The 144,179-nt window shown below is 39.3% G+C and overlaps 5 protein-coding genes across 8 annotated transcripts in view; all 5 read left to right on the top strand.

Annotated features, from left to right (window-relative positions):
* The window catches only part of LOC127652611 (homeobox protein Hox-B5a), a 2,367-nt gene extending 2,173 nt beyond the window's left edge, over window positions 1-194 (top strand). The window contains exon 2 of the mRNA XM_052138854.1: window positions 1-194. This exon is cut by the window's left edge and continues 915 nt beyond it. The gene's annotated coding sequence lies outside the window, so the exon portion shown is untranslated.
* A 12,469-nt stretch (window positions 195-12,663) lies between these two features.
* Window positions 12,664-15,116, top strand: LOC127652614 (homeobox protein Hox-B4a). Its single transcript, XM_052138857.1, has 2 exons — window positions 12,664-13,841; window positions 14,778-15,116. The coding sequence occupies exons 1-2, from the start codon at window positions 13,418-13,420 to the stop codon at window positions 15,092-15,094; spliced, it is 741 nt and encodes a 246-aa protein (XP_051994817.1). The 5' UTR covers window positions 12,664-13,417; the 3' UTR covers window positions 15,095-15,116.
* A 2,847-nt stretch (window positions 15,117-17,963) lies between these two features.
* LOC127652607 (homeobox protein Hox-B3a-like) lies at window positions 17,964-79,393 on the top strand. 4 transcript variants are annotated; one of them, XM_052138844.1, is made up of 3 exons: window positions 17,964-18,112; window positions 37,983-38,583; window positions 39,288-43,258. In XM_052138844.1, exons 2-3 carry the CDS (start codon window positions 38,091-38,093, stop codon window positions 40,046-40,048), a joined length of 1,254 nt encoding a protein of 417 aa, XP_051994804.1. In that variant the 5' UTR covers window positions 17,964-18,112; window positions 37,983-38,090; the 3' UTR covers window positions 40,049-43,258. The 4 variants fall into 4 exon arrangements, with proteins under 4 accessions (XP_051994804.1, XP_051994808.1, XP_051994806.1 ...); XM_052138848.1 differs by lacking the exon at window positions 17,964-18,112 and adding an exon at window positions 34,853-35,254; XM_052138846.1 differs by lacking the exon at window positions 17,964-18,112 and adding an exon at window positions 79,261-79,393 and having other exon boundaries at window positions 38,052-38,583; window positions 39,288-40,051.
* Window positions 44,022-46,548, top strand: LOC127652608 (homeobox protein Hox-B2a-like). Its single transcript, XM_052138849.1, has 2 exons — window positions 44,022-44,515; window positions 45,342-46,548. The coding sequence occupies exons 1-2, from the start codon at window positions 44,023-44,025 to the stop codon at window positions 46,079-46,081; spliced, it is 1,233 nt and encodes a 410-aa protein (XP_051994809.1). The 5' UTR covers window position 44,022; the 3' UTR covers window positions 46,082-46,548.
* On the top strand, window positions 77,439-79,241 carry LOC127652616 (homeobox protein Hox-B1-like). The gene has a single exon (XM_052138861.1). The coding sequence runs from the start codon at window positions 77,855-77,857 to the stop codon at window positions 78,572-78,574; it is 720 nt and encodes a 239-aa protein (XP_051994821.1). The 5' UTR covers window positions 77,439-77,854; the 3' UTR covers window positions 78,575-79,241.
* Window positions 79,394-144,179: the final 64,786 nt, after the last annotated feature.

Raw genomic sequence — 144,179 nt, forward strand, 5'->3', positions numbered from 1 at the left:
AAAGGATGTACATATTGGACATTTTGATTGTGACCAGTTGGCTATCTGTAGTAGGCAGAATGAACGGCAAACGTGTGGAAAACATTAAAAAAGCAATGTCATGTCGAACTGCCTTGTTAGCATTTTGCCAAACAGCTTTTTGTATTTGTTTGTAGTTTAACTTGGAGTAAAAAATAAAGTTCCTCATATTCAAATCCAACACATACAGAGATTTCTGCATCATTCCGTTCTTACTAGTTTTTGTCTTAATTGTAAATCGAGTCAACTAATTCTTGTCAATGGTTGACAGTTATCGATCACACATTCCTATTGCTCTCTGAAACTCAAAATGTTTTACGGTCCTTAGAATTATTCATTTGTTTTCAACGCCACAATGCAAAACCGTGCAAAACTAAATACTGACTCTTACACTACTAAGCTTGGAAAAAGCAAAACACTAAAGCCATTAAAATGATAGGAGAAAAGACAACAAGATATTCACCGACATCTGACATGTTTACATGCGTATTGAAGACGTGTTTATAATTTCTATACTCCAACTCATCCAGTTAAAAAAACAATTATAATGATTTCCCATAAAGATTATATAACTTACAAACTGTACACCATATATAACATGCTCTAAACCTTTAAACTTACCATGCGTGTCAAATTCTTCTACCTCTAAAGCGAGTTTTGAGAGCCGAGTTCCAGCAGTGTGCCAATGGCCAACGACCAACGGCCAAACGGCCACTTGCCTTTTGCAATTTTGCTTTTCCCTTTGCCCAAACTATACAACAAGTAGCTATGACATTTACATGTCAAACGGATGAGCGTTTTATCTTGAAGTTAGATCGTAAAAATCGCCCAAGCTACAGACAGATACCCCTTACTGGCTCTCAAAAGTCACGTGGGGTCCATAAAGTTAGTTTTATGGTTTTGGGGAGTTGACAATGTACTATATATTTCACATTCTAGAATGCAAGTGACGGTTTAACTGCTTCGAGGGGATTCTAAAGGGTCAGTTGAGAGGGAGAGCCTACCAGTAGGCCACTACAGTGCCCATGTCTAGTCAGTGTAATGTCTCTCCGGTTCTACCCACTTGGAGGGGGAAATATGGAAAGAGGACCGTGTGCGCTCAAAGTAAGTTCAATTTAAGTTTGCATTGGCCGGTGATTTGATCTTGGAAGACGATTGAAGGGAAGAAGGGGTATGTCTCAAGTTGTGTCAATCATTTTGTTTCTCTGACGGGGAAGAGATGTCTTTCGATGTTAGATCGAAGTTCTGTCAAACACTAATGCGTTATAACATGGTGTCAACTTGCAAAAGCACTAGCATATAAACTTTAGCTGTAGCCTTAAGGGTCAGTTTTACTAATTGTATTTATAAAACACGTTTAGCTAAAGTTTCTTTCGTTTTCAGTTTACTTTAGTCTTAAATTAAATATCGATGTACGTTTTCACACTTTTAACATTAGTTGAAACTAATAATCACATACTTACCTTTTCTGACCAATGAGCCTTTAAATATCGTATAATATGTTCTCATGTTCAAAATATTCAATGGACACTTACTATGAGGTAGAGTATGGAAATATTTCTTCGTATGCCTTCAATTACATGTTCAATACTTTATTAAAATTTTATTTTGAGTGATAAGGGGAGTAGTTTATTTTTTTATTGTATACATTTTTATTTTTGCTGTTTTGTTCTTCATAATATACCATTTACATGTTTTTGTTTGACGGTATTTTAAATGAATGTAACCGTTGTTTAGTGCATGCTAAGATTAATCATATTTATTAATAAGTTGAAATTATCATGATCATCATCTCTCTCTCTCGCTCTCTCTCTATCACACACACACACACACACACACACACACACACACACACACACACACACACACACACACACACACACACACACACACACACACACACACGTTTACTCTCACACACAGTAATGACAATATGCCTCCCTAAGGTTCTATAAGCAAAGCTTTGTTCCTTCCCCGCCCCTGTATTTTCCATAAAGGAAGAGTTAAGGAAAAGAGTTACTGCGAACCTTCTGAAAGCTCGAGGAAAGTGTTTGGTTAGCACTGTGATCTAACTTTTTGTTTACCACAGACAAATAGCTATGAGAATATAGAAGAATCACACGGTAAAATGAGGCTATACTTTGAGTAAATATTTTTGATTGTTCTGTCAGAGCATTTTTTTCGCCTCGGTTCAGCTCGAGTTCAACTCAATACAGTTTGAGTCTGTATATCATTATGTTGTTACACTCAGGAAAGCGCGAATTACTCCTTTGAAAACTATCTTCTATCTCAGCAGCAATAGAGAAAGTTAGACGATATTAGTGCGATTAATTGTCATGGCTAAGTAAATGTCACCAAAGTTTGCAGTAACTACAGTAAAAGTTTGTAAGTTTAAAAAGATTCTGGCTACAAGAGCAATAAAATATCGCAAATCCACAGTCGGCAATATGATCTTGAAATGTAATCCACGTTTTTCTAACAAAAATTTACCGGATATAATTTAATAACATGCATAAAACATAATTATATTTTCCAAAATTGAATTGACCATAGTAATTTTAGTATAATAATAGTATAAAATGACACAGGCTTGTAAATGTCATATTATGAGAAAATAAATATACTTGTTTACTTTTTCATATAAAAATGTAAAATGTCGTGATTGTCTTTCCTGCTCTTTTGCGTACAATATCAGAATCACCTGTAAAACAAAGAATCTTAACTTTTCAGAGTGCATAACGTTTCAAGTTTTCATATTTTATGGCCCTCTATGTAATATTTCTGTGTTTACAAAAAGAGGGAGAGAGAGAGAGACAGAGAGAGAGAGAGAGAGAGAGAGAGAGAGAGAGAGAGAGAGAGAGAGAGAGAGAGAGAGAGAGAGAGAGAGAGAGAGAGAGAGACAGATTTGAGAGAATTGTTTTTGTGTATATGTGTGTGGGTATGTCCACCAAACGGAGTTAGGAAGTCTCAGGCCGTAAACAGGAAGGCGAAGCTCAGGTCGAAATCATGAGTCGAAGGCTACAATTGTATTTTTTATCGGCTTCCTATTATAATTATATAATATTGGAGACTTTGTAAAAATGCCTCTATAATGTCACTTACAAAAATAAACGTGCAGTATATAAAACCACAATAAATGTCAATCTCATACAATCCATTCTTGCAGCATGCAATATAATATGTAAAAAAATGAATTGCCTTATACCTGGTGTGTTTATATTTGTTTTGAGTCACTAAGGCGACTAGGCGTTAATTCTAGGTGTGTTTGTGCGTCAGAAAAATATTTGCTGGGTGTGTGAGACACATTTCGACACACACTTGGGGGATCAAAGGCTACAGTCTATGAATTTGGTTTTAAAGTTTGGCCAAAAGAAATGTACAACAATTTGCCATTACTATACTTCCCTGTTAATGCAACCATGTTGTGTTTATCTAGTCTAATTCGTATCTCATTTGTTTAATGCTTTGTTCAGAGAACGGATTTCGTTGAATATTTCAATTCCGACTTCTCTGTCCATTTGGTTGCATTGCCAAATTAGAATCTGAGAGCCTCTACCCTATAGATGCAGGAATTTTGAACATTTATATAGCCATTTTAATCCTAATGCGCTTTGCATATTGAGAGGGGCAATCTGTGAGTATATCTCATTCATAATGCATAGGGACGGGATCATCCAGGGGTCAGCAGACGGACGAAGGCGCAGGCGCCAAATAATTGCAAAATTTCGCGATATTTGTCCTCAAAAGGTGGTGGAGGGTGTTGAGCTGTAATAGGAAAACCCAGGACAACAAAATAAAAAATAAAAAAAAATACTTTTTGTTTTTGCCAATTTTATGCATAGGAAAGTGTATAGTGGACAGGAAATGGCAGGGATATGACGGGAAACGAGAAAGCTGGATTTGAACTAATGAGAACGATAGTTCTGTGAATCTGCGCTGACCACTATGCCACGGCTCCAGCGAAATATGTTTTTCTTTCTCATAAGAAAGCATTTTTACCGAAAACACGTTATTGGGCGCTGCGTGCTATATCGGTTTACTCATATAAAATAGGTTTAAATCATTTTTGAATGGCGAGCAATCCCTGATTATGATTTTTGTTGTTTTATAACTAGGTTGCATTTATACGTGTGAACAATTCTAGAGAGATATACGACTGACTATAAGACTATTTGTTTTGTGAAAAGCTTGGATATGTGAGATTAAATATACATCGCCATTTTTGTAATATATTGGGATAGCCTACATATAAAAGTAAAAAAATTAATAAACACATAACAAATAAAAAACATTTCTACGAGATATTAAAAATTACTACCACTATAATGTATCGTAGCCTAAATAGTAGATAGATACTAATAATAATGTCTGCCCTGTAAGTAAAAATCAAAAGGATCAGTTTGAAATTTAACCATAAAGTTACAGGGAAAGTGTCAAATATATATGGCTCAATGTTTAGACATAACTACATCTGAATCCTTTTTTCAGCTTCAATCAAATTTGTGTAACGCAAGATCTATCACGAACAGGTCAAATTATTTATTTTGGTATAAATATATTTGTTGTTGTTTTCTATGTAATACTATAGAAGTTTTTTCCCCCTTAAATTAAATAAAAAAATATGTTTTCCTCCTGATGTTGTTTGCGTTTGATTTTTTTTTAGATGTAACTCTCCTCCGTCGCCAGCAGAGCCCGCTTCAGACCAAGATCATGATTGCTGAAAATGCTGATTTCTGCTTGTCCTCTGACTATTCTAATATTGAAAGACTTGGAAACGTCTAAAAACGAAATTTAAATGTTCAGTATTGTTCTAAAATCCATCCCATCTCAAATCATATCACTTTAGAATCATTTAATTTAGCATTTTGTAATATTTTACAATGCGTTCCAGCTTGGCTCAAAGCTTTTGTTGTAAATCAATGGTGTGCAATGGCTTTGGTAGTTTTAGGTAAAAGAAAGGCTATGTCTCCGGCTCTACGTCAACGTTATATTCTCAGGAGCGAGAGAATGTGAACGTAGTCTCGTTTTAGAGTGGCGCAAAATCTTGCCGGGTCAAAGAGTTGAGGGGTCAAAAGTTTACGTAGTGCGTGACTCGGTCGTTGGCTGTCGACTCGCTGCGCTTGACCAATTGCTGGATGTCAATGGCAAAGTAGGAGAGGGAGAGAGGGAGGGGAGAAACAGGAGAGGGAGCAGCCACGGGGGAGTGAGGGGTTTCAGACTGTCTCTTTTTAAAAGATGAGAGAAATGATAGCAAGAGCAGAGCTGCACACACCGGCCTTGTAACAAAGCACGTTCCAGCGAAATGGTGTGTTGAGAAAAAAGGGAGAAGAATCGATTTTTTTTAAGGTTGGGCATATCAACGAAAAAGTCCAATGTCTTGCTCTGAGAACATTTATAAATCTGCGTTTGTTTCCGTCTCTGTTGAGGAAATGCAATTTTGCATTAAGTCCTTTACAGTTGAAAAATATGTATTTATTACTTTCGTGGTGTCCTTTTTGACATAATACGATCATGCATTTTGTAAAAAAAAAAAAAAAAAAAAAAAAAATCGTCTTGTTCATTAGCCGATCAAGGCCAGACAAAAGAAAACCGAACCAAATATTTATTTGAAGAATTATTTGTGAACTTTATAAACATGACTCCTGAAGCAATTAGTAGTAAAATCATCTTAGCCAGTTTGACAATTAGACCTACCTCATAGACCAAAGGGGATATGATTATGATTATCATTAACCAAATCTTGTGAAAATTCGTACATAATTTACGAGTTGGCTATTTCATTGCATACACTCTTATTATGCTACTTATTAATATTATGCCCTTACCCAAACCCCTTATCTAAACTTAACCAATCTGTAGAGTGTGTAAACATGATAGGGAGCTGTTGTGTGTGACAGAAGCAAGTAATTGTCCCATATTAGATGGAAACGATGTCCATCCACATCATTGGCTGTAGTGAAAGTCGTAGGGATTCAAACTAGTCATGATATTATACGAATTATACGAATTAGCCAAATTTAGAAAAGTCATACGAATCCTGACATACGATTTCGCTGTGAGAGTGTGTTGATTATTATTGCTGATGTTACGAAAATTAGTTGCTGTTGTTATGTTTGTTTTCTATGTTTTTTGTTTATATGTAATTTTCTAGCTTTTATTCTTTCAAAGTAACCGACAGCAAAACACAATGTATTATTTTTATTGTATTTTTTATTCTGTACTTTCGCTTCCTATACTATATCTGTCCTGGGCCTCCTTTTCCAAAAGAATCGTAAGCCTATAAGTAGATCGTAGGATCCATTTCAGAATTCATCTTAGTTTCGCTGCCTGTTTCCCAAAAGCATAGTACTTGGAATTGCTCGTAGATTTACCAGTGCTCTGGAGTCCTCCTACAGCGCATACAGCATCGTAAGCACAAAGACTTAGGCAGACACCCTGCAGGACAAACGCGAAATTACAACAGATGCAATGAAAATACCTTTTTATGTTAAAACTTTAATATCATGTTTTATTTTATATATATAGTTTATATTAAAAATAGTAAGAATAATAATGAAATAAATAAAATAGTCAGTCTACATGAATTAATATAATTATTGGTAAACAAATAAAGTTATTTGTGGACTAGTTGGTAACAGCGTGGTGGCATGATTGATGCAGACAACTGTATAAATTAAAATCAGAGAGAAAAGTAAAAAAGGAATAAATGCATGATTTCGTCAGAAATCATGAATGCAATATATTCGTCTGCATATACTGGCACATCATCCTTGTCTCCTTTTCCTATCAGACACCCAAAGCTCTCTGGCAAGCACTACAAATTGTGTAGCACCACACATGAAGCATTGCTGTCACCATTATCAATTATCAATTTGGGAGAAAAGAGCAGACCTCTGCTTTATTGGTGAATGTCCCTAAAGCGCATCTTCTAAGCTGAGATAACATGGTGAACCTCGTAATATTCAATGAATGCTTGTAATTAGCAGGATCTTACACCGGGCCTCAACTGTCTTCACCAATCCTGGAAGCTTTCATATCGATAGAAATGTGTTACATGTACGTCTGATTATGGAAGCAGATTGTGTAAAATAAACACATCTTTCTGCACAAAATTATTGTATAACAATATGTTAATATGCAGTTTATTATATCGAATATTTAAGAAAATATTTAAACAAATATTATCGAGGTAATGACGGAGCAGCACTATACATCAACAGCGTCACACAGACAGTGACTCTCTGAAATAGCACTTAAAGTGCATCCTGGCAGGTTCATGTTACAGTAAGTGCAGTTTTGGGAAAAGCATGTAAAAAATAAATAACATTCTTAAAATCGCTAGTAGAAAACCTCTTAACCGGTAAGACCAATCGTTATTGGGAAACGGGTCAGAACTATTTATATGAATTTTGTACTAACACATAGCTTACTGCTTACCTATACCTTCTGACTGGCATGGACTTAATGACGTCATAACATTTATGCGTAAAATATAACAGAAGAGGGAAAAACAATTGTTTTACACTTTATAAGCTAAAAATGTGTGTGTGACTTCTCGCTGTCTGTTTTCAATGCAGTATTCGCTAATAACATGTTTTCTTGATGATTGTGAGCAGGGGTGGACTGGGAAGAGAAATCTTCGGGGATTTTACATAGAAACGGGCCATTGTGAATAGCGGCTCATGAGCTAATCTCGGCCCATTCGGCCCGGTTCTCATGATGGCCAGTACGCCCCTGATCGGCCCCAAAGTGTGTCAGCCCACCGGGGAAATTCCCGGTATGCCAGATTGCCAATCAAGCCCTGATTGTGAGAGAAATTAAATTAGATTAGTGATGCCCCATACTTTACTTTATAAATATTGTATTCAATTCTACAGTACATTCACAGTATTTTCCTTGTTGATCATATGGACCACTTTCGAAACGGATGACCACCTGTGGTATTTTGTTTGCATGTTAAATGTGAACAAGTTGTTTATCCTACCCACAACTGGAACAAACAAAGGAGATTTGCTTAAGACGCCCATTTCCCTTTCTAAGACAAACCACAGCCTTAGCTCACATTTAGTGCGATTACATCAAACCACACTGATCAGCATAAATAATAATAATAAAAAAACGTATAATAACAATTTATAATCATTATAATAATTGCAATAAAATTATAGCTAAAGCAATAATGTTATTCACTTGGTAAGAATCAGCTAATTAATTTCAGTTATAAAACAAAACGTTAAATCTTAAATTCAGCGAAAGATTGAGATTGAGACCGTGTGATTAGTTGTTTGAACTATCGTTCATATTTATGTGATACATTTAATTTATAGATTTTCAAAAGGCGTGTTTGGTATATGGATAAAGCTACAAAGAATTTGGCTAATTGATAATTTGGTCATGAACATTAATTTATTGGCATGGACATTTGTACTAATGGTAGTTAGTCAGGAACTATATGTGATGTGATACTAAACGACTCGGTATTCTGAAAAACAACGTGCGTAAGTGTTGAATAATGATATTATAAAATCGTCCCCGTTGGAGTTCAGCTAGAGTTCACAGAATTAATTTCCATTCCATTCTAACATGTTTGGTTGCTGGGCAGTGTTGTGCCCTGCATTACAATTTGTGGGGGTTCACACGGCGTTTTAACTATAGTTGACAAATACATTTTTATTTTGTCGTTTTTTATCATTATTATATTATTATATTTTGTGAAAAGCCTAATATTTTCCCAGTTAATTAATGTCGTCATTCCTTAATTTTTCTTATTTATTTATGTATTTATTTATTAATAAATTGATTTATTTATTCATTTATTGGAAGTGGACAAAACTGTAATAATTTGTATCGCGTTGGAAATGTCTTAATGTTCTCTTTTGCATAATTAATTTCCTGTAATAAAGAGGAACATTCTTGTTCCGTCAAGAGAAGGTTAAAAAAAATCTGTTTTACATTTTTGTGCACTATTGAAATTGATTGTTATTACCAGCAATCATTTTTAAAGGTTAAAAAGATATTATAAAGGTAACAAACTTCATAAAAAGCGTTGTTTATTAGACTAAACTGTTAGACACTCCCCAGCGTCGTCTTTAGCTTTCTTAATTCAACTAGGGACATAAAGAATTGCTTTGGGGCTGAACTGATTTGTGGGCTTCGAAAGCCTTTTTTGAATGACCCCCTCTCTCTAACCATTTTTCTTCAAAGTAAAGACTGGGGCACAATTCAATATGAACGAGCAAACTATGCATGCATTACTATAGAACTTGCGAGTGGGAGAGACCCAGAGAAGGGGTGAACTGAAGGTCAGCGCGTCTAACAAATATTAAAATGTACTGGGACTCGTGACACGCCTCGCTTTTTCACAAAGACTGCCAAAGTGCGAGATTAATATGAAAACTTGAGAGTCCACAACAAAATGCCTTGTAGCGCCCAATGGTATTGTAGAGCTCACAACTGCGTGAGGTTAACGTGCATTTTATTTTTAGTTGTTTTATGACAGAGAAGGCTACGTTGTGTGGGGAAAGCCTCTTCTTGTTGCCAGCAAGATAAAGCTTCAATACAGAGAAGACTGCGATGGTTCATGCTGTCGAAGTTGGTTGCTCGGCATTTTATATTATAATATTTTGTATTTGTCCTGGATTGTTTTGTTGTCCGCTTGTCTGTTATCGCTGGGTGCTGTTGAAGAGGAGCTCGAGGGACCTACAGAAATGAGAGGGAGTTGAGCACACAAAGGTACCACGGCGAGGTCACCGGCTAAATCTGTGGCTTAGGAGAAAAGAATAGGGGGGCAGACGGAGGGGCTCGCAGAACGGTTGAAACGGAGTCGCTACAATCGGTGGAAAGACCGAGATTTGGGTGAGAGAACACTGAGAGGCAAGATGCAACGGTCAGAGTCAAAAAGTAAGTAAAGATATTGACGCTTCATTTACATATCGCCGCGCTCTCTTCGGCAGGTGCTTTCCCTGGGCGGACCACGTGCTCGTGCACACTGTGGCGATTGTACGTGTCCCCCTCCTTTCATAACGGAGTTATGACTTTAAATTCGAACCCCACGGAGCTGAGCTGTTGCGTGTGTGGGTTTTATATGGTGAATATTTACCTTGGCTATAGTCTCTGAACCGCGGCTTTGAATGCCTGTCGCTGTACACATTAACCCCATAATGAGGCAGATGGCTCGAGGTCCCTACGGCTTTTAGAAGGAGATGGCTCACGGGGGTGAAGGCGAGGTCGGGGACTTCAGGGGGTGAAAGGGTTAGAGTGGACACCAAGGCTGAACTTTCTCCCTTGCTACTACAATGGCTTTGCATGACTAAATTGTGGAATAAGGTGTATATGTTACGTGCGAAGTAAAAATATAGTCCCCTCAAAATGCAATGAAAGTATTTTTCACTTTTTAACTCGGACATGGGTGATCATTTTAGAGCCAGAAGCTTGGCACGATTTGTAATGAACAGAAATCAAAATAAATTGAGAGAAAGACGGAAAGAGTTAGGCAAGACGGAAAAAGAGCTGAAATGGCAAAGGAAGTCAATTAAAAAAATCAAATAAATAAAAAATATGGAGCTTTGACTGCCAAACGCTAGGGGTGCTACAGATTTATTTTATATGATTCAAACGGATCAGTGAATACAACAACATTCTTTTGTTTCGCTCAAGAATATTTCGATACTATACAGTTTATTTCGTCAAAATGAAGTAACTCTGAAATAAAGTTAATGCACGTTTTCGCCTCAACAGTGCAGAACAAAACTACAATCTTTCCAGATTTTAATTTTATGAAGAGATATAAAGACGACGGAGTTAGATATTTATCTGTTCTTATTTTACGACTAACTTACAAAATATACATTTGCATTTTAATAAAGTAAAACTTTCAATATTATTCATTAAAATGAAGACTTGTAGATCTCTAATTTTATCTTATTTAATGATATCTTCTAAAGAAAAGTTTATTAAGGAATATTTCTCTGTATTATGATTTATTTTGTGATTACGCATGTTAATACTGTTTTGCTATGCAGCACGATAATAATTTTAGTGGATACAAAAGCATTCTCGTTCAAATTGTAGCAATTGTTTCTTTATTTTCACCTGGCATCATTCATTTTTCTTGTAGAATCTGCGCTTTTGTTTTCTTTGTGTGGAATAAGAAAATGCTGTTACAGATTTAAATTTACTCTTCAAATAAAGTTATTTCCCTCATTTTCTGTGTAGCTGTAATAAATAAAATAAGGACGAGATTTTAAATGGCAAATAGATTAGCTGTATTTCCAAGATATTAATAAATGTTTTCTCTTATTTTTCCACGATACCACTACACCCTGTAACCGTGTAAATATATATATATATATATATATATATATATATATATATATATATATATATATATATATATATATACTTACCTTTTCTGCAATCTAAAATAGTCTTGATTTATCGCTGTCTTCCCAAAATAAAGAGAAACTCCTTCGAGTGCATTGAGTTCTTTTTTTCAGAACGTTTAGGGTGAAATGATGAACCGAGATTTTGGCGTGAGAACCCTTGTTTAAAGAGTAATAAAAATCCTTGCTTGGTGTTAGGGGGTTAAAAGAGCCATTGACATTTTCCTATGTGCATATTTTATTGTTTTATACCCTCTCACCTCGCGATTCACTCGCCGTTTGACTGGTGTTAGCCGGCAGCAAACAGAGCTGACCTGCCATAAAACCCACATGTTTTATTTCAGTGGCCGCTGCAGCTTTCTTTGACCTTCTTGAGATCTGTCGCGCTCGCATTATATTTTTGGCCTGCACGGACTTGATGATTGGATTTTATTGTGAGCATTTGTTTCACCTTTGTGTATGAGGTGTAATGTAGCTGCAAAAGTCTTAGCCTCAAATCGCATGTTTTTCCCCGCAGCATTGAATACATTTTGTTAATAGTAAACGACAAAGGTGTGCTCTCCGATCAATCTTGAACTGTACGTGCATGGTGCTACTATGGTTCTATAGAACCTTTTCCATTTTGAAGGTGTTTAGTTGCTAAAGTCCAGTGTTTACCACAAAGCATTATCAAAGTTTATAGGAAGCGCATATCCATTAAGCAGAAAGACATATTGGTGATATCTTTAGGGGCAGACTGTTCCAGGTGCAATGACTTGACACTGGGAAGGCGCTGTCAAGGTGAGCAACCTTTCTCAATACCTGTCAAGAGGATACCTGTCATCTATATATACCCTGTAGATCCGGATTTGTGTAAACAGACGCACAGTCACAAATTCGTATCTAGGGGAGTATGTAGTTGATGTATAGGCTACATTTCAACTTCAACGAGCAAAGAAGATGTCAGTTTATTGTTACTTTTGGTTTGTTATAATATATATAGAACGACTGTTTGTGCAATATCCCTGTAGAAACGAAAGTTTCAAGATTTTAATTTAACTGCTTGCAATTTTATTTATTTATTATTTATTTTTGCAAATCGTAGCGCAGATTTGGCGGCCGTCAATGATGCCAAACAATTTTAGGTAAACCTTTCACCAATTCGAAATTAACAACAAATAATTTGTACAGATAAATATGCACCGATATGTGACCTTTCGAATGCTGTTTTGATTAGTAGGCCTAAATATTACAAATATCTGCTTCTGGTGTTAATAGTGAATTGTAAACAGTGAATTGCTATTCGAGGTGTGTATAAATGGCTTGCAGAATAAACGCCTTGTTTGGAGGGGATTGACTGCAGACTCCGTTTAAATGCAGAAGGTCTCCATTGTGATTTAGGAGGCTTTGTAACCTGAATTAGTTGATGAATTTTCTATCGATCCTAAACAAGCCCAGATTCATCTCTGACACGCTGCTTAAGCATTGACCATTCCCTCACCGTCATAGCGAGGGCATTTAAGAGCTTGACCGAGGCGAACTCTTTGCATTATTTTCACCTGGTATCACTTTTCATAAACACTAGCCAAATTTTAGAAGTATTCAGTTTAACAAATCTGAACAGTTCTAAGAGTAGCCATGTACTCGATGGGCTGATGAACTGAGGGGGACTGTCTGAGGGGCGTGACTATCTGTGGGGTTGCTTACATTTGGTAGATTCCAGCATGCCTTTTCTGCGTGTCTGCTGTCGTCTGTTATTGTTTTGATTCTCTCACCATCTTATCAAGCGCATACCATTGTATGAGAAAGTATGGAATATTCTACTATTCCCAGTCCTAAATTGGTGAGCGCGGTCTAAACTGCCTAATGCCATTTCCTTATCCGGGAATCACGAAGATCCACGCCATTGGCTGACGATGTCACATGGACTCTTAACTTTGTTCACTTGACAGAAAGTAGGAGGGTTTTACGAAACAGGAAAACGAGTAAAGGGATACATATATATTTTAGTATATTTTGTGTGCAATTCAAAGAAATTAATGGCCATGAGTTCCTATTTGATCAACTCCAACTATGTGGACCCCAAGTTTCCTCCCTGCGAGGAATACTCCCAGAGCGACTACCTACCCAGTCACTCTCCGGACTACTACAGCGCCCAAAGGCAAGACCCATCGTTCCAGCATGAGCCGATCTACCACCAGCGGTCGGGCTGCGCCGACCCACCCTACACGTCGTGCCAGGGTCCGGGGCAGCCTGCAGCAGTGATCTCTCCGCGAGGTCACGTTTTACCCACAGCCGCACTCTCGAACCCACTCCCTGAACCAAGCCATCACTGCGATTCCGTAACTCCAAGTCCTCCGCCTGCCTGCGGTCCGACTCCCACTAGCCAAAACATTTCAACGGCCACCTCAAGAAAAGATCCCGTGGTTTACCCCTGGATGAAAAAAGTCCACGTAAACATCGGTAAGTGCAGCTAAACTTAACTTTTCGTGTCCGTGCTCTCACTTACTTAAGCCTAATGTCCGGCGTTAAATCTATTGCTCCTCTTATGAAGTTTCCCCTGGTCGAGATTTACGATCGCCTGTTTGCAGGGCAATATAATTACACCCTCCATACATTTTTTATTGCTCTCATTCTTGAAGCTCTTTCGGGGTATATGCCACTTTCTCCTTCTAATTTCTGTCTAGGAAGAGTTTATGAGTTCTCATGTAATCCATAAGTTAAGTTTTATGTTTTAATAATTTGATTTTAAGTGGTTGGATGGGTTCACTTCACGACTGTTAGTGAAAACGTTTTATGGCAGCTAAAATATTTGATATTTATTACGACGATAATAAACCAGTAATGGTAATACAAACAGTAGGACTCTTTTATGAAACCACACTGTTATTCTGCAATAATTAGCGCATGCACTTCATGCACTGCTACTGAGAGCGCTGAAAAGGGGAGCAAACGCGACGTTTGCAAAGTCACTGGTTAACATATGCCGCCAATACTCAAGCAAAGCATAGCTTTTCCGTCGTCCTGTTAATCCTGAAAGTGAAGTTATTCTTATGTTGATGCAAAAGTGTAGATTGAGGTTTTAAGATTGTGTTACTGCACGGGCCCTTCTCAAAACAATAGCCTAAATAGACAATGACCACTCATTTTTGCGTTCAACATTTTTTCAAAACTGAACATTTGAACAGCCTAATAAACAATTTGAATACGAGCAGATAGCTTTGTTCATGTTTTACATTTATTTTGATATATTTATTAAAGAATGTGTGACTGAGTGTATTTGCGTGTGACTGCTCATAAATTGCAGTGTAGCCTACACGTCCGTGTGTGTGTGTGTGTGTGTGTGTGTGTGTGTGTGTGTTAAACTTGTGTAACGTGTCGCTCTCTGTCTCTTAACAGTGAGTCCGAACTATTCAGGTGGTGAACCCAAACGCTCACGCACAGCCTACACGCGACAGCAAGTCCTGGAGCTGGAGAAAGAGTTCCATTACAACCGCTATCTAACCCGAAGACGGAGGGTGGAGATTGCCCATACGTTATGCCTATCCGAACGACAGATTAAGATTTGGTTTCAGAACCGGCGTATGAAGTGGAAGAAGGACCATAAGCTTCCCAACACAAAAATACGCAGCAATTCTGCAAACACGAATTCAAGCTGCGGCCCGATTTTGGGCAGCAATCAGAACCGAGCAAGCGGACCTCTGCCAAGTCTCTAGCCTTCCTCTGTTTCCAAAAACATGCACATAAAAAAAATGGTGGTTTCTGGAGTGTAGAGCGTGGATTTTACCTGCGTTATATCTCCCTACTCTCCTCTGCACTCTCTTTAATTACAGGGATATAATACGAGGAAGGTGAGGGGAAATGGTGCAAAATGTCAATCTTTTCAGTGCTAAACTGGATGAACACTCGAACTCAAATACTAGATGAGTTGCCTTCCCAGTATGATTCACATTTTATCTTGTAAACCTCTCCTACTCACTCGTCCCCTCAATTAAAACAGAAGGTGGCAGATAGTTTTCAGATTTGCTGAAGATGGATCCGTGTTTCATCTTTAATCACGCCAAACTCGGCCCCATTTGTCATGTTTACTCTGTGGTACAAAGGATGAACCGTAGGCCTGTCCATTACCTCGACGTCTAGAGTTGTGCTTAATAAATGAGTCGCTCTGTTTTGTCAAGAAGCTCTGTTTTCTAACTCCCCTTTATTCCCCTGGCTTAAGCCGAATGTTTTCATCTGATATGAAGTTTTGTATTTTGTAGCCATTACGTTAACTTGCATTTACTGTTTGCCTTTTGAATGCAATGTCAGTGGGACTGGGAGTTATTGTGTGTGTGGTCCATTTGTCGCTCTTACAAAAATACAGTGACTCGTTTCACTAGCCACACGTCAGCGCAATTCAGGTTGAGAACAGCAAGGTCGTTATTCAGATTAAATATGAAAGTTAAATGAGGCTGAGTGTCTAGATATGCATTACCAAAACCGGTACAACGCAAAGCATTTTAATGAGTGCACTGCAAAGTACTATTTGAATTACCTCAGTTTTATTTTTATCTAGTTTTATGACGTGATACATTTAAACTCATTTGAAGTAATAGCACATATCTGCAATAAGTACTCTCAGCATTTGTTTGTAAGTTGAAATGTAATTTAAGTTAAGTGTGGCCAGGGTTGTATAGAGAAAATGTGCGTATATTGCATGAGTGAATACACTATATTTTTGTTTATACTTTATGTTAATACCACCCTACTTTTATTTTATGGTACATAGACATGCGCACATACCGTTATCTCTTTTTTTAATTTTCTCTTTTCTCTTTCTTTCTTTTTCTTTTTCTCTTTCTTTCTTTTTCTTTTTCTCTTTCTTTTTTCTTTTTCTCTCTTTCTTCCTTTTCTCTGTCTCGTGCTGTCTTGGGTAATTTTACATTTTTTTTTTGTACTTTTTACTTAGTTATTATTATTACTATGATTATTACATTCCAAAGATCAGACTTCGAACTGATTATTTGTAAATTTACCCTCTTACATGTTTGTACGTTGATTCCTTTCTGCTTATACCTTTCACTGTGTACCTTTGTTACATGTAAATAGCTCTAGAAATTTAATAAATGGCGGAAAAGTATAATATTTCTTCATGTGTCATGTCTTCTTTTGAATATTTAAGCCATATATGCTTCTAAAAATGCACATTATATAGTGGATATAATGCATATTTCTTATATAATGGATACCATCGTCCATTGTGTTTTGCTAAAACACAATTTAATCGAATTTGGCTTGCCTTTGCGCATTTTCGTTAGTCCTGTAGCACTCGCCTGTCTTGGACATCACTGCATATCTGTCTGGTGATTTATATCGCTGCACTGCTAGTAATCCTGGTACATTACGCCTTGTAATCTTATTCTTAATCACAAAACTCTTCCTTTCTGTCTCCCCTATCCTTAATTTAACGATGCACAACCCCGCTGCTCACCGACGCCGTGAATGCGCCTAAAAATATGGATCCTCCATAGAAAAAAAAACTAAACAAACAAAAAAAAAAAACAAGTTAAATAGTTTCTCGGCTCGTGGGCTTTTAATGCTTTAATGAATGTAATTCTTGCACAACAGTTTTTCGACTGTTTGCCAGCGCAAGCTGTGTGTTTTTTGTATTTCAAAGGAGAGGGTCGGTGCCATAGCTCAAACCCTGACAACCAAATAGATAATCAAGAAGACAAATGGCTTCTTTTGGAAGGCCCAGCCCTTGTATTAATTTTCATTTTCTTTTCTCAGAACAGGTATTGAAAATATAGAGCCGGAGAAAATAACATTCCGTTTGCTGGCGTTGAATTTTACACAAAAGTATGGCCCTAAATTGGTCTGCTAGCATTCCGTGGCACCAAGAAGATTTTCTATTACTTGCTCGTTGATATCAGAGGGTCCTTATCGCCAAACAGCCCACTGAAGCCATTTGTCTGTTTTCTACCTATTATTTATGAAACGCTCTCTGGACATAACGTCAAACACTTCAACATGCAGTAATGTGAGTAAGTGAAATCATGTTGGAATCATTATATAATTCTATAAAGTTAATCTGTTTGTTAAGAGCTAAAACTGACTGAGAAAAGTTGCATACACATTTAACACAGCTAAATAAACTTTCTGTATATTCAATTATACCCATTTGGTATTCGTGGTGTTTGGGGGTTTGAACCCAAATTGTACTTCCAAATGTGATGTTCAAACGGTAACACGTATTTAAAAACATTTGTCTCCCCTCAAAAGACACTCTCGACCAAAAATTGATGAATTTGTGTGTGGCATCTGTATGCATCTTGGAATCCTATTCTTGTATTCACATATATTTAAGAAAAAGAGTCTTCTACAACAGTGGTTTGAATAGGAGTGAACAGATTTCTTTTGAGGGCCTCAAAAGTTCACAGCCATTATTTGCAGACAGAGGCCTAAAGAAAAATGTGAGAATTATACAGAAAAATCATTAATCACGGCTTTTCTTTAAACAAGTCTTCTCTCCTATTGTCATTCGGCAGCACAACTGCTCGGACCTTCTGCTAGGAGGGGAGTGAAATCTTGGAGGGCACTTGAAGACATCCCCCCTCCCTCTTCTACCATCTTCTATTCACCAAGTCATGCCACAAGAAAACTTTTTTTGCGAGGGATGTCCCATGAAGGAGAATCCTCTTGAAATGTTAACACAAGTGAGAATCTTAGCAGGACGAGGAATGGCAGCGTGTAAGGTACAGTAATTTTGTTTCATTTAGAATACTTTTATTGCTTTATGGCCTTCTTCTCGCAGTTGGGTGGCAGAGGCGCATTTGTCGTTGTGTGTAGGAGCCACGGATCGGTTTTATGGCTGATTTGACAGAAAGGGTGGCTTTTGGAAACCGGCTGTTGTGTATTTGTAATTCCTTCTTGGTGTGTAACATTACAATGAAAGAAGTGTCATGTTGTCCTTTCCATCTTGACTTAGTGTAACACATCTGTTAAATGGCTCATTTAAGGGTGTGTGTATATATATAATTACAATATGTGTGCCTTTGTCCATAATTGTGCGAGTGAACGCGCATGTGTGTGTCTTGCATCAACAACACTGTGAATATGCATGAGTTGCATGTGTTATATACATATGAGAGCAATACCACATACAATGTTTTAAACAGATAATTCGTCTCAATAGTATGAGGTGGCGAATTTGTACGAAATAGTACCAATGAGAAACTCTTTCATAACTCTAATCCCTAACCCAAACCCCTTACCTAAACCTAAAAATAAAGTGTAACACCTTACCCTATCTAGAGCTTAAACATAAGACATTACTATTAAAAGGCCTGATGTAATTCGAAAGAAAGCCACACTTCCGGGATTCGAACCTTTCGTACGAATTATGTCGTACCAACCTCATAGTATTGTGACGAATTCTAATGAAACTATGTTGCAACTTTCACAAGGTCCCCTCAGCTGCGAACACTACACATTGCTTACAACATTCTGCCGGAATGACTATTGTTAATGGCACTTTATTTCGTTTTCAAGTCATATTGTGAGAGTGTGTTGCTATGTGTGTGTTTCCCTACTTTGAAAAGTTGTTGTTCCATTCAAAGCTCTTGGGTGGCACACAGGTGCAAAGCGGCCGGTCTTGAGAATAAATTATTCGATGCTCTGCTGGGCAGATAGAAATGAAAAGTACTGAAGAGAATGTCTCTAGAGCAATTATTTGCCTAAAACAAACGACTTGCAGCAAATTGATTCTATTGCATGTTGTGTGCTTTGATGAGCACGAATGCTCAGATATGGGCTCACCGCCATTTAACCCCTGTGAATCAATCTCTTGTGCCTATTGGGGAAAGGCCAGTGGTTCTGGTTTACGGTTTTCGCTTTCCTCTGCAGATCTGTGTGGCATGAAGTGGGGGGGTGGCGATATTGAGGGAAGTTGAGGGATGACAGAAAAAACATCGATCCTTTGAGCAGGCAAGCAGAATGGTAGAAGTAGGTTCAGCTAGAGGACACGTTTTTCTGACCGATTAGGTCTGTTGCGAAGGTTCAGACTGACCCTTCTGAAACCCTTGACCCGGCGCAGACAGGACAACGCTACGTGTTACATGGTCAACAATGCCCTAGGGCGAGTTTGTAATAACAGCGCGGCCGGGACACTGTAACCCGAGGGCACCATGCTATCTCTTTCCTTAGACAGTCTACTAAACCATCGGGGCCCTTAAAACAACAGTCGTGGCCTTGCAAAGACCCGTTCTTAAACATCTCTCCTGTCTTTTGATTTGAAGCACTTGAGAACCAAGAAGTCACCACACGTGTCAAGACCTGCAGAATACACAGCACGATATTGCCTTACGATTTCCTTTATATGTATATCAGTAGCTATTGCTCTGCGAGGAAGGTCAAGAGGGCCTTTGGTTTCAGAAATATGACGGCTATTTTGTGTGACAACGCCTCGCATTGTATCATGTAAGCCCCCTCCTTCTCTCTCCTTGATCTTCTCTCCACACTCACTCTACTAAACCCCTTCAAGGTTTGTTGGAAAGCTCAGCCGCTTGGCCTTGTAACGCTGATGTGATGGTGTGGTACCTGTTTTAGCTCACGTCACTAATTGCGAAACAAATAGCCCTCGCGCATTGCTGAATTATTATTGTGAAAAGCCACGGAGCGGAGGTCAGCGCCGCACAGTCACGGAGATATATGGCCCGCGCGCGCCAGCTTTGTGGGTCTGGACTGAGAGCCTGTATGTGCGTGTGTGTTTTAAAGAGACACATATTAAGTAAGGCAAAGCACCATTGTTAACATTGCCAGCAAAACGCCACCCTCCACCCCTCCCTTTTCTTCTGCATTGCTAATCTACTATTGCATCAATATTACTGTAGTATTACCGACCTACACATTGGCTTGCTACCACTATTTAGTACATTTGTTTATTCTCTTGTTTTGAAAAATGCAGATCAACGTGTGCATTTATTTCTTTAACTCTCCGTATCTCTCCAGCTGGGTCCTCTTCATTCGATATTAATATTTAACTAACTGAATGGTTGCTGTGATACAGATTCCATTATAGCCTGAGATAGCGAAGAGTAATGAGTGAGCTCACTAAAGAGGAATATTCAGGCGCTTTATTTCTGACTCTGTGCTTCTGAAAACGCGACTTCTAGTTTTAATGTGGCAATCACAGCTCTAGCACAGCGATTACAATTGACAATTATAGTGATAATAATGAAGATAATTACCTCTGATAGCAGGTAAAAAATATAGTATTTTTATAATAATAATAGCAATAGTAATAATGCTAATGATAGTAATAATCACAGGCTAATGATAATAATAATACTAAAAGTAATAGTAATAATAATAATAATAATAATAATAATAATACAAACAATATTTAGAGTTTAATGGCATTACATTTAATGCGACACATATTTGGTTTATTCGTCATTTAATTATTCTATTTTAGACAGCGATTTAAAGAAACAACAACGAACAAGCATGTATCCCTATCAAATATATTTTTTAAGAGGCACTGTGCGTTCTGCCACTTTTGACAGATTTACAGTCCCCAATAAAAGAGTGTAGGCTACGCTCAGCGCCGTAAATCAATCTCCACCGCTCTATATAAACCTAGCCTTTAGCAAAACGTCTGTTTACTTAAGCGCTTTTCAAGATATGCGATTTTCACTGACTGATTTAAAAAAGTTTTGTTCTCTTTAAATAATAACAACAACAGCAGTAATAATAATAATAATAATAATAACAATAATACAATTATAAATGTTGTTATTATTGTTGCTCTTGTTGATGCATATTTTATAAATATTATACCACATTAAAATAAAAAAATTAAAGTGTATATTTCAGCATTCTGAAAATTATCTTCCTGCTCTGGTTGATGCGGCTGAGAATATAGTAATAATTTGCTCCCATATTTAAATACTCAGTTTAGTTTAGCAAATGATTTGGCCACGAATTTAAATTCAACTCTAATCTCATTACCTTTAAATAATTTGTAGATATACGCGTGGGACTTTATTACTATTATTATTATTACTATAAGGCATTATTTACATTTTGAGCAATAACATTTATTGTCCCACTTTAAATAATACAGACCTTAAAATGCCCCTTGCTTTTAACATTAAACGTGAAATATGGATTATAATAATGGTTTATTCAAAGCAGAGCCCCATTTCATATGTGCCTCTGCCTTTCGCTGTAGTTGAAAATCTCAATTTCCTTTCATTCTTACAAAGAAGGGAACACGTGAATGCTTTTATCTTCACGGAAATTAGTTTTCTTGTTATCATTTATGGAATTAACTAAGTTAATTGTATGTATTGTCTTGCATGCTGTAAAAATGCACACATTCAATTGCACATTGGCGAGTAAATTGCGGATGCTCAATTGTACAAAAAGCTCAACTTTACCGCATGTATTTTCTAGTTATTAGTAATAGTTTAATTTTATTTGATAAAGACTATCTGATATAGGGGAGTTCGATACACTTTAAAATGTGCACTCTGTTTTGAGTGCTGTTGGTTGGAGAAAAAGCGCTGAAGATTATTTTCTATATTTCTTGGAAGCACACAGCAAGTCAGTCTATTGTTTGACCTTCAAAGTCTCTGTACTGCTCGGTTCCTTTTCACTCAGCCCCAGGTCTATTGTCTCCGTTTTGCCTGGGCGCTGTGCAGAAGGGCATCCTTACCATTGTAAGTTAGGATTCGCGACAGGGTCTCCACAAGAGATTTTTCCCTTTCTCTGTCGCATGTTACCTGTCACCTCTCTTTCCAAAACTTAAAAACTTTGATAATACAGTTTGTGAGGTAAATTTGAGCTAATTAACCATCAACACATGTAGAAACTTCCAAAGGTGCTCTCTGTATAGAATACGAATAAATCTACTTAATTTCGATAAAACGATGTCATGAGCGCGTGGTTGAAGTGTTAAATAAGCTGGCAAAGAATCAGTGATGAAAATTGGGTATGTGATATCAGTTGTAATGCCAACAGTCATTCATCAGAGTGCTTGTTATCACAAGAATTTCTTCAGAGAGAGACGATAAAGAGTTGCTTTCATATTGATCATTGTTTTAATAGTCAACATATTGTTACAGTGAGATCGGATGACTTTCAAATCAGCCACCAATATAACACGCAAAACGATGAAACAATGTTACATTTCGAACATGGATTGCAAAGGTATTTCATATGAGCCTTCAATACGAAATAAATAGAAGTCAAAATACAGAAAATGACCGTAATAAAATGCTACTGAAAACATAAAACAACTTCCACTTACTAATGTCTACTATAGGATGCCATTTACCATTTTATTTCATTTTTTTACCTTTTCCTGTATAGTATGGAGAATTTCATTTTACATATAAAAAGACTGAATGTTGTGTAGCTGTGGAGTGTTGGGTCATAGTAATCCCGCGAGCGTGCAAGCCTGGTGCCCCCATCCCCCTCGTGGTCACGTGATTCATTAAATAATTAATGCAGTGGTTGCAGAATAGATATGTATTCGTCAGGAATATCGCAGACATGGTCTCCTAGTGTCTGACGTTAAATTCAACTGTCCTTTTAAAAACAAGCCCTATAGCGGAGCGAAAAAAGCGCAGGCAGAGACCCTCGCGGAGGCTGCAATAAAACTAATTTGGACGGGGGAGCATCTCACCGTGTGAAGCTTGTGAGTATAGAGGAAACGGGGAACGCCACTTCCTCCGCCGCCATCGTTCCGGGCTAACCCATGCATTTATTTGCTGTTTTGTGATGTTTTGGTAAATATTGTCCAGAAATACTCATCCTCGCCATCCCTTGTCATCATGTGTGTATGCCTCACAAGCCCATTCCATCGTTTGAATGCAGCTGCCAACAGGAGTGATGCGACATGTCATAGCATTACACTGTGCTCCATTTATATCAATGTATATATATTTTTTGAAAAGTAGCGTGTTACTCTTCTTTTCCTTGCCGTACCTCATAACCCATCTTTCTCCCTTCCTTTGCATGTCCCTCTCTCTCACTCTCTACCGTGTTTTCAGCAACCTACTTCGCTTGATTTATAGTGATATGTGTGTCAGCGGCAGCGGCAATGGGGCTGCCATTGTGTATTTGTGAGGGTGTTGTGTTGTTTATGGCCGTCTGCACGATAAATCATTTCTCTTTGAAAATGACGACGATACGTAGGAATGAGGAAGAGATTCCCTGGATTAACGTTTAGCTCACCGGTTTTTTGATTCTGAAACGGCCGGCGTACCCCTCTCTTTTGCCATCTCCCCTCATCTTTAAGACCCCCAAGTTGATTATCGTGGACGATTTACGACAATGGATCAGCGGCTAATATTAAGGCTAAGTAGCTGCAGGGTTTGAGTTACTGTATATGCAATTACCAATTATGAGAAGATTTGTTTAAATATGGCAAAATGGGAACGCCTCACCGCCTTATAAATCTCATAAAAGTGTCCGCGCCCGCCAGGAAATTCATAGCCAGGGGTCTCATACCTGGACTGCAGCTGTTTTTCTTCATGGTGTAAAAAACTTAATTGGAGAACTTACTGAGAAGAAAGGGGTAGCCACAGCATTTGTTTATTCTTAACTAGACCATCGACAGAGCTTGAGCCCTTCAGCAAAAAGAGGGTCACGGAATACCCAATGTAAGACACAAAGAAGACTTCTTCTTTATTTTGATCTTGACCATAAACTGATGTTGCATATTTAAGAGCTTGTCTGATATATGCAGAAGACGTTCAATAGCCCTCTCATTGTTTCAAGTGCTTTTTTTTCCATAAGTAATTTTAAAAGTGTGCAAACCAAAGAATAGCACCAGAATCTGCCTCATTGGCTGGCAAGGTATTTGAGCTAACCCCCCCCTCCCCCCCCCCCCAAGGGGTGGCAAGTGAGCGGCTTTACCTGTAGTAAATCTTGTTTATGACGTGTTAATGTTATTTCGTCGAGATGGTTATTATTGTGCTGTGCACATGCGCCGCTGAAGAAACAAAGAGGTCGAATTTATTCTCTTATAAAAAAATATAAGCCTTTATTGTTTATTTTCTTCAAACAACAATAAGCACATTGTAAAACAGGCAAAAACTACAATACTGCATTGAATATAATCTTATGGTCAAAGAAAAACTGTAAAAGTGTGACTGCAAATTTTTAATTAAACAGTAGAGTAATAGGAATAATACAACAACAACATCAGTAATAATAATACCCTTACCATTGTCATTATTTGTTTTTTGTATCCCCTCCACCTGTGTAGCATAAACCTTTATGTAGCAAAATTAGAATAACTCCTTGGCTCCTATCAAATATTAATGGGCACACCCGCCTGGGCGAGCACTTTCAAAATGTATAATTCCAGCAGCGCTCCTTGATGCCGGGCGCTGTGTCAAAAACAATATCCGAGCTCATTTTGGAGGATGAGCAGGGGCCAAGAGATGGTACATTTTTTCGTGCAGGGACGTACCAGGCGCGAATCTCATATCTGATTTCATGTGATCAGTGACAGTCGAGGTTGAATAAATGATTCAAAATGCCAGTCAGTTTGGATAGACATTAAGAGCCCACATTTCTTTGCAGAAGAAATTGTTGTTTTTCTCATCTGTAGCTAGACAGTTAGGGCTATCACAAAAGTCTCATGTATGTAAACCTATATGTAGTTTATTACCATATTATATAAATTATTACTAACGTAAGGTAGAGTATACAAATCCATTGAAGTAAAAATTAATGCAAGCATTAATAAGATTTTAATTCTGGAAGAATTAAAATCGTGAAAAAAAAAAACACAACAAAAATCAAGCCGAAATAGGCACACACATAATTGTATAAATAATCATATCAGTTCACTACGTGTTTTGACAATTGTATGCATTGGATAGACCTATGTATATGGCGGGGCTTTTTAATGCTTGATAGCGTTTATCCTTGATTATGAGACAAATTCCAGTTGTTCAACACAAGGAATAGCCCCCAGCCCTTGGATAAGATGTCGGCCATATTGTACTCTTATTGCTTCCAAATGTAGACTACAAAGATTAAGAAAAGTATGAACCAAGCTGCTCATTCGCTTTTAAACTTGAAAACTTTTGTTATTTTTAATTATTTCAAGGCTAACACTACCATAATTGACAGAGTGGGCTGGGTTTAGGCTAATCCAATTTCAAAATAACATAAAAGACAAGAAAAAAGGAGACGAAGAAGAAAACAAAAAAACAAGAAACTGTTTCAATTTCAGTAAATTTCCGATCAAGGATTTACGTATGGTTTTAAAGGTATGTCAGATAAACCACCTTGTTTTCTGTTAAATACGATGTATATGTAGAAAATAAAGATATATACAATTACTGACGCTTCATAATCACAAAGCAGAGAAATCCATGTAACAGCAGACTGATCCTGAATGCCATGTCAGAATCACAGATGCCGATTATTAATGAATCAAACCATCAGTGAATCAGTTATAAACAATTGTTAAATTATCCGTCATTTGTTGTCTAGATGGGTCCCATATTAAAGCTTTAATTCTCTATGTCTTTCATTGGATTCGACAGTATAGTAGGCCAGCAGTAGCAATTGTACATATACGATTTACTTTATGTTAACGTAGGTAAGTTTACCATGTGTTCTCCCTGTCTCGTAATGCAGGAATAATTACCCATTTGGAACTAAATCAATATCAATCCCTCGCTGATTCATAACGGTCTACACAGAGTAACGATTGAACGCACATGACCGGTGAAACGCTATCCAGAGGCGACGCAGAGGATTTTCATGCATTTGAGGAGCATGGGGGAGCACGATAAGAGAATTCAGCCGGAAATGTTCGAGCCAATGTCTGCCTTTTTATACAGTGGTTAAGAATAGCACGGATACTATAATTACACCTTTAAATAGTTATAATTGAACTTCCGTCTGTGTCTGCTGTGTGTGTGAGCGTGTGCTTTCGAATACCTTTGCGTGGGCAGTGTACAACCCAGCACACAAAAGCCTCTTAGAACCAAAGCCAAGTGGAGTGGCTTAGTTTGGAGGTTTGTAATATAAGACTATGAATGCAGTCAATAGGCATTTGTGCCAAGCAATGGCAAAACAAAACCGCTATCGAGTGAAGCCAACCCTACCGTATGAACATTGAGTTCGCTTATTTTTAAAACTTAAGAAAAAAATCTCAAGTATAACTCCAATTCTGTATATTGGAATTTGGTATAGTTCTCTTAAAATAAAAATGTGAGACCATGAACGTGTTGGATGTCGACAGGAAAGAGAACAATTATCGGAATGAGGTTAACCGTATTCGCCCTTGCCGAAGCCTGCAGGTTGTAATAACCATATGGTCCATGTGTTGGCCCCGTAGCCGTGTTGTTCCCTATTGGACAAACGAACCCCGTTGGCTTCTCCACCCTGTATCCTGTCAGTCCACTGGTTCACTAGTTCACCGTGTCAATTCACCCTGCTCCGCGCAAGCAGCGAGAGGCGGAAAGACAGCTTGAGTGTAGAGGTGGAATCTATCGCCTGCTGGTGACTGTTGCTGCTGACAGTCACACGCCAAGTCTCAGAGCCCGGGGTTTGGCTTAAGGAAAAACGTTGAGCTCCGGAGTACTGGGTTGAGGACGCCTGAGAGGAGTGTGCGAACATTTGCTGTTCCCAACGCGCCTATGAACGTTCTGATCCACAAAGTAGTCAATTGCAACGTTTTAGGTAGGCATTTAAATAGACAAGAAAGCTATAGTTCGGTGTCTTCTCGCATTGAATCCCAATATAATATACATCAGTATACAACAATCCTTTCATGGCAGTCAGTCTGTTCCGTGGCATTTGTTAAGTATTCCAAAATCAAAGGCCCATTTTCGGCGGTGAGACCAGAAGGAATGCTGGATGTCAGGTAAGGTTTGCAAGCTTCGACTAATGCCGCATGCCTGGACTCTTCCTTGTGTCCCGAGCTCTTCTGCCGACAAGTCATTAATTATCCGTTGTGTGACCTGGAGTCATCCCTGGGTGTGGACGAGTTCGAAAACTTTTTTTGTTTTCAAACAAGAGGAGACATTTGCCTTCAAATTGGTAACCGATGAGAGCTAAATGTCGACTCGTTCCCAATACACCTCACTTTCATTACTCTGCAGATCTATTTTTTCATGTATTAATTTAACCACGTAAAAATATATTTCTCAAAACCTTGCGAGGCATCTTCATCAGTTTGGTAAGTGTTGAGATTTGCGTGAGAGGCCTAATAGTGAATTTTGGAAGTTAGGTGTAAAAATACGATAATTGACAGATTTATGACCGAAATAGAGGATTGCTTCCTCTAACAGCTATTAATTTCGACATGTGCTTTGTTTTACCCTATCTGCGCCACAGGTATCCGAAATGTAACACCATATGACCACTACGGCTTATTAATATTTTTCAATTTTCCTGCGTGTGAAAGGACTGGAACTGAAAGCTACAGTAGGCACAAGCTGTCTAAGCTAACAAAATTAAGAGCGGCAAATAATTAAAATGTGGCCTCAATGTGGATGGCTATATTAAACATAATGTATCCTCTGAGTTCCCCTACTCATTGGGTTTTTAAATGTGGAATGTTTAGAGTTATAAAAAAATATTTTGTCGCCTTTGAGTCATCAGGTGTTTATGAATAGTTTAAAGTCACGTTTTACTATGGCCGTGCTGCTATTTCGAAATAAACAGATGATAATTGACCATATGTAGCCTATCTACGTAAATTTGTTTGTGGTCAGAAGAACTTTATTTTTATTTGCTTCGCTCCATATTTTAAAACCACGAAAATAGCTATAAGGATACTACAAACAACGAATATATATATATATATATATATATATATATATATATATATATATATATATATATATATATATATATATATATATATATATATATATATATATATATATATATATATATATATATATATCATGCATCCTAAAAACTAGGCACTTTTGTAAACTATGTAGTTAAGGGTGAAATTTGTCATTACATCACCTTGTATGAGGAAATAATATAATTAAATATAAAGGAACGTTCTCACTAAAAGTTAAAGCAAATGTTTAGACACAAATGTTTTTACACCTGGCGAGTAAAAACAACATTGTCACTTGGAGACACGAGCAACAAATGTTAAAGGTACAAGCTCAGAAAAACAAACCTCTTAGTAGATTTGCGCACTCGGACACATTTGGAAGAATCACTACTCTTATTAGCCTAATATATCTGAATTTGTTGTTGCCTTGATCATCATTAGAGCAGAAAAGAGAGAAATAGTGGATCAGTGGTTTCCATAGACTAGCGTACAGGTCTGAATAAAACCACAAAACTTTAAGTGGCTATAATTTAATTGATTTGATCATAAATCACACACAATAACAAGAGGACAAGATGGCAGCTTAGAGAACAGTGAGACAGCGATTTACAGTACAGTGGGAACTTTCAAATACAACAATATATATATATATATATATATATATATATATATATATATATATATATATATATATATATATATATATATATATATATATATATATATATTAGACGCAGACCAATTTACTGCTGTCATAATTATAAGAGTCAATTAGTTGCATAGGCTTCCAATAGCTGTAATGTAGTGTGGTCTTAGATAAATTTAATAAAGCACATCTTTAAACAGTGACCAAATTCCACCTAATCACTCAGGAACTTATTTGACTTCTATCCATTACTCTTTAGATTATCAGATTCAACTGCCTCTAACAGGGTGCAGTTGTATTTTCCCTGCTCATTTGTCAGATTCGTGAGGTTGGCAGTTTTGGGGACCCTGGGGGCATGGGCCTTGTTTGACCCAAAGACCCTGGATCTTTCTCAGTCAGTGTCTTCATTCAAAACAAGTTAAATATTATCCACCATGAGCACAGATGGTCCTTAAAAATTAACTTTGTTTTTAAAACGCTGAAGGTTTCACTTTTTATATGAGATCTTTTTCATGTGCACTATTTGAGCATGGAGCTTTATGGGGCGTTGAGCACAAATGCAGAATCGTCAACATTATTTCGTATAGCTAGCCGTAACAGTAAGTCTATTTGGACAATATTTTGAGGAATTGTCTGATCACCTTTATCAAGTCAAAGCAAAGGCAAATCAGATTATGCGTGGTTACGGAATTTAAAGTTCACATGCACAAAGGAAACGTCCTTGCCTCACAATACATTTTAAATAATTAGCATGTAAGAGAACATTGTTGTTGTGTGTGCATCGTACACAGGTTAGTAAAACGAATGAGGCATTTGCGATCCAGGAATCTTTAGTTGAAGCTATATGCGTGGGTGTCAAACCAAGCCCCCTGCCCATTCAGTCTGCTTTTGAGAGCAGAAACCCCCTTTTATCGCTCAAAGATTGGCCACAGAAGGCCTGGCAAATCCAGCGGCCTCACATTGAAGTTTGTAGTGTTGAAAGTCGCATGTCATCCGCCAGAATGCAAGAGAAAAGAAGACATATCTAGCCGCTCCCAGCTTAAAACAGCCTCCTCTCTCGGCATTTTGGTATTCTAAGCGTTCGAGCTCATTTCATTTCAAAGCTTTGGAATCCAACGAACGGACTTGATGAAAGAGCACAGTTTCTGTGATGGGGAGGCGATATCAATCTTTTTATTTGGTGACAGTCAAGTCAAGAATTGCCGTCAATTTTGGACTATAACAGAATATGCATATAGTGTTTTTTGTGGATTTGTTAGACTAGAATAAAAGACGTGTTTCGTTTTAAAAACATTTGACGCATGCGTGTCAGGTGAGTGAAGAATTGAGGGCTCTTATGGTATCGCCCAGTCTTCTAACTTGCCTGTTCACAATAACCCGGTAATTACACAACAAATGGGGTGATGTCTGCTTTCCGCTGACTTCTCAAGGTGCCATACAGTTTTTTTGAGAGCCTGTGGACATTACAGGATTGGGGATTAATACATAAATACAAGACATTAGAAAGGACAAAGTACTTCTGATTGATCATTAATCTGGTGAGTTATCGCACCTCCACTGAAAGGTCAAGCTGCAAACCCAGTGCCAATCTGTCAAAGACACACCGCGCGCATCTTGTATCATCTCCCATGCTCTTATGTACGTGTTGCATTCAGATGTTTGAATCTGACTCACTGTGAGTGATTTTTGAGGTTGAAGAGCTGTATTTCATGTTGTACGACCATATAGTTGAGGGGTGATGGAATATCGGAGCGAGGAGGAGGGGGTGGGAAAACTTGATTATAAAGTTGGAAATGTTACTAAGTAACCTTCAGATTTGAGTGTAAATGTGCTCACAGTGTGAACTATGAAATGTTAGAATAGCTTAATTCAAATTCTCAGTCTGAAAAACGAACACAGTTTTCCAGTGCCTGTGCACCCACTTAATATGCATTTATATAAATGATGCAAGAGCCCTTTGTTGCAAAGCCCGCAATAATGAACGCATGTGAATCCGGTTGTTGTTTCCTTTCGACCTTTCCATAGCCTCAACAATAATTACACCACATTGCTTTCCATGCAGTAGAAGTAAGGCTGGTTCTGGTTCGGCTTAGTCCTTGCTCTCTGGTTGCTTTCTCTCCCATTTTCCTCACTAAAATTGGCTCATCAGCTCTTCTGGCTGGGAGCTGCCTCCTCCCTTTGTTCTGAGAGCAGCAGCGTTCCTGCTTGCTGGGGCACGAGCACCCTTCACTTTATAGGTAACTTTAGGTTAGTCCAGCAAGGCTGCGGGTCGCTGGCGTGTTACCGGGGACAAAAATCAACCAAAAACAACCCGGACAGCGGTTGAAACGGGCCCGGGTGCTGGGAATGGAATCGAGCCAACTGCGTGCGTAAGTGCGGGGATGCAATAAATAACTTTATAGCGCTGTAGGCCGCAGAGTCGGGGAGGTCGGGGGAATCCTCATTTTGATTTATGTGTTTGGTGTAGCTGTCACGAGCCGGCGAACGAAACCGTCCAACGTTTTTATTCCACTTTTAATAAGCGCATTATGCAGTCCAGCAAGGCCATTTCATTCCATTTCTGTTCAAGCCCTCGCCTACTGTATATATCCATTTTCGGTCCTCCCGGACTCCAGTTTGGATTAAGGGTTGTGCTTATCAAGTTTATGTTCGGATTTTGTACCAGAATGGTGGGGCTTGTGCTTCATTGCTTTCTCAGTGGTCGCCATACCTTGTCGCATGTTAATATTTTTGTTTTGCAATTTGTCTTAAGTTGTTGTATTTGTTCGTTTCTATTGATAGAATAATAATAATTATTGTAATTAAAATAAAATGCATTATTATTATAATGATTATTATTACTTATATTGTATATAACAATAACACACCTAATACTGAAATAGGCCATTCTTTATCACAAGGCCAAGGGAACTTATGTTGCTATAACACGTTTTACTGAAGAAATAGACCATTTAATTACTTGACCGTCAGGATCATGGTTTTATTCGTCTATTCTTTTTTCTTCTTTTCAGATGCTTCATATTTGAAATAAGATGCGCATTTATGGTTTTGAGAATTATTTTAATATATTTAAACATATATAAAAATATATGTTTAAATATCCATCTCTTAGTAAACCCTTCAGGCCGATGTTTCTCTTCTAAACGATTATAAATATAATGCTTAATTCAATATATGTTACAAAAATCAATAGAAGTAAGGGACTTTGGGATACAGCGTAAATATTTGTTCTTGGGGTCGAATGTCTCTCTGTACTCCTGAACATAATTTAAGGTTATCATGTCGGTCAACAGTGACCAACCATCAAATTGTCTTCGTGGTCAATTTCAATGAGGTCTGATGCTCTCTATTGGATTTTTGGCGACCCCGATTTGATTGTATCTCTCCCCCTTTCTGTTCTTCTAGTTACAGTTCCTTCCCGTTATTAAGAAGCTGAATCCTTGCATAAAATTAAAAAGTGATAAAGGACGAAATCTCGGTAAGTTACTCAATCTTTTTTCTTTTCTTTTTTAACTGTAACGTGTGACCGTGATTTACCCTCTGGTAATGTGTTAAAGGAAGAGACTGTATATTTCCGTTCTGTCTCGATTTTTTTAACGTTTGTATTATTATTATAAATGTATATTTTTACTGATTCAAAAAGAGCTTTGCAAATCCACATGCTATATTTGAAATATGTTATAATTACAAAGTCATTGCATTTATGTATTTTCTTTTATTATACAAAAAAAAAAAAGCATTTTAATGTCATGTCATTCAGTTTCAATATCATGCATGTTTGATTGTAAATAATGAATCATATGCATACTGTGGGAACAATCTCACACAATTCTACAGGCCCCAGTGTTGTAAATGTTTATGTCTGTGAAATCTGCATTGCAATGACAAAATAGTATGGGACTGGAATGGTATTTGAGAAATCGTGTGACACCTTAATAATGGGATTGCAAACGGTGACTCGGTTAGACTCCTACGTTAGAATAACACTCACAACATGTTTTCTTCATGTAAGTAAACATAAAACAACAAAAACAACAGCTCGTTAAATGTTTTGCCAAAAGGCTACTTGGGGCTATTTGTTTGTTATTTTTCAAAATACTACATTCATCTTGTTTATAGAAACCCATACCTTATACATCCCCTCTCTTTTTCAAAAATGTCCAATACCTCTAATTATTTTGGATTTTATTGCAGCCTGTAAAACTGACTAAACATCCAGACTGTAAAAAGGATCATAAATCTTTTTTAAATATTGCCATTTTTAAGTATAAATAATGCAAAACAAACAAAAATCAGTATACTCGATATGGCACGTACAAAATACAGTCTGTATTGTGCAATTTACAATTGTAATATTTCTTTAATTTCCTTGTTCCACAAACATGAATAGACAGTTCCTTTCAAACGAACTCATTGTTCATTTTAATTTCAAAACCAAGGTCCAAGAGGATCCGCTTGAGCCAGGACAGTGTGTCCGGAAGTTTTTTTTTTTTTTTTTCTTGCTCTCGAGAGGTACATCCATTGAAATAAAGCGGCGAGGTTGTGGTTGTATTTTTTGTATTCCACAGGAAAAGAGGGAACTATTAACATCCATAACTGCGCGTTTCAATATGCCCTCCTTAAATTAAAAAGCAACACGATTCCCAGTCCATGAAAACCGCCATGTCTTTATCCGAACAGTAAAATTCAACACTGTTATATAATCTCAGAAATAATGCTTACATCACAGCTGAAAGATGGCAAAATAGAACGGCACAAATTGTGTTTTCGATATTTCGTTGCTTCAGCCCACGTGTTAGTTAATTATTGCCCTTTTAAGTGGCTCCCCATTGGATCCGTTTAGCAAAGGTTGCAAATAAGGAACAATACCGTTTAGTAAAAAGTTGCAGACACCTACATTTTTGCCTTGTGCTTTCCTCCCACACCGTTTGTGATGCTCTCTATTCAAGCACCAAGAAGAAATGCATCTTTTTAAAGTTGCCTGTTTACAGCTGCTTGTGTATGGTGGAAGTCATAAATCTTACGTAGCCATAAACGACGGGGGTAGTGTCCTGAATAATAAAAATAGAGAGAGAGAGAGAGAGAGAGAGAGAGAGAGAAGGAGTAAGAGAAAGTGAGAAAGAGGAAGACGTGATGTTTGGCTCCAAGAGAGAGAAAGACCAGTATCTCTTGGACACGGTTTCTTTTTTTTTTTTTGGTTTTCCATTTTGGTCTCACGTTGATTTTCTTCCTTGTTGTCTTCTTGCGTTTTTCTTTCATGCATTTCTCCTGTGTGACAGAGTCCAATATAGCCTACAGTGAAAACAAAACTTGCTCGTGTATTTTTTAAAGAAATGTGTTCTCGCCATCATTGCTTGTCGCAGGACTTGTGTGACCAGAACTCTGCTGAGCATATAAATATAAAATATATTTCCTTTTTGGTGATTAGTTTTCACACCCTCCCTCAGGTTTCAAGTCCGCCTGTTGTCTGTTCTCTTGTTCATACACCCCCACCACAGTGGCTTTTATTTTTTGCACATATGACATTAAACTAGTTGGGTGTGTTGGCAAGTATGCGAATAAATATTCACAATACAGATAGAATGTTGTTTCTGCCTCAAGCCAGAAGCAAGCCGGCACTAAGAACGTATTTCCTGGTAATCTAATATTCACCGGTAGAGTAGGAGAGGGGAGAAATAAATGGGTCTTCCATACTATAGTTGCCTATAAAACAATGTTACCAGAGCCTAACACTTAAACCACACAAGTGAATCAGATTCTAGAAAGAGAGAAAAAAAACTATAATCTTCCGCCATAGACCTTTATCTTGTCCCCAGCGCCTGCAATTAGCATAAGTTTTCGCTGGTGACGCTGTTTGATGGGGATTAACGCTTGCGACTCTCACATCCAACCAGCTCCGTTATTTCCAATAGCTGGAAAGGCCTGGTGTTGACTATATACAATAACCCAGCTAAAGACGAACAAATAATACAAGCAAACCCTGGGCCCCGACATGAGACGGGGAGATGCTACGGCGAGTCGGGAGCCCACCTCGGATTATGATGCTCAAATTTGCTCCGTGAGGAAGAGGCGAGGGAAGATTGAAGGCGAAATCTGAGGCCATTGTTATCTGCGAGCAGGGCGTACCAGTCGACAGTGCGGCCAGAAGCAGCGCTGCCTGTCCATTTACAGCCCCCCTCGCATACCTCAGATCTTTCATGCTAGACCGTCTCCCCCTTTCGCGAAACGAGGGGAATCGTCCAGCAGCGCCCGCACTCTGGCGCGGGGGCAGCCGTGCTCGAGATACCCGGTGTATGACGCGCGCAGTCTATCCGGAATACCGAAACTGGTATGAGCTTTGGGCTTTTTTATTGATTGCAGCGTGGCCGAATGTGGAAAATATGATGCCTGCCCGTGCGTCTTTCGTCAGAGGCTAAGGTAAGCTGGTCTGAAATAGGCTATCAGTTTGTGAATGGCGGAATGTGTGTCCTAGTGATTTATGACCGTATGACTCCAAACGCGGTTCAATAAGAGTTCACAATGGTTTAAGCTTCCATCGAAGCTGGAGCTTTCTTTTCCTACCTCTGGATATATGCACCATAAATTCTGTTATCTAGTCTCATTTTGGCTTTGTTACGTAACAAAGGAAATAATTTTTGCGGGGTGTTTGTTTTCATATAGCCTATGCTTTGATTGGAAAGTATGCATTTATTTTCAAGACTGAGGTGATGTTTTTTACGTGATTAAATTAATACCATGTTTAAATATCAATATGAAACATACAAATTATTTTTAACGATTCGCCAAATGTTTTCGATTGCTACCGAGGTGTATTTTGATTTGATATTGAATTCGCACGTTCAAGGCCTATTCTCTCCTAATACAAAGACAGTGTGGGTGTCTCTAATGGAAACGTTTATTTACCGTTTTCATCTGTTAAATTTTGTTAAATTATATGCAATCAAAGTTATGCCAGCTAGCATTTAAACATTTACAGATATACGTGGTAACTTATTTTCAATAGCTAAGGGGCGCACTGTTCTGTCTGTTGTTTTTGTTGACGTTTGGGTTGGTCCCCCTACTACGTCCGCTTTCGACTCCATAATTGTATTAGAGTTGAATTTAAAGAAAAGTTGGTTATTGCGTTACCGTAACAAGAGGGCCAAGACATTACGTGTTCCATTTAATGTAACTGCGATATGATTTCATATATATTATGCCCGTTTTTATATCCCCCTCTTCCTCTCCCCATTCTCTTCCCTGAACAATTCCTTAGAGTAAATGATTAGGATTCCGGCCGTCCTCTTCGAAGATAAATGACCGACATTTGTGACGTGTTGATAGTTGATGTCCAAAAGCTGTAGCTCACATTCACGCTTTAAATATCAGAAACGCAGACTTCGTTATAGTCTTTACAGATTTATATTTAAATAACAAAATATTAGTCTGGGCATTTAGGAAATATCCATTTATGCACGAAAATACACTAAAAGCAATTATTATCTTTATCTGTCAAGATAAATTCACTATAGTCAATAGACAATTTTAACAAAGGATATTTTTCCCCTTTATTTATGAGTTAGCTTATGCAATAATTTATCATCTGAGCATTAGAGCTCAGATGATCTTATATTAGATGTTGGCCCAAGATTTAATTTAGGCATGTTTATGTCAACTCCTATTCACATTTTTGCCTTTTGTTTTATGAGACTACTATAATTTCAGGAAGATTAAAAAAAAAATTGTAGACCACGTTTGCCATTTTGTGGAACACTTTATTTTTTTATATACTGTAAACACGATGATATAAACGATTTCTTCTTTTTCCTCTCTCTTTTAATTCTTTATCAATTTGATAGGTCATTTTGGTTTTTGATTTTCTCAACGGAGGTAAACAAACACAATGGCATAAAACGCAATCCAAGATATTGTCAAACTAGTCTTCGATTAAACACGATATACTTTCGCCTGCATCTGTCATGTATATGTAGCAAACGAAATCTGGTACGGCAGTTAAACACTACTTTGGTTGTTCCTGCAATTGTAGTGCATTTATGTATCATTTAAATGTAACCTAATTGTAACTATACACATAATTATTTTAAAATTCCCAGTTGAAATACATGATTTGTAGCGACTGGAGGAAGGACATAAAATCATGTCGAAAGATTATTTTCGCCCTCTGTGAATTGAACTTGCAAGTATCTAGACAAATGATAGCTATAGAAAAAAGCTCTCCAAAAACATCTTTAGCATCTCCCTCCTCTTTTTAATAACATTTACTACCCAGGCGAGTGGGAATAAATGCCAGGTGCTTGTAAGTGTTTGAGTGATCGTTTTCGCCCAGTCCTCTCAGCAGCCTCAGCGCCAGGCTGCTATGTCTTGAGTTTTTTCCAGGGCTGATTATGTCCATTTCGGTCTAGCGACCATTATAAATAACACCAACCGATGCTTCCGGGGAACCCTTACTTTCAGCTTTCAGAGAGGACAGCAGCAAAGTTCAAGGCACAATGCCGGTTTTTCAGGTTTTTAATGTTGCCCAAATACGTTTGTTTGTAACTGGAGAAAGCCCTCTGGATGGCCTCTGTGTCGGAGGCAAAAACACTGACATGTCCGCAAAACATCACAGTCTTTGTTGTCCATGTTTCTGTTTCATTTTTAGTAACTCTTTGTTGTCAAGGATTTGCTTATTTCACCAGATCTTTTTTTTTTTTTTTTTTTTTCAATTTTGTTATAGATTATTTTCATTGCACATAAATATGAATACAACTTTAAATAAATAATAATATTTGTTTTAATCTTTATTTTTAAAACAAGAGTAATGATAACTTTGAACATTCATTTATTGATTGATTTACATTCTGTGAAGGAATAATGACAAAGAAAAAAACAAAGGTTTGGAGAGAGAGAAAATAATACATTAGTAAAAATTCAATAACAATAAAATGCAAATGAAAAAACAATGATTTGATAAAACATAGTGCTGGACTGTATGAATTGTTTGTTATTATGTGTGAAAGAGAGAAACAGAGAGGGGGAAAGAGAGAGAGAGAGCATCTGCAGACTGTGTTGTGGGAACGTGCTATTCATGTCATGGTGTCTTTCAGTGCAGTAAGATGGATTTACCTCGCACCCTTCTTATTATGTGCCTCTTATAACCTTTTAGGTCAGCATCCAAGGGGCCATTGGAAAGAGACCGTCACGTGACATCTTGTGCCAATGTTCTTCCAGAAGGTCGTCAGGACCCTGGTAGCCAGTAACTCGACTTTTGGAAATGCAGAAAACGACCTACTACGACAACTCAACACTTTTTGGAGGTTATTCGTACCAGGGTGCAAACGGTTTTGGCTATGATGCCCCGGCACCAGCCTTCCAGAGCTCAGCACATCTTGAGGGTGACTACCAAAGCTCTGCATGCTCCCTACAGTCGCTCGGCACCAGTGCACCCCCACAGCCTCAGCATGGCAAGACGAAAGAGCTTAACGGCAGCTGCATGCGGCCCAGCCTGCCACCTGAACACAACCCACCCCCCCAGGTTTCCCCACCTCAGAACCCTATAAATGTTGCTGCATCTAATGCCACCCAGCAGCCAGGTGGTAGCAGCAATGGTGGTGGGGCTGGCAGTGGGGGAACAGCCAAACCGTCATCCAAGTCATCCTCTCTAGCCCCAAACCCAGCCCTCACCAAGCAAATCTTTCCTTGGATGAAGGAGTCACGTCAGAACACCAAGCAAAAAAACAGCTCCCCCAGTGCAAGCTCTGTTAACGGTGTGTTTGCCAAACCCTCTTCTCTTCTCTTCTCTTCTCTTCTCTTCTCTTCTCTTCTCTTCTCTTCTCTTCTCTTCTCTTCTCTTCTCTTCTCTTCTCTTCTCTTGCTGCCCTGCTTAACTGAGACAAATGTTGCCCAACACTCATTAACTTGAAATTATATTTTTGATTGGATATTTCACAGAGGATAGACGAGTCAATTTCAATGTATTGTACAGTTAAAAAACGTTTCACAATAGTTATGATAACATCATTATACATCCTGAATGTTTCAAACCATCATAGAGGCAGAAGATAAGAGTAAACACAGATTAATATTTTGATTTTAGATAAGAGCAATGCCACACCTGTCATACATGGTTATTGTGTCCAGATAACAAAATATTTATCCAACAAGCCTCTGAATTTGTATATAAAGTCTCCTATCTTCTTTTTCCACTCTGTAAACTATTAAAAGACAAACCATGTTGAGAACACACCGTTGCCTAATGCACAGTGTGATTCTGGCCCTGGGCTTTAGTTGTAATGTGATTTACATACACAAGGTCAATGTTAGGGCATGCGTCTCTTAATAAATGCCAAAGTTATGAAGTGTTGACAACCAATATCAGGGGGATAAGTTTTTCATGGCCGGCTTTATTAGTGGCAACGATGCTTTCAATTTCTGTGTGGAGTAATTATGTTTTATTTCATTCTCACCCCAGCGGAGAGCAGCGGTGGTGAGAAAAGCCCTCCGGGTTCTGCAGCTTCAAAGAGAGCACGCACGGCTTACACCAGCGCACAGCTGGTGGAGCTTGAGAAGGAATTTCACTTCAACCGATACCTGTGCCGGCCACGGCGTGTGGAAATGGCTAATCTGCTCAATCTCAGTGAGCGGCAGATCAAGATTTGGTTCCAGAACAGGCGGATGAAGTACAAAAAAGATCAAAAGTCAAAAGGCATGGGCTCATCCTCAGGTGGGCCATCCCCAACAGGAAGTCCCCCTCTTCCGATGCAGTCTTCAGCTAGTTTCATGAACTCCATGCACTCGATGGGCAGTTATGATGCTCCATCCCCGCCATCTTTCAACAAGCCCCATCAAAATGCATATGCCATGTCAACAGCCTATCAGAACCCAATGAAGGGTTGCCCACCACAACAAAAGTATGGAAACACTGCTCCGGATTATGACCCACATGGGCTACAGAGTAACAGTGGCACCTATGGGACACCAAACATGCAGAGTAGCCCTGTGTATGTAGGAGGCAGCTATGTTGATGCCATGCCTGCCACTGGGCCTTCTATGTATGGCCTCAATCACCTACCACACCACCAGTCGGCTAGTATGGACTACAATGGAGCCGCACAGATGTCTGCGAACCAGCACCATGGACCGTGTGACCCACATCCGACATACACGGATCTGTCTGCGCACCATCCTTCTCAGGGTAGAATCCAAGAAGCACCCAAGTTGACTCATCTGTAGCAGGTTTGGACATAAAAAAAGAAAGAAAAAATTAAAGGAAGACAAACAAAACAGACTAACCCATGGGGCGATGCAATGGGGTTGAATAAGATGATCCAGTGGTTTCTTGCCATAATTAGAAGACCAATTTGTGTCAATGTTGTCCTTTCTTTCATATGTGAACATACCAATTTTACACGAATTTAGAATCCATAGGTCTAAACACTCCTTTAAAGTGAAAAGATTCATGATACGTGCATAAAAATGGCTAGTTTATGCCAAGGAATAGATTTTCTAGCTGTATGACCTCATTACATCATTGTAAAAGCTTTTTGTATTTTCTTCAGCATTGTTGCTGCATTCTTCACACTTAGGTCCTTTAAAGGCTGGTGTGGTAAAGCCTACATTTAAAGTTACTGCAGGTGCAAGAAAACCACTGGATTGTTTTCGTCCACTACCCTTATTTTACATACCTCTTCTTTTTAAACGTCTAACTAAACAGTCAGTCTCCTATGAACTTGTTCCCCAAACAACAGCAAACTGTGCCTTTTCTTTAGCAAGACACAGTGATCAAGATATTCAATTCTTTACCTGTTATAAAGGGTTCAAGTCAGTTCAAACTATGCTCCCGACCCCTAGTATTTATTAGTACGTATAAATTTGTAATGGCTTTGAAACAGGGTAAAAAAATACAAAAAATAGTTGAGAATTCTAGTAAATTCAAGCCCCTCCCCCTCCCTCTCCTCATACAATTTTCCCAGTTCTCTATCCTTCCCAAGCTTTGGGTTCGCCTACAATAGTCTAAACTAATACGGAAGGCCCATATTTTATCATGTCTTGACTTAACGTGGAAACAGGGTATATTTGAACAAAAATGCATGTCCGGGAAGCCGAGCTACGGCGCAGTTTACGCCTACTACGCTCTCGTCTGGGCATCATTGTTGCACTTAGTTTACATTTAATGGGTGAGGAAGAAAAGTAAATCTTATTTTGAATCGGAAGGCCTTCAATCAGCGTCTTTCGCTAAGTGTGTTCAAGTGAACATTCATAAATATATATTTATTTGTTATAGCCAGTTTAAATACTTTCTTTTTTGTATTATTTATCCCCATGTATTTATATCGATAAAATGTACTTTTTTTAGTATCTACCTGTTATAAAAAGACGTTGTGTTCTTGTCATTGTAACAAATTAATTTTTAGTTCTTGTATTTTAGAGATATGTAGTTTTATGTTACCCTTGTATGAATAATGTCTTGACTTGTACAGGGGGCGCAAGAACGGAATCAAACCGTTCCTGCATAGTCGAGAATTAGCGATTATAGCGAAACATTTTGAGAACTTCATTTGTCCTTTGTAACTACTTTTATTTCCTTGTTAAGAGTTGGTTGTTGAACAATTCTTTAATAAAATGTTATGTTATTCATTTTCACTCTAGAGATTCATGAGTTTACCGAGGTTGTGGGGGTGGGGCATGGCTGAGTCTGCAATGGTCACATGGTGCGAGTCCAATAGAATTGCTGAACACCATTTTTTGTTTATAAGATTAAAATATGTGATTACAAATAATTCCAAGAATGAAGCGGAGAGGTAAAATATGACATACATATTTTTGTTAAATTTCGATAGATATGGTTTCAGATTTGGTTAAGAGCAACTCTATACTTATAAACAACAGAGATGTTACATGTGGAACCATGTTTATTCATAACAATAATAACCACATAATATCAAATTACAAGAAGAAAAAAAAATGACAGGATTTAACCACTAATACAAAACAGTTTGCAATTACGGTCTCAGTAGCATATGTGCATCTTGTATCAAATGAAACATTACAAACTGTTAACATCTATGCTGCCTTGATGTTTCAAAAAAGCCCATGTAAAAACGCTAGCGTTATCATCACAGATAGTCCTCACCAAGCAAGCTTGCTTATTGCTGTACAAACAAAATACAGTGAAAAATCTCATTATATCATGCAGTGTAAAAACATGAGGTATGACACAGTCTAATGTTGTAAAATTGTTTCATGCATTCCTGGAAGAATTAATTTGTAGGTAATAGATAGATAGATAGATAGATAGATAGATAGATAGATAGATAGATAGATAGATAGATAGATAGATAGATAGATAGATAGATAGATAGATAGATAGATAGATAGATAGATAGATAGATAGATAGATAGATAGATATGTGGATAAATGGATGGATATATGGATAGATGGATGGATAGATCTTAAAAAAATATTAAAACCGCTGTCCTCGGATAATACACATCCCTTTGTTAAGTCCCAGAACATCATCATTATTATTTTCTAGTGAAAAACATCCAGATGCAAAAATAAAAATACAATCACTTGTTCATCAATTCATGTAAGTACTGAGCGAAATATAAACACATAAAAACACTCAAACAAGAAATAAAAAAGAGATTATCATTGCGTCCCAGTCTCTCGCAGTCAACTCTGTTCTGAAGTGGAGAAGGGCCTTGCAGATTGACCTTTTCCCGAAGTGCCCACGGCCTACAGCGGGCTTTGTATTTGCCTTATAATGCCAAGACACCCACACACGGTTATAGCTGTTTCCACTTTTCTTTTAGGCATGAAAAAAAAGACAAAACGGACCTCGTGTTTTACAAATGCGAACTAATGTTGTGACGTTTATTACAGCGTGCCAGCTGCAACACAGTTTAGTTTTAACATCTGTCGTGCATAATCCTGTCAATACGAAGCGCCAATAGAATATATCCATTGCTGTAAAACTTAATTCTGGAAAAATCCACAAATCTGCAGAATAATGGGGGTTTTCTTTGTTGTGATCTTGAAGGAAAAAATGCGAATTCTTGAGGGTGGCTGCTGTCAAGCGCTTTGCCGGCGAAAAGATTGATCACTCTTGCTGCCTCTCCACTCCTGCTCTAAAAATATCTACCCCCTTTTCCTATTCGTTTTCAACTTTGACGCAACCAATTTAGTCCAGTTTTTCATCAACTAAAATTATATTCTTGGTTACTTCGTCCAATCAGCAAATAAATGCATTTATAAACGAACACACGGAATTGGTGATTTCTATTCGTAAACGCGACCTCACGAGTCACGATTAATTTTGGCTATTCATACATTTTTAACAAACTAAGCGTCTCTCTCTCTCTCTCTCTCTCTCTCTCTCTCTCTCTCTCTCTCCATCTCTCTCTCACACACACACGCGCGCGCGCGCACACACACAACTCTTATTCGTACAGGATCATATTTAAATTAAACTTGAAAATAAGTAAAACATTTGTCCAAATAGAATAATTGTCAAACCTGGATTTCAATGCAAATATTCGTGCGTTTAGGTCATGTGGTTTCAGCAATCCTTCAGAGGCTGAATAAAAATCTAATTCAAGGTAAACTTTTCCGAATAGGAGATTCCCATCCATTACCGCATACATATGGCAGACAATCTTTCTATCACTCTTGCACATCCTTATTTATGCGCTTGATAAAAAGAACATTTCTATAGCTACATCTCTTGTCTGTTACTCTTGTCAAAACTTTAAAGATTAATGACTCTTGATTGTAAATACGCAAGAAACCATACTGTGGATGTGCTTATTAAGGTAGGCCTGTGGATTACATCACTGCATTTGGATGGTTATTGTCTAGCACCAGAGGCCCTCACTTTACCTCTCAAGACAAACAGGAGTCTGAGCACAATGAGCTCAGGAGTTTTTTTATTATTATTATTCTTTCATACGTGCAAGACATGAATTATAATAACTGTTATATTTTTTATGAATTCAGACAAATATTGCTTTCTTTTGCCACCAGGCCACGAATTTCGATTGGCTGAGATGAGTCATGTGACCAGGAATTGGCTGCAATTTCACCCATAGTCTTCAGTTTAGTAGACCCCGGTCCCCATACGCTAGTAATATCACCAATATACACAATTATTAAAGCCCGCAAATGCAGTCATAGCAGGAACGCAAAATAAATTCTAGCGTTTTGGATGTTATTTTTTGCGTATGTTGGTGTCGCTGGACGCCCTTCTTGCCCAGGCGAAGCGATGAATTTTGAATTTGAGAGGGAGATTGGGTTCATCAACAGCCAGCCTTCCCTTGCAGAGTGCCTGACGTCTTTCCCCGCTGTCCTGGAGTCATTTCAAACTTCATCAATCAAGGACTCGACAGCAATTCCACCTCCTTTCGAGCACACCATCCCTAGTCTGAGTCCCTGCACAGGCAACCAGGCGCGACCAAGGAGCCAAAAGCGTATAGCCTCTAATGGCCTCCAGCTCCGGACACAAACAGCACCGACGACGCTGCACCAGCAAGGCCCGGCCCCGCTGTCGGGCAGCGCAGCCCTGGCCCATGAGTTTCCATGGATGAAAGAGAAAAAGTCCTCGAAGAAGTGCTCCAAGACCGCAGCCCCTGCAGCAGCAGCAGCCTCTCCCTCTCAGGCATCCTCCGGTTACACAACCGCGGGACTGGAGTCCCCGACGGGTACGTTTAACAAAGCAGAGGATGTGTTTGTTCTACATTTCTTCATTTTTGACATTTCAAAATGTCAAAATGTCAATATTCGGCTCATGAACCGAATAGATGTCAATATTATTTAGTTAGAACTAAAATTACACTTATTGACTTCTATTGGGGACAGATTTAATATGATGTGATATTTCATGCTTCGAGATATCTACGCAAGTATTATTATCCAGCCGCAACTATGTTCTTTGTCCAGTTTATGAGTGATATACAAGGAGCATATCCTGATTGACATGGACTAGTATTTTATTTCTCGCCAACTTTGTCTATTTAGGAATATTTGTATGATTTCATGTCATGTCCACATTTCAAGCATCATTAAGCTTGCATGAATGGTGTGTATAATGTTTTTAAAGAACCATCCCATTGCAATAATGTCTTTAGAACATAACAGACACCCCATTTCTTGGCATAAATACAAAACTGTACTCATTCTGGGAGATTAAGTTGCAGACTTTCTTGATCTGGTATAACGATTTAATTGCATTTTATGTCAGCTGCGACTCAATATTTATTCTCAACCATGCCTCATGGTTTAGGTAGCCATTTTGGATATCAGTATATATTGTGGAAGCTGTGGACCAAAAGAAAACAAGGAGCTTGCTGAAATAACGCATGTACATCAAGACATGCCTAACCACTGCATTCATTGCGACTATGCCATAGCTAAACAACAGGGCTTCTACACACTGGTATTTTATTGTCGTCTGGACAAGTTCTCACAAGAAGTTTGATGACTTCGCCTTTTATATGGGACTTATGCGTGTTGTTTTGATTCTTGCAGAAGCTCAAGGTGGACTGGATAATGGTAGCGGTTCACGAAGGCTGAGGACCGCATACACCAACACGCAGCTACTTGAACTGGAGAAGGAGTTTCACTTTAACAAATACCTCTGTCGGCCCCGACGCGTTGAAATTGCAGCGCTTTTGGATCTAACCGAGCGCCAAGTCAAAGTGTGGTTTCAAAACCGACGCATGAAGCACAAACGGCAAACTACGCACCACCGGGATGGGCAAGAAGGCGAGCACAGCGGTTTCGAGCCCGTTGAAGGAACCGACGCTGCTTCACCTTACTCGAGCCAATCTTTGGATGTATCTGGTTCTGGCTCTGGTTCGACAGCAGCTTCAGAGAGTGATACGTGTCAAACAACTGCTTCCTACACGAACACTGCGGACAAAAGCCAGCCCACGCCTGAGGAGTGCCAGGCGAACCTGCCGGAGCCTACATCTGTTCCTGACACAGCGGTTCACTCCCCCCCGTATCCAACGCCTACTGCAGATAACCCCACCACAATGGGTGAGGGCCGTGTAGCTGGGCCGGAGCATTCGTTCACAGAGCCGCAGGATGCCAACTCTTTACCCGATTTGAATTTCTTTTCGACGGAGTCCTGCTTACACATTTCGGACGCTTTATCGCCGAGTTTGCAGAGCTCACTGGACAGTCCCGTTGACTTCTCAGAGGAAGATTTTGACTTGTTTACGAGCACCCTTTGTACTATAGATTTGCAGCATTTACAGTTCTGAACGACAGTAATGATATCAAAAGCATACAAGAACAATCGAACTCAAATTTATAACAATGTCATAAATGTTTCTCGACCGCAACATTCCTAAATTAAGACGGGCAGAGTGAAATTTCATGTATTTTATTGCCTTTTGATTCTTGGATTTTAGTCAACTAACAGCTGAATGGTTGCGGACATTTACAGTGAAACTCAATCATTGGAATCTCAGGAATTGTGCATAAGGGTAGTCGAACTGCTTTTAGGAGTTCTCTCAAGACGGGCGTTGTCCCAGTTGAATAATTTACGACCTAGTATATTTATTGAGATTCTTTAATAGTAAATTTTAAATTTATTTATTGTACGTTATTTTCATAGTTGAAATATTAAAAAAAAAAATACACAAACATTATGGTTGAGCGAGAGTGATTGATTTATTAAGATCTATTGAATAGTTTCTTTTGATATTTCAATAGTATGCTAAATGATGATATTTTAATATAGGCTTAGAAAAGACACCTTAATTTTAGGAATATTTTTTTGGTTCTTTTTCCTGGTTATTGATGTTGGACAGCGAAGAAATATGTAATTCCCAGTTTGGATGAATTTCTGAGGTACATTATATATTACGAGTAGTGTGCAAAGATTATTGATATTATTATTAATATTTACATCGTTATATTTTCTGACGGCAAGTTTGACAATTATCGTTTGCCAGATGATGTAAAGTTATACATTGGTGTTATTAGTATTCGTTGAGAAAAGAGACGGAAAAATAACAGTCTCAAGAAAAAAAGTTAAAACTTAAAAATTTTAAAAATTAAAACTTACAGTATCATATGCTAAATATTTGTTCAAACCACTGGGTATCAACCAGCCTTTTTTAACGACTTGCAGCAAGAACATTCACATCAAGAGCAATCATAAGTTCGAAAAACTGTAAAACTAAATATCCTTACAAAATGGGCTTTGGTAGACTACATAGCAGCAACCCCATTTGATGACATGAGACATAAAAATCTAAAGGGCGAATATTATTTATATTTGCTCTCAAAAGAGAAGTCAATGTTTATACGGGCATGGACGTTGAAAAAAGGCCGAGATGAGCTGCAGGAAGGTCAAGCGGTTGCACTCGCCCTGATGCAAAATGGCGCTGGAAACACAATGAAGGATATGAACAATAAAGCGGCAGCCATTATGGATAGTTCGGGCTCCAGCTGAGAGCGGGGTGATCCGAGCTGGCTAGTTGTCAGATGAAGCCATTAGTTTAGAAATTCATATTTAAGCATAGCCTATTCAATGCTTAGAGAGCAGTATCCATTTTTAAAGCTATTTTATTTTAGTTTTTACGTTATTCATTTTGGACACCTTAACAGCTGGATCTGTCCCAAGCACTGAACCAGGAGAAGATCATATTAACAATAGCAATAACGTACACTACAGCAAAACGAACACATCCATAATTATAATAATATGAATAACAACAACAACAACCACAACTACTAATACTACTACTAATAATAACAATATCAGTAAGAAAATTAAGTTAAGACATTAAGCCAATATATAGGCAAAAGGCAATTTTTCGACATTATTAGCCCATCGGAAATACACGTACCGCAGGGGGTACTGAGGCCTAGGGGGAACATTGAAATATTTCGATTATGGTTTGTTAAACCTATGAAGCAGAAATTGTGACTTAAAATATTATGGCTGAAATATCAAAAGGCTCAAATCACATCAGTTTTTTTGTTAACGTCTTAACACGTTACTTTTTTTTAAAGGAAAGGCCCTATTATTCTCTTTCCCTATCCGCCTGACCCATATACAATGTCTGCAGGAACAGGTCCTTAGCATTCATTTAATACATTTGAATTAACATTTTTTGTTTATTTACACGAGCAGTATCAGGTAAATGCATCCAGTGTGTGTGTGGGCGGGATTGGGTGGTTTACAAGGACATATTTTTTGGGTTACAAACTGATAATTACAAGGGTACTATGTTATAAATGTGGTTTACGAGGACATTTCTAATGTTTTTAATGTAAAAATGCAGAAAGATTTTTGTGAGGGTTAGGGTATAAAATCTGTAGTTCGCACAATATAAAAGTTATTATGTCTGTTGAGAGTCCTCACAATGATAGCTGCACCAACATGTGTGTGTGTGTGTGTGTGTGTGAGAGAGAGAGACAGACAGACAGACAGAGAGAGAGAATCAGGTCCTCTGCTCATATTACTGACATAGTGGATCTGGTCACCCTACAAAGAGCAATGCTACTATGACAGCTGAGAGTTTAACTCTATGTGTACAAGAGCCAAACACTCAGTCAATACACACCTCACAAGCATTCATCAGCCCAGCAACTCTTTTATGAGGAAAAGGTGCAGTAATCAAATGCTGACAGATTGATTGGGCATTGAAAAAAATAAGGATGCTATCCAAATGCTATATAGTAAATGATTTACTGTTGTATCAAGGGTAGGAGAGAAATAGATGGATGGATGGATAAATTAATATGAAGACAGATGTCTCTTGTGCTGATCAGTAAAAATTAGTCAATTTTAAGTGGTCAAATTTGCTATTTCTTGTTTAGGCCCTGGTTTGGGATTTCTTATTGTCCTGGTGCCAACATGTACAGGGCTGGTTCTCTCTCTCATTCCAGCTATCTGGCCTACTTTTGTTTAATTCACCGGAGACAGGTGATGCAAAGACTTTAATCAACACATATCCAAACAAGACAAACAACTTCTACCTTGCCCTAAGGCCACACAAGTTTAGTAAAAATTTTAAAAACCCTCTGGTGGTGTATTTTTTTTTTTTACATTAGCCTGATAACTTGAGGTGTGGCTGCTGGGTCAAGTTTTATCTCTCCCTCTAAGCTTTGCTTGGTGGTCTGCCAGCTCTTATACGCTTATCAGTTTGCCTCTTTCTCAGTCTCCCTCCAATGTAATCAGGGAACTGTTTATATATTTTACAGAGCAGAGAGCAACAGCCTTGGCAAGGCTTCCTTTCTGGGCCAATGAAGTCTAAAATAAGAAGAGATGTGGTGGTGTAAGGATTTTCTCATATGAGAAAATGGGCAAATGTTTACAGAGGTGCATCCTGGGTAATGCTATGCTTAAAGCAGTGGAGAGACTGGCCAAGATTAAAGTGGAAAGTCTCCTTCCATTTCAGTCAAACCACTATAGTAGCACAGTTTAAGCAGTTAAGAAAGTACTTATTCGTTAAACAAGGATAATAACGATGGTAACAACAAAACGTTATATATGCTTATTTTAAAATGGCCTAATAAGGGTCAGCTGTATAAAAATAATGTATTGGATATATAATGTTTGTAATGGGCTCTAATTTTTTTTAAGCTTATATTAATTTGTTTAGCAAACTTTGTTCACGAAATTCTGATTAATATCAAGCTACTGGCAAAGTAATATGTAGAGCAAATGATGCATCATACCAGAATGTTAACTGGCAATACAAAACCAGCTCCAAGCATGATAACACAACAAGATGCCCCTCCTGGTGACCTGAAGGCAAAAAAATCTGAGCAAATAGAAAGCCAGTTGGAACCTCTCCTGTGATATTTAAAGGAATAGTTCACCCCAAAATGAAAATGCTCTCATCATTTACTCACTTTATGCGATTCCAGATGTTTAGGACTTTCTTTATTCTGCAGAACATCAACAAAGATTTTTAGAAGAATATCAACGCAAATGGGGTCCCACACGTTCAAGCTCCATAAAGCACATAAAGGCAGCATATTTTCTGAAGTGATATAATCGATTTTGGGTAAGAACAGACCAAAATGTAACACATTTTTTACCAAATAATTTGCAGTTGCAGTTTCTAGTCACAACTGATTTCAAACTAGATTAAATGTCCTAGTGCTTGATGCATGGGCAGAGTATTTTCTTAAATTATTATAAATCATTACTAAACTAATCTTTGGGGAGTAAACGATTAAAGGCATTGTATGAACCAATAGAACTGAGATATTCTTCTAAAAATCTTTGTTGTGCTCTTGAAGAAAGAAAGTCGTGTACAAATGGGATGGGTAAGTGATGAAAGAATTTTCAGTTATGGGTGAACTATTCCTTTATCTTTTTTGAGGTTTTAAATTGATGAGTTTACTTTGGGATGTGAGATAGAGCTTATTTCATGACACTGGTGAGAAAAGCAATGGTAAAGAAAATGACAGCAATTTGAGGTAAATTTTGTTAAGATTATAAAAAGTAAATTTAACTTAACGTTGTGAAGGGGTAGTAGAAAATATAAAAATGTATTCCAAATACTTTGTAGATATTTTCTAGAGAATATTTTTTTCCTCTGTCCCACTACCAGCACTGCTTAAAAAAATTGGGATTTGGTCAAAAAAGGGTCTTTAATATCTTCCCAGTATTGAATAATTCTTCATTTTTGCTTTTGACTAAGGTAGAAATCATCCTAAGATTTTTTAAAAAGTATAATGTTAGGTTATGTGGAGCTTGGATAATAATGCAGCATGTCAAAAGTACAATTTCTAAAAGTGCCCACATTCAACCTATTATATCAAACACTAAAACTCTGAATTTTAGATTATTTTATTATATTTTTGTTAGTTTTGGAGTTATGAAAATGTATTTTAGTTTAGTTTCAGTTTTATCCAATAATGTTTGTTTATATTTTTATTTCAGTTCAAAACTATTCTCTCAGTATTTTAGTTTAGTTAGGGCCAAGATTTTGTTTTTGTTAACTATAATAACACTGGTCTGTCCTCACCCAAAACTGATTAGATCACTTCAGAAGACATGCATTAAACCACTGGAGTTTTATGGATTACTTTTATGCTGAATTTATGTGATTTTTGCAGTGTCAAAATATTGGACCCCATTCAATTGCATTGTACCAACAGAGCTGAGATCTTCCTCTAAAAAATTTTGTTTGTGTTCTGCAGAAGAAAGTCAGATATCTGGGATGACATAAGGATAAGCAAATAATGAGAGATTTTTATTTTTGGGTGAACTATCCCTTTAACAGTGTCCCCAGAAGGCATCTTAGCTTCCACTAGATGTGTAGCAGTCATTTTAAAAGACCGAACACTTACAGTGCAGTTTTTATACATTACATATATTAGTATACAAGTATAATATAAGTATAATATTATATTGCAAATGAAGTGCAATATTTAGCAAAATTAGCTGCAAAATTAAAGGACATATTGTGGAGCTATTGCTTTTGTTTCACACATGAAAATAAAAGACTGATTACAAGCTGGTCCTGAAAAAAATATTTAATAAATGACAATAATGCCAATTGGGCATGTGCACAAGTTTATTTTTTATTCTGTGCTTGTGCATTGTAGGAAGTGACATGAGTGTTTTGACTACGTTCACCAAAATTCAATCAGATCCATTTAATGATTCAGTGACCATTTCTGGTGATGCCCCCTGTTAATGTCTTGTGTGAAATTAGTTTGACACTAAATCAACAACCGAAATATTTTATAATCCTACAGACCTACAAATAGACTTTAGTAGAGGTTTTAAGCATTATAAGAACAAAAACAACAAATCCATCATTTGTACTCAGTATAAGTTTAGCTTGTAAAAGTGTGGGGGACTGAATCACCTTATTGAAATAGTGTGGGGGATGTGTCCCCCACATCCCCCCTGGATGCTACACCCTTGGATTTAACTCTTAAAATAGCAGAACTTGTACTGCATGCCACTTTAGCACATTTAACTGAAAAAACAAGAAATATCAGCTCCATATAATGTTTTTAATGTATGCTAAATGCAAAATAAGAAGGCATCTAAAAAAAACACTAATTAATTTAAACTGAAAGCTAAAGCTTAATATAATAAAATAAATTTCATGTCCAGCAACATTTGTTTATTGTTAATACAGACAGACTATGTTTCTAACATTCCTTTAAGGCAAGTCAGTCCGCTCAGCACCCATCTTGATAGCGCTCCATGGCAGCTATTTTCAATGAAGTTACCTTAATAGGTATACGAATTACATCGCCTATCTACTTGAATGGGAAAAGACTGAGATCTCCAAAATTAAATATTATGTGTCAAAAACATCAGCCTCTTTAGCTCAAATCAGGCTAAAAAAATCCAAAATTTTCAGGCTGGTTCAGCTACTGAGCACGTACAACCTCTCCATCAAAAAAGTGACCAGCTTGTTTAACTGAAACACAGCACTTCTATTCCAGCTGCCATAGTCTTTTCCTTTGCACACTGTCTCTACTACATTCTGTTAACACACTATTAATAATACAATTAATAACATAAAGGAATATTTCCGGGTTCAAAACAAGTTAAGCTCAATCGTCAGCATTTGTGGCATAATATTGATCACCACAAAAAATAATGAAATTGTTGTCCCTCCTTTTCTTTAAAAAAAGCAAAATGTGAAGTTGCAGTGAGGCACTTAAAATAGAAGTGAATGGGGCCAATATTTTGATTAAAGGCAGAAAAGTGAAGCTTATAATTTTATAAAATCACTTACTTTAATTCTTCTTAAAACTCATGTATTATTTGAGTTGTAAAGTTGATTAAAACATAATCTTTACAGTCGTTTTAGGGTTTGTTGACATTATATTGTCATGGCAAGTCACAGATAAGGTAAGTAAGTGATTTTATCACACTAAAATCATGTTAACATGCATATTGTTTATGTTTTGTGGCTATAATATTGAAGTGAGTATTTTAACATTTATGAATTGGCCCCATTATCTTCCATTGTAAGTGCCTCACTGTAACCTAGAATTTAGCTTTTTTCTTTTAAGAAAAGGAGGGACAAGTCAAAATAAATTTTTGAGATAATCAATATTATGACACAAATGATGTTGATTGAGCTTAACATGTACTGAATCTGGAATATTCCTTTAACACATCATGTCATTATATTATGCTTAACAGTTGATTAGCTAATGTTCATAGATAGTTAGAAATGTGATGGTATTTTCACATACAGTGGTGTTCAAAGGTCCACTAAAATAGTCTGCATGTGAAAATGATTCTATTTTGCATTCTTCTATAATTTAATACACATATATTCATTATAAATTATACAATCATTATAAAAAAAATTCTCAAAAAGTGGATGCATTTCAGAATTTCTTATCTGTCCTCATTTAGCTTTAATGACAACATGCACTTGAGCTAGCATGGACTCAACAAGTTGTCTGAAAATGTTTAAAACTTGATGATCCATGTTATCCCAGAATGATTTGAATGTTCCAAAAATCATCTTGCATGCTTTAGTGGAAGCAAATAAATCTGACCTTTTGTACAAATGACTTAACATGTCAAATTAAACAAATAAAAGTTTTGTCGGCACTATTTCTTATTCACTATTCAAATGCTGTATAACATAAATAGGCTTTGAACAACTTTAAACATCTTCTGGAGTCCATGCCAGTCTGAGTGTGTGCTGTCAGTATCAAGCAGAAGGAAACAAACCAAAAACATAAATTCTGAAATTATTGTAAATTTATCAACCTTTTATGCATATTGTTATGCTGATAATATAATTTGCAACAGAAATGTATTTGTAGTAAATCATAAAAGAGTGCAAAACAACATCAATTGTACAGAGCTGTACAAGGTTCAAAACAAGTTAAACTCAATAGACAGAATTTGTGGCATAATGTGGATTACCACAAATATTTTCCATAATTTTCTTAAAAAAACAAACAAAAAAAAAAATCTGGGTTACAGTGAGGCACTTACAATGGATGTGAATGGGGCCAATTCTTAAACATTAAATACTTCCTCTTTCAAATGTATTGACACAAGTTGTAAACAATATGTGTATTATTAACATGACTTTATTGTGATATTACTTTAGAACTTTTCTGTGTAAATTCATATCCAATTTTACTTATATAAAGTTTTCCATGTCATAATCCCATTAAACCTAAAACTACCTTAATAAATGGCAATGTAAACAACTGTTGAAATTATAAACAGGTTTTAACATATTTAATGTTAGTGCTTTTATATATACAGTATATATATATATATATATATATATATATATATATGGTTTGGAGGGTTACTTTTGAAATGTATTCCACTACAGATTACAGAATACATGCTGTAAAATGTCATTTGTAAAGTATTCCATTAGATTACTCAAGGTCAGTAACATATTCTAAATACTTTGGATTACTTCTTCAGCACTGGTGGATTTTGTCACTTGTTTTGACTATAAAACTCTACCAGTACAGTAAGACAAAATACACATGTTAAATTGATTCTTGTTTTAAGGATTTTTAGATATTTTTACAGGAAAACAACACAAAAATTATTATCAAGAATAAACTTTTTGCCCTATTATCAAAGTTCTTACTAGAAAAAAGAAATTATGATCCAACTTGAATGTCTGGTAACATGCATGTAAATCAGCTAGAAATAGCATTTCGGTTTTATTTCAATTTTATTTCTATTTCTTCTGCTCCAAACTTATTTCAAACGTACTTCTCTATCTGCTCGTATGAACGTAACACATCATAAAAAAGTGTTTCACCGCTGTTCAAATGCACTTTGGATCGCATCATTTATATGTATAAATGTTTTCCATCTGAAAGGACTAAATATTAAATGAAGCAAATACAATAAAATGAAAAGTAATCTCTTCAGTAATCAAAAAACTTTTTGAATGTAACTGTACTCTAATTAGCAACAATTTAAAGTGTAACTGTAGTGGAATACAGTTACTTATATTTTGCATTTTAAATACGCAATCCCGTTACATGTATCCTGTTACTCCCCAACCCTGTATATATATATACATTAAAATGTCTTGATTATTTGATTATTCATATACATTTAGGTCTTATCACTAACATGAGTTAAAATACTGACAAATGGTGAAAGAAACTGGACTAGAATATAAAGGAAATATATGAAGCAAATGTTATTTTAGCTAGATAAAGCTTCCACACAGCCTAAAGTGTTGTGACCAGTTTTATGAACGTACATTAAACTGCATTTCATACTTAAATGGCTGAAATAAAAGCTATCGATATAAATACACACAATTCTAACTAAAGCATTACCCATGTAGCTATATTCAGCTCGTTAAACAGAATGTGTGTGAAGCTAAGCTGACATTAACAGATAGCTAAAGTGATTGCCAAATAGCATGCTGTCCAATACAATAAATCAATTTTAATCCAGAAACATAATGGTTTGCATTACCATTTACTTTTATCACTCACTATATCTAAACAAATACTGGACACACAGTTGTAATAGCTTGATACCTTAAGTGAAGGTGCTAAAATTTTTATAAAACTTGGCAGCATACTTCAAGGTCTAATGTCTTTGGACAGAGGAACTGTAGAATAGTGTGTGTGGGTTTCTGTGATAGACAGATCTTTCTCTATTTCTGTCTTGTCACTACTTAAACAATGCAGATTATTCCTTCAGTATGTTAACATTAGCATTGCACCAAGAAAGACCACTGAAAAACATTGCATGTATAGTTTTCAAAAGGATTTCAAAGTAAGATGAGCAAAAGTTAAATGCAAGCTGCAAGGAATGGGAATCCCTGTATATTTGTTCAAGGTCTTGTTTGACTTCCCGCACATGCTTGTTGGGTAGTAATCTGGGGGAATTTTGTTAATCGGAAATTGTATGTGTGCTTTAAAGTGCATTCACTTTCCAATGATCCAGAAGATAATGTAAAAAGTAGTTATTTTACAGTAAATCAAGCAATTAAAAACCAACCAATTGAAATCAGACACCAAAAAAAAAAAAGAATAAAATCTCAGGCATGGGGTTTGCTCGTCAACCAGTATTATTGACACTATATGAAGATTACTAAAGCTAACATGACTTTTCTAATAGTCAACGGACAATAGTGATTTTGGCAAACTGCTTCTTTCAGTCAGAAGGCCACTTCAAAACATTTACTGTGATTAATCAGAAAAAGTTGCAGAAACATTTCTGTGGTATTTAAAACTTGGACAGGGAATAAAGTCCTTGAGTGGAAAAATGACACAAGTGTTTGGAGAGTAGCATGATACTGTATGACGGTGCTGGAGTCTATGGCATGCTGATCCCCCATCAACAGCTGTAACACTTAGTAAAAGGCAAAAGTATTGGCTCTTGTGCAATGGCTTGAAGCACACCCCTCACAGCTGTCCATATCAGCTCAGAGGGTGAGGGGGCATTCACTAACACTTGTACAGTATATAACAGCAACAAATCTTTACCCTTAACCCTGCCAACAACGGAATGTGTTGACAATACCTTGGAGCTATCGTGTTCTCTTGTATTGCTTAAGTAGATGAGATGACAGCTTCAAGTCAGCCAAACATGAAATGTACCTACCCAGGACTATGTGGCATACCAATGCAGCTCCCAGACCAAAATAGGTGTGTAGTGCATGATATTTTCAATAAAATGTCTTTGCATTGATTCACTGCATATAGGAATACATACTGAGGCTAGTTGTCACAACAATTTACTCCAAAGAATATGTATATTTTATTATCTATATAATAATATATATATCCTGAAATGTCTCCCTTGCTTCTCCTTATGAAGTCAATTTTGTTGACCTTAGCTGCTGCTAGAAAGACATGCAGTTTTTTGAATGTTTTTTATGGGATCTTTTGAAACTTCCCAAAAGAGGTACTACTCTGACATTAGAGAAATTTTAGCTGGCAGGCCACTTCTGTGAATATTACATACCACCACGAGTGTTATCCATTTGGAGGCGGCCAAATGGATCGATCAATCAATCAATCTATCTATCTATCTATCTATCTATCTATCTATCTATCTATCTATCTATCTATCTATCTATCTATCTATCTATCTATCTATCTATCTATCTATCTGTCTGTCTGTCTGTCTGTCTGTCTGTCTGTCTGTCTGTCTGTCTGTCTGTCTGTCTGTCTGTCTGTCTGTCTGTCTATCTTTATTTCTGTCTGTCTGTCTGTCTATTGGACCTGCATGATTCAGATAAGAATCTCTTATATATGGCCATAATGAGGTTTTTAAAATGGAGCTTCTGCTTTCTTCAATTTTCAAAGAGTTTGACAAGTGTATGGAATTAATGCAATCATCAGTCTCTTTTAAAATGTAGGAAATGGAATATCCACAGAGAAATCCTATCGTATTCCATGTGTAGCGTGTAACACGTGTTTAGTGTGTTATACTAGCGTGACATTCAATATGGGCCAATTGATCAGAAGGAAAATGCGTCTACTGGAGAGAGGAAGACAGCACAACAGGTGAGTGAACAATCAATACAAAGTCTTGTTTCTGATTCAGTTTTTGGTCTTGTATTAGAAGAAATACACTTTTACTCAAAATGTGTGAATTACAAAGAAAAACAATTAAAATACAATAAATGAAAATATTCACACTTTTGTTTTCTTTTTTCCAGATACGTGGACTCAGTTTTGAACAGTACTCTATTGTAAACAGATTCTCACATGCTTATGAATAATAAAATAAATAAAATAAAAATAAATCTGTGTCAGATTCCTTACAAACAACGAAATTAAAGAACAGATAATAATTTCACACAAAGTATTGCAATCAATAGCTCAATTACCTCAGAATAAAATCAAATGAACAATCAGTTTGATTCAATACACAGAATGAAATTCTGAACTTTCGCTTTCAGTTGCAAACGAATCACTTCCTCCTCAAAACTTAATAGTCTGTCCAATGTGAATCAGAGACTGAAGATTTGACAAATAAATTCAGTTAACCTGAGTTCATAACTCAAGTCGATGAGTTCAGAGAACTATTGATTCTTTTAGAATGATTCAGGATCACAATCAATGTCTTTTGTTGAGAAAAAGGAAAAATAGAAAAAACAAGACGATCTCAATGTGTCCGAGTCTTTGTCCAAAAGTAAAAGAAATAATTCTCCTACCAGTTTGATGGCTCAAAACACAGTTCAACAGAGAAAACTGTTCCATTGGTGGCTCGCCATATACAATATGCACCTCGTAGTGCCCAGCACGAATCAGGGAACTCACAGAAGAACTTGAATGAATCTCACAGAAAAACCCAGCCTTGTAAAACACAAGGCAGAACAATAATTAATCTTCAATTCAAAACAATTTCATCGTCAAATCACATGCATGCACTTCAATTAACACATTTAACATAACACTTTAACACTCAATAGCATGCTTCATTAGCTCATTAGCATTTTCACACGTGCATCAGCTTTAGCCCATGTGCGGTCCACTTCAGCTTCGCACGGCCTATATAAACACTCTATATTATTTCTCTATTAGATCTACGGCACTTTTTCCATAAACATCAAGTTAATGTTTGAGTTTTAACTCACCAAGGCGATGAATTTATAGATTTTCAACAAGGAAGTTCATTTGTGGCACATTGATGTTCCGTGTGTCTGCATCAATCTGTTTCACAAGCCTCCGCCTCATCCGCCTCTTACTCTGGCATCAGCTCCTTATATTACAGCATCAGATCAGAAATCCTGTTTTTTCTGTTGTATTCGATCACTTTTCTTTGAGTTAATCACTTGCATGGAGGGGTTTTGAAGATCGCTACGTGTAGCTGCCTCATCTCACTCGCTCCACAGTAGCAGATAGGCGGGCTTGGCTCATTGCTGCTACTAGCTCTTAAAGAGCCCATCACCTCATTTAATCGGTGATTTCTTTGTTTCTTTCTTACTTATTTTTTACTTCCATTTTATTTTATTAGTAGCCTGGGTTTACCCGGTTACACTCTCCCGCCTTGAAGATATGCAGGTCTCACTGCATCTTCTAGGCTGTGAAATTACAGCAAAGGGAGATCCAGTTTCCATTTCTGGAGAGGCTTCCTGAAGGTAGTCAGACTCCTCCAGTGATGCAGTGAACGCTGTACTGAGTCCCTGCAGTAAGGACTGTATGACCAAGGAAAGGGGATTCCCTAATTGAGGGTACTGTAGCCTTTTGGTGGCTCATGAGCCTTTGCTGAACGCCTCAGGACACCTTCTCCAACCTGGTCAACCACTGTCTGGTCACTCTGAGGGTTTCTCTGATCAACAACACTGTCTTGCGGCAGGACATCAGTCGTATCTTCCTCAGTGGAGATCTTAGATGCCGATTCATCCGATTCCTCTATCTGCTCTACTAGTCTTGGGTCATCTCCAACAGGTAAGTCACTCAACACATCTTCTCTTACGAGATCCATCACCCACTCATCCTCTCTCTCAGGCTCATCCAGTGGAATTCCCTCCCCAGCGTCAGGTAGGTTAGGCAAGCTCACTTGCAACTTCACTGGAGTAGGTTGCTCAGAGTCTGTATTAATCACATTTCTCATTTCAGGAGAAACATCTGCTGTCACTCCACCACTTAACTGCTTTTGAGGTCTGGAATTGGAGAGAATTCGGTTTCCAACACTTGGCAAGTACCTGGGTGTGTAATAATCCATACAATCATTTTCTGATTCAGAATCCTCAGTCACACTTTTGGGATCATCTGTACCAGGGTTTGCTCGAGTTCTAGGCCTCCGAGGTGTCTTTGGTCTTACTGGTTCCTCAGGTGTGTTTTCTCGCAAGTATCCACAGGGTAGTAGCAAGTCTCGGTGCAACGCATCTAAGCGGCCCATTCTTTCCCTCTGGTTGAACGGTATAGACTGGCAAATCAACAGCTTTCTTGATCACTATGTATACCTCCTTCTCCCACTTATCTGCCAACTTATGCTTTCCCTCAGCTTGACGTTCCTCACCAGGACCCGATCTCCGATTTCAAGGGATGAGGCTGACCACTCGCTCGTCGAATCTCTTCTTATTACGTCTTGCCACTTTTGAGGCGTTCTCACTTGCCATCCTGTAGCTCTCCTGCAAGCGATCTTTCAAATTTCTGACATAACTTGAATGAGATGGGAATGACTTGGCAGGTAAACCGAAGGCCAGATCAACCGGTAGCCGAGGCTGCCTCCCGAACATTAACTCGTAAGGCGAGAATCCTGTCGAGTCATTACGAGTGCAATTATATGCATGGACTAATGGTTTCACATAGTCCTTCCAGCATGTCTTCCCCTTCTCATCCAGGGTCCCTAGCATCTGAAGCAGCGTCCTGTTAAAGCGCTCAACAGGGTTGCCCCGGGGATGGTAAGGTGTCGTCCTCACTTTACAGATTCCTGCTATACCACATAGTTCCTTTATCAACTTTGACTCAAAGTCGGGTCCCTGATCACTGAGGAGTTTCTCAGGAAACCCGTAGTGGATGAAGAAGTTCTCCCACAGGCATTTGGCCACAGTTTGAGCCTTCTGGTTCCTAGTGGGTATTGCCACAGAATACCTGGTGAAGTGATCAGTGATCACTAAAATATCCTTAGTATTGCTCCGATCAGGCTCCAGCGACAAGTAGTCCATGCAAACTAGCTCGAGGGGTCTGCTGGTCGCTATGTTCACCAGGGGCTGCACGCTCGGAAGGGTCTTCCGTCTCACACAACGCTCACAGGCCTTTATCTTCTCCTCCACAGTCATTGCCAACTTTGGCCAGTAAAACCGGGACCTAGCCAGATCCAGGGTCCTCTCAATTCCAAGATGGCCCATGTCGTTGTGCAGGCTTGTCAAGACCATCTCCCGCAGATCCACAGGTAATGCCAGCTGATACAACACACTTCCTTGATCTTGTCTCCTCCTAAACAACACTCCATTCTTGAATTCCAATCTGTTCCACTCTCTCAGCCATAAGGCTACTTCTACAGGCTCTAGTTTTCCTTCAGGCTTCTGCCCATATTCAAGGTACTTAATGACTTCTTTGAGTTCTGGATCAGCTCTTTGACGTTCTCTCAACTCTTCTTCAGACATTTGGGGAAGAATCGGAAGGCCATGGGCGTCTTCCTGCTGGAACTCCAGAGGTACTGCACTAGCATTAATGCACAGTGACTCAAACACAGTGGGTTGGAAGCATGACAGGTCAGAATCATCACAGCTCTGATATACTTGGTGTCTCTCACAGAGGGCTCTCACTGCTGCTGGGAGAATTGTTGGCTGCTCTGATTCTGCTAAATGGTGAAGAGTGAATTGTTTGATTCTTTCACGCTCCTTTTGGGAGGCAAGGTTATCCACGGCGTGCCATGAGGACGTCTGGAGAGTCCATCAGCGTCTAGGTTTTGTTTGCCTGCACGATATTGGATCTTGAAATTAAAGGTTGAAAGACTGGACAGCCACCTATAACTGGTTGCATCAAGCTTTGCAGATGTTAAGATGTAGGTGAGTGGGTTGCTGTCTGTTATTACAATGAACTCTCCTCCATACAGATAATCACTGAATTTTAAAGTGACCGCCCACTTGAGCTGAGGAACTCCAATTTGTGCGTAGGATACTTTGTTTCAGCTTTTGGTTAGACCCCTGCTTGCGAAGGCAATAACTCTCATTTGACCCTCCTGCTCTTGATAAAGGGCAGCCCCAAGTCCTGTTGTGCTTGCATCCGTGGTCAACACGTAGGGAAGTCTGGGATCAGCAAATCCAAGGACTGGAGCTGAAGTCAGCTTCTCTATGATGCTATCAAACGCCCACTGGCATTCATGGGTCCACCGGTCCCCAAACTGCTCCTTAGGATCCCAGTACTGTGCACTTTTCTTTGGGTCTCGCTTTTGGTTTTTCTGCAGAGGGGATATCCAATTGTAAGGTCGTTAAGAGGTCTTGTGATCTTAGAGAAGTCTTTGATCGAACCTCCTGTAATATCCCATAAACCCAAGAAAACATTTGAGTTCTTTGAGATTTCTGGGCCTTGGCCAGGTCCTGAGAGCTTCAATCTTGGCCGAATCTGTCTCAACTCCATTCTGAGATACTATATGACCTAGATATCTGACCGACGTCTGGAAGAACTTGCATTTAGGTGGGCTAAAGTTTCAGTCCATACTCCCTCAAACGCTTTAAGACTTGCAAGAGTCTGGTTTCGTGCTCCTCTAAAGTTTTAGAGAAGACTATGAGGTCGTCAATGAAGACCAATACTTCCCTCCTGTTAAGATCGCCCATGCACCGCTCCATTAGTCTCTGAAATGAACTTCGGGCATTTGTGACCCCTTGTGGCATTCGATTGAATTCATAGAAGCCTAAAGGACAGACGAATGCTGTTTTCTGTTTATCAGCCTCTTCCATCTCAATCTGATAGAAACCTGATTTTAAGTCGAGGACTGAAAACCATTTGGAGCCAGTTAGAACTGAGAAGGCTTCTTCCAAATTTGGCAGAGCGTCACGCGTCTTTTATGGTCTGTGAATTCAATTTCCTAAAGTCAATGCAGAGACGTACATCATTGTTCTTTTTCTTTACCACTACTATCGGAGAGGCAAAGGGTGATTCCGATTCTCTAATGACACCTGCATCTAGGAGTTCTTTGAGGTGCCTTCTAACTGCATCGACATCTTGGGGATGGATAGGCCTAGGCCTTTGCTTGAAGGGTGTGTTGTCGCTGAGATTGATGTGGTGTTTTACCTTATCAGTCCGACCGTAATCCAAATCGTGCAGTGCTGAATACATCTGACATGGAGCTCACTAGATCAGTTATTCTTTCCCTCCATTCACTTGATAAAGGAGAGTCACCGAAGTCAGGAACAATCTTTGCTTGTGCAGGTCTCACAAATTTGCACACAGGAGCACTCACAGGGTTTCTTCCCTCAATAACACTATGGACAGTGTGCACTTCAGCCAACACCGCTCTAGGAGGGATTGTTAAATCGACTTGGGTCTCGTTCTTCAACACTACTGGTATCTGGATGTTGCGCTCGGAGGTAGGGAATGCAAACAACTAGCCACTAACAGTCCGCTAGGCAAAGATGATGATGCTGATGGCTCCACGGTTACCCAAGTCTCTGACAGTGGCTTGATGATGTTGACACAGCCATTCAGAACCACTGTGCTTCCAGCCGCTACTACTTCAGGCATTTCTCCTTTCACTTTTACTTGGCCCAAGACACTCTCACCAGCTCTTTGCCGTCTTGCCTCTAGGACTCTTATCACAGCTCGATATCCATGGTAGCATGACTTAGCTTTGAGTGTGGTTTCTTGTATGTAATCAGCATACAAGACATCCAGAGTGTTAGTGCCAATGAGGATCTGAGGCACATGTGTCAGGTCTGGGACTACTAGGGCCAACGTTGGAACTTCAGCTTCTGTTCCTAAAAACTCTTGAGGAAACTTCAGAGCTAACTCAACATATCCCAGGTAAGGAACAGCCTGGCCATTTGCCCCTTCAACTTCCAACAGGCGATTCAATGGCTGCAGGGGATGGTGCGACAGGTGACTGTTGTAGAAGGACAGAGGGATTGTCGTGACCTGAGATCCTGTATCTAACAGGCAGTTTACTTCCTTCCCTTCGACTCCGACTTGCGCCGTGCATCTCATTCCTATTAATCTATCTGGTAGCTTCCAAGAAATTCCGGCACCGACATGCTCATTAAACACTAGTCGCTGCTTAGGGCTTTGTTTCTTACTTCCAGTCCCCATCTGCCCTGCGACAGAGACTGATTTTAATTTAAAGGCACCGTTGTGGCTCCATTTTGAAGATCCCACTCAGCTTGTCTCTCCTTCAACTTCCGCCTCTTCTCCTCAACTCTAGATGGATTGGGTGCATTCTCACAATTAGCGGCTAGGTGGCCATCGTCTCCACAGCGAAAGCAGTACCATGGCCGAGGATCGATTGGATCTCATCTCAGTGCACTTTGGCCCTTCATTCTCCCTTCTGCTGACTTCATTGAAATTTGATCTGCTCAGACTGCTACTGAGATGAGGGAATCTTGCAGGTTGGTTTCTCTGTGCACTAGAAGCAGCAACTTGAACTTTAAGCTCCTTTATCTGGCTTTTCAATTCCTCAAACTCATTTGTCTCAGTACACGCTCCTTCTTTCTTCCTGGTGTCTGCTTTCATGGCTGCATTTGTCTTTGAAGGCCAGCAATTTCCTTCCTTAAAATGCCCACTTCCGACATGTCAGGACACTGGAACTTGGCTTTCTGCTTAGGTGCCTTCTGCTCTGCATTTCTAGGAGCTGGGGTCTCTGCAACATCCTCTTCAAATGTGCTGAGCGGGTAAACAGACTGTTGGTGTGATGCCGTCCTCAGTTTGAGGGGAACTGATGGATACTTGCTCACACCCAAGTGCTTCCTCATTCTCTCCTCCTTAGAGGTCTGCTTATCCTCAGCTGTGCGAATGAGTGTTGCTAATTCAGCAAAAGGAGGTGGGTTTACTTTCCTCTTTTCAAGTTGCAGGTCAGCTATCAAGGTGTTGTCCCAACAGCCACGGCAGAACTGCTTCAACAGACATCGATCTCGTTCACCCTCTGCAACACCTTCACGTCTGATGGTAGCACTCAGGATCACGTGCAATCTGTGGAGGTAGGCAGATGATTTTTCACCGGGATTCTGCAGGGTGCTGATGAACTTAGCCAATAATTCATCTCCATCCTCCACTGAACCATAGACGGACTCTAGTAGCTTAAGGCACTCTGACGATGGAGCAATTGGATTCACATGTTTAATGATATCTGAAGCAGGCGGTAACAGGCTATCTAGAATTCTCCGTGTCTTGTGTGACTCGGGAAGGGATGGATCATTCAACAGGTAGTCAACACTTGCTCGCCAGGTGTCAAAATCAGGCTCATTGCTTGGGCGGGGGCTCCTTCCAGAGAAAGCTCTTAGGCGAAAAGGGGTATTGTGTGGAGACAAGGAGTCACTCGTTCTTACAATGTGTTCCATCACCACCTTCTGGATACCTGGAGGGTGTACAGCAGTCATAGGGAATTTCAATGATACCGTCTCAGTAGTGCTGTCATCGAGGTCCCTTGAGCGATGCGGTGATGCAGCGCCCATTGCTTCCTTGACTGGGTTTTTGAGTTCATCGTTCTTCGAAGGGTGAGTCAATGTCTCTGCAGCAAATTCCGTTCTCTGTAGTGGTAGTGATTCACACACTGGATGCTGAGGAGTGCTGGTGGCATGTGTCAGAAAACTTGATTTACTAGGACGGTGCTCTATTTCAGGCTCTGTTCTAGACAACGCATCAACTGAAGTTCTAATCTCACTTATCTTATTCAACTCTCGTTGGAGCACGTCCTGAAGGGATTCTCCACTGGCATCCGCTATTGCCTGTAACTTCGCCAAATACCCTGTGGTGGCGCTACTAGCGGTAGGGGTGTATACGCCGCTCAAGGTGCGCACGTGAAACACTGTGTCCGCGATCAGTGGGACTTATGATGGTTCGCGGTAGCTGAGGCTTGAGGTTGGACATGGCAGAATTGCATGAGAACTCTATTACTGCATTATGATGTAACTCAGAACATGGGTCATCAATTAGTAAGTTTTGTCGAATAGAGCCAAACTTCTGCAGATAAGCCTCAAGAGCTTCATCTAGTTCAGTTAGTGTTATGCCACTGACAATCACTGCATTTTGCACATTGACATTTTCTCGTTCCACAACATCCATTTTTGTCTGGTTCACTGTATGTGCTATTTTAATTGATTATTCACCTCAGCATCTGCTGCGTCCTCTCTCCTGGCTGGCTCGCCAATTTGTAGCGTGTAACACGTGTTTAGTGTGTTATACTAGCGTGACATTCAATATGGGCCAATTGATCAGAAGGAAAATGCGTCTACTGGAGAGAGGAAGACAGCACAACAGGTGAGTGAACAATCAATACAAAGTCTTGTTTCTGATTCAGTTTTTGGTCTTGTATTAGAAGAAATACACTTTTACTCAAAATGTGTGAATTACAAAGAAAAACAATTAAAATACAATAAATGAAAATATTCACACTTTTGTTTTCTTTTTTCCAGATACGTGGACTCAGTTTTGAACAGTACTCTATTGTAAACAGATTCTCACATGCTTATGAATAATAAAATAAATAAAATAAAAATAAATCTGTGTCAGATTCCTTACAAACAACGAAATTAAAGAACAGATAATAATTTCACACAAAGTATTGCAATCAATAGCTCAATTACCTCAGAATAAAATCAAATGAACAATCAGTTTGATTCAATACACAGAATGAAATTCTGAACTTTCGCTTTCAGTTGCAAACGAATCACTTCCTCCTCAAAACTTAATAGTCTGTCCAATGTGAATCAGAGACTGAAGATTTGACAAATAAATTCAGTTAACCTGAGTTCATAACTCAAGTCGATGAGTTCAGAGAACTATTGATTCTTTTAGAATGATTCAGGATCACAATCAATGTCTTTTGTTGAGAAAAAGGAAAAATAGAAAAACAAGACGATCTCAATGTGTCCGAGTCTTTGTCCAAAAGTAAAAGAAATAATTCTCCTACCAGTTTGATGGCTCAAAACACAGTTCAACAGAGAAAACTGTTCCATTGGTGGCTCGCCATATACAATATGCACCTCGATGCGTCCAGCACGAATCAGGGAACTCACAGAAGAACTTGAATGAATCTCACAGAAAAACCCAGCCTTGTAAAACACAAGGCAGAACAATAATTAATCTTCAATTCAAAACAATTTCATCGTCAAATCACATGCATGCACTTCAATTAACACATTTAACATAACACTTTAACACTCAATAGCATGCTTCATTAGCTCATTAGCATTTTCACACGTGCATCAGCTTTAGCCCATGTGCGGTCCACTTCAGCTCGCGACGGCCTATATAAACACTCTATATTATTTCTCTATTAGATCTGCGGCACTTTTTCCATAAACATCAAGTTAATGTTTGAGTTTTAACTCACCAAGGCGATGAATTTATAGATTTTCAACAAGGAAGTTCATTTGTGGCACATTGATGTTCCGTGTGTCTGCATCAATCTGTTTCACAAGCCTCCGTCTCATCCGCCTCTTACTCTGGCATCAGCTCCTTATATTACAGCATCAGATCAGAAATCCTGTTTTTTCTGTTGTATTCGATCACTTTTCTTTGAGTTAATCACTTGCATGGAGGGGTTTTGAAGATCGCTACGTGTAGCTGCCTCATCTCACTCGCTCCACAGTAGCAGATAGGCGGGGCTTGGCTCATTGCTGCTACTAGCTCTTAAAGAGCCCATCACCTCATTTAATCGGTGATTTCTTTGTTTCTTTCTTACTTATTTTTTACTTCCATTTTATTTTATTAGTAGCCTGGGTTTACCCGGGTTACACATGGCTTTCCGCTCACACAGCCCACATATACAGTAAAAATGTAATGAACAATATACCCAAAGCCATGTGACCTCCTGAAAGCTTTAAACAGTAGCAGAGTGCTTTAACTCACAGTAAGTACACATTATACTTGGTTATCATATCTTGCTGCATACAACATGTAGACTTAATTTCAGTTTTGCCTCAGTGAGCCAGATTCCCAATCATGCAATATAAAATAGACTTCAAGGCTATATAGTGATGTTATAAAAATGTTATATGATTTGTAGTGACTCAAAAAAATCAGTGTATCCTTTCATGACATTCTCTTTTAAATACTGTCTATTCAGACAGCTAAATACTTGCCAAATTTCAAACAAAATGTAATATTACACAAAGGGAACCTGACAAACGGAACAATTCAGTATTTTAATGTCTGTTCTTTGAATGCATATCATTGAGGTAGACTCATATCACCACTGTGAAAATATCACTTGGAATGCCCCAAGTGGAGAACAATGTACCTCAATCATTTTCAGGTCCTGCCTTTGACAAGGCCACTCCAAAATGGTAATATAGTTCATTTTTACTCATTCAGATGTGGACTTCCTTCTGTGTTTCAGATCAATGTCCTACTGCATCACCCAGTTACACTTAAGCTCTAACATCCAGATGTCTGGCATTCTCCTTAAAGGAATATTCTGGGATCGATACAAGTTAAGCTCAACCGACAATAACCGACAATATTTGTCCTTTTCCTTAAAAAAAAACAAACAAAAAAACATAGAAATACTTTTGGGTTACAGTGAGGCACCTACAATGGAGGAGAATGAGGCCAATCTTTTAACGTTTTTTTTTATATAAAAACTGTTATTGATTCCAAGAATACAAATAAAAACAAAACATATATACAATGAATCAACATTTAATTCTCACTACTACCTCTCCCCAATCAAGAACCCCAACTTGACCCCAAACGAATATACCCACGGTCTACCATAAGTACACACAAACACACACACACGCACACACACACACACACACACACACACACACACACACACACACGCACGCACGCACGCACGCACGCACGCACGCACACACACACACACACACACACACACAAAATAAAAATAAATTAATAACTAAATAAATAAGTACAATTAAATAAAAGAAAAGACAATATATATATATATATATATATATATATATATATATATATATATATATATATATATATATAATCATACAGCTCTAAAACTACAATCTCTCTCCACAGTCCCTCTCCGAGAGTCCCATAAAAACATCAAATAACTACCCCATTTCCAATTAAATTAATCCCAGATCCCCAGCATTCTACATAAGACATCAAGACCTCTTAGAAGGCTGCCACCCTCCTCATCTCCTCAAACCACTCCCGAATTGTGGTTACTCCAACAGACTTCCATCCCTTTAAAACAATCTGCCTGCCAATCATAGCACTTGTCCCAATTTGTTATGTATTTATCTCCTACGTCGATGACCGCCCCATCACCCAAAACACACAAAATTAATTCTGAATGCCCAACACGCCACACACAAAACACTGTATATACACAGTACCAAATAAAATCTTTCTCCCACAATCTTGAGAGAATTGAAAGCTTCGTCCCCCAGAAACTGATCTAACAGGGAGTAATACACTGATGCCTCATGACCTTTTCCAAAAGCAGTAATCACAACTCCACTCAGAGTGTTTGCCGCTTTAGGGGGGTGTATGCTACTCCCAAAACTATTACAGAGCAAGTGGCGCAACTGTAAATACCTAAAACACCAAGATCCAGGAATCCCAAAATGTTGAACCAAATAATTAAAGAATCTCAACACTCCACTCTCATATAGGTCACCAGTGAAGTCTTCGCTATGCTATCAAATTGCTTGAAATAAGAGAGGGGGACATGTACAGAGAGATACTGTAGCAGGTAATTGAATTTTGGAATACAAATCATTTTAATAACATTAACCTTCCCAGTCATAGATAAATGTAATGAAGCTCACCTGCCCACATCGCTCAAATTTTTTTTATTAAAGGTTCAAAATTAACTTAAAATGAAATTAAAATTACATCTAAATCACACAAATTTGCTTTGAATAAAATGCCCAAATACTTAATACCCTGTTTGGGACACTGGAAGTTGCCCGGTTGAAAACCTGTTACTGGGCAGTACACATTTAGACCAATTGACTCTGTATCCTGAGAATTTAGAGAAGGAATTAATAATCCTGTGGAGGCAAGGCATAGATCTGGTAGGGTTGGAGACGAATAACAAAATATAATCTGCGTAAATCAAAAGCCTATGCGCCACCCCTCCTGCCATCACCCCTGGAAAATCATCCTCCTTTCTTATCGCGGCTGCTAATGGTTCAAGGGCAAGACAGAACAATAATGGGGAAAGAGGGCAACCCCGCCAGCTGCCCCTATCCAGAGTAAAATAATCTGACATGAATCAATTTTTTTGTACAGCCGCTACCGTGTGTCTATAAAGTAACTTAATCCATTCAATAAAAGTATTCCCGAAAATCTTAAAAAGATAACCCCATTCTACCATGTCAAACGCTTTTTTCGGCATCAAGTGAGATGGCAATGCTGGAGTCTGGTCATTTGCCACTGACCACATGATATTGATGAAATGCCTCATGCTCAGAAGAGCTACGACCCCGAATACCAATCCATTAATGTTAAAATACTCCTTGTTTCAAAAGTATAGCCACAAGACATGAAAAATATTGTTTTAACATGATTTTAGTGTGATAAAATCGCTTACTAACGCTTACTAACCTTAGTAAAGTTATAGATAATCATACAACTTTGTTTCCAACCATAAAACGACTGTAAATATGATGATTTAAACAAATTAACAAATTTAAAAAAAAATTATCATTTTTTTTTATCCCCCTTTCTCCCAATTTGGAATGCCCAATTCCCACTACTTAGTAGGTCTTCATGGTGGCACGGTTACTCACCTTAATCCAGGTGGCAGAGGACACGTACAGTTTGTTCCGCTTCAGAGACAGTCAATCCACCCATCTTATCACTTGGCTCGTCGTGCACGACACCGCAGAGACTCTTCACTTGGAGGCTCACACTACTCTCCGCGATCCACGCACAACTTACCTCGCACCCCATTGAGAGTCAACTAATTCCACTAATTGCGACCACAAGGAGGTTATCCCATGTGACTCTAACCTCCCTAGCAACAGGGCCAATATGGTTCCTTAGGAGACCTGACTGGAGTCACTCAGCACACCCTGGATTTGAACTCGCGGCTCCAGGGGTGATAGTCAGCGTCAATACTCGCTGAGCTACACAGGCCCCTTAATAATACATGACTTTTAACAGAAGAATGAATGTAAATGCTTTTATAAAATTATAAACTTAACTTTTCTGCCTTTAAAATTCTCAAAAAAATTGGCTCCATTAACTTCCATTGAAAATGCTTTTTTTTTTTTAAGAAAAAGAGGGACGCGTTGAAATGTATTTTTGTGGTAATCAGTATAATGCCACAAATACTGTACATTCAGGATTCATGCTTCCTTCAATGATAAGTCGTCCAGGTCCCAAAGCAGCAAAACATCCCATTACCATAAAGTTGCTACCACTGTTTCACTATAGATATACTCTTACAGTGAAATGCTGTATTTGCCTTACTTCTCATAGAGGAAGACTTGTATCCTCCAAAAAGTAACATTTTACATTTTTTGTCCATAGACTATTATCACAAAATGCTTGGGGATCATTCAGGTGTGTTTAGCAAACATGAGATGAGATTTGCTGTTCTTCTAGAAATGCCTCCCTTATGAAGTCAATTTTGTTGACCTTAGCTGCTGCGAGAAAGTCATGCAGTTTTTTTAACGTTTTTTATGGGATCTTTTGAAACTTCCCATAAGAGGTACTACTCTGACATAAGAGAAATTTTAGCTGGCAGGCCACTTCTGTGAATATTACGTACCACCACGAGTATTACCTATTTGGAGGTGGCTCACGCTGTAGTCCAAAAACCATATTAATGGCTTTATTACCTGTTCCAGACTAATATATATCTCAGCTGTTTGGGGAGTGGTTTGGTGTAGTGGGCTAAAGTACAGAAATGGTATGCAGAAGGTTGCCAGTTCGACCACACAGACACCACCATTGTGCCCTTGAGCAAGGCACTTAACTCCAGGTTGCTCCAAGGGGATTGTCCCTGTAATAAGTGCACTTTAAATCTCTTTGGATAAAAGTGTCTGCAAAATGCATAAAAGTAAATGTTTAGGAATATATTTTGATGCTGCATTGCATACCTTCAGAAGCTTGGAGGTGGGTAATTCTCTCTGATTGAATGGTTCAATATATATGGAATTTCAACTCAACAGGGATGCAGTAAAGTTAAATATAATTATAAACAAATTAATTTTTTTTCATTTCAAGACTAAGGGAGTTAATAAATTTTTGGCATCTTTCTGAATACATTTAATAATGACTTCAAAATATTGCTTCATGATTTCTCATGTTTCACTTACCTAATATAATTTTTTATTTTATGATCTGGAACAATAGGCAAATACATTTTTACAGCACTGTATCTGTGTGCAAACCTAGTAATCACAGTGCACAATAAACAGCTAATGTTCACAATCATAGCCCCTTTGCAATTGTAGAAAGTAATTTGTAGTATTATTCATGCAGGGCACCAATGATAAATGGATGACATGCATACCAAACATCATACTATAATAGTCTTATTCACAGGAGCGCTATATTTGATGAATGAAAAAGGGGCTGTGAGGGATAGAGCTGCAGTCTCTTTAGTGGCATGCACTATGCAAAGCTTCTTAAGGGTCCTAGTTTCACATATAATTTTTCACAACTTCTACTTTCTGGAGTGTGTTGTCAAATATCTACTTTGAAGAAACTGTTTAAACAACAATACAACCCATTGAAGAGATTTCAAGTATATCCTTCACAGCCTCATTTTTATCCCTGCCAAAAAAACAAAAAACAAAATGGCACTACTGTGAATATGGTCCATGGCTACATAAATATTTCCTAATGTATGACTTATTAATAGCTTGAACAGATAAACACAAATGTAGGTATTGTGAGCAATCAATGTCCATCTAAAACCTGCACGTTTCCAAATAAAATCCAAAAGTGTTCTATCACTCGCTTCATATTTGGAACTTCATATACCTTGGAACAGTGTGACCTCATAACAATTCTCCATTAATTATCAGTGTACATAAGGCTACTATCAACTTTCTAACAATAATATTTGCACTATGAAATTGAAATAAATACGAATATAATAGAAATTTGTAAATTAATAAATGGTATTATCACTTTTGAAACCAAAGATGTTTTTGCCTTCCCCAGTATCTATTTAAAGGTAAACTTTGCACACTGGGAAGGAGCACAGACCTAATAATGGATATTAAATACTACACTAAATGCATGTGACCCCATGACATGGCATGACACTTTTAACCAGTGACTTTATGAAAATGTGTCTGTCCATACCTAACAAAAGTACTTCAGAATTAGTCACGCATGGGCTACCTCCACTTATCTACTCAACCACCTGGAATGACAGCACCTGCCCAGAAAGTTTACATCCAATTTGAATATAGTTGACTAAGAGAGAGTACACAGTGAGAGATTTGACAGTGGGAGGTTCATTTAAGATTGGGGTGGTGAGAAATACTACATTGTATGTGTATATGATATACAGTGTAATGCACCAGTAAATGGACACAGTAATTAAGTGGATGATGGAGGTTGTTTAAAACTGAATGTTAACTTACTGGTCAGGGGTCTTGGTTTATCTTTAGGTTGTGAGAAGTATGCAAGGCTTGAGATGAATTGAGAGATATTATATATTATACACGAAATGTATATATTTATATTTGTTTCAGATGGAAAGATGTAACTTAAAATGGATAATTAATATTTTATAAAGCTTAATCCATTGTAATAATGCAATGAGAAGTGTACTACTTTGTGGTTATTGGAGCTGAAATGGTTATTTTGAATTATGATTTTAAAGTTTTGCAATGTTGAATTAGCTTTGTTTCTGGGGCAGACTGTTCCGTTTTGGTTGATTTAGGTGGGTTGGGTAGATTGTTTGAAGTAAAATCCTGAGAGTTAGGATTTTGTAGGATAAGGTTTAAGAGAAAGAGGATGACATTGTTTAAGTGAATACAAGTTTGCTTTGTATCTACCTTCGACAGACAAGTGAAATGTTATTTTAAAAAAGTAAGGCTAACACGGGTGTGAAGTGTTGGAAATGTCACTGGCTTACAATAAATAGTGTGAGGGAGAGAGGGAGAATAAGAGAGTAAAAGACAAGACATTCATGGGGACTTGGCATAATTTTACTTGTCTGAGGCGTTCGTTTGACACCAACCTGAAATCAACTAAATGAGATCAAACTCATGCAACAGATTGTGAGTCTGAACCACAGTGACAAACACTACAGTACATCAACATACACACTGTGCTCTGTATATTCCTTGCATGTCTCACTGTTGTCTTGTTCTGCTTTCTGTGCTAAGATTTGGCCTAACAAAGAATACGATTTCTAGATAAGCCAATGTGAAGTACAGTATTTTAGAAATAATTTAAGCAGATCCTTTGCATAGCTTGTCTAAGAGGAGAGTACATTATAGTGAATATAATTAATAATGCTGGCAGCCTCTGATAAATATTTGATTTATTGAATGGTGTTGTAGCAATATGCATGCACTAGAAAATTAAGTGCGTACACATATTTATACTGAAGGAGAGGCAACCAATACAGACAAGAGAGACATATACAGCAGTTTGTGGAGATGGTGGTTGAGTTCTAAAGGTTGGGATGTTATTTGAGTACTTAAGTCAGGTAAAACTCCAAGACCCAAACAGATGCATTTTTTTTCCCCCACTACTCCGTCACCCATTTGGTTGTTTGCACCATCAGAAAAAGATAAATTATAGGGATCACTTTGGAAGTGAAATCTAAATTTCCAGAGTTTGTTTATTATACAATGATTTGGATAGTTTAAGAGATGAAGCGTACGGCTCATTTAACCTATGAGCTGCATATGAAAATTAGGGTGTGACTGACATCGTGTGTTTGGCAAGTCTTACCTCTCTTAAAGGATGGTTGGATGAGGAAATCATTTAATTTGTATAGCGATTTTCTTGATACCCCAAGCACTTTACATGTAAAATTCTCTAACCTCAATGTCCACCTACAAGCATAATTTACCTTATTGATAAGCCAATGTGTGTCAATCTGCTCACCGCACATCCGCTACTCAATGACAACAGAGAAGAAGGGTGGTGAGTGGAGGAAATGAGCCGGCTCTCAGAACGGACAATATTAGGAGGCCTGGGCTAAGGGAATGCAAGGGGAAATTAATAGTAACAAGATGTCATCTGTTGTGTTAAGGTTAACATGTGCAGCTCAGTGCACAAGAGCTGACTACTGAGCAGATGATGTGGAACGAAGAAAGAAAACTACATTTGAATGGCTTCAAGGGCCATTCATTATGCAAGTTAATGACTTGGGTATGCAAAGAATCAAAGGTAGTTGTGATGGGAGACCCATTACATTCAACTGAATTTTAAGTTTTGCCTAGCAAAATAGGAAAGGAGCTTAGCAGCCAAGTGTTTAAATTATACACTAGGAACTTCTTTAAGGTGTATATATATATATATATATATATATATATATATATATATATATATATATATATATATATATATAATATTATTATACTTGTATATCATTAGTATACAAATAAAGCATTAGCTTACCAATATATTATTCCATACATCTTTTATAAATAGTTTGTTTCATAATTCAGAGATGTATTACATGATTTCAGACATAACCTTCACAGTTCACAAACATTAATCACGTGACATGCTATGACGCCAATTCGACCTAACAAAGCTGCGGCTATGCTACAGCTAAAAAGTAAAATAAATAAATAAATAAAAAATCTATAATCTAAAACTAGCGATGTGAATAAACTTAATTATAGATATTCGAATTAATTCATCAATGTGAGTTATACATTAAGTTTTGGTTGTATAGTGTTTGTATGTTCTGTACAAATTGGGCCATTTCGCAAACTCCGGAGGACAACGTATTTCACGTATTTCTAATAAATTGATAGACTACAATTATAATAACAAGGATGGTAACACTAAAATGATATACTTTTCGGGTCTAAAATAATAACTTAAAATTAACTAAACACTTTTTTGCTTCTAAATAATAATAATAATAATAATAATATAATTAATATGATTATAAATAATAATATATACTTATATATTGAAATATAATATACATTTTATGTAAAATCATATTGACTCTTTTGGTGTTTTAACAAAATAATAATAATAAATGTATCTTATAATTGTAATTAATAATAATATATACTTTTATATTAAAATGTACTATATATATATATATATATATATATATATATATATATATATATATATATATATATATATATATAATAATTTTTTTAATATTTAAATTCATTTATATATATATATATATATATATATATATAAAATATTATTATTTTTATTTTTATAATTTTTATATTTAAATTCATATATATATATATATATATATATATATATATATATATATATATATATATATATATATATATATATATATATATATATAAATGGAATTTAAATATAAAAATATAAATATAAAAATAATAATATTTTATATATATATATATATAAATGAATTTAAATATTAAAAAATTATTATATATATATATATATATAAATGAATTTAAATATTAAAAAAATATTATTATTATATATATATAGTACATTTTAATATAAAAAAATATAAAATATAAAAAAAATTATTATTATTATTACTACATTTATTATGATATAATGTAGCAGTACAAAACCACTATGTATGTATTCAATTGGATTATCATTAAACCAGTAAAGCCACAATAAATCACAGATATTTCAGATATTTTATAGTGTATTACTGAAAAGTCGCTCTCACATATATTTCAAAATCTCTCCCACACATACACCTTCATCAAACTTGTTTACTTGTTTTGCAGCTCACATCTGTCTGCAATTTTAAGATGTTTTGTACAGTCATTTAAATAATCGTTAAACTGAACGTTTTTTAAACAGAACAATTGGGGTTGGCAAATCAACCTTATGTCGAATAACATTGGCTGAATCTTACATGTTAATCAATTGTTCATGGAAATGAGAGATTTTGAATGGCCCACTTTATTTAAAGATATTTGAGCTCTAAATAGCTGTTACCTTGCTCGTGCACTGATACGATTGCTACTGGCACTGCATTCCATCAGCTGATCGACACACTTAAAACCAAGTGACTTAAAGCCTCGAGGACACTTGAGTGAAATACAGAATCGCAACTGTAGTAACAAAACTACTCCAAGTAGCCTAGTTTGAATCTTTGGCTGCCCAACTAGACAATCACTTGGCACGTGAGTCGACAGATAACAAATTACTGTGGGCGTTATATTGTTACCCTCCCTTGTACCAACATGTTCTACTGAGTAAATATATTTGAAATTCTTTAGCTGCCAATTTGGAGCGTGGGTTTATATGAAGAGGAAGACTTGCTCAGCATTGTCATCCCAATTAATTATTAGCTCTTCTCTTCTCCTGCTGTCCACCAACGCCTGCCATCCAACTCGTTCGTTTGACGTATAACCCAAAGGTTGGGAATTTGTTAGGTGTTTTATAATCTAAAAATGTTAAAATAGTGGAAATATCCAAACGAGAGTCACAAACGTTTCGCCCTACAGACCATCTTCCCAACTTTGACCAGTAGTTGAATTCACCGAGTGACAATATTTCCATTAAGTCTCAATTAAAATAACTAAATAATTGATAATTTCAGGCAGCACACGTTTCTACTGGCAGCGAGAGAAAATAACTCGTTGGCGTTCTTTCCCTGCTAGTTTGGACAAAACAGAAGGCTTGCTGTCGGCCTAATTTCGTTTTGGAAACAGATCAGTTCAATGATTCAATTAGACAGATCCAAAGCCAACCCGGACCGATCTGTGAACCATGGCGTCACTTCCAATTCGAGTGTTCAACAGATTTCCGTCCTAAACACACACACACAATGAAATCTGAGTTTGGCCAGCTTTATTGGCAACATTGAAAGCTTAGGCCTACTGTTAACAATATGGACAAAATATATACTTCAACCCATTACATTCTGAAGAAAAACACACTTTTCACTAAACTAAACCCACTAAACAGTTTGAAATTAGAAACTAAATGCGGCTGGTATGACAGAGATACGATGAGATGAAGAGCTAAATCTCAATGCAACGTTTGAAACGCTTTCTTTATTTCTTTTTCTCTCTTTCGGAGAGCCTTTCACGCAGGGTTTGACATATTCTAGCTGTTATCAGATTGATGGGCTACTTTGATTGAAGTGGCTTTGTCATGCAAATGTCAAGCGCGTGATGGATGGTCGCCGTGCGCTGACAAACTTCTGAAGGTCCCCTCACCATTGGCGCCGTGACGTCTCACGTGACCAGCAGCTGAGGTAAAGATGTGTTATAGGGAAGCATGAGCAAATACTCTGGAGGTAAGCATTTCCCCCCTTCGTATGACATACTGTTGCGAGATTGCAGAACAGGCGGCTCTCCCAATCTCTTAGGGTAACCCTCCGCCATTACTTGCGCATGGACAATTCCAGAAAGAACACTTTTTTGGAGTACACAATTTGTAACCGTGGGACGATGAACGCCTACTCGCCCAAAGCTGGATACCACCACTTCGACCAGGCGTTCTCGGCCCCTTTCCATACTGCACACACAAGTGACAGCTTTAACGCTGATGGACGACTATACGTAGGGGGGAGCAACCAGCCATCAACTGCACAACATCAGCACCAGAGCGGGGTATACGCGCATCACCAGCAACAAACGCAGCAAAGTGGCACTGGCCTCACCTTCGGTGGCACAGGAACCACGAGTTATGGGACCCAGGCCTGTGCCAACCCGGACTATGCACAACAACAGTATTTCATTAACCCCGAGCAGGATGGAATGTATTACTCATCAGGTTTTTCAACTCCAAATGTCGGTCCTCACTATGGCTCCATGGCAGGCGCATACTGCGGGGCGCAGGGAGCCGTCCCAGCCGCACCTTATCAACATCATGGCTGCGAAGGCCAGGACCACCAGCGAGGCTACTCACAAGGCACCTACGCCGACTTAACGGCCTCCCAAGAGAGGGACACGGATCAGTCACCACCTGGAAAGACATTCGACTGGATGAAAGTCAAACGGAACCCCCCTAAAACAGGTGGATTGCATTTCCCCGTGTGTGAAACAAGAACAAATTTGGCGGAAAGGATGCCCTTCGACCGTTTCGAGATAAACTGGACTGCATTTCATTAATTTAAAAACGAAAATCTAAAACATAATAGGCAAATTGCAAAGTTGTATCCTGTTTCAATTCGAACAATTTTAGAATGGTAAGACCAGACGCGATTAGAGACAAGTCGGGCCTGTGCACGTTCACTTTAGTTTCAACTCGTCTCCCCCTGCGTTAATGCATGGACCAGACATGCTTTCGTACGCCCTAGGAAAGTGCCCCAACACTGTTATCTTTAGCTTGTCCCCGGCTCTCACCGCGCAACATTCGTTTTTGTAGGCCCCCATTGTGTTCTTAAGCTTTCCTCTCCTGTCCTAGCCGTGTTTGCCTCACAACGATTGAATGCTCAAACTCTAACGCATAGGGGCCACCATTTGACTTACTATACAAATTGACTGGTCATAAAGCCATCTTTGGGGAGTATTGAATTGCTATGAGTTTTTACTAAATTGATAACATACTCAAACACGTGGATTATGGCAAGGTTAACAAAAGTTTGCGATACCGATGAACTTGTTGAATCCCCTTGTATGCTACTGTAATTTAAATGATCTAATAAATATAATAAAGAGACCTGAAGTCCAACACGAGCACACTGAAAAGCCAGTGCTGTGTTTAGGATACGAGCTAATGAGATTGTCATTAATTTGTGTTTAATTGTTTGATAAACATCTTTCTAACCATTCTTTTTTTTTTGTTGTTCTCACAGCTAAAGTGGCCGAGTTCGGACTGGGCCCGCAAAACACTATTCGGACGAATTTCACAACCAAACAACTTACAGAGCTCGAGAAGGAGTTTCACTTTAGCAAGTATCTCACGCGAGCCCGGCGAGTCGAAATCGCTGCCACGCTCGAGCTGAACGAGACACAAGTTAAAATATGGTTCCAGAACCGCCGAATGAAGCAGAAGAAGCGAGAGAAGGAGGGACTCGCGCCTGCTTCGTCCACCTCGTCTAAAGACCTCGAGGACCACTCGGATCACTCAATTTCAACATCCCCTGGTGCTTCCCCAAGCCCGGAGGCCTGACGGACGAACATAGGCTAACCAAGGGGCACTGAACAACCTTAATCTTAAAGTCTATTAATTTAAGCATTCCACAATGTGCCCGAAAGACTCTTCTCGTGTTCTTTTGTTAGATGTCCATTCTTTTTATGAAACTAAAGTAACTCGAAAAACACATAAAGAGGTGAAAATCAAAGACACTTTTAGCAAAACTTCCAACCCTCCATCCACAACGTGTGTATTATACAGGGTATTTCTACAATGATGATATATGTAATGCACTTTCACCATGTTTACAAATGCCTAAACAAACTTAAATGATTTTACAGGGAAGACTTTACCTATTGTGCTGTCAAAAAGTGGATTCGTGTTTAATGTTGTGTTTTATGAAAATATTTTTGATTGGGTGTATGCATTTAATATTTTTGAGGTTTGTGAATTGTAGCTATGGTAAGGGGGTTTTGGACTCTTTGCACTATGCGGTTACAGGGTATGCCTTGTTTTTTTTTTTTTTTTTTTACAGAAACATTTGCAGAATTTGATTTTTTAGTCTGGTATTTTGTATGCGCAGACGAGCTGAGTTTTATTAGTTGATGTCTGTATGACATATTGTGATGAATGTTTCAATCAGATTATTTTGTCATCTCTATATCTACCTCAAATAAAAATAATATTTTACTGACTCTATTTTTTATTTGTTAAACACCGACTGGAGTAGTAGCCTATAGGCCTATATTGTATATGACGTTAATATAAGTTTTCCCATTTTCACTTGTTTCTCTGGTTTAAAATAATAATAATAATAATAATAATAATAATAATAATAATAATAATAATAATAATAATAATAACAATAATACAAAAACTTCACTTCCAACACATTCTCATGTGGCGGGGGGTGAGAAAACGACCACCAGTCAATAGTTTAAGCATGCTCATAGCAGCACGGAATGTTGTTGAGCAAACAGGGTTGTTCACGGTGAACTTTTTACCTCAGAGCCTCTCTGGTATATCAAAACATACAAAGAGACTATCTCACACATTAGCTAAAGGGTGGCACAATCTGCACTAACTATGAATTTAAAAGCAAAATCTGCTTTCAAGACATGAAACGGAAACGAAACGGATTCCTGTATGTGGGCGGTGCATATGAGTTATTGAGTGTTGAGGACTTCTTATTGACTTGTTAAACACTTTCAAAACATAAATCTTTAGAGGAGTGCGCTACAGGCCTTGAGTTAACACCGAGTGCTTAACAACAACTAATGCCTTCTAAGAGGACAAAAATGACTGACATTTTACATTGGCTCTACAAATCTGGCTGTGGGTGAAATGTCATTGACAATTAATTGAGAGTTGGGGAAACATTCAGTCATTAAAGTCATAGATAAAAAAAATCTGTCGAATTAAATCAGTAAACTGGTGCTATGATAGATATGTTTGGTCTTTGGAAACTGTGTTAGCATTAGGTCCACTTGGAGTTCAACGCTTGTTGCAGCGGCATTGACGGACACCAGCTCCCTGGGTGGTTTTGTTACTGAAACACATCCGTCTCACCTCTCACCAGGCCAGTGTTTTTGCGTTAAGAAAGACAACACATATTGTACTAACAAAAAGTTCCTTTAAGCATGAAACGGCGGAAGTTTAGCAGGCATTGTCCAGTGTAAACTGATTTTTGAACACAACTTCAGAACTGTTCAAAAATGGTATTTAGATGTGACTTACATTTATAAATATACATTTACGGTGCACAGAATTAAAAAGTTCGGTATATCATCTATTAACACGAAAGGCATCCTTTAAAGTCCTAAATAATAATCATTATCAACACACTATAAACGCAAAAGCTCTAAACGTCCGCAAACAATATTTGTTTTACAGATATTTTGCACAATACACAATATAAAGGAAATAAAGTCTATAAGTAACTGCTCTGTGGTTCTCTTTTGACCATCTGCTGGTGCAGTTGGTGCAGATTTCAGTCACGCTGTTCGGGGCGTTTGTCCTGTACCCCCTAAACGGGCCTTTGATCCAACCCCCATTCCCCGCGGTCAAACTCCCTGGTCTCCACTGAAACGTAAAGTAATGCTTACAGTAGGGGGGTTTAAGTAGAGGTCACAGTTAACTTTAGTTGAACTCTGAAAAACTGAAAATAGACTGGTCTCTGACTTTTATTCAATGTGCGCTAGCAAGAAGCAATTATTATAATATGAAGAAAATACATATTTCACCGGTCCGATTCCCTGTCAGATGGAGGTAGGCTAACTCCAGAGTAAACAACGAAAACAAAACTTGTAAAAAAATTTTTTTTTAAAAAAAAGTATATGTATATGAGGGTATGAATAAACAACCCTCACATAATCGTGCAGCCTAAAAACGAATTTTGTTGTTTTCACTCATTTGTTTTTAAACTCATGTTTTCTGCCATTCTTCATTTTTAAGGAATATTCCAGGTTCCATACAAGCTCAATCGACAGCATTCGTGGCATACTGTTGGTTACCACAAAACATACGTTTGGTTCGTCCTGGTTTCCAGTGAGGTAGCTTACTTACAATGAAAGTGAATGGAGCCGATCCGTAACTGTTAAAATTCTCACTGATTCAAAAGTATAGCCACAAAGTGTGAACATTATGCAAGTTAACTTGGTTTTAGTGCGATAATATCGCTTACTAACATTTTCTGAGTAAGTCCTTTCAAATTAAGCAACTTCGTTTTCCAGGACGACGTAATCATGAACATCATAAAAATTACAATTTAATGCATTTTACAGCTCAAATAATACACAAAGATTAACAGAAGAATTAATATGAGTGCTTTTATAAAATTGTAGGCTTAATTTTTCTGCCTTTAAACCCTCCAAAAAAAAATTGGCCCCATTCACTTCCATTGTACGTGCATCATTCAAACTTTGGAGGGATGAACCAACATTTTTGTGGCTTGCAACACTGTGACTTAACCACTGTTGTTTGAGCTTAACTTGTTTTTAACCCAATATATTCCTTTCATAACGCCAGTATTGTGTATTGATTATGGAATGCCTTTACATTTTGTGATTTGCTTGTTAATGTTTACTCATGTGTCCATGACCGTCTAGCATGAAACATTTAGATAAACTACATTCTATGATAATAAGTCCACTCCCACTGTCACTCACCTCTTTTACAATCAAACCCTAATAAGTTAGCAGAACTCAAATGTTTTAGTCAATCAGTTACATCAATGTTAAAGTTAATAAACCCCCAAGTTTAAGTTAATATAACTTTCAGATTTTAATGTTGTACTACACATGCATGTTTATTGCTCTTAACTTGAAAAATTGAGTAAGCCAACTCATAAATGTTGATGGCACTTTAAATTTACACTTAACTCATTGAGTAACCCCAAGAGAAACCCCAACTCAAGAAGTTCACTGAATTTAAATAAATTTACAAAAACTTTGCCACGCAATCAAACAAAAAACATTTCCAACAAAAGAGAATTGGTTTGAACTGACATTCAAGAATGTTCTTGTTAAAGTTGTACAAACTTAAATTATTTTTTTCAGAACAACTAGATACGATCTTATTAATTGTTTTAAGTTAGTCCATCTACATTTTTTAATCATTATTATATGCCAGGTGAACAAGCGTAATGACAGTGAAGCTGTTGCACTGTCAGTTGGATGGCAACTGCTAACAGATCAAAGAATCACTCAAATCAAACACAAATCAAACTCCACAAACTAAGAACAAGTGCCAATCTTCACCGCAATGGCAACTCCAAAAACTCCAGCCTAACAAACAATCATTTTAAATGTCAGTACAACATAACATTAAACATGAATAATTTCTTCCTATTCTGATCTTATTCAAAAATGCATAACATTTTTTTCAACATTTGTGCACCCAATCCAGCAAAGCATGCTGGGAAATGGAAAACCCCTGCCCAGTTTCATCAATGCTACAAAAAGTATTCATGTAGTTCTAACTCAAATTGATTAAGTAAACTTCGGTTTTACAAATTGAATTGTATTGAACGTAATGAAATCAAGTTAAGAAAAAAATGTATAGTAATGTGTTGCTTTAGTTCATTTAAATTAAGTATACTGAACAACCTGCAAAAATAAATAAATAAATAAATAAAATAAAGATATATATATATAAGGCTATATATATATATATATATGCCATATATATATATATATATATATATATAAAAATAAAAATATACATATATATATATATATATATATATATATATATATATATATATATATATATATATATATATATATATTTTTTATTTTTATTTTGGGTGCCACATCAAATGTCGAAACTCAGTTTTCTTCAGTGTCACCTCAAAAACACATGGGGAGCAAAGCGGGTGAGCGAGAGAGGGCAAACTCCGGTGGAAGATCTGGGGAATGAACTCTGAGGGTGCTGACAAGTGGTGAAGACAACTAGTTGGAGGGGGGTCGGAAAGGTTTGGGGGTCGTTTTTCGAACATTTCAGGAAACAAGCTTACCCAATAATTTTTCCCCTTGTGCACTCTCTTTTGGCCTCACCTCTTCCCCAAAGTTTACGCGGGCTTGACAGTTCCATTTCATCCCCGAAACCTCTGACGGACTGCCTCAATATTTGCTCAGGCAGACAGGTTTGCCCTGGGCCCTGCCACAAACATCCCTGGCCTGCCTCTCCCCTGGCCTCGGTTCACGCAAAGTTCAGGCCAAATTAATACTCGAAATGCGTGGGTCAGTTTGTCAGGAGCTTCGGACGGGCTTCCATCTCGCCGGGGTCACACGAAGGTCTCTCCCTTCAGCTTGCGCTGCGAGCACCATTCTGGGGATTCACTTTGTCCCTTCAGAATTTACTAGCTCGTTTCCCTCCTCCGGCCAGCTCTTTTGATTCACTTAGCTTTTTCCACATGCTGTCAATATATTGTAGACATTTAATTTTTCCCCCATTTCGTGGTAAATATGATTAAAGGCGTTTAAATGAGGTCTGGAAATTAAAAAAAAAAAAAAAAAACGGCAAACAAGAAATAATTCTCCGTTTTTAGCCATTAACACATTTCGAAATATATGTATCAAATAAAAAAATAAACAAAAGTATTCTTAATTGTTAAATATATTATGGAGTAATCTGATACCTCTGTTTTTTTTACGCACATCGCTGCTGAATTTTTATTTTAGTGTCTATTTAAATAGCTCAATTCATTTGCGTGTCCACGCCACTATCTCACTTTAATTAACTGCCATGAAAGCACTCGCTAATATATTTTCCTTTCAGTTTACATAATCTGTTTTTTTTCTTCTTAATGCTACACCATGATAGGACATATAGTTTATCGTAAGTTCTTAACAAGTGTATTTTTAAATCATTTGCATTTCGAATTGCCTTTACATTAATTTTAAGACAAATATAATGCTTATTATAAATTAATAAGCCTATATAGTTGTTAGTTCTAAATGTAATCATTATAGATATAAAAGTGCTTTTGAACACAATATGAAAGAATGTGTTTAATCATTCTAAATCAGTTACATTTTAAAAACAATATGAAAGAATGTGTTTAATCATTCTAAATCAGTTACATTTTAAAAACAATATGAAAGAATGTGTTTAATCATTCTAAATCAGTTAAATTTTAAACACAATATGAAAGAATGTGTTTAATCATTCTAAATCAATGTCATTTTTTTTTAATCGTTTTAACGATAAACAGCATAATGTTATTGCTACAGATTTTATTATCGTTATGATAATTTCAAATAAAATCTAACATAAGCTAATCATTTAATTTGACAATTCGTTAATTATCAAATTATTATTATTATTAACAATAATAATAATAGCCTAATAATAATAATATTCATAATAAAGTCTACTACTACTACTACTACTACTACTAATAATAATGTGATCGTTATGATGGGCCACTGAGCTCTGCACTAAGTTTCCTGACCGTTTGCCCTTAAAAATTATGCAGGTCCAACATTAAAAAAAAAATAATAAATAAATAAAATAAAAAATTCTTCACTATCCATCAAAAGTGGAGAGGAGCGCCTACTCAGCAGGCCGTCAGGGTTCATGTAACTGAATGTGTTAAAATGCGTCGGTGAACTTATCGTGACCCGGCGCTGACCAGGCGCATGGAAGAACCCGCTGAGAGAACGAGGCGTCTGAAGCAAGTAGCATATATTTTAAGTACCTGCAGATGCATTGCACATTAACCCGGAAAGCATCAGCAAGGTGAAATATTTCATATTTATATAAAGTATAGGTTATATTATCTCCAGTCATCAAATTTATATAAAAATGTAATCTACAGTTTTACAACTTTATCTATTGTTAAAGCAACCAATAGCCTATGCTCGCGATTATGGTGTAAAAATGGGAATGCATATTATTATGATCACTTTTTGGGGTAATATTTATCAGTTATTCGAATAAATTAAAACTGTCTTCCTAAACAGTACTAAAAATGTGTTTTGTGCATTTTAAAACTGGCAATAACAAAAGGGGGAAAAAAATCTATTCTGCTTCTTCTCACATTCTTGTGTGAATTCAGAGCAAGAGGTTATCTGAGAGGAGAAATTCCTTCCTCACGCTTGAGGAAGGCCAGAGCAAATGCCAGCAGGCCATCAGACAGAAGCAGAGGTATAGCTTAAATTATACCATAAATGCTGAACGCATTCACCAACTCAAATATTGCCTGGGAATTTAAGAGCTATTTGAGCTATTAATAAGAATTTTTGAGGCCTTTGCATGATTCACTTGATCAACTCTTTCCTCTGTCACTCTTTTCTATTCTCCATTTTAAATATAAATACCTTGTGGCAACATGCTGTGTGTGTGTATGAGGTAAACAAGTCTATTGTGCTCATATAAGTCTCATTCAACACTGTGTGTGTGTGTGTGTGTGTGTGTGTGTGTGTGTGTGTGTGTGTAAGAAGAGACAGAGGAAAAGTAGGGCTTCTCTTTCAATCCTCCTGGAATCAGATACCAAAAGAGAAATGGGAGTTTCTCTCTCTCTCTCTCTCTCTCTCTCTCTCTCTCTCTCTCTCTCTCTCTCTCTCTCTCTCTCTCTCACTCTCTCTTTCTCTCTCTCATGTACTGTTGCTAGTATAGTAGTTTGAGTTAGTGTGTATAGTGTAAGACACACATGACTGGTTGAATGGTGATATAGACTGCTTGCATTGACTGACTAACAAGTTGTTCCACATCAGTGTTTTAGGTTGGTATCTGAGATGCCCTCTCATCCCTAATCCCTTTCTTTCTTTTTTCTCATTCGCTTCTCCTCTCCAAGAATAACACGACCACTTCTCTGTCGCTCCTTATCTCTTCCCCTAACTGTAAACATGGTTTACATTTACAAACTCTTCTTTATCAATCAGGACACATGATAGTCAAGAGTCTGTGTATGTCAGTGTGTTTAATTGGAAATCATCAAGATTTTCTGAGGCTTGGTAATGAATGAGCATTGCAGAATGAGTCTGGAATCGAGGCCTGTTCAGCTACAGAGTGAAGATAGACAAAATTATTATAGTGTGGTGAACAAGGTGAAGGCTGGCTTCTCCCAGCCAACCTGAAGGTACTCCACATCTAGGTGGAGCAGTTAAAACAAAGTCTTTCTAATAGTGCCATTCAGAGTATTGATTACGTCCATCCTTTTTAGGGGTTGAAAAATTCAGTCTTGAGTTCAGTGGCTGCCGGTGTCTTTATGTTTGTGTGTGGTGCTAGGATTCTTGAGCAGATTGTGATTTCAAGACTCAGTAGTAAGTGCAGCCTCCCTATCATATGAGATATGTGTGACTCTTCAGAGCTGTCAGAAACCAGAGTAGGGGGTTCAAGAGTTGGAAGAGAGAGCAGAAAATTGTGTGTGTTTGTGTGTGCATGTGTGTTCAGAGATCAGAGGTCCAGATGATATTGTAAGGACAGGGTGGACAGGTGGAAACATTTAAACCAAACCAGGGTTACTTCTCATTTTCAGACACTCTTGACGTTCAGTATGTAGGAGTGTATTTGTATATGTGAGATGGCAAAGACCTTAAGACGGGATGGAAACCCAACCTCAGAACTGATAGCTTTAACCCACATGTACATTCACTGCACACTTTATTAGGAACACTATGGTCCTAATTAGGGCTGGACTGGTAATCTGGCATTCCGGACATTTTTCTGGTGGGCTGACGCACTTTGGGGCCGATCAGGGATGGAATGGCCATTGGTAGAACCGAATGGGCCGGTGGGTCGGCCGCGAAAGTGCCGAATGGGCCGCGATAAGTGTTATGCAGAACAGCCGCTGTGTTATGCAGAACAGACCACAAAATGGCAGGGCGATATGCAGAAAACGACAGCAAACACCCATCCCCCCACCCGCTCAACAATTGGGCCAATTGCCATGTAAAATCCCTGGCCGATTTCTCTTCTCAGTCCAGCCCCGGTCCTAATAAAGTCCCTAACGCTGTCTTCCACTATTTTAGCCCATCCGCTTCAAGGTTGTGCATTCTGAGATGCTGTTCTTCTCTCTACAATTGTACAGCGGGTTATCTGAGTTATTTTAGCCTTTCTGTCAGCTTGAACCAGTCTGGGCTGCATTTCTCAAAAGCATTGCAAGCTTAAGTTGAGCATAGAAATCACTGGCGCCAATGATTTATATGATCTACTTAGGCTTCCAATGCTTTTGGGGAATGCTGCCCTGGCCATTCTCTGTTGACCTCTCTAATCAACAAGGCATTTGTGTACGCAGAAATGGCACCTGCTGGATGTTTTTTGTTTTTGGCACCTTTCTGAGAAAATTTAGATACCCTTATGTGTGAAAATCCCAGGATATCAGCAGTTAAAGAGATACTCAAACCAGCCCATCTGGCACCAACAATCATGTCAGGATCGAAATCACTGAGATCACATTTTTTTCTCCATTCTGATGGTTGATGTGAATAATAACTGAAGCTCTTGACCCATATTTGCATGACTTTTAATTTAACCACTAACATAAACCTAAACTTAACCATAAAGTCTAACCCCTCACCCACCCCTAAATCTCAGATAGGAGGCTGGCTAAATGTGATGCATGTTTTGTATCAATTTGAAATTTAGCTTGTTAAATAGTTGTACCTTTTCGTACGAGCCAAGTCACATGATATCTTACGATTTCGCCATCCCTTACAAATTATTACAACTTTTCATGAGACTGTTGTCTCGCATCTCCTCTCTACAGGTTAAAAGTGTAAACATCATCACCTGTCTATCACAAAAGTCCATAGCTTGGGCACACCAACACGCTTTGACCTTGCAACATACAATCTAACAATCACAGACATGTATATGCAAATCTTTTACCATATTCTTATAATCTGAACTATGGTGACTAGTGTGCGAGAGCACTGGAACTCTGTTTGAGCTCATATAGAAGCTTGCCATTCACAACACTCCAAATGCACAAGTTTAGCACAACCAATCCAAAAGCACCTTGTTGTTGAAAGGTAATCAAAGACTCAAGGTTACATTTGCACGTCACTGTCAGCCAAATTAGATACTCCATGTGACACCTAAGGTCACTAGTCTTTTGCCCCTCCCTCCATCCTTATTACACCCACTGCAACGGGGCAATATATGTTACACTGAGGACAAAAGTTTGTATGTGTGTATGTCAAAGAAAGTGACTCAAGGTGAGTGTTACCAAAGAAGTCCTGGAAGTGTGAAAAACTTGACCCAGAGAAACAGCTGTTTTGATATTTTGATATGACATGTTCCTTGACTGTCTCTCGGTTCCTCACACCCCATGTCCTCATCCCATCAAAAGATAATTGTTGATTATAAAACGGATTGTTATGTCTTTAAAATCTGATTGAAAGAATCATGTTCAAAGTTATCATAGCGTAGCCAATATATACACAGCTGTGATGGCACAATTAAATTTTGTATTAATTCTACACTTCCTGAGCCACTTTATTATGAACACTATGGTCCTAATAAAGCGCCCGATGTCATCTTCTGCTGTTTAAGCCCATTCACCTAAAGGTTCGACATGTTGTGTGTTCTGAGATGATTTTCTGCTCACTACAATTGTACAGAGTGGTTATCTGAGTTACCGTAGCCTTTTTGTCAACTCGAACCAGTCTTGGTTGCATTTCCCAAAAGAATATTAAGCTTTAGTGGATCATAGAAACCACTGGTGCAATCTCTATGATCTACTGAGACTTACAATGCTTTTGGGAAATGCAGCAGTGGCCCTTCTCCATTAACCTCTTTCATCAACAAAATGATTCCGTCTGTAGAACTGACACTCACTGGATGTTTTTTGTTTCTGGCACCATTCTGAGTAAACTCTAGAGACTGTTGTGCTTAAAAATCCCAGGAAATCAGCAGTTAAAGAAATACTCAAACCAGCCTGTCTGACACAAAAAAAAAACAAAACAAAAACAAACAAAATAAATGGAAGTGAATGGTGCCCGTCCATAAACATTAAACTACATTGTTTAAAAAGAATAGCCACAATAAAAACATTACGCCATAAATCATATCAATTGTATTGAACCCAGAATATATTTTTTAATTTGCCAAGTTACTTGGCAACCATATACAGCCTAGAGTTAGGCTAATTAACAATATACTTATAAGATTTTTTTTGTTATTATTATTAATAAACCTAATTATTTATTCAAATTTGGTGTCTTTAGTCACTTTGATGTTGCTGGCATTGATTAAAAACAATATCCTATTCAATGCAATGATTTTAACCAGCTTAATGAGTATTTGTAGGAATGATGCTCTCAGTCATTTCTTAGAAGTGTTTCCCATTCTGTTTCCTTAATCTGTTTTCGGCCTCATGCATGATGCACAGACGATCTTTGCCTTAATGGAGTTTATTAACTTTCTCTCTTTTTTTCTTCTCTGTATTTTATTTGTATTTTCTATGTTTGGAATAGTGCATTGCCACACTTATCTTACTATTTCTGCAGTATATAGATAGATACGGAGAGCAGTATGGTAGTATTCAGAACTTACTGTAACCTTTGTTTCCTCTTTTATCTTCCCCCTAAGTGTGCTTTTAGAACCCTGCTGGAGGTGTAAGGAACTGCAGCTTTCCATCATCCATGAGGGGCTCTGGTCTGGCTGAGGGGAAAGGGAGGGGATTCCTCCAATTATTTCTCTCCATGAGCTAATCATGTGAAATCCAATTTGGTTTGTGGAAATCAGGATGAAGAAAGCAAGAAAGATGGAGAAGGAACATTGTCTCCCTACAATACTCCCCTACAACAGAGTCTCTATTTATACATTTGTACATGTGCATATTCCACCGAACATTTCTCATGCTGTGATGTTCTTGGCAATCGGCCTGCTGTGTCTGGAGTTCACGGCAGTGGAGTGAAACCAGGTTAATATCACTCTGGGATCGGCTCATGTGGTCTGAAGGAGGTTCCAGTTGAGAGCTCAGATTTGCTTTCCTCTCCCACAGCACACTGCCTGGTGCTCAATGACAGCTAACCTCTGACTGAACTCTCACTCAATACAAACACACACCATTCTCCCTCCCTCACTGCACTTTGACATTATCCAGTTATAATGTACAGACATTTTAATATTCATGGCTATACTTTAAAAAGTATACAGTCGTCATGCCTGAAACATTTCAGACAGTACTTGAATAGAAGCATAGTATAGCTAGAATAATTGACATTGCTTTGGGAAAAAAGGCATAAAATACAAAGCTTCGATTTTTTTAATAAACATTTTTAAATACTAACACATATTGTGCTATGGCTGAAATCTATGGCTCTATTCTTTTCTTCCTCTACCTTTCTTCCATGTGTCCCTCTACAAGCTCTCCTAATGAACACTGACACAGCTCCGTCCTGAGGCCTTCACCGTTCCCTGCCTCAGCAGTGTCCAGCCCACATAGTTCACTCAGGTGAGCCCCATGGTGCAGCTCTGCCTTGGGGACACACACATGCCACCATTAATCAACAAGAGAGCACTCTAAAGCCACATACTTCTCTGGCTCAAAGCCCACACACACACTGGAGATACACTCAATGTCTCAGTACTCATAATCACACATATTTACTTACATTTCTCATACGTTTCCTTGGAAACATGCTAATGTATCTTTACAGATTGTAGTCTCACTATTAAAAACATATATTCTAAACTAAACTGTTATCACTGCTATCAAAGTAATCAGTGTTTTTACGACATCTTTTAATACATGAGGCAATCAAACTACTTTACAGTGCATACTTTACCTTCCTTATCTTCAGTAATTCATAGTACACACAATAAATACTACAATAAATGTTTTAGAATCTAGAATACAGTATTCTCGTCACAAGACCAACTACCTGCCTGATTCCAATATACACATTTAAAAAGCAAAAACGGAAAACAAAACATAGAAACATTACATGAATATGAATAAAACTACCTATGAAAAAAGCTTAAAAGAATATTCCAGGTTCTATACAAGTTAAGATCAATCAACTGTATTTGTGGCATATTGTTGATTACCACAAAAAATTATTTTGTCATGCCCCTTTTCTTTAAAAAAGCAAACATCGAAGTTACAGAGAGGCACTTACAATGAAAGTGGGGTCCAATTTCTGAGGGATTAAAGGCAGAACTGTGAAGCTTATAACTTTATAAAAGCATTTACTCTTCTCTTAAAACTCATGTATTATCTGAGCTGTAAAGTTGTAATTTTTACAGTTGTTTTAGGGTTTGTTGATATTTCATCATCATGGAATGTAAAAAGTTGTAAAACTGACAATAACTTTATGCAGAAAAGGTAAGTGATTTTTTTCACACTAAAATCATGTTATGTTGTGGCTATACTTTCAAAATAGTGAGTATTTTAGTGTTTAGCCCCATTCACTTCCATTGTGAGTACCTCACTGTAACCTTGCTTTTTGCTTCTTCTTCTTCTTTTTTTTTTTTTAAGAAACGGACGAACGAGTCAAAATAATGATTTTGTGGTAATCAACATTATGCCACAAATGCTGTTTAATGAGCTTAACTTGTACTGAACCTGGCATATTACTTTGATCATAATACATTGTTGCCAACAGTCAAAAGGTTGCAGCCATAGCCAGAGATGTCTAGACAAATATCTATTGAGTGTCCCGGCAGAAAAATGAATTTTGTGGAAAAAGTAAATATCTCTTACAGTTTGTATAGCTGAAATCTGAGATAAATAGTCACTTCAGCAGTGCTGAGTCTGATGGTTTCGGTACAGTCTTGGGTTCAGTGTCCACTGACATAAGTAATAAACTGATATTTATAATGATATGCATGTGTTTTGTTATAGGGAGGGAACAATTAAATTTATTTATTTCACAGACGCTTTTATCCAAAGCGACTTAAAAATGAGAAGCATGAAAATAAGCAATTCATACTAAAGAGGTAATAATTCTGTATAAGAAGTGCTGCAATACAACAGTTCCAAAAAAGCTCACAGAAGTACAAGCTAGAATAGAGAGGACAGTGAGAGACAAAAGTGAAAGAACGGGTTAAGAGATTTTATTTTGCAAGGGCATTAACAGGATTATGTCACATGCTCATGGAATAGGTGATATTTAGACAGGTTCTTGAAAGTTGCAAGGGAATTGGCTGTTTGGGTAGAGTTGGGAAGATCATTCCACCAGCAAGAAATGCTGGATGTGAAAGTTTGGTAAAAGTAATTTTATATTGGTACCAAGTCAAAGCTATAAGATTGTGTGTTTCCACTGTAAATGACGAGAGAGAAATGTATCAGCCGTACACAGCCTGACGCCAGTGCAGCAGTTAAATATTAGTCCAAATAATAAGTCCAGCGGCCGATCAAAATCATGCAAATCAAACACAGCTCAGATATACACACACCTCTTTGAACATTCAAACACGAAAAAGTCAAATAAATCAGCGTGTATCAACACATGCACTATTACACACATGCGCACACTCACATTCATAGCGCACGCTGATATTTGCACACACTCACAAGACTGATGGAATAATTAACGTGTTATACTCTGCACAAACTAACCAGACTTGCCATGGGCTTTGATTAAAGGATGTAATTTATATAGGTATGGGCACGGAATTGTACACGAATACCCTTGTTTGTATCTGAATTTATGTGTGTGTCTGTGTGTATATGAGTGTGCACTATGGCTCATTTCCAGATGTTGCTTGGTGAGAGACTGGCCTGTCTGACAAAGGGAGATGAAATGGTCTAACACTCACCTCCAGTTGGACTCAGAGTTAGATATTCAAATAGAGAGTGTGAGAGAGAGAGAGAGAGAGAGAGAGAGAGAGAGAGAGAGAGAGTGACGGAGAAAGAGTGTGAGAGAGCAGAGAGAGAGAGAGAGAGAGAGAGCAGGGAGAGAGAGAATGAGCAAATGAGAGAGAGAGAGAAAGAGAGAGAGTCTCTTACAACAAAGACTGTTGATTCATTATGCTAAACAGACCTTTCCAACTCATCAATTGCTATTAAATATTTGTTTTGCAATTTGAGTTAAAAATGGCTCATGCATTTTACAAGAAGACCTTTAATGAGAGAGTATACATCACACAAGGAAAAGAGAGAAAAAAACAGAAACAAGTTGTGTTTGGTCCATTATGGGACTCAGGCAACTGTGGTCTATTGTGATTGAATAGTTTCAGGGTTTGGATTACAAGGGAATATAATTCTGTTTTCAAACACTACTACATATATCACCTTTAGGGATGAGAATCGTAAGGAATTTATAGATCAAATAGAAGACATATTCAATTTACTGCCCCAGCAGCATGTTACAAAAATAATGAGGTGATTTACCATTTTAAAAGAAAAATGTGTGTTTACACAGACTTTTTAATACAGTTATATTATTAATTAATACATTTTTTATAAAATACCACTGATTTTGTGTTTCTTTAAGTACACATTGTCATATCAACAACCAACTAATAACTCTGATTCAAGTCTTACAAGTTATTGGTTCATTTTAAGTCAGACATGATGAAATTAATGACTTGCGGTTCAATACATTTTTTATTCACAAAAAAGAACCGAATTTTTGAGGAAGTAGCGCTATATATTCAAAAGAACCGGTTCATAAGTGTCATTTATTCAGGAATTGGAAAGCACTGGCTGGCTGTATGTTTCACACTGCTGATTTAATAGCAGTGTTATTATCAGGAAACACTAACCATGTTTACAGGCACTTAAGAAAACTGTTTATTCCAGGTTTTTTGCAGAAAGCGCCATTTAATCGAGAACGACTATTTCCTTATGCTGTTTAAGGGATTAGGAGAAAGTGGTTTAACACACCCAGTTTTCTCCTGGAGAACATATTTTATGTGGTCATGTAAACACATTAGCATCATTCTGATGGGTGCTTGAAAAGTGCGGATGTTCCTGAAAAGACCAGAAGTAAACACAGTGGAAAGAATTTAAAAAATCTCAGAGTACAGTGGGAAAAGCACATACACTAATGTAAAATATCGTCTGTCCCTAACGCTCGTATATATACACTCTACATTGGGGGAATCCCAGAGTTTCACATAAGAGGAAAATACCAATATTGCAGCGTAATTCCGCTACAGGTCGAGATGCAAAGTTAAGGAATCAACAGCAACAACTCTGGAATATCTGGAAATAAAGTGAAGCAATTGAGAATAAAATAAGTAAGTATTCCTCAGAAACCATGTATGTAATTTACACAAGCGTTGCAAGGAAATTATGTTGCTGTGGAGAGCTTTCTCACAATAAGCCGCATTCTGGTGTCCATGTACACATAGTCACTGTCAGAGTATTTTAGCACAGTGTCCCATCCACACAGGGCAATAAATGCAATTCTGTTAATGAAAAAACAAATTTGAAGATCAAAGCGTATTAAAAAACAAAACAAAAATGGAACCGTTTCTAAATAAGAACCAGTTCTATCAGGAAGACCCACAGACTGAGTGAAATTAAGATGACATTTATTTGATGAATGTAAAACAGAAATGCAATGTCTCTCTTTGGCGTAAGCCCCGTCTGGCGGTCCGAAGTTGTAGTACTCGGAATCATCATATCCTGCCAGAGATAGGATGCAGGGGCAAGGAGCCTACCCCCGTACAGTATGAGATGGTGGTGGTGGGGTAGTGGAGGCTGCCGCGTTAGCGCTCTGAAACAGCAATGTGATAGATTGTGAGCAGACATATAAAGCAATGGCTTACATGTGATTGGCTAGGGGTTACCTAGCTAATGGTGTAATGATGCTGGTCTTCCTGCTAGAACTACGCTGTGCTTACATTTCTTGGTTCCCAACCCAAGCCATCTTTCCATGTTCAGAACAAGCACAGCTTACAACATATGGTACTGTAGACGTCTGCTTTCATTTAGTAATTGAAACTCAGAGACATCCATATGAAATGCTGACTATGCTTAGCAGTGTCACTTTGAACTTTCTGAATTTGAAGCATATGGAAAGAGTAATGCAACATTATATGTTACATTGAGGGAACATCCAAACAGTCTTTCTGGTCTCCTTCTCTTGGTTGCTACATCCTTGACAGATTGCAAATCTAAAAGAGGCACAAAACAACGAAATGGCGGCTTGACTTTGGAGAAGACTGATTGAGCAAATGGGTGAATAGGATGTGATCCTCTTTCGATGGGGGTTTTAGATACCACTGCTGTACGGGACAGGTTGTGTCCAGGGGGTGCGGTTAGGGTGGGGGAAATGTGGACAGGTCTCGGGCCTTTGTAAATGTGTGTTCCATAGTGGACAAGCCCCAGGACAGGGGTACTGCCCTCTGTCCCCCTCCCAGGTTCCTCTCTCCCCTGTCAGCCTTGAGTTATTGATGGGACAGGTTGGCAATGAAGATCCCCCTCCCTTTACAGGGGCCAAGAATACCACACAGCTGGACAGGGACTGTTCAGGATAAAGGGAGTGCGAATGGTGTTTGCTGCATCTGTGATTGTGCACTGAGAATGTGATTCAGTATAATATACAATACACTGCTTGTGCGTTATTATGTGTAAGTTTGTAGGATTGCACTGAATAATGTGTGTACCTATGTGTGTTAAAAGTTTAAGTTTGGTGTATTTTAGGATGTTTGCGTCTTAGTACCATAGTCACAGTTTTACTGGAAGCCTGTAGGTGTGCAGAGGTGATTTCTGCCCATGCATGGATTAATATAGGCAAGGGACTTTGATAAGAGCACTTTGCGTTTATAGGGGAGGGAATGGGGACTCAAAATCTATTTCTGTCTGCGTCAGAAAGGTAAAGAATGATTTAGTTTCAGAGTTTTAATCTCAAGACAATAAAAAGACAGGTATTGCACCTCTCTTATAATAATTGTATGTTTTCCTTCCAATAGAACTTATTCAGTGTCCTGCCGTATTTGACAGGAATAAAAATGAGGCTGTGAGGGATTTAAACTTGAAGTCTCTTCAGTGGGTTGTACTGTTGAGTGTTGATTGTTCAGCTGATTAAACATTGAAACATACTTCCAAAAAAATCTGAGTTGTGAAAACTAGGTGTGCTATAGAAACTTTATCCATCAAAAATAAAATATGGAGCTACTCTAGACACATATATAAATTTAAAGGTATAAAAGGTCTCTCAGGTTTCAATGATTTTATCAATCATGCCAGTTTGTTTGTCTAAAATTATATTCAGGTTATTGATGCTTCTCATAAAGAGCAAAAGGCAAACATCCCATAAAATTCCGTTGAAGACATTTCTTTGTCCTGCAGGTGAAGATCCATAAGAATTTGCCCCAGATACAAGTTTCAAGTTTTAAATACAGAAACTAATTCATAGAGTTCATCTATCTAAATAGGTTCCCCGTGTCCTAGAGAGTAAACATAAAACAGTTGCACAAATATTTGGGGCTGTGGAGAATTTAAGGAATCACATGTGCTGGTCCAAAAATAATGGACTCACTGTACAGGGGTCTTGGGGTGTTCTAGTTTGAGAGCTGTAACATTTATAGTTCAAAGGTGAAGAAACATGAGATTATTGAACTGAGCAAAAATGACAGCTGTTATCACATTTAGACCTCACTCTGTCAGTCCTCCCACAAATTATTACAAATTAGCAGATAATAAAATGGTGGAGGACTCTCACCAGATATCTACTGGTGCTGAATAATACATTCACTATTTTAATTATTTAGTTTGATACTCTGATGCTTTTCTGCTCAATAGAGATACATCTTCTTGATGTACTTCTAAGTAAACAGCCTTTGGGTGATTCTAAAAAAACTTGTCAAAAAAATTCCTGGAACTGTTTTCATATTTTATAACTCATTAACTCATTAAAATATCTCTTTGGCTGAACTTGATTCAGTCATAGACTGTGGTTCCATATGTTTGAAATGAGTTTCCCCAACTTAAAATTTCTATACAATCTCAACACAAACAAGAAAGACCCTAGCTGAATTGGGTAAACCCAACAAAATTAGAAAGTCAGTGTAACTCAAATAAATGTATTTTATTTCTTTATGTTCTAACTAATGAAAGTGAATGTTAGCATGATAAATACATGCTGGTTGGAAGTACTAAACTCTGTAATTGCAATCAATTTCATGTGTGACATTTACCTGTCCTCATCAATAGCACAAGCTCCACTCTCCATCATAATGGTACCCCAAAACACAAAATAACACATAATTTTAACATTTACGCTCCTTATCGAGTCCCATGCAAAGTATGCTGTGAAATTTAAAACCCATGCCCAGTTTCATCAATGCTACATTAACACTACAAAAAGTATTCATGTAGTCCCAACGGATTAAGTAAACTTCCATTTAAAAATTTAAATGGATAGAACTCAATGAAATCAAGTTGACAAAATATTCTAGAATTGTGTTGCTTTAGTTCAATTAAATTAAGTAAATCGGCCATTCATATTTTTTACATTGTGATATTATTTTAATCACAGTTACCCCACCAATTCCCATTACCGTAAAGCAATCAAACAAGTTATAATGATATTGTCATTACCAAAAAAAAAATAAAAAATTAAAAATAATAAAAACAAATAAATAAAAAAAAAATAAAAATAAAAAAATATATATATGTATTAAACTGTAAAGCATTACTACACCATAGTAGTATTCCTTTGGTACTACCTTTCATTTATATTTAAATAATAAAAAAAAAATCATTGTACAGCAGCATCATATTTACTGTAACAGTAAAATAATGATTGTGTTACGGTAATGATAATCTTAGGGTAAACTGTGCATAAGTATCCTGAAAATAATGTCACAATGCAAAAAAAATTTTTATTGATCCTTAATTTGGCTTTTTTCTTTTTTATTGATTTGGGATGAAATCTGACTAGGATGATGGAGAATAGATCAATAGATCTTGAGAAGATCAATACTTTGTTACTGATCACAGTAATTGTTTTCACCAAGAAGGGTATTAAAAATAGCAAAAGCCTGATACTCGTCTGCAACAGGGTTTCAGTCTCTATACACAACAGTAAAAGAGCCAGGTCAGACTATTCTAAGCCAGCAGGTAGATCCTTTGTCGCTTCCCTTGTTGTCGTCGGTGAGACCACTTGCATGATCAGAACCTTGCAGCCCACTGCGGCATTCCTGATGTGATCTGACAGGGCTGTCAGCGACCAGGTGGTGTCTCTTCCCTCTTTCCAAGATCTGTAGATGTCGCTGTCGCAGATACAGGCTCGCTCTCAACTCACGACCCCCATCCAGTTCTCTATCTGCTGTGTGGAAACATTGTGGAGTGTCTTAATTTCCCTGTGCGCTCCTGTTCGTTGTTCACAGTGTGACAGTGAAAAATGGTTCGTTAGCTCATTTCTTTTTGCCGGGCGACGTGAGGCCAAATGACTCAACATCTGGCGATGAAGCGCTCTCTCCAGGGTGTTTGGCACATGCTCCTGGCTGCCGTTTGTACACTGCTTCTCATTTTACTTTGTCTGTTTCCTCTTCCCTTGCTTCTCTCATCCCCTCCAGAGGTGCTGGAGAGCAACAGCAGGTCCAGAGGGGCTCTTTTAGCAATGAGACTACCAGTGACTTTAACTCGACAAACAAGAAATTATGTCATAGATCTATAAAGTTCTCTTGAAGCAGTTGTTTTGGAACAAAATCCTTTCTGCTTGTGCACACAGACAATTGACTGCGTTATATAACACTCATAAATATAAAGCACTCAAGATTTAGAATGGTCTATGACAAATGGAGATATTTGACAAGAACAAAGTAAATGTCCACATCTCCATTAAAGAGCCCACACACCATGTGGTTTGCAAAGCACCTTCCATAATTCATTAATTGATACCCAATCACAGAACATTTCAATGGTGCTGAATGCAAGCTCTTTGCTTGCCTTTGGAGAGACTTTGGCCGCATGCCTCATTCCACTGGAGAGCATTTATAGGTGATTCATCAGAATATGCCATTCCAATAAAGCAAACCCTCAAATCCCCACTGACCTGTTTGCTGCTTTCTAAGGTTGAAGGCATGTTTTTTGGACAATCTGATTTCAAAATTGAGTAGTACCTGGCTCTTATTTTTAGAAATAATTAGAAAAATATTAAGGCTATTATAAATGCCAGTTATTATAACATTCACTGTGCTGGTGACAACAAATCTTCGTTTACAATCTTCAAGTCACAGAAATGATCCATGCTCCATTCCCACACTTTGATATTGCAGCTGACTGTTATCTCAAATAACTTTGGTTCCAATATTTGGATCCAAACGTAATGCATTGCAAAACGTAGCATACTCCAAGACCATTGGCCTCAAGCATAAAACGTAGATACCAGACTAAAAGTTTGCAAATACACAAAAGACTCAAACAAATCAAACAAAAAGCATTAGGGTAATTGTAACCATACATATTCCATGTCCCAGGCAAAGTTTCCATTTTAAATCAGACACACGAGTAAAGAAGGTCTTTGCACACCAATTGCTGTGATTTCAATTCTGAATAGAAACAATGGATTCATATGAAGCCATTCACTCCTGGTGCAAACATTCATGCAACAATGATGGGTTTCTTTTTTCTGGCGAGTGTTTTTATTTTTATTTTTTTGTCATCTTCCAACGATTAAATGCCCTGACCAATAAAATACGAGCTTTAGATCACATGGCAGAAGCTGCTGCAGTTACCAAAACCAGCGCAAATGGTGCCACTGAGGCACAGAAAGCTGTTTTGACCACCAACATTAAACACTGAAGGAACTCAAGGAAGAAATATTGAACCAGCAGTGAGGACATTTATTTAACAAGCATCAAATTCCTTATGGGTTCGCTTAACATGCAAATGATATTGCTGCATATTGCTGGATTGTCTTCATAATGTATTCCATATTGCTGCATTTTTTGCCATTACATTTAATCTTACATGAGTTCTCTTATATCTCTGATATAACTTATATTGTGGTATCCTTGCCTTTGTATCGGTTTTTAAATTAACAACGTTACAGACCTTAAGTGTTTTTCTTCGCCAAATTGTATTAATATTAAGTTAACTCAGTATATACAGTGTGTCTTTGTATCAAAGTGCCTTTGTATACCAAAAATGTGGTGGTTCTATCTAATAATAGGTCAGACTGAAGATGGGTTTTGTTGGTAGGAATTTGTTTTAATGTGTGCATTACATATACTCTTGGAGCATTAAGCTGTGGTTATGTTTAATTCATTATATATACTGTATGTACATGGCAATAAGATACAATCAGTATTGTTGCTATTGACAAAATTTGTTTTAACAGTGTGTGCAATATGCACACAAATTAACACGTGTAAACAGTATGCACAGCAGTGGCAAATAATCAGTTTTGTTCCAATTGCTAACATGTATTAACCCTTACTATTATTTTTTACCCCTCAGACTGTGAGATTGGAAACCTCTGATGGGTTGTTAAAATGCTGTAGTGATTATTCTTGATCTAATATGCAATTTGTGAAGACACAATCTAACAGTCAAGGAAACAAGCCAAGAAAACACATACAAATAAAATTCATGGTGAGGTATAGACTTATTGAGGCAGAAGATTGAATTTTTTCTATTTATTTTGCCTGACTCTGCAGGTGCTACTAACAAAAGAAAGAATGCTGAATAGCAACAGTGGCTGTCAGCGCGACTACTTCAGAACACTGTACAGTAGCACAGAAATAAATGTTGTTGCTTGGCAATACAAAACAGTACTGGCAATACAAAAAAATACAAGATGAGCTGTCAATCATATGTGCAAAACCTGGAGAGATGTTTAAACGCAATGTATGTGCGTCATCATTTACTTTATTCCATGGAACACACATGGAGATGTTTGGCAGTGTGTGATAGTCTCACTCACCATTAACTTTCATTGTATCTTTTTTTTCCATACAACAAAATGGAATGCTGACACTTTCATTTTAACATCTCCTTATGTGTTCCACAAAGTAAAGTCAGTCAGACGGGTTATGAACAACGTGTGTGAATAAATGATAACATAATTTTCATTTTTGGGTGAACTAGCCTTTAATTAGGAAGAGGCAAGGTCAATGATGCATAGTGACATTAAGCATTGAAATATTTCATTAAAAAAAATACAAATTGTTAAAAAAAAAAACGATTCAGACCATTGCCTACTGATTCCAGCCATTTCATATGGGCTTTATCCAATTTCTTGCACATATTACCTAGTTGCACATATAGACAAAACAAGCTCCAACCCTGGTACCCAGTGTCACATAAGACTAAATTATAGATTTTACAAGGCCACTCAAATTTACTATTGAAATCCACACTCTTCAAAGTCCATTGTGTACAATGTGTATTCATGTGTGCCAACATTTGTTTTTATTTTCATAATAAACTAATCTAGTTTGATTTCAACACAGCAAGTTTATTTCAGGCCTACTCACTTCCTCTGAGAAGCCTTACAGGCCCCAGTCATACTTTATCAAGGATATAAATGTCAGATCATGTACTGTGATCTTGAATGATCCAAATATTGTTAGAAAATCCCTCTTGATTCAAGCACTGAATGGAGTGGTGGAGTGATTCATGTCTGTTTTGAGTGGAGAGGGTTATAATCGTAAAGTGAGGAGATTATTCTAAGAGGCAGTCGGCAGGAGGTAGAGACAAGTCTTAGCTTGTTCCCTGACTGTGAAACTGGTTGTAATAGCATATTATTTATGATCTCTGATCAAGGGGCTCAGTTACAATTTTTTTTTATATAAAGTTGCTTCTTGTAAGGCAGTTATAAGCAGAATTATTAAATCAGTGTACATTCATAATTACCATATGGCTTTCCATTGATCTAGTTTCTCTAGTGTTGATTTGTAGGTCTGAGCGTTTGTCTCTCCCTCTGTCATCCTGTTCATAATTTGAATGCCCTTTTCAGAGGCCCCATCTCTCACTTTTACTCTTGCAAATGGAAATAAGCTTGGGAAAAATCACTCAATGCCATTAATTCAAGCCGAACGCTACTGTATGTGAAAGAGTGACAATGGCAATGTTTTATTGAGCAAAGCCAGATGAGCCTGAGAGATTAAACGCAGCATTGATTTGAAAACCCGGCTCGCAAATCCTCATTTTACGAGCCCTCTTCCACAGCATGGTGGGATTCTGGAGCGACGCGGTACTCCTGCATGTCGTATTTATCCCTGAACATCTTTATAATGCCTGCTCTTGTTGTGGAAGGAAGATCGGCCGAGAACGAGGATAAATCTTGTTTGTGGTCTCTTTTCAACAGTGTGCTCTCTTAAATCGGAGGCTGACAGGGTTTTGAGGAGCGTGAGAGTGAGTTTTCTTAGCCTATGAACGTTTCACTTTTAACAAGCTTGCGCTCTGTGAAGCTGATTGTTCCTTAGAGACCCTGGCCCTCAAAGAGTGCAACACAGTGGAAGCGTCTTACAGGAGGAATGAAGAGTAGTAAAAACCATATTAATAGAAATGTTCCAAGGACCCTCATTTATAGGACTATGTCACCATTTAAAAGAGTTGACACACAAACAGATGCAAAGCATACACATACAGTGGCTCTAAAATGCATTTGGTCACATAATTCTTACGTAAAATGTATCCATCTGGCCTGCCCAGTACCCCCATAACCCCCCAACATTTCTGGAGAGAAAGTCTGCAAAAGCCATCTATTGCCCCAGGTCTGTGGACCACCTCGAACTTAAAAGGCTGAAGAGCCAGATAAAAAAAAACAGGTGATCTACGCGTTGGTTTCCTTCATGCGATTGAGCCACTGGAGCGGGTAGTGGTCCGAAAAGAGGGAGAAAGCTGTCCCAGGAGGTAGTACCGAAGGGTGAGGACTGCCAACTTGATGGCCAGACAATCCTTCTAAACTGTACTATACCTCGTCTCTCTCACCGAAAGCTTCAGGCTGATGTACAGCACCGGACACTCCTCCCACTCCACCACCTGGGATACCACAGCTCCCAACCCCCTGTCCGATGCGTCAGTCTGTAGAACAAAAGAGAGAAAAAAATCAGGAGTATGTAACACCACAAAGTGCAGCTTTCACCTGCATAAAAGCCTGTTGGCATGGCTCTAACCACTTTAAGGGAGCTCCCTTTTTAGTGAGATTGGTCAGTCTGATTGTGACATCTCAATAATTAGGGACAAACCTCCTATAATAGCCAGCCAGCTCCAGGAAATGTCTCACCTCCTATTTGGTCTTGGGTTTCGGGCAGGCCGCAACCACTGCAGTCTTATTAATTTGGGGGTGCACCTGCCCATGAGACAAGTGGAACCCCAGATACCGTACCTCCACCCGTCCAATTGTGCACTTCTTGGGGTTTGCCATGAGTCTCTCCCATCGTAGCAACCTCAGAACTGCCCTCAGATACTACATATTCCACTGCCAATCATTACTGTATATAATGATGTCAACCAGGCAGCGGTGTACACAGAATGTGGTCTGAGGACTCAGCCCATAAGGTGCTGAACAGAAGGGTCATGACTTGGTGTAAGCAAAACAGTGTGAAGAAGGCCATTTTCTCACAGGAGATTGGTGTTAAGGGGATCTGCCAATAACCCTTCATTAAATCCAGTGTTGAATATAAGTGCCCAACTGATCGATCAGTTCGTCAATATGAGGCTTTGGATATGCGTCAAATTTAGACACTGTCTTGACCTTTCTATAATCCACACAGAATTGGACCGAGTCATCGTTCTTTGGAACCAGCACCACTCGGCTGGCTCAGTCATTGTGGGATCCTTCTATTACCCCCATATAAAGCATGGCCTTTAATTCTTCTCGAATCACTTCTTGTGGATGAGGTTTGGCTGCAACCCAAATCCACCAAGGCATGATATGTACACCCCCCTTAATACTCACGGGTGTGCGGTACATCCCAGCTTGATCGGCGGCGGCGGCCTGTGGTGCATCGGGGACCTGCCAAGGCTCCATGCTCACTCCCGTGATGGCGGGTCCACCACCCTGGGAGTGAGAGTAGAGAGGGGCGGGGGAAACTGAGGGTAGTGCAATCCCTGGAGCCAAGGAGCCAGTCCCCTCTCTGTTTTCAGGAAGGAGGAACAGGACGGAAAGCAGGGGGAGGAGGGGAGACAAGAGAGTGAGAGAGAGAGAGAGAAGATTCTCGGGGCTCACCGGCTACCGAATACACTGCCATGTGTTCCTCCAGCTGTATGCCATTTGGAGTGACACCGGCAGTGGCACTGGACCCACTCTGCCGTCCCTCACGGAAGTCGAGCAATAAACTGCTCCAGTACCACCAGATTGATGACAGCTCCGATGTCATGTATCTCAGCCAGCAACCACCTCTGGCAGGCATCCCAGAGCTGCTGGGTGAAGGCAAACAGGCAGCCGTGCTCCCAAATGGTCAATGCGCGAAAGCAATGGCACTGCTGCTCGGTTGACCGGACAACCCATTGCAGGATGGCTTTCCTCAAGTCAGCGTACACCAGGAGGTTCTCTGCTGGTCACTGCTCCGCCGCAAGTTGGGATTCACTGGAAAACAGTGGAATTAACCGGATCACCTACTGGGTGCTCGGCCATCTGCATGCCCCGTCGTCCACTCAAAGAGCTCCAGGAAGGCCTCCAGATAGTCTTGGGGGCCCATCTTGATTAGCGAAACAGGGGTTGTTGTGCAACAAGCTCCAGAACATCTGCCGGTCCACAATGAACTGCTGCTCCTGTTCGGTGCACAGCTTGAGGAGGGCCTGATGTTGTGTCTGGTGGATGCTGACAATGTCCTCCAGAGGTGAGGGATCCATGGCGGCGTTCTTCCTCCCTTAACTCCCGGGTTTCGGCACCAGGGTAAAAGGTCTCCACTTTAATGGAAAGGAGGAAGTGGGAGATGGCAAGATCCAACTCAAAAAGGTAATTTATTGTTACAAATACAAATTCGCTTTTCAGTACAATTTTCACAACAGCACAGTCTCAGTATGTGTGTGGCAACACTCTCTCTCTTTCACTGCCGTCGACTCACTCTTAAAGCCTGTCTCTACTCTCACTACAATGACAAACAGCTGTTAGAAACAATCACTGCCAGGTGATGATCCTTACCATTCTCATCTCTTGATCTCGCTCTCCATTCACAAGTCAGCACTCTACCACTCCAGCACCACCACAGTCAGTTTAAGTTTCAATTTAAAGACAATTTAGACACTTTCTGGTTGTCGTTAATGGAACGCGCACAGTTAATTTTATGAACTAGACCTTAGGTTACTTTACTTGGACACTCCACTAAAAATGACTTTGAAACAAGTTGGTTACAAGTTGGTTGCTGCAATCTTATTACATTTTAGGCAAAAAAAAGTAGTGCAATACATTACATTTTAAATTACCGTCAAAAAATTATATTATTTATGTACAATACATAAAAAAAACAATAATATGTTTATATGTACATCTGTTTGTGTTTTTGTGACAGTTAAAATGTCTGCAACAATAAAGAAGGAAAAAATACACTATAGTTATTATTTTGAAGTCATAGAGCAGAAAGTATTTGGTAATGTAATTACAATATTAGAGAAGTAATAAGTAATTTGTAGTGAATAAAAGTTTTGAGTAACTTACCCAAAACTGGTTACAAGTAACGGTAAAATTGATAAGAAAAGTAAAGTCAGTTCTGAGAAAATGTCTAGCATAATTTGTTTGCAGATGCTACTTGGATAGATGAAATTAAATGTAAACATTTTTAAGTGTGGCTTAAGCATCCATATACTTTTTAGAGAACCTGTGCATCCTCAGTTAAAACCATGTCTCAGTGGTCCAAAGCAATGTGTGGATGCCTAAAGAGGAAGAAGAACATACTGGGTGGCGCATATCAAACATGTTCTAGTCCCTCCCCCTGGGCCACAGATTCTTCTCCAACAGGACATTTCTTCAGAGGAATCAGAGGCAAGCTGGACCTTGTTTGATTCTTGCTTTCGGTAATATTAAACCATTGTGCATTAACTGCACACAGTGTGTGCATTCTTGGCTTGGGTATAACATGCTCAACACATTTAACATGTATTATAATGAGCTCTTTGGAGGGTGATAAAAACTCAGTTGAGCCCCAAATATGGCTCCTTAGGGTCACATTGTGCTTACGTTCTTAAAGTGGACTGGCTCAATTCACATGCACATTTATCACTATCAATAGTAGATTAGGAAGTAAGCGAACAAGGGAAAGTGAGCATTACAGATATCAGGAAAAGCACAGTGCATGCCATAGCAAGTCTTCTTGCATTTAACATGGTGATCATATAAGTCTAGCTGTAATATTGTTGAAATCAAAGTTTATTTGCTGTATCTGTAATTTATGTGACAATAGCGATGTCTCAAATGACACATTATACACTTACATTATGCACTACCTTTTCGACTGTCTATATGGTATGAAATCTCAAAGTGTAGTATTGTTTCAAATGGAACACTATTAGCTTTTTACAACACAGAAACATTCACAGTTTTTTAGCTGACGGAAGTGACTTTTCAAATGCAGAAAATTTGTATAATGCTTTAACACCTCAGATCAACACATATTCACAGTGTGTTGTAAAGCATTCAATTCACATTTGTAGGGTGTTGTCCTCACAAAAGTTTCACTAGTTGCCACATTCACTATTAAATACAACTGTTTTGTCAGGTCAGGCAACCCTGCCCCTTCGCTACGCAGGGGAAGCCACAACCGCTGGGTGCATGAAGTGTCCAACCTTCAACACTAAGTTTAGTCGGTAAAATAAATACATTATCAGGGTACTCATACTTTTCTTCTTTTCATTGGATTTTCAGTGTGAGCAAACTACTCACAATGTAGACTACAAAATGGCATAGAATAGAGCATGGAATTTGGGACGCAGCTAATGTAACAAACATCTAGCATTTATTTAGCATTTATTTAGCATTTATGTGTTAAAAGTCATACAGCAATTATACTTCTCACAGAGGCCCAATCTGACTTTATTAGGAATTCTATGATCTTCTACTTTTGTAGACCATCTGCCTCAAGGTTCTGCCTCAAGGTTCTGCTCACTACAATTGTACAGAGGGGTTATCTGAGTTACTGCAGTCTTTCTGTCAGCTCAAACTAGTCTGGCCATTCTATGTTGACCTCTCTCGTCAACAAGGCATATCCATCTGCAGAGTTGCCTCTCACTGGATGTATTTTTTTCGCACCATTCTGAGTAAACTCTTGGGAGCCCCAAAACACCTTAAAATCTTTGAGAAAAGGCCAATGGGAACTGGCGAGTGGAATTTGCATGCCACTCCAGCGGACATACGGGTATAAAAGGAGAAGGAATGCCCACTCTCAATCAGGTTTTGTGCTGAGGAGCCGAGACAAGGTCCCGGCCATTTCAGCGGCTTGTATTCTTTTCCTTTCCTATTCTTTCAGGGGGAAAAGACCCCACTGAGACAACATCCTGCCCAAAAGGGGAGGTCAACATGTGGCAATACGACACATGGTCTCACCAGCCACACATGGAAGAGGTGCGGTGCTAGGTCCTAACTCGAAGGGGAGGAGCTCTACAAACACAGCGACCGGGGGCAGAGAGAGCTCTACCCAAGGGAGACACGGGTCTGCCGACACGGAGACCGTAACGCAGAAAATACATCACAGGGTGTTACCGGAGCACCAATCCCAGTACAGGGCATATTAGTACCCATAGTGTGTCTGGCTGCAAACTCCTCCGCTGAATTCGTAAGCCACGGGGCAAGGAAGGTCATCCAGGGTCCGCAACTTTGTGAACTCGACTGGGGGTAAAAGTGCACGTTTTCGTCTCAGGGGAGGGGAAAAGCACTTCAAGCAAACGATATACCCGTACAGCTGTTCCATAATACCAAACTCTCCATAATACCAAACTCAATACCTGAAAGAACACAGGATGAAACCAGCTCATCCCGGAGATTGTAAAATCTTGCCAAGGTATTGGGTGTTGCCCAGCCAGCTGCTCTGCATATGTCTGCTAGAGAGGTGCCATTGGCCAGTGCCCACAAAGATGCCACACTGCTTGTAGGCCAATGTGATGGCATCCATGATCAAGTGGGCAAACCTGTTTGGATACAGCATTCCCTTTCCACTGTCCACCAAAGCAGACAAAGAGCTGTTCAGAGCATCTAAAGCTCTGCGTGCAATCCAAGTAGATGCGCAAAGCACGCACTGGACACAGCAACAATAAGGCTGGGTTTCCCTCCTCCCAGGGCAGCACTTGCAGGCTCACCACCTGATCCCTAAAAGGGGTTGTGGGATCCTTGGTCACATAGCCTGGTCGGGGTCTCAGTATCACGTGAGATTCTTCCGGACTGAACTCCAGGCATGTTTCGCTAACAGAGAATGCTTGCAGGTCCCCAACCCTCTTAATGGAAGTGAGCGTGGTCAAGAGGTCAGTCTTTAATGAGACAGCATTTAACTCGACTGACTCTAGGGGCTTGAACTGGGCTCTCTGAAGGCCCGGCAGGACCACGGAGAAGTCCCATGATGGAAAGAGGTGCAGCCTAGGAGGGTTCAGCCTCTTGGTGCCTCTCAGTAACCTGATGATCAGGTCGTGCTTATCAAGGGACTTACCTTCAACTGTGTTGTGGTATTCTGCTATAGCAGCTACGTACACCTTCAGGGTGGAGGCGGACAGTGGAATTTACCAGGGAGGTGCTATTGTGAGGAGCATGAGGTCCGAGTCTGGTTGGACCAATATGGTGCCACAAGGGTGACTTGTTCCTCATTCTCCCTGACCTTACACAGGGTCTGTGTAAGTAGGCTCACTGGGGGAAATGCGTATTTGTGCAGCCCCCGGGGACAGCTGTGTGCCAGCGCCTCTATGTCGAGGGGGGCTCCCATCATTGCATACCAGTGGGAGGATTCCCAGGAACCAAACAGAGCTAACTGTGCTTTGCCAAATCGACTCCAAATCAGCTGGACCACCTGGGGGTGGAGTCTCCCCTCTCCTCTGAGCATCGCCTGACACAAAAGCATATCCAGTGTGGTGCTGAGGCTACCCGGGATGTAAGTGGCCCTCAGCGACCTCAGCCGATGCTGACTCCAGAGGAGTCGAATTAGATTCGACACCTGCCGAATTTAATTGCATAGCCGAGTCGGATGGTACTGGCCAGCCACTGCGACGGGTTGGAAAGCGCTAGCCACGCGTCCAAGGTCCGGGCGAGGGGCACTAAGGGAACGATTGCATCTGACATACCTGGGGGTGGAGCCTCGCTGCGGGGGGGAAACAGGCAATACCATGTGGAGGAGCGTTGCTTCGACCCGAAGGGGCTGCGCTGAGGGGGACCTCAAAGCACTTTCATTGCTCCGCGTACCCGGTGTTGGGCGGGTAAGCAACTGAGGAGGAGGGCCACTTGGGCCGTCCTCGAAACTAATCACAACCGGCTGGCCATAGGTCAGTGGCCGGGCGTGCGTCAGCTTCCTGCGGGGGGGGCATTCTACGCTGGGGCAGAGAACTTCGCCGCCACAGGGGGATGCCCTCGGCGAGCATATGGGGTACGGGATCTTGAGCTGCGCCGGGGCAAGATGTGCTGTGCAAAGTCCTCAATGGTGTTGCCAAATAGGCTGATCTGGGAGATGGGTGTGTTGAGAAAGCGAACTTTGTCGGCATCCCTCATATCGACCAGATTCAGGCACAGTTGGCGCTCCTGGACAACCGAGGTGGACATTGCCTCGCCAAGTGTTCATGCCGTGCACCTCAGAGGGACCTCCATGTACCCGTGGGCTGCCCTGCCATTGAGGGTAGTGAGAGCAGACGAACCTGTCAGTCGGTTTCTGGAAGCAAAGGGTGCCCTCTACAACTTCGTCAGTTTGTTGTGCACTTCTGTGAAGAAAGGAACCTGGGGGGGGGGGGTATGTGTGGCCGTGAGTGGCACCATGAACCCAGGAACCAATCATCTAGTCGAGAGGGCTCAGGGGAGGATGGAGGATTCCAGTCCAACCCAATACTCGCGGCAGCCCGGGCAAGCATAGTGGTTAGCTCTGTGTCGGCCTCAGACTGGGTGGGCGGACCCAAAGTTGGCAGCCCAGTCGAGTCCTTGGCGTCCGACATCACCTGTGCACTCTCCCATGAGACTGTGCCCATTGAAATCCCCAAATCTGTTCCAGCTCCAGACGGGCCGGCCTACTACCCGTGGGTAGAAGGCGCAGCACGGCAGGGGCGTGATCGTCATGATCGCAACGTTGCCATGGCCATTTCCTCGCAATGAGAACATCAACCATCCATGAACGCTGTCTCATTGTGATCGTGGCCCAGACACGTGAGGCAGCGCCCGTGGCCTTTTGAGAGATAACGACCGCATCCAGGAATCACACAAAGATGGAAAGGCATCATTAAAAAGACGTTCACATCAATGTTTTGGTCTAATAGAGGAAAATATACTCTTTTCAGAAATATATACTCTTTTAGTAGTGCTGTCAAAGCAGTCAGGGGCGTAATCTGCAATAATCGTGCAGGAGAGAAAGCCGCTGGAAGGCACCGTATATCCAACTGCATATGCTTCTTTTAGAGGTTAATGGAACAGCATTAGTATTCAGCTCGCTGATACACAACCGCTCGGCTCCGAAGAAAAAATCTGAATGAGGTTGGGCATTCCTTCTCCTTTTATACCCGTATGTCCGGGGGAATGGCATGCAAATTCCACTCGCCAGTTCCCATTGGCCTTTTCTCAAAGGTGTTTTGGGGCTCCCAAGAGTTAACCCTAGTGTCACTACATCGACACAACATCGAGTGAGTGACAGAAAGGGAACAGCCGAACCAAAAATCATGCCATGATCGAAATCACTGAGATAAAAAAAAATTCCCCATTCTGATGGTTGATGTGAACATTAAGTTCCTGACCTATATCTGCATAATTTTATGCATTGCACTGAGGCCACACAATTGGCTGATTAGATAATCACATGAATAAGTAGGTGTACAGGTGTTCCTAATAAAGTGCTAAGTGAGTGTATTTACATACATTTTTATGTAATAAGAATGTACACAATAAAAATTATCTAAGATACTAAAGGCACCATTTGGGGTTCCTCAGATGTCACACCAGCAGAACCCTATGGAGATACTCCATGCGCTCTTTCAGTTCTCCAACTCTAAAGAACTCTAAAGACTTCCTTCAGTAACTCTATTATAAGAGAAAGGCTTCGAGGCACATGAAATAAATCTTGATGTTCATTGAGGCTTCTTTCAAGGGTGTCTATAGGATCTCCAGGGTGTTCCACCTGGGTGGCATACGTGGAACCCTAAATGGTGCCTCAAGTATCATTTACATTCCAAACATCCCTAAAAACAAAGTATTGTAGCTCATATTCATTGACTAAATTAAATGTATCAGTTCAGAATGCTTAAACAGTACTCAATTTTAGGAAAGTATGAGCTATTTTCTAATTTACTCAATTAACCAATGAGACCAATTAAAAAATCCATTGAGACATTAAAAATCTCAAACAGAATTACCCTCTATACACATATTATTGTTATTGTTGTAGTCAAAGGTGCTTACACCACATTAACTGTCTATGCTCTTAACCAAGCAAAACCACTTAAACCAAAATCAACAAAACATATTCATCAGCTCACATTCATCAGCTCTGTAATCTTGTTCAGGGTGAAGAGGTAACAAGAGGCGCACTGGATTATAGCCAAATGACAAGTGTTTTGTGGTCATGTGCTTTGTGATTCACAATTTTTGACACTATAGGTTAGCGATTATAGGCTTTTTTTATGCTCAACCTGACAAAGTGCTATTTTCAACCAGAATCCTCAGGCCAAAAAGACATGCAAATTGATTTGATTTTCATACACGAAAAGCTTTGAGCTGAGCTGCTTGGAGCTTTAATGTACTGGCTGGAGGTGATAAATCACAGTTAAGCTACAGCTAGCATGCTAACGGTCCAGCACTATGATAACAAACACAGTCCTGTGTTATGGGTCATAGAGGCATTGACATTAATATCCCAGAAGCTGAATAAGTGACTCGCTGGCATTCAATGTGAGCAACACTGGGATGGAACATTGGCCATGCTCGGTTCCCTTGCTCCTGGCTCCAAAACACAGAAAGAGAATCAACCAGACCTTTGATAAAACACACACATATAAGTGATTAGTCTTATTAAATGATGCAAGGTAGATTTAGTGGAACTGTTTGCATAAACATACATTGATTTGTCCATTACGATTTATGCTACATATGAGTATTGGACACACTCTTGAATATTCACACCACCCCACCCATAGCTCACAGATAAACATGATTCCTACCAAATACAAATCCCCTCTTCATTTTCAAGGCTAAATTGATCCAGAGTGCTTTACCGTCATAAGACACCTTGGTTTAGAGACATTTCCCTTTTTTTTTTTTAAAAGAGGTTGTGTGTTTGCAAATATACAGGAAGAGAGACAGAAATAGAGAGAGAGAGCAAGCATGAGAGAGAAGAGACAGCGGAACTCAATCAGAGCTGGGTCATGAGGGTTCAACGCTGCAATACAGCGTCTGTGCCATGCTGAAAAATATGAGGTGACAGTTCATTTTCTCTGGTGACAGTCTTTGTCGCTCTCACTCGCCTGCTCACCCTGCCAACAGGAACCGTGCCGGCAACCGTTGCCCCTGACAGCAGAGAGGAGGCGGACTCCACGGGGACCAATTGGAGGAGCTGTAGTGGTCTGTGATGCTCAGGAGAGAGAGAATGAGGGCTGAAGAATTATGGCAGAAAGGCTTAACGAGGAGCACACACAGGCCACCCTCACAGGCTGTTTTGCTGCTGTATCTAGAAAGAGTCTGGGGCAGTTGTTGTCCAGAAACAGTACACATATTGTTTGACAGTTTCTACATTAAAGCAAGCTCCAAACACCGCTTTGTCACTGATTATACAAATGCGATTACTTCCTGGTTTCAAAGCAAGATCTTCCTGGTTTCAATGCTAGATCCAAACCGGGTTTCCCACACTGCTGATGCAAAGCGCTTGTGGCCATGCCACAAGGGAAGGTAAACACACTTAAGCTGATGCAAAAATGTCTGATGGGAGATGGCTCTTGTCAGCAAATGCACATAATTTGGCCAATCCTAGGGTACTGGAACTCTTGGAAACAACATTCAGACTTACTGTGTTCATGTTGGTTCCAAACCGTGCCATAATTGAATCAGATGACTATTAGAGAATTGTCAACTCATCAGAGGTCCTCGGTTGTTTTAGATTTCTTTTACTGGTGAAAGTGAAATACATAAATGATGATGAAAGTCCAAATATTAAAGAGATAGTTTACCCCAAAATGAAAATTCTCTCATCATTTACCCACCCTGATGCCATCCCAGATGTGACTTACATCCTTTTGCAGAACACAAACAAAGATGATCTTTTAGAAGTATATTTATTGGTGTTGGTGAGAAACAGATCAATAATTAAGTACAACATTTTGAAAAATCTTTTTTTGCATTGTTTTTCCCAATGTTAAGGTGCCATTAACTCTAGAAGTATTAGAAATATTTTAATAAGGGTAGGTGAAAAGGCACAACTCAGATACAGAAATTATGATGGGCTATATATATTTAAACTTAAAAAATAAACAAAACAAACAAAACTACCCCATAGGGGAAAAACTCAGCAGTCCATGGCAGGTGAAGGGAAGACTGTCTGGGCTGGAGACACAGGGCTGGGACAGACAGGAACCGACAAACAGACACCTGGCAGGGAAACATTCACAGGAACATCCACAACGAACTGGTACAAGACAAGAAACACAATGGGGTTCAATAGGAAAGAAAATGAGGAAGCAGGTGAAGCAAATGAACTAATAATGAGGTACCAAGTGGGCGGTGTAAGGACGAGAGACAGGAGAGCACATGGCAAACAACTGAACAACAACGATGTGCTCACACCAAACACAACAGACAGGAAGAGCACATGGCAATGAAGCCCCCAAAAAATTTATACATAAATAAAATAAAAAATAAAGGATTCTATCATTGGCCATGTGCTCAAACAAACACAATGACAAGACAATTGGGCACATGGCAATGAAGCCACTATTAGCCATGTGCTCAAACAAAAGACAAGACCAGACAAGAGTGCATGGCAAGAGCACAGAAACCGAATATGAAGCCATGCGCTCGCAAAGACAAGACATGGAGCACTAGTGTCTGGAGGCCGACTCAGAAACAAGACTGAACCAGACCAAAGAGTCAGGAACCAGGCACCATGCACTGAAAATGAAATACAGACTAAATAGAAGAGCACATAGCAAGGAAAACCACCAAAAACATGTGCTCATACAGAGACTCAGAACAAATATGTGTAAGGATCCTGTCACCACCATAAACATGATATGGGTCACATTGTTGGACTTACACCATTAGCATATAATCCAACAAGGGGTGCTGAAGTCAACTGATTTTAGTAAAAGACCTAACTATCTATGTGTAAATGTTAAATATTGATGCTGTCACCTTTTACCTGTAATTTTGCTTCAAAATCATTTAGATAGATAGGATTTTTTTTTATTTGACCCCATTTACAAAATGGATTAATCAGTAAATATTGATAAATGGCATTTCATATTTGGCTTTCATAATAATTTTTGTTTATCTTCAAAAAATAATATTAACAAAATAAACATTTCTGAAGTAGAATAACCCTGTAATGTTTGCTGCATTTGATCAAACTGTTAAATATTCTAAAACAGTGGTTGTGTTCAGTAATTTAATTTGGCTTGCATAGTAAAGGTAAAGACAGCACTGGATCAAATTGTAGGAGAAGGAGAACATATTTGAAAAGATCTGAGCTTTTCTGAAATTTACACTTGTCATTTAAGAGACACACACTTTACGAGTGGTATGGATGACTGTTCCTTCTCTCTCTCTCTCTCTCTCTCTCTCTCTCTCTCTCTCTCTCTCTCTCTCTCTCTCTCTCTCTCTCTCTTCCTTTCTGTATTTTGCTTTGATAAGTCGGTTCAGTGGAGTGACGCCTCAGAAAATGAGATCCGATTGGTGTTGATGTGGCAACGAATGGCCCTTAATTTGCATGCTAATTGTGCGATGGCCGCTGGGTGATTGTTTTGGGGCTGGATCAATGTTGAGAGGAACCTCAGAATGGCACCCAATTACAGCAAACACTCCCACTGAAACGGCAAGGATGACTGTTTATATAATCATGTTTTGAGAAACATGTCTGTACCTGTCGAATTTACCACCATAAATCCTACATCAAAACCCAATAAAGTCATAATGACGCTCTGATGTTCTGTACATTGCACTGGAACAGAAAAATGCAATTAGCTGTAAAACCTTAATTAAAGAACAAATCAGATTGCCTGAAAATTAATTTGTCGATATGACATGGAAATAAATGCATTGCTACGGTGCCTTTTAGCAATCAGAAGAAAGTCATATGGGTTCATCTTGTAAGCACATCTTTCAGAATACACTAGGGGAAGGCAGAATATCCTACAGGACGGTTTGCACCAATTAAAAGTTTTGTTTTACAGGTGAGTCTGAATTAAACTGTTGACAAATTAAATTGCTTAATCTTCGTATCCAATTCTCTGGTTTCTCTACAGACCGGTGCCCATATGCATTTCCATCGGAGACATATGACCCATGCATTAAGCCCATTTAACACCTGTTCACTAAGCAGCAGATTGAAGGTCCATTTATTTCATATGGGACTCAATAGCTCAGCCATCCATCCATGGAGTCAATGCTTTGCTAGCTGTGTCTAATGCCGTGAGCTTCACAGAAAAACACACCATGATCAAACTCGCCGAGGGAACACTGAACTGCCATCAGATTTAATACCTAACCCAGGACTCTGGCATAAAAATCCCAAACCTGCTGGATTCTAATCTGATTAGTATGAGATCTCTGGTCCAAAGCCCTGTTTTGGTCTGTATTGATTCAAATGTAATTTGGAAGAGTCAATTAAGGCTTGTGATTCAGATTCACATGAGTCATCCGTCTTTTCAGGGGTGGCTCTGACTTGGAACAAAACCAATCAATTCAGAGCTCAAGAATCAATGCTTAAAGGACCTAAAATGAGAGAATGTGTAGTCAATCCAGTGAATGGCAATTGTTTTATGGAGAAGAAGATTCTAGAGCCTTTGTTATAAAATGGACAGGATGATTTAAAGGGATAGTTCGCCCAAAAATGAATGTACACAATTCACTCCTACTGCATATCTTTTTTCCATTCAATGAAAGTGAAAGGTGACTCCACAGAAGAAAAAATTCATAGAGGTCTGGAACAACATTAGGGTGTGTAAATGATGTCACATTCTTCATTTTTGGGTGAACTATCCCTTTAAGTGAGGATCACAGAAATGTTTACAAGCAGCTGCACTCTCTGGAATCTGCTATGATGAGAGTAATCTGATACCCTTTTTATATTATCATGTGTGTGTCTCTCTCAGCTCTCAATCTCATACACACAACAATGTATGCACACGCATGCACTCAACACACACAATTGAAAGCCTGTCCAGGTCAGGACCTGCCACATCCGTTGCTATGGAAACCTGTGATGTGCAGAGGGATCTCTCTCTCTCTCTCCCTCTCTCTTTATCCATCCATCTGTATGTCTATCTATCTGTCCATCCGTCCATTCTCTCTCTCTCCCTCTCCATCCATCCATCCATCCATCCATCCATCCATCCATCCATCCATCTATCTATCTATCTATCTATCTATCTATCTATCTATCTATCTATCTATCTATCTATCTATCTATCTATCTATCTCTTTCCATTTTTTTTACTAAGTTTATGTCCCCCACATTGTTATAGTTAGCGAAAGAACACTGACTGTTAAAATGACACTGAAAAGAATGAATAAGGGGGTTGGTCGAGGTTGGGGGGGTGACAGGTGCTGTGGTGTCCAGGCAGACTACACTACACTAAACAACCCTGTCACTCTAAGAGTTTCATATGGCAGCTGATCTAGGAACAGACATAGCTGTATTTCATGACCCCACTCATTACACAGCATACATGTTGACTAGGGCCTGTTTAATATACAGTACAGAACAGCCCGCGTTTAGTCGTTTCACTGAGGAAGTAATTGATTAATACCTATTATCACTTCACAGAAATAATGACTGGTAGGCTACACACACATATACAAACACACAAAGAGAAAAAAATGGAGATTGAGCAAGAGAGAGGGCAAAGCCTGACGGATATTTGAGGGAAAGAACGTGCAGGATGAATGAGAGCAGAGTTTAATACGGGACCGAGCACTTGGTAGAGGTAAAGACAGATGGAAACAAGGCCAGGGACAGATACAAGGAAGACAAAAGAAAAAGAGAATTCAGAGAGAAGAGAGGAGAGTGGCTCGGCTGTAATGGCTCGCGTCTCCTGGCAATCGAATTCTAGCCGCTCTGTCGCACAGGGAGCGTTAATTGACAGGCAACCACTTAAGTCTTAATTTTCTTTTAAGATTGTGGCAAAAAAAGGAGCGTGAGGGGAAAGAGAGGGACTACGAAGAGGGAATTCTAATGAGAGAGGCATCACGTCTGAGCAGGGCCATTACGTGTGATCTTTATTCCATTCTCCCAGCAGACACTGCGAGTCAGCTGTTTTAATGGCCTAGCCACTGGACGGAGAGAGCATGTCACAGCTAACTGCCTCACTGTGCTGATACCTAACACTAGGCTAGACAGGTTTAGCATGTGTCTAATTGAAGTCTCGGAAGAACTGGAGGTGGTTTGCTGTATGGTTTGAGCTGAGGAATGGATTTATGACCTAAAATCAGGTTTCTGAATTCTAATGCCTGGGGGCCTTTAGGAAATTCCAAATAGAAAAAGTCTAAATAGATATTTTAAGATTAGGATTTCAAATCGCCTGTGGATTGTATGAGTTTTGCAATCTCATAACTTCCTAAAAGCAATTTGAGGCAATGAACAACAAAGTCTATGACAAACAAATTTTGTAAAGGATCAAATGAGATGCGAGTAATAAAAGGTTATGTATGTAATGAAATGAATCAAATACATATTCCCGCTCTGTTTATGTCACCCCTTCTCTGTGTTTGAAGGGGCTGACTGCACCACTTGTAAAAACAATTTCCTCCAAACACTTTCCCTGTCTGCCATTGGTCGGGACAAACACACAAGTCCCACCCTAAACTCAAACCATTGGTTGAGCAAATGTTTTTGTGTGAGGCAAACATAATTTGAGAACAGAATCAGAAAACAGGAGTTTGATTGGTTTAAACGAAACCTGTGCAGATTGGTCAGGTCTATTCAAAAGAAAGTTTGAAGGCAAAGTATGTAATTTCTGCACCACTAATGTTATCAAACGGAATTGCAACAAAAATTACTGTTGTCAAACAGATTTCCCGAACACTCCCTCCATCAGCTTTTGGTCAAACAAGCAAATAGTGCTCCAAACTGATGCCTTTGGTTAGGTCAATGCTGGCATGGTTGCAAGCAACATATTCGTTAAGCTGCAAAAGGGCCCTTAAATACATATTCTGATTAAGATGACTCGAGATCATTTGTGGCATAATTTTCTTTTGTAAGGGTAACATTGAGGCTATAGTGGGATACAATGGAAGTGAATGGGGCCAATTCGTAAACATTACAATATTCACTGTTTTAAAAATTATAGCCACAAGACAATAAACAATATGTGATTTGACATGATTATAGTGTGATAAAATCGCTTAACAAACTTTTCTGTGTAAACCCTAAAATGACTGTAAAATTATGATTTAAACAACTTCACAGCTAAAATAATATAGAATTAATAATATATATATTTATTTTATTATTTCAAATGATAAGCTCTTTAAAGCACAGTTCTGCCTTTAAACCCTCAGAAAATTGTCCCCATTCACTTCTATTGTAAGTGCCTCACTGTAACAACCATTTTTGCTTTTTATTTTAACTAAAAGGAGGGATGAGTCAAAATAAATTTTTGTGGTAATCAAAATTGTGCCACAAATGCTGTTGTTTGAGCTTAATTTGTATTGAACGTGGAATTTTGGGAAAAAAGTGGTAAAATGACTTATTTCACAGAATTCCCACAAATTAACGATGGCAGCATTTATGATGTATAATTATGGTGCTACAAGTGCCATTGAAAGCATGGGAATGGGAATGCTAACGTTTCAATTTGTCCAGGTATAATATACCTCCTTGGTAAGGATGCTCAGACAAACATAGCAATGTTTTGAAAGTACCAGAGTGTTTAAACTTTTCATGGGTAAAAACTATGAATGGCTTTCTTACAGTTGTCTTTGCATTAAGCTGGGATAAGAGAAAGTATTTTGATGATTTTCCAATTGTAAAAGGGATAGTTCACCCAAAAATATATTTATCTCATGCCATCCCAGATGTGTATGGCTTTCTGTCATCTGCTGAAAACAAACAAAGATTTTTAAAAGAATATCTCAGCCCTGTAGGTCCTAACAATGCATGTGAATGGTGATCAGACCTTTGAAACACCAAAAATAACATAAATGCCACATAAATGTAATCCATAAGACTCCAGTGTTAATATCCACATATTCAGAAGTGATATGATAGATGTGGGTGAAAAACTGAATGAGAAAGTGGAGATTGATAGTAAAAAAGGAGAATTTAAATTTTTGGGTAAACTATCCCTTTAAAGTGTGATTTAACACTAGACCATGTGAAACAAATCAAATGGACAAACAGAATCGTCAAATAACTATGAGAACCGAATAATGTACACTGAAACTGAGTCTCTTGGATGTATTTTATTCTCCTGAGTGTCATGAGATACACTGCACATGACTCCAATTATAACTCAAACAATGAATGCATTACAGATTAAACTCGGTAGCACTTAAGCCTATCCATTTCTGAGAGGAAGAAAAATATTTCAAAGATCTCAGTAATGACATGCTTGAGAGCATGAGTGTTGGCTGAATTATTGTTCAGTCCGCTTTAAATTGGATCCCTTTCTCTACTCTCTCTTGGTCTCTGAGCTCTGGATTCAGGGCTTTATAGGCTATGCATTAAGTAAAACTCTCAGTCAGTGTAGCTCGCCCCCTAGTGAGACTTAGAGAAATTACAAAGCCTGGTCACAGATAAATCGGTGTGATTCATTGTTATGTACTCTCTGGAAAGAGAGGCTGGAGCAGTTTACAGCTGTGCAGTTTGCAGCTTGAAGCACCATGATTTTTCTTATTGTTTCAACTACATATTCTACACTTAATAGAAGTGAATTACAGTCCAAAATTATTGTATGCATTAATATGAAAAAAGGTCGTTTTAACAGTGCATACAAATGAGAAAAAGCCATTAACGCACACATATTTTGTTTAAGGAGTCATTGTTTCTCATATCTTATCACATTGGCCTCTAAAGAACCACACGGTTGAAGTGAGGTCGCGTTATCTCGCCACTGACTCTCTTGCCCCCTCGTCACATAGATATCATATCTCACCCTGTATCGCTCTCTCTATCTCTTTCTCTCTCACACTCACATACACACATTCTGTTCTGCTCGCACTCAAACATACATTCTCTCTCGCTCTTGCCCTGTCTGACACACACACACACACACACACACACACACACACACACACACACACACACACACACACACACACAGTGACTCCTTGCTTTTCTGACAGCTTTTAGGATCCCTGCCTCCAAGGTGCAAAGCCGAGCTCTTGGCGATTGCAGCCGTGGGTTAAAAGGTTATCGGCGTCACCTTTGACTTGGCTCTATAGGGGCCACCCAAATGGTTGCCATGGCCACATCCCTTCATCTGACAATAAAACTCCAGCAATGAAATGGAAGTCAAGTAGAGATTTTGGCAACCGCAAAAGCATATTTGATTTGGGTTAAAGGAATAGTCCACCCAAAAATGACATTTCTGTCACGATTTACTTGCACTCACGATGTTCCAAATCCATACTGTAGAACGACATGAGGGTGAGTAAATAATGCAACCTGTTCTCAAGACAAGTCGCAAATTCTTAAGAAACCATACGAGCTGGCCCATACAAAAATGTCTTTCACTCCCATAGAGAAAAATACATGAACCATCAAACAATGTTATTACTAGTAAGTAACATTGTTAATAGTTAACAACATTGTCAATGTTATTACTAGTTAATAACAATAATAATGTTATTACTAGTTAATAACAATAATAATGTTATTACTAGTTAATAACAATAACAATGTTATTACTAGTAACAAACCATCATATTATAATGATTTTGCCATCTCGTTCAATTATTGCTAGATGTCATAAGACTATGTTGAAATTATGAAAAATTTTCATTTCTGGGTGAACTATGCCTTTAAGGGTCCATATTAAGGCTGCAGACAGGTCCTAGATCACATAATGTAAGGTTGATTAATAATGGAAGAAAAGGTCGCTGTTTTGGATCACCCAGTTCTAACAATAGGTAAAGCTGTTGGCTAGCAGTTTAACGACTATGCTGAAGTACAACCACACCTGTCCGGTGTACAGGTATACGCTTAATGAGGCCGTCGGTCATGGTGAACTATTTTAGCTTTCTGTTACCCAAAAAACTTGATAAAGTACATTCTAATCTTTTCAGTCTTTTCAGAAGAAAAGAGGTAGGGGTTGGTGACCCGTACAGTTTCAGAGTTTGCTTGAACTTCTTCATAAATCAGGTCATATGGACTGTACACTGTTAATTACACATTGTAGACTTTTAAAAGATCACGAATAAAGACTTTCTTTTGCACAGTTTCTTTTATCTGTTGTGTCCAAGTGTATACACACAATGTCAATATAGATATCTCTAGACTCGCATCGTTATCTCATCTAACACAAAATGACACAATTAAAATCACAGTTTGTGATTATCTTGACACAAACTACATACTGGGATAAAAAAGAGATCATATCCTTGTTTAAGCTGTTATCGTAAGTAAAGCTATTAATGCTCCAGAATAGGTGATCATTGACACTGAGGCTTAAAGATTGTGTAAGGTGAGAGTAATTTACTTAAAGAGATTTATGTGGCAGCGCGAGAACTGAATCCGGGGACCTCAAAATGGTTGACATGCAATAATATACGCACAAACTCAATCATAACCACACATATTGCTCCAAACTGACCATTTTTGTCAAGAAACAAGTTGGCTAGACAGTATTTTGGTTTAGCGTTGTGAGAAATAGAACTCTTGACCTTAATCAGCCAAAACAGAGCTCTCTCCCAAAATGGCTGCCTCTCGATCACACTTTAGCCTTGACTCTGACTGCAACAGTCACGTGACCTTCTAGAAAAGTTCCTCTTCCACATCCCATCCATTCCATCTGCTCCCTCCATTCACAATAACGAAGCAAGCGTTGAGAGAAATCTCATTTAGCAGACGTCACCCTGAGGCGAGACAGAGAGGACATTAGCTATTGGGAAAGACTTCCCGACCGTGTGAATATTTGCAGTTGGAAGGGGGGTTCACGCCCAAAGCTAGAGCAGTGCTTCCCAGCTACTCAGAGGTTTCGTAAGAATTTTTTCCCTCCTCTCTGGCTCTCTGATGTCAGTCATCACTTGTCAAATTAGAATCAGGTCAGAGTGTTAGAGTATTATCTCTGATAGTGCTGAGTTTCAGCTGTTTATAACATTACCTCAGAACAAATCAAACTACAACCGATGACTGTTTGCATATGTGTTTGAAAGTATGAGAGCGAAAAAATGAGACAGAAAGAGAGAGAGAGAAAGAGAGAGAAATGTGAAAACATTGCTACCTAGAAAATGGAAAATAATCAGACTCAAAAGGAATGATTTAAAAAAAATTCTAACCATTTTTTTTACTATTTAGAAAATCTAAATAAAATGCACTGTTATGATGTGTTTTGTAATTTAGTTTATAAAATGGTTGTGTGGATTACACAGAGTTGAGAGACTGTCCATTGGCACAACTAAATATAGTGCAACAGTCTGGTATCAGAGGTAAAAATCACATATTTGATTTTTAATAATAACTTGTAAACTACCATGAGTTCTGCAATTGTTAATATTGGTACATGCTTCTGTTGAAGCCATCAGTATTCAATATTTCCACTTAATTTGGTCAAAATCACGTTTTTTGCAGTATTTCTGGTGAAGATCTGCAGTAAAATACTCATAACCCTAAAAGGAATCAATGCACCAATCAATGAACTGGCACCACAAAGCATGCCAAACCATTTCTACAGTGACCGTTCACTTGAATGACACACTGTGAATGACGTGATTGAGACGGTCTACCTACACTTTCAAACTACCTTCAAACTACCAATATAATTGCATTAGTGCTGTCAAAATTAAAGTTAACGCATGCACGATTCATTTCAAACGTTTAATGCGTTAATTTTTCTTAATCACGATTAATGCTTTCACTAATTTTCACATTAGTTTCTAACATTTTATTCAGCTATGTGTGAGTACTGAACACTGGTTGGAATAGGGCGGAACCTTTGCGATGTGTCTGGTGGGGCATTACATTGATGTACACACCAGAAAAACACAACAGCTTTTTCTCAATGCACAGAACGCTGAGAACGGTCTTGCGTTCTCCCGTCTACGCCACTTTGGAATAATGAACTCGGAAAGACAGAAGGATGTAGAACACATCTATTGTGAGCTTTAAATGGCACCTATTATGCCTCTTTTCACAAGATGTCATTTAAATCTTTGGCGTCCCCAGATTGTGTCTGTGAAGTTTCGGCTCTACAGATAATTTATTATACCATGTTGAAAATGCCCATTTTTGGGTGGGAATAAAAGGAGCTGTTTTTGTGTGTGTCTTTAAATGCAAATGAGCTGGTGCTCCCCATCCCATATCCAGAATAGGGCGGAGATTTTACATGTCTGCTTTGGATAACTAGACATCATAAGCAATAAAACTGACAGCAAAAATAGTGGTGTTCAGCCCTATGTTTGAACCAGAGTCAGAAACTGATGAGGGAGAGACTCCGTCAGAAGTAACAAATTCTGGGTGGATTTTTATCATTATAGGGTGGTTGTGTACACACACCGCCAACACATTTATGTCCAAACAATGTATTACTCCATGTAAAAGTGAATTTTACACAATAGGTCCCCTTTAAGATGCACTGTGATCTTCCTGTTGCACAATTAACCGTTATAGAATGTTTGAACCCAGTGAGAGAACTACAGGCATTATCACACCAATCAGAGCATTATTATCATCACACCAGTGAGGTTTTGCAGGACTAGTGACATGTTAAAACAGGGGTGTCAAACTCAGCTCCTGGAGGAGCAAAGTTCTGTAGAGTTTAGCTCATACACTAATGTAACACTCCTGAACACTCCTAGTTTTATTTTTATTTTTTTTTTAATACTTTGTAAGGCTTTGTTTAGAAAATGTTAATAATACATTATTTAGAAATAAATACATTTTGAAAGGAATAATTCAGCCCTTTCAAAATCTGTGGTTAATAATGATTAACTATGAAAAATGATGCGATTAATCATGATAAAAAAATATTCAACTGATAACTCTAATTTGCATTTATCTGAATATTTTGATAAATCCAATAAAAATACATAGTTTCTATACTTAATCAACAACTTTTTCCATGGTTTTAATTCAATTATGTCATTCACAGTGCTTCACGGGTTTGCAGTTCATTCCATGAAAGATGTCAAATGTGTTGTACTTTGTTCTTTTGTCCAATTTTCAAAAAAACTTTTGGAATGTGATTTACCACAGAGCTGGTTGGTTTGGTTCATGGCTTATAACTCTTTTATGAAGGATTTTATGAAATCTCTATGGGAAAAAAAAAATGAATGGGGAAAATACTTGACTGAAATAGATGACTGAAAATGGCGAGAACTGTTGAGCTCTATTCATGGTTGAATGTTCTGAAAGTGTTCTGTGTGCTGTGAGTGTGTGTATGTGTGCAGAATACATACAGTAGGTGTTTTGTATACAATAATCACTGAACTTCCTCATTATGCAAGCATGATCATTTGTGTGTGAACGATAGCATGCATGTGTGTGCAAAGTGTTAAGGACAACAGGTATCTCTCATCTCCTGGTCATAAACTCTAGGCTTGCTGTTCCTGATGCAGTCAGAGGCATGTGGATGATTACATTGTGATTGTTTTCCCTGTGTCTGGGGTTGAATCTCAGGCCATTTCCATAACATAAATCTTAATAGACATCAAACACACTCACCCACAGAACTTTATCTACTGTGCTTGCCACTTTTAGAGGTGCAACAGAACAGTAGGTACAGTTTTTATAGATTTTATTTCTTGTGTAAAATAAAAACACAAAATGTTGTTTTTACAATGTTTAATTTTATATTTAAATTACCCATCCTAAAGGGACCAACCTTGTCGGTCCAATCTTTCAGAGTTTTGGCATGAGGGGAATATTATCACTGAATAACAACTTAACTTAAATGTTTGTCTTTATTACCTTTTTTTGTTTTGTTGTTTGGTCCTTTAAAAAAATACTTTTCGACATAAATTCCCCATCCTAAAGGAATAGTTCACCCATGTCGTTCCAATGTTTCAGAGTTTTGGCAGAGGGGAAGATTATCACTGAATAAAAACTTTGTCATGGTTTCCTTTCTCTCTGTCTCTCTCTCTCTCTCTCTCTCTCTCTCTCTCTCTCTCGCTCTAATTTTTGGCACTTGACAGTCATAGCTACTGAGAGCAGTCATTCTTATAGAAAAAAGTTGCATAAAGATTATTCAAATTTCTCAAAAAATTGTTTTTTAAATAAATAATTACATAAATAATAATATTTATGCTCTCATAAAGCATACAGTTTTTGAACAAAATGAGGGTGAGTAAATAATGACAGAATTTTCATTTTGGGTGAACAATTCTTTTAACCATAAACAAATGAATTGAAGAATAGAATAAAAGACAAAGGCCCACAGTCCATACAGCACTGGTCTGACTCCTTGAAAGATTAGTGGTAATGATTCAACCAACAACCAAACCAAACTTCTTTAATGTGGGCCAGGTGTTTAGTTAACTTTTGATTTAGTCTTTTACTGGTTGGCCACAGTTCAGAGAACCTATTGTATTCTCTATGTGCCAAAGTCAAGAGGAATGTTCCATTTAACGGTACGCATTTAGGCCTACTTTTTTTCAATAACTGAAAACAGAGGAAAGCGTGGAGGTCAGAGGCCTGCAGGGATCTTTGAGGATAAACTTTTCCTCCGGATTGCACCACAATGCGATGGTGATGTGGTCCCCTTTGTCCTGTTAACAGAATGACTGAGTGAGTGTGGGGCTGACGGAGAGGTCATGGAGAGTTCGGCATGAGAAGATGGAGAGAGGTGTGTAACACTGAGCATGCGTTGGACTCGGATCTTCAGCAAGCATTTGTATTGGTGGGACAGGTTTGAATGATGATCTGAGGAGTGCTCTCATGTTCTCCTCTCTTTCTGCTGAAGCTCTCTGGCACAAAGCCAGGAGCGTGTGAGCTTTTATCTGAAATAGGAGACACTGCCCTTCTGATTCAATCTCCCACTGTCAGTTAGACTGTTCAAGCTAAGATTCTCTTGTTATTTGGCTCCCAGGATCAACTCCAAAAATTCACCAGTGGCTTTATGCTGATTTGATGTGCTGAACTTAATTGGATTTAATAAAAACAAATTGCTACAACATCTTTCAGTTTCCTCTAGAGTACAAAATTAAGTTTTCGTACTAAAACTTAAAGGTACAGTTGAAAATATATTTTCATAAATGGCAATTAACGTAAGAGCTTAAAGGTACACTCAAGACATTTTTTATTTTATTTATGTTTTAAGTCATCTAGGACTTACGCTGACACGTATGGACACAAATGCAGCACCATTCAAATGCAGTACTTTTCAGTTACCAACAGCATTATAGAAATACACTATTCACAGTCAAGTGAAAGTGTCCAATAACAGGGCAGCTACTAAGATTAAGTAAGTTGTATTCGGCTGTTCAGGTAATCCTAACATGGTAGCCCCTATGACGGGACCCTCTCCATGTAGAATAAATCAGCTTTTATAAGGTTACTGATAAGACTGGAGTGTTCATTTCATGAAGAGAGGTCATGATTTAAAAAGATATTGGTCACACTTTATATTAGGTGGCCTTAACTACTATGTACTAACATTTAATACATACAAGACTATGTATTTACTGTGTAACTACATGTTGTTCAGAAATATTCCCACAATTGCTGCTAATGCGGTTGCAGTCGAAAGAAAATGCACTGTTATGATGTGTTTTGTAATTTAGTTTATAAAATGATTGTGTGGATTACACAGAGTTGGGAAGTTGGGAGATGTTATGTATGGTATTCAATGTAAAATGTAATAAAAACATTGAGAGAGTGTCATTCACTGTGGTCTGCATGTTCACATGAGAGCTTGCATTATTTTTAGTGCTAAATTCAATGAAATCCTATATTTTAATTCAGAATAAAACACTTTCAAATGAATAGTTCAAGCAAAAATGAAATTTCTGTATTTAAGTCTTCATCTCATGTGAGTGGTCATGTTTTTTAAAATATGTTTCAAAATGAATATAATTTTTTTTTTAGAAGTAAAACTTTTTAAATTAGTAAAACATTCACTATCACTATCACCTGCCATTGTATTGATAAGAAGGACCGCTATATTCAGTAAAACATCTCCTTTTGTGTTCTGTAAAAGACAATATGTCATACATGTTTGGATCACAATAAGGGTGAAATTATGACAAAATTGTAATTTTTGGGTGAACTGTTCCAAGTCCAGTATTATATCTATGCTAGCCTTACGTTTTTATCCCTCAAATCTCCAAAGGACAATATACAGATGCAGCTTGTCTGGGTGAAGATTTAATAACATTCTGCAACTTAAGAAACTGCAACACAATCACACAGGAACTTGACATGTTGCTACGAATGTTCCACTACCCTGACATCGACACCATTCGGCAGAGTTACTGACAAGCACCATCCCACATCAGACATTATGGAAGAAAAAACATGGATGTTTATAGGAATAGAAATGTACATTACACAAAAAAAGTAAATTATAAGGCTGAGAGTTACTGCTGCAAAAGGTAAAGCAAGTTTCCGTGTGTGTGTGTGTTGTGTGTGTGTGTGTGTGTGTGTGTGTGTGTAAGTGTGTTTGTAGGTAAAAGACGCACTCAGGGGCTGCAGTGAGTGTGTGGTTATGATGCCGTTGTCTGATTAAATTAGGGCCCAGCACTGTAGTGGCTCCACAGGTCTTCTGCCAGATGGTGTGGGCAATCGAGGGCAAGAGAGATTCATCCCAGACCTCTTGCATGGCGGCATCTGAAGCCATCCACACACACCCTGACAACCTGTCAGATCTACACAGCAGAGAGAATAAAGGGTAACAAATTCAAAGAGAATGTGTGTGTGTGTGTGTGTGTGAGAGAGAGAGAGAGAGAGAGAGAGAGAGAGAGAGAGAGAGAGAGAGAGAGAGAGAGCAAGGAAAGGACATACACACTCTATAACACATATACATTCCTAAACGAAGCACATGATGTAAAGTTAATTAAATCAGTATTAATGTTCCACATTTACGAGTTGGGCAGGGCCTTGGCTGTAAATCAAGTCCATTTCCTATCTAAGCCACATACAGAAAGATGAAATGACTGCAATAATATTCACCATAATATCTCAGCTAATGTTTGCACTTAAGTAAGAAAAATATTATCAGATCATACCATCCAACAGCAGCACGTGACTGAGAAATATATGATGAAGGAAAACCACCTAAAACAACCCCTTCTGACAAGTTCTGTTTTTTTACTGCCCTAATTTATATGGTGTCACACAGTAATGGAGCCAGAAACTTCTTAATTTGACATACGCTGATGTTCAACTTACAGTAACATCCACAGTAGGTCATGGGATAATGAGATTCATCTTGGTACGAGTATTAAAATATTCACCTATGAATATAAGGAATCTCATCATTCCCAGCTCGGTGACCACACTAAGTTCCACACTTACAGCATGTCCAGTGCACTTAGTTCATAAATCATTCCAATCATTTTGGCTTCTGAACTATGATTTATTACATCTAATTCTGGTGGTTTTTTTGTTTTTCTTTTTGCCCTGTCAGACCACCATCCAAGCACAAAGACAGAAAGAAAAGAACGACCTCTAATGAAAGATTGGATGTGAGCCCCTCTGAATCTATCAGGGGACATCAAGTTTTAACCGAATGATGAATATCATCCTTTGTAGTTGAGGATGAAAAAGAAAATATTCAACAGCCATGTAAAACTGTCCAAGTTTAATTGCATTTTCAGGCAGGTTGAAAGAGAGAGATGGTGTCAGACCCCTTTTCCTTGCAGACAAGCTGCAGTAAATCAGATATTTCAGCTATACGTGAGAAACTATTCTCACGACAAGAGTTGGAAGACATTATATATCAATGCAGACTGAATGTCAACAAATTAAAGTTTGTAAGAATATTAACAGAAAGCTTTGGCGGAGTTACATTTTATATGAGTTAAATTTGTATGTCATTTAAGAAAACAGAATTGTGTAATTTTGGGATGACAAGGAAGAAAAAGGTGATGATGTCAACTACAATGACAATGATTGTGTAAATTATCCCTGACATTAGTGTAGGTTAAAGGAATAGTTCATAACAACTAAGTTGTTTTGTACAACTTCACACAGTTTGATTTGTAGGCTTTTATCACACTAAAATAACGATTACGTTAATGTTTACATTTTGAGGCTATACTTTTGTACCAGTGGGTATTTAATGTTATGAACTGGCCCCATTCATTTTCATTGTTGGTGCCTTGCTTTAAATACTATTTTTGTTTGTTTATTTTTGTTTTTCTTTTGTATTGAACCTGGAACATTGCATTAAGGTTGCATTGCATTAAGGTTGCCAACATAATTTACTTGCAGCATAAGTTTGTAACACATTTAGTAGAGTTATTAGTAGAGGATGTGTTGACTAGAGATGCTCCATTAAATATTCTATAATGACCATGATAATGGAAAATCTACAAAGACATACATTTGTCACATTGTAGATGACTTTACACTTTTGCAAAACAATTGCATGTTGTTCAGTTTACTCAATTAAAATGAACTAAAGAAACACAATTCTAGAACGTTTTGTCACAACCTGATTTCACTGTGTTCTAGCCCATTAAATGTGTGAAAATGTCAGCTATTCTCAATCCCTTTGAGTTTGGACTACTTAACTACTTTCTGTAGCATTGATGAAACTGTGCAGGGGATTTCCATTTCACAGCATGCTTTGCATGGGACTGGATGGGGTGGACAAATGTTGAAATTGAGTGTTATTTTATGCATTTTTGAGCAAAATGGGATTAAAACTGAATGAATTAAAAAGGAATTAAATGAATTAAAACTACTATAGAACATTGATTTGACCTAATCCAAGTAAATTATTTAGGCTCAATGAAACTGACTTAATTTGAATGAAAGAAATGCTTGTAAACACTTTCTCAAATTCAATCAAGTACGAATAATGACTTTGATTTAATGATTTTACCTGTAGCAATTAAATTACCTCATTGCTCAACAAAGGTGACATTACATCATGCATGCGATTAAGACACCTCTTTTTTTACAACCTGATTGTCAAACATGAGGGACTGTGAATGTCCATACAGAGGAAGGGAAATTATGGTATCTGTCCACACCTGTACAGAGAGACAGCAATGATGAGAACGAAAGAGAGAGACATTCACTTTCATGAATGATTCTCTATGTAAAACTTTGAATGGCAAAAGAGGAAAAAAAAAGTGTATTGATGGGATTTCATCTCTTGTTAATGTATGGGGGCTGTATGAATAGGAAAGCCACCTGTTAACTATTTAGTGATTCAACATACTGCTCAACACACACAGAAAATAGACAGTTGCAGACACACAGTTATTACTATTATTACTTCATCAAAGCATCACACTTTACCCTCTGTCTATCTATCTATCTATCTATCTATCTATCTATCTATCTATCTATCTATCTATCTATCTATCTATCTATCTATCTATCTATCTATCTATCTATCTATCTATCTATCTATCTGTCTATCTGTCTGTCTGTCTGTCTGTCTGTCTATCTATCTATCTAAACACACACACATACACTGGAGGCCAAAAGTTTGGAATCATGTACAGATTTAGCTGTTTCAGAAAGAAATTGGTACTTTTATTCACCAAAGTCAGGTGTACAATGTCAAAAATGATGTAAAAAACAGCACCATCACTATTTGAAGGAAAAAAAAGTAATTTTTGATAAAATCTAGACAGGACCCTTTTCCAGCAGCCATCACTCCAACACCATATCCTTGAGTAATCATGCTAAATTGCTAATTTGCTACTAGAAAATCACTTGCCATTATATCACAGCTGAAAGCTATTTGGTTTGTTAAATGAAGCTTAACATTGTTTTTGTGCTTGTTTTTGAGTTGCCACAGTATTCAACAGACTGGCATGTCTTAAGGTCAATATTAGTTAAAAATTTGCCAAAAAAGAAACAGCTTTCTCTAGAAAGTCATCACACAATCATTGTTTTGAGGAATGAAGGCTATACAATGCTTGAAAGATTTCATACAAAGGTGTACACTACAGTCAAAGACAAAGGACAACTTGGTCTAACAAGGAAGGCCAGATGTACAACTTAACAAGAGGATAAGTACATCTCTAGTTTGAGAAATAGATGCCTCACATGTCCTCAGCTGACAGCGTAATTGAATTCTACCTGCTCAACACCAGTTTCATGTACAACAGTAAAGAGAAGACTCATGCGTGCAGGCCTCATGGGAAGAATTGCAAAGAAAAAGCCACTTTTGAAACAGAAAATCAAAAAGAAAAGGTTAGAGTGGGCAAAGAAACACTGATATTGGACAACAGATAATTGGAAAAGAGTGTTATGGATCTTAACCCCATTTAGCTTTTGTGGGATCAGCTAGACTGTAAGGTGTGTGAGAAGTGCCCAACAAGACAGCCACATCTATGGCAAGTGCTACAGGAAGTGTGGGGTGAAATGTCACCTGAGTATCTGGAAAAACTAAGAGGATTTTTTGATGAGAACTCTTTGAAGTAGTTTACAATTGTAATAGTAATATTTCACGTTATTAATGACCTGACTATACACTGTGATCTGTTTGGTGGATAAAAGTAGCAATTTCTTTCCATAAGAGCAAAATCTGTACATTATTCCAAACTTTTGGCAAGTGTATATATACATACATATATATATATATAAATATATACACTCATACAATTTAAATGAATGGGACCAGTCCATAAACATTAAATTACAAAGTATAGCCAAAGGACAAACATTATAATTATGATTTTAGTGTGACAACATCAGGTATTTCCTCATGTTACGGTATTTAACAGATTATAGTGTGTACCTCTGTTGCATCATCATGGCAACGAAGTAGTAATATTGGATAAAACTTTACACTGATAAGGTTAGTAAGTGAATTTATCATACTAAAATCATATTAACATGTATAATGTGGCCATTCTTTTAAAACTTTTAATACTGATTGGCCCCATTTACTTTGTCAGTGCCTTCTCACTTTCTCTCTTCCCCTTTCTACTCCTCTTCTTTTGTGTTCTTTTGTGTCTTTTGCAACACTCTCATAAGGAAATGACACTCTAGTGATGTTTTTCCCCAACACCACCAAAATGTCACTCTTGTGCTGGATTCAAATGTCACTCTAGTGTCGTATCAACTAGTTTAAGAGGATGCCAATACCTTTATCCCAAGACTAAAACTTTTAGGGTTTAAAATAAGTCTTTCGTCCTTTTCTTTTTCCATACAATGAAGGTGGACACTGATTTTTCATGCAAGATATGTTGTGCCAGGTCTGACCTCAATGATGTTAAATGTTTTTATGAAAAATATTTATACAATACTACACTGTAAAAACAATCTTTTTGTTTCAACTTATAAAGGTAATTTTATGTGCAGCCTTAAAATTGTAGGTTGTGTCAACTAAAGAGTTGGAAAAAAGGTGTTGAAACAGAACATAAAGTTGACTTAAATCAATATAACTTGTTTAATGAGCTTACTGTAATTAAACCTGACTTTATTAGCTCAATCAACTTTGAAATTCAATTCAAACTGAAAATAGAAGTTCAATTTCTTATATTATCATTCAACCATAGAAGCAGACTGGTACATCCCATTGTTGTACATCCCAATATATTCTGCCATTTAATGGTAAATGTCCAGTTAATAATCAGATACCAACATCTGTTGTTATCATATTCATACTTAAGCTTGTCAAAGAACACACATGGGCCTCAACACTTTACACGCAAATCACAATAATGGTGACAATCATAAAACACATCATTTGTGAAACAAGATGAGCTTTGAATTATTGCTACATGACAAATAACTCAACAAACACAACCAACAGCATAAATAAAAGCAGCAAACAGTAGAAAAAAAAAACTATAGTAAGACAGTAACACTGCAATTTACATAATTTATTAATGCTGCAAAGCATGCTGGGAATCCAAATATGTGAGCACTATGTGCGTTGTTCTCTTTACTTACATTTTTTATTTCAGCTGAGTAGTTTTTCTTATTTCAATCACAACTTATCACAAGTTCAGCCAACAAAAACATAGAAAAGTGAGTTATCTCAAAAAGATCAATCAACAACAGTTCCACTTCTGTCGCTCTCTTCACGTTGTGTCGGAGAAGCGACACTGGGGGTCTCTCTTGAGCGCCGATATTCACCTCTGACCTATTGAAAAGGGCCAATGAGAGTTGGCAGTCAGTATTTGCATACCCGCCCGCATACGGGTATTTAAGCTGGGCAAATCACGGAAGTTTAGTCAGAAAATTTCTTCGAGCCGATGGTCTGTCTGCAGTTTGCTGCGAGTTACACACCACATTAAACGTTCCTGTTTCCTCTGACGATCTGCATGCTGTTGGATCTTGACGCACAACAGCGGCTTTCTCCTTACATTGCACGCGTGCATTGTTGCCCTGACACTTCGACAGCGCAGACACACACACACACTGTGTATTAAAGAGTAAATTCCTATTAAAAGAGTCATTTCTCTAACAGAGCAAAACACAGCGCTGAACGCTCTTTCAGAACTGCGTCTCTTCAAGATGCCCTTCAGCCCCTGTGTTGTTCCTGGATGCGTAGAGTGCTTCCGCTCAGACGCCACAGGCTGTCTCGTGTATTTAAGCACGATCACACTGAGACGACGTTTGTGGATGGTTCATGTGCACACTACAGAACATGACCATGACTACGATGCACGGCTTGCTTTCAACAGATAGCCACCCTAATTGCACCCGCATTGCTCCTTCTTCCCACGGGATTGAGGACAATGCGGTTGGCACTGGGAAGGGCGATTTGGGGCGGCAGCGGGTGCAGTTTCGCCGGGTAGCCCCCGCGAACCTCCCGTTCCCGACACGCTCGCTGGTCCCCGTCCACGCTCGCGGCGATAGCGGCTCGCCTCACAGCCCGGCTGTCTATCCTCCCGAGCCCGAAGCAGATGAGCTCGCCGCTGCATTGGAGAGTGTGATGTCTGATGCCGAGGACTCCCCTGGACTGCCGCCTTCGGGCCAGCAGGCCCAGGCTGAGGCCGACGCTCAGATGTCTGACATGCTTTCCCGGGCCGCCGTAAGCGTGGGGTTGGATTGGAACCCTCCATCCTCCCCACAGCCTTCACGGTTGGATGACTGGTTCCTGGGGGCAGCGCGCCATTCGCGGCCTCGCATCCCCCGGTCACGTTTTTCCCGGAGGTGCATGACGAGCTGACGTCTACGTGGAGAGCCCCGCTCTCCGCCCGTCTAGGTGCCACCCACTCCACTCTCACCACCCTCGACAGCGGAGAGCGGCACGGATATGGGGCGATTCCCCAGGTCGATAGGGCAGTTGCGTACCATCTATGCCCCGGTAGCCCTTCCTCGTGGTGTGGCCGCCCCGTACTCCCATCCAAGCCCTGTAGGACAACCTCCTCTCTCAACGCGAAGGCCTACAGTGCGGCTGGATGCGCTGCCTCCGCCCTGCATGCGATGGCCCTCCTGCAAGTCCACCAGGCCAAAGCACTCAGAAACATGCACGGGGGTGGACCTGATCCTGATGTGCTGCAGGAACTGCGCTCAGCGACCGACCTCGCCCTGAGAGCGACGAAGGCCACAGCGCAGGCACTCGGACAGGTGATGGCCACCCTAGTGGTCCAGGAACGCCATCTTTAGCTCAATCTGGTCGAGATGCGTGAGGCCGACAAGAACCGCCTCCTGGACGCACCTGTCTCTCAGACTGGCCTTTTCGGCGACACCGTCGAGGACTTCGCCCAACAGTTCTCCGCGGTGAAGAAGCAGACGGAGGCCATCTCTCAAGCATCATGCCCCGCCGCAGACCTGCCGCTACGGGCCCTGCCCCATCTGCCCGCCGAGGGCGTCCCCCTGCAAAGAAACCAGCTCCTGCTCCGCCTCAACCCGGGCCCAGCTCTCAGCCCCAGCGTCGAGCACCCTGCAGGCGGCGCACGCCCCTGTCTCACGAACCCCTCTAGGACCCGGAAGGCTCCCAAGCGTTCCTGAGACAGCCGACCCAGAGCCGAAGACGTTAGCTCCGGAGGTGGTAAGACCGCTCCGTCCCCGGTGGAGGGCCGGGAGGAGAATCCTTTGTTTTTCATTTGCCACACCCCCTGACGGGGGCTGTGGTACCCACATTCTCAATAAGAGCTATTTCCTTTGCCTCTGGGTCACCTGGCCTGCAAATGCCGTTCTCACAGCAATCTGCTTTCAGATTACGACAGTCCGGGTACACCGGACGCGGCGATCCCGCCTTCCGCCTGCCCATGACTGTCCTCCGACCGGCCGGTTCAGACGAGTCCAGAGGACGCCAGCATCAGACCTCCTCCTCAGTCACGAACCCGCCCCCTGCCGGGTGCGCGGAGCAAGGTAAGTGCTTTGAGTCTATTCTCAGCACCTCAGCCTCAGGCCGCGACGAAGCCGCCCGACGCTGCATTACCTGTTCCGCCCTGCTGCGAGGCCCCGGCGGGTACGTCCAAAATACTCGTCCCTTTGGTGCCCCTAGCGCAGAGCTGGGAAGCGTGGCTTTCGCTTCCCAACGCATCACGCTGGCTGCACCGGACCATTCGACTCGGTTACGCAATTCAGTTTGCACGGCTCTCGCCCCCCTTCAGGGGCGTCCGCTTTTCCGCAGTACACAGCAAGCATGCCAGTTCCCTGCGCACGGAAATCGCGACCCTCTTAGCCAAGGGCGCGGTAGAGCCCGTCCCTCCAACCAAAATGAGGAAGGGTTTCTACAGCCCTTACTTCATTGTACCCAAGAAAGGCGGCGGCTTATGACCAATCCTGGACCTGCGAGTTTTCAATCGGGCCTTGTTAAAACTCCCGTTCAAAATGCTCACGCAGAGAAATATTCTGGCTGGCGTTCAGCATCTAGATTGGTTCGCAGCGGTAGAGCTGAAAGACGCGTACTTCCACGTCTCAATTCTGCCACGACACCGACCCTTCTTATGGTTCGCGTTCGACGGCCAGGCGTTTCAGTACAAAGTCCTCCCCTTCGGCCTGTCACTGTCCCCTCGCGCCTTCATGAAGTTCGCAGAGGCGGCCCTTGCCCCGCTATGAGTAGCCGGCATCCGCATTCTCAACTACCTCGACGACTGGCTCATCCTAGCACACTCTCGAGAGTTACTATGCACACACAGAGACCAGGTGCTCAGCCGCTTGGGGCTTCAGGTCAACTGGGAAAAGAGCAAGCTCACTCTGGTTCAGAGCATCTCTTTTCTCGGGTTGGAGTTAGACTCAGTCTCAATGACAGCACGTCTCACGATCGAGCGTGCTCAGTCGGTGCTGGACTGCCTCGCTTCCTTCAAGCCAGGCACGGTGGCTCCTGGGGCATATGGCATCCTCCGCGGCGGTCGCACCGCTGGGGTTGATGCATATGAGACCACTCCAGAACTGGCTCCAGACTCGAGTCCCGAGACAAGCATGGCACCGCGGCACGCATCGGGTAAGGATCACCCCCGCCTGCCTCAAAACACTCCGACCCTGGACAGACCTCTGCTTTTTACGGGCAGGAGTGCCCCTGCAGCAGGTGTCCCGACGCGTTCTGGTCACAACCGACACCTCCCGGTCCGGGTGGGGTGCCGTGTGCAGCGGGCACGCAGCAGCGGGCCGTTGGAAAGGGGCCCCGCTGCGTTGGCACATCAACTGCCTGGAGTTGCTGACCATCCTTCTCGCCCTCAGGAAGTTCCTCCCGTTAGTTCGGGACAAACACGTCCTCATGAGATCGGACAGCACCACGGTGGTGGCGTACATAAATCGCCAAGGCGCCGTACGCTCCCGCCACATGTCACAACTCGCCTGCCGACTCAAGTCGCTGCGTGCCACTCACATCCCTGGCAAGCTCAACGTCGTAGCGGACGCGCTATCATGACAATGCCTGCCCGGCGGGGAGTGGAGGCTTCACCCCCAGTCGGTCCAGCTGATTTGGGAACGGTTTGGCAAGGCCCAGGTAGACCTGTTTGCCTCTTAGGAAACCTCCCACTGCCCGCTCTGGTACGCCCTAACAGAGGCTCCCCTCGGGACAGACGCGCTGGCACACAGCTGGCCCTCGGGGCTGTGCAAGTACGCATTTCCCCCAGTGAGCCTTCTTGCACCGGTGCTGTGCAAGGTCAGGGAGGATGAGGAGTGAGTCACGTTAGTGGCCCCCTACTGGCCCACTCGGACTTGGTTCTCGGAACTCAGACTTCTCGCGACAGCTCCTCCCTGGCAAATTCCCCTGAGAAAGGACCTCCTCTCTCAGGGACGGGGCACGCTCTGGCACCCACGCCCAGACCTCTGGAACCTCCACGTCTGGTCCCTGGACGGGATGCGGAAGAGCTAGCCGGCTTACCGGCGACCGTTGTGAATACAATCAACCAAGCCAGAGCCCCCTCTACCAGGCACCTTTACGCCCTAAGGTGGCGCTTGTTCACAGATTGGTGTTCTTCCCGAACTGAAGACCCGCAGAGATGCGCGATCAAGTCAGTGCTCCTGTTCCTACAGGAGAGGCTGGACAGGAGGCTGTCCCCGTCCACCCTCAAGGTGTATGTTGCCGCCATTGCTGCCCACCATGATCCTGTAGACGGCAAGTCTTTGGGTAAGCATGACCTGATCCTCAGGTTCCTGAGAGGCGCCCGGAGGTTGAATCCCTCCCGGCCAGGCCTAGTTCCCTCCTGGGATCTCTTGGTAGTCTTGGCAGGACTCCAGAGACCCCCCTTCGAGCCGCTTGAATCAATTGGACTCAGGGCCCTCTCTCTTAAGACGGCCCTGCTGATCGCGCTCGCCTCTATCAAGAGGGTCGGGGACCTGCAAGCGTTCTCTGTCAGCGACACTTGCCTGGAGTTTGGTCCGGCGGATACGTCTGTGATCCTAAGACCGCGACCGGGCTATGTGCCCAAGGTTCCTACCACACCATTCCGAGATCAGGTAGTGAACCTGCAAGCGCTGCCCCGGGAGGAGGCAGACCCAGCCCTTTCGTTGCTATGTCCAGTGCGCGCCCTGCGCATTTACCTGGACCGCACACAGAGCACCAGACGCTCTGAGCAGCTCTTTGTCTGCTTTGGGGGACGGCAGAAAGGGAATGCCATCTCCAAACAGAGGCTCGCCCACTGGGTTTTTGACGCCATCACACTGGCTTATCACACCCAGGCCGTTCCCCTACCCTTGCGGGTCCGAGCTCACTCAACAAGGGGTGTTGCGTCCTCGTGGGCACTGGCCAAGGGCACCTCCCTAGCAGACATCTGTAGAGCCGCGGGTTGGGCAACACCCAACACCTTCGCAAGGTTTTACAACCTCCGCGTTGAGTCGGTTGCGTCTCGTGTTTTGTCAGGTCCGAGCCCGTAGAACTCGGTAACACGTAGACCGACCGGCCGGGTGGATCGCTTGCACCCAGCGCCCTTTTCCTGACGTCAAGGTTAAGTAGTGCGCCTTTTTTCCCAGGGCGCCCCACTCCGAGTCGGGACCCTGATCGATTCCTCCCCAGCCCTCCGGGTCCGCGGTTCAGCGGAGGAACTCGCCGACCCAAGCCACTGCGGGTACCCTGATGGCTACCCTGTACTGGTATAGGTGCTTCACAGGTAAGGCCTCCTGCTCGGACTCCCCCTGTGTGTAATTCCACGGTTCTGTCCCCTTACGAGCGGACCCCCGTGTCTCCCTTAGGCAGTTACGGCTGCCCCGGTCGCCGTGCTGTAGCAACTCCCCCCTTTCGAGGCTGGATCTACCACCGCACCATTCTTTCCACACGAGCCCTAAGACGGCCGTGTGACGTGTCTACCACTTTTTCCTCCCCAAGAAAAAGGGCAGGTGTGGTCTCCGCAGGGTCTGGGTAAGACCCCCTTCCCTATGTGCGTGTAAGGGCCCTGGCCGTGATTGCTCTATGTGAGAAACATAGAGAGAAAAGAGGCCCAGCCAGGCTGGCCCGTTCCCATGTTGGCAAACATCGCCTTGTTCCCCTCTCAGGGTAACTAGAAGGATCCCGATGTTCTTATGGGGCATTGGGGAAGGGTACGTGCAGCCAGGTACAGACGATGCACGGCACTGGATGAATCCCTGCCCGCCTCTGTATCGGCAATTCACGTACACGGTTCAGCACATGGAAAGATTGGAATGGGTCCCCTAGTGTCGCTTCTCCGACACAACGTGGAGAGAGCGACAGAAGGGGAACGTTTGGTTACGTATGTAACCTCCGTTCCCCGAGGGAGGGAACGACACGTTGTGTCTTTCCTCCACCATGTTGCTGAACCGAGCCACTGTTGTGGCCGGACCATTTCCGTCTCCTCAGAAAAATCCTGACTAAACTTCCATATTTGCCCCGCTTAAATACCCGTATGCGGGGGCGGGGTATGCAAATACTGACTGCCAACTCTCATTGGCCCTTTTCAATAGGTCAGAGGTGAATATCGGCGCTCAAGAGAGACCCCTAGTGTCGCTTCTCCGACACAACATGTCGTTCCCTCCCTCGGGGAACGGAGGTTACATACGTAACCAAATGTTAATTTAACTCCTCATTTTAAGTTATGATTACTAAAAAGCTAAATCCTTTTTATCCATGTGATATATTTATCATTTAAATACATGAAATAATTGCAACTGATGTCACTCCCATGAGATGATAAACATGAGATAATATCCAAAGATTGGAGAGGCTTTGAAGGAATCCTCCAAAGTTTCTTCAGAATGCCACCAGAGTGATATTACAGTGGTGCCTGGATAAAAGTGGCTACAGTGACATTTCCCTGTCTTATGATGTATTGATTTTTTCCTCCTCTCTCAATTTCACTGTCTTTTAGCAGCCATTTTTACATTCAAAATCATCTTTAACCTCCAGTCTGTGAGAGCTGTGCTTGCGGGCACTCTGTCATATTCTCCCTCCGTTTACATTTCTTCATCTTCTGCAATCCATCTCTCTCTGACTCTACAATTTATCTCTCTCACTCTTTCTCTCTTTCTCCCAGAAGCATTTACATCCACGGGATGCTTTTATCAATGACCAACAATGATCTTCACAAGCTGTGTACATAATTGATAAATTGATGTTCATCAATCTCAGCATAAAGAAAGTGTCAGACTCCTTGAGAGGTTTCTAGCATCTATTACACTCGTAGTGATTACCTTAACCAGAGTAAAACTGAGTAATCTGCATCCAACAACACTCGATCAGATGTTGCACAACAACATTGCGTTATTCTTCCCAGCAAAGTAACTTTCTGAACTCAAAACTCCCTTACCAATCCAAAAAGACCATCTATTGAAACTAAGCTGCAAAAATTGTTTATTCTGAAATTGTTGGATTTCTGACATCAAAAAACCCAACATTGAAGCTGATGCAGTATGTGCACTTTCTGCACCACTAGTGTCAACAAACGGAATTGCAACAAGAATCACTGTCGAACAGATTCTAGAAAAAACTCCCTCGTCTTCCATTGGTTTTACAAACAGATAGTCCCTCCCCAAACTCTTGCCACTGGTCAAGCCATTGTGGCCTTGACAGGCTGGACAGATTGCTCAAACAAACACCTTACTTATGACTCTGATACTAAGCTGGGATACAAGAAGGAAGTTTAATGTCAAAAAAAGCTTTTATATTCTGACAACCCACATTTACAGTAAATCAATGTCTATTCAGTGTTCAGAAACATCAACTATTCACAGTGAGGTCATAAGAAGAAAGCAGGACAGATGTTATAATTCCTAATGTAAATAGAAAATTCTTTGTTCTGTTCCTGTCTGTAGCACCAGCAACTCCGCATATCCTTCTGAAGAATCCCAATGTTAGAAACAAGCTTATTTTTAACAAAGTCCCCTGATCATTTCAGTTCAATGTTAACAGTCCAACATGGATTTTTTTTAAAATCCTATCACATTTCAATGCAGGCTTTGCCAAGAGACTGTTAAAGTATGGGGCAGTTAAAAAGAATACGGGAAGAATACGCAAACCTGCATGTGAGCGCATAAAAATGCTGTTTTTTTTTTCCAGTGCTGCAAATGATGAGTTAGCAGCTCGCGTCCCATGTTGATACCAAGTAGTGAATGCATTCACATAATTAATGTGGGTGTGATTCAGAGGTTCAGTTTTCCCTCTAAGATTAGGTTTTTACTCCACTTACAGCTAGGTTTAGTGTTGGGGTTTGTGTTTAGGTGTAGAGTTAATAAAATGTACATTCCTCTACACTGTATTACATCATTACAACTTAAAACAACTTGCTTATGGCACCACTCTGTGGACATTTCACTCGAATACTGGAGCTCAAACCCCTACTTAAAAAGACACTTCCTGCTTCAGCCACTGGGGGCAGTGGTTCGAATTTTTGTAAGCGCAGACCAAGTTTAGCCAAATTTACATTAAGATCAGTCTGATTAAACAGCCTGTTTTATGCTTCTGTGACAGTACTAATAACTTAATCTCCAAATAACCATATAAAAAAACCATACTGCCAATATAAAACCTTTTATAATGAGAAAACAACCTTTAAAGAACCTTTATTTTTGATAAATAAAATTAGACTGTCACCATAATGCCATGCCATGCTCAAGCAGACTGACTTTCTCCAACACCATATTTAGGCTATTTCAATTATCATTGGCAGGTCTCAGGTCTCAAGCACGCTTTTGGATGCTGACCAAAGAAAACTACATTATACGTCTGTTTAGGTCTCCTACCCACTTGCTTCTCTATACACCAAGGCTACTCCAGCTTCCATAATGACCCATTTGCACCTCCAACACCAAACCTATTCCAACCTTCTCCACCAGAACATCTCTACAGGGTTTCTGACTAAATGGAGCCCTCCAACAGAGAATGTCAACTTTGCATGTACTTTGAACTGTTTAAAATTACATTTACCTCATATTCGATCACAATACGGGCAGCCATATTTCATGTCTACACTAAGGTTCCTTTCAACTCCAAATGGAAAAGATTCCACACTGTATGAGTGTGTGGTTCAAATCTCAGCCACTACGTGTAACTACAACTCAACGTAAAAGATTGCCTGTGTGATGGAAGCCCAGTTAGTTTCCTTGAGGGATGCACTCCAGACCAGCCAACCAACCAATTAAGCTAAGCTAAAAAGCTTGGTTTAAAAACTACCATAAAGCACACAAGGGAAAGAGGGGCTTCCTTCCTCTCTCCACCCTGCGGCCTGACTGAGAGAAAAAAATATGAACCTCGCAGCGGCTGCTTGACGAATGATGCTACGCTAAATCAAGCTACTTCCTGCCGTGGCCCTCACTGCGCTGCAGAAGTTGTGAATTATTATGATGTATTATTACAAAGTAGAGATACGTGATAATACGTTGTACGCCAAATTACGTCTGAGAAATAGCTTTCTCTCATTAATTAATCATGCTAATTTATATCTCCACTTTCTGCTTTTGAGACTGAAGTTGCCGTACACACAGATGTGAGGGTTTTTCGAGGGAGAGTATAGCTGTTTACTCCCACACTTTTGAAGGAAAGATTAATGCCGGGGTTTTGTATTTACTGCCTCTCGGCTGGAGAACCTGTTTCTGATATCAGCAGTGAAACACAATAGATGGTCTTTAGTTGTTTAGCGAGTATGTGGGTTCTCACTCGCATTTGCATGTACTGTATACAGTATGTGTGTGAGCTTCTGGGTCACTCTTTCCATCAAGAGTCATAACAGCATGCTGCTTTCATGGGGGTTGTTAATCTGGTCTTGCATTGAGTGACTTGCTTGTGGCCCTACCTAAAGAAACCCGGCACGCTGCACTGCCCCCAAATGGTCAACATGTCCAACAGCACCTGCAAAAGACCTCCCATCTCCCATTTCATTTTAA

This window comes from Xyrauchen texanus, chromosome 12 (assembly GCF_025860055.1).
Source record: "Xyrauchen texanus isolate HMW12.3.18 chromosome 12, RBS_HiC_50CHRs, whole genome shotgun sequence".
NCBI lineage: Eukaryota > Metazoa > Chordata > Actinopteri > Cypriniformes > Catostomidae > Xyrauchen > Xyrauchen texanus.

Bases quoted from the DNA above. Each gene is read 5' to 3' on its own strand.
- LOC127652608 (XM_052138849.1), top strand. From the start codon at position 44,023: ATGTTATTTTTTGCGTATGTTGGTGTCGCTGGACGCCCTTCTTGCCCA. The intron at 44,516-45,341 runs GTACGTTTAACA...TGATTCTTGCAG, and splicing joins GGGACTGGAGTCCCCGACGG to AAGCTCAAGGTGGACTGGAT.
- LOC127652607 (XM_052138844.1), top strand. From the start codon at position 38,091: ATGCAGAAAACGACCTACTACGACAACTCAACACTTTTTGGAGGTTAT. The intron at 38,584-39,287 runs GTGTGTTTGCCA...TTCTCACCCCAG, and splicing joins CAGTGCAAGCTCTGTTAACG to CGGAGAGCAGCGGTGGTGAG.
- LOC127652616 (XM_052138861.1), top strand. From the start codon at position 77,855: ATGGACAATTCCAGAAAGAACACTTTTTTGGAGTACACAATTTGTAAC.
- LOC127652614 (XM_052138857.1), top strand. From the start codon at position 13,418: ATGGCCATGAGTTCCTATTTGATCAACTCCAACTATGTGGACCCCAAG. The intron at 13,842-14,777 runs GTAAGTGCAGCT...GTCTCTTAACAG, and splicing joins AAAAGTCCACGTAAACATCG to TGAGTCCGAACTATTCAGGT.